The sequence below is a fragment of the Cupressus sempervirens genome, chromosome 5 (genome assembly GCF_028749045.1).
Source record: "Cupressus sempervirens isolate cs-2001-9-10 chromosome 5, ASM2874904v1, whole genome shotgun sequence".
Lineage (NCBI taxonomy): Eukaryota > Viridiplantae > Streptophyta > Pinopsida > Cupressales > Cupressaceae > Cupressus > Cupressus sempervirens.
This window is the reverse complement of record NC_143122.1, coordinates 887,610,703-887,754,881: the sequence shown is the minus strand read 5'-3', so window position 1 is coordinate 887,754,881 and position 144,179 is coordinate 887,610,703. Positions and strand designations below refer to the sequence as shown.

At 32.7% G+C, this 144,179-nt stretch overlaps 1 pseudogene; it reads left to right on the top strand.

The window, feature by feature from the left end:
- The first annotated feature begins 49,192 nt into the window (after nucleotides 1–49,192).
- LOC149558773 (chaperone protein dnaJ A7A, chloroplastic-like) lies at nucleotides 49,193–116,630 on the top strand (annotated as a pseudogene).
- The last annotated feature ends 27,549 nt before the right edge of the window (nucleotides 116,631–144,179 follow it).

Here is a 144,179-nt window from a genome sequence, read left to right as displayed (position 1 = left end):
TATTCCCAAGGGCTTAGCTCTTTTTATGAGCCAATTTCTAGATTCCTCCCTAATTATGCACCCTAGTCTTTCTACTCCCAGATTACTTCTAGAGGCTCTGCCAAAGTTGAGTTTCTTCTAACTTGTCGACGGAGGTTCCCATTTGCATTATTTTCTGGCTAAGCTATTGTTATTTTTATAAATAAGGGGTGGATTAATTAGATGTTTCCAATTCTTTTTAATTTTGACATCCCAATCTAAGTAGGAGCCTTCTTCTTTTGATTTTTTCCTCAGGTTACAATTTATGACCTTTTTAATACTAACTTCAATCTTATTGTAGAGATATGTTAGATTGAGTTCTTCATTCTTCCAGATTCCTCCCTAATTATGCACCCTAGTCTTGCTACTCCCAGATTACCTCTAGAAGCTTCGTCAAAGTTGAGTTTCTTCCAACTTGTCAGTGGAGGTTCCCATTTTACTTTTGTAAATAATGGATGGATTAATTAGATGTTTCCAATTCTTTTTAATTTTGGCATCCCAATCTAAGAAGGAGCCTTCTTCTTTTGATGTTTTTCTCAAGTTACAATTTATGACCTCTATAATACTAACTTCAATCTTATTGTAGAGAGATGTTAGATTGAATTCATTCTTGAAGATTCGTCTATTTCTTTCCTTCCATATCTCTTATGATAGGATTGATAGAGTGATGTTCTAGAGTTTTTTGTATACTTTATTATTTGATTTTTTTGGCCACACTATCAGATGGTCTGGCCATTTTTTTGGTAGAGGAGTTGTCTAGTTCAGTTTGGATTTGAGCCATTCCCAATATTCCTTAGCAAATTTGTATTGATATAGGAGATGCTCTACAATTTCTGATTCTTCTTTACAAAGAATGCATCTTGATGGGCCTTCAAATCCCATTTTCTTGATTCTATCTTTTGTTAGGAGTCTATTTTGGGAGGCTATCCAAAGAAAGATACCTACATTTGGTAGACCTATTGGATCCCAATAGAGGTTTATAGGGATATTTATTGCTTCCCATCTTTGTGAGTTTATAATTTGATTGTATCCCTCCTTTACTTTGTAGATTCCATCTTTAGCAACCACCTAGATAAGTTTGTCCACCCTATTGTAGTAGTTAATTGGGTGCTCTCTAAGGATAGTTGCTAACATCTCCTGGTCTACAGGGTTGAGACCTCTATTTTCTAAGTATTTCTATTTCTAGGGTGTTTCTTCATTAGATGAATCAACTTGGATATAATCTTCTACCTTAGTTCCCCAAATTGTTTATAATCGATTTTTTGCATTGTCGGTTATGTTAGATTGGTTGAGAGGGGGATACCCATTCCAAGAATCTTCCTAGAATGGGGCTTTATCTCCTCTACCTATATCCCATGTAGTATATTTAGCAATTAAGGGGTGACATTTTAGTAAAAAAATTCCATGCTACAGAGCCTCTGGGGGGGTTCCTAGTTCTTAATAATGATGTGCTATCTGATGCATTTGGATATTTGTGATAAACCATGGAATTTCCTTATTACAATTCATATTTTTGTAATTATGAAAGAGAAATAAAATAGTCTCATTGTATATATCTATTAAATATAATAATAAATCAAATAATTGAAATAATGATAAAAATAATTGCATGATCATTATAATACTAAATTAAATAATTGAGATAATGTTAAATGAATGATTATCATAATAAATTAAATAATAAAAAATGAGTAATCATTATAAATAATAAATAAGATAAAAATAATAAAAAATAAATTATCATTATAAATAAATAATTAAATAGTAAAAGATTGACCATTATAATAATTTGATATTTAAGATCATAATGTAATCTTTGTTACAAATTGAATGTATGAACAATTAATCACTAAATTGGAAATGACATTGATTGGGAGACAAGACCATTCATATCATATATCAATGATGAATTATTGAGTTTAAATGGGGAGAACAGGAAGGAAAGAAAACACAAAGGATAGGCAGAGAGAGAGAGTTCACAAGCAGGGACCAACGTTGCAAAAAGATAATAAACTAAAGTTTTATTTCCTATCAGAAGACCATTTGCACATGTGGAGCTTATGCAAACCAATAATATACAATTGTTCTAGATGATAGGAAAGATACGAGATAGGAAAAAGACAGAGAAGTTAGAAGGTCAGTAGATGACATACAAGGATAAAAAAACAAACATAACATTTTCTATTTGTGCTAGCATGAAGAATGAAACAAACTGTATAAGAGAAGGGAGGTTGAGCTCAGGTTTATATTCCATTGATGACACGCGCTGTAACTTTGTAGAATGACACCTATAAGGAAGAATATAATTGCATTTTCATACAAGCATTTCTCTATATACGGTTGTTACAGGCATTATCATCAAGAAGCAAGTATTCACTGTTAAGGTACAAAGCAAGGAATGATGGTTTCTTTAGAGAGAAACTGAGAGTCTGCATTCTAATTAAGTCCATGAAGGAAATTGGACAAGTTCATCAATCATCTGATTACTTGAAAAGGAAACTCAAAATTCCATAAACATGAAAATGTTTTTTGTTTCTATAGAGTAGTTTCTTTAGAGAGAAACTATAGGTTTCTTTGGAGTAGTTTCTTTAGAGAGAAACTACAAGTTTCTTTAGAGAGAAACTATAGGAGACAATATATATAGTGTAAGGATAAACATATGCATATGATAGAGGTCCTTGGTAAAGAAGGGATCATTACCAAGTGATTAATTAGAGATCCCTAGAGGCCTTAATTAGATGCTTCTTTATGACAATTACTTAACAAGGGCTGAGTAATTCGAAAGGAGTCTCTTTCAAAGATTAGTAATGGGTTTGATGGGGTAGTTTAGTAGTTTTTATACTATAATTTTATGTTTAATTTTAGTTTCGTATAAGTTTGTTACTAATTCTTACTATGTGTTTGCATGATTCGACAAGGGTTCATTATGGCGGTATTAGAGCATAATCCTACCATCCTATGGGTAAATGCTTATGCAAACTTACAAAAGAAGAACAAAGACAACAATGAATGATTTAACAAATGAAGTAAGGTCATATATGGAGAAAACCAACCAAACTAATCAAAATCTATTAAACCAAATGGAAAAATCAAACCAGGCTCTCCTACAAGCCTTACAAAACATCAAAAATTCAATTTATAACTTAAGGAATCAATCCAACTTAGAGAGAGAAACTAGTTCAATCCATTCACAAAACAGTAATGCAAATTCAAGTTCAAGTCTACCCCAACCAACCTTTCTACCTAGAAGAATCAATTAGAGAGAAGACAAAGGGATAGAGCAACCCATAACCAGTACAAAAGTTATTGCTAGAGTATATGCAACCTTGGAACCTCACATTCAAGAAGCAATCTTATTTAGGGAGTTTTGTGCAGATAAAATAAGGGAGATACCTAGAGGGTATGTAAATGAAGAACTTAAACACAAAGTAAGGTGGCAATTCCAACCTTTAATGGGATAGGAAAGATGTCAACCCATCAATGGTTAGAAACATTTAATACATTCTTCATTTTAAGTCCTATGATAGCGGAAGAAGCACTCCAATTTACTATAATCCTTCTAGGGGGGGCAGCACATGATTGGTGGACACAAGGTCATATCTCATTAGGTCATAAAGATGTAAAAACTTATGAGGATTTCTCACAGAAACTCATAAATAGATTTGATGAAAAAGATACCAAATGGTACTTCCAAGAGTTGACTCACCTTAAGAAAATAAAAGCCTTGCAAGAATATATAAAGAAATTTCATCAAATTTCAGTCATGGTCCCTGATCTATCTCAAAAGAGATTCACTTGAACGTTCCTAGAAGCTCTAAAAGAATCATCAAAGATGTTGGTACAACCCCATAAACCACAAAATTTGGAAGAAGCCATACGAAAAACCAAAATGGTTGAATCAATCAATAAGGAAAGGTTTCAAAATTTTCTTTCCAAGACTTTTCCCCAAAGTGAAGGAACTAGTAAGGAAAAAAAATATAAACCATGTCACTTATGTCACAAGCCTTGGAGTTATGGACACAAATTCCCTTTGCGAGAAGAGCTAATCCAGAAGAATTTGTGCTTTAAATGTAGGGAACCTTGGGAACAGACACTAATGCAAAAGAGGACAAGCCAATCAAATTGAGGAAATGAATAAAAGAATTAGAATAGAGGAATTAGAACAAGGAAAATTGGCAATTATATCTCAAACTTAAGGGAAAAAGGGTGGTTGCATTAGTGGATACGGGAGCTTCTCATGATTTTATCAGCAAACACTTGGTCAAAAAATGAAGACTAAAAACTCAAGATTTTGAAGGGTTTAAAGTCAAGTTGGCAGATGGCACCTTAGATCATTTCCATAAGATGGTTACTCAAGTAGAAATTGCTACTAATGGATATATAATTAAAAGGAATCTTTATGTAGAAAACATACAAAATGATGTCATTTTGGAAATGCCATGGATCAACTCCCTAGGAAATTTTATCATGGATGGGCCAAATTTGGAAATATACTTCAAACATGAAGGAAAGGATGTAATATTAAGAGGCATGACAGATGGATTGACCAAGATAGTATCTTGTAATAAGATGGAAAGAATCTTAAAACATGATCAAGGAGAAATGATAGCTCAATGTCTGATTATGGATAATAATACCACTAAAGAAAAAATATTCCATCTAGAAATTCAACCTATCCTTGAAAAATATAAAAAAGTGTTTGAAAATATACCCTTGGGCTTCCCCCTAAATGAGGATTTGAACACTCTATTGAATTAAAAGAAGGAGCAAAACTAGTAATCACCACACCCTATAGGAATCCCCATAAATATAAAGAAGAAATAGAAAAAAACTATTAAGGAACTTCTGGACATGGGACATATACAACCAAGTAGCAGTCCTTTGCCATCATTTTTTGTATTAGTTAAGAAGAAAGACATAACTATGAGAATGTGCATAGATTACCGAGCATTGAATAAAAAAACCATCAAAAATAGATATCCCATCCCTAGAATTGATGAGCTAATAGTTGAATTACATGGGGCACATTATTTCTCCAAGATAGATTTAAGATCCGGATACCATCAAATTAGAATGAAGGAAGAGGATGTGCCTAAAACAATATTTAGATGCCATTATGGACATTTCAAGTTCCTTGTACTTCCCTGTGGACTCACAAATGCACCAGTGACTTTCCAATCTTGCATGAATTATACCTTTAGACAAAAACTACACAAATTCCTTTCTATATTTTTTGATAACATTCTCATCTATAGTAAGACTTGAGAAGAACATTTAGAGCACATCAAGGAAGTACTTAGTATTTTAGAAAGAGAATCCCTTTATGCGAAAATTTCAAAATGTGAATTTAGACTTAGGGAAATACTTTACCTTGGACATAAAATTAGTGAGGAAGGAGTAAGGGTAGTGTTGGAATTATAGATGGAGTAACTAAGGGGGGGGAGGGGGGGGGGGGGGTGGTGGTGAATCAGTTACCACAAAAAAAAATCCATAGATGCCTTAGATGTCTTAAATAACTAGTTACTACTGTCACTCGGTAGCTACATAGAAAAATGCTATAACTCATTAGATTAACTTGTTATTGAACTTTAAGCATTCACAATTATTAACATGCATGCAAAAGTAAACAACATGAGCACAAGAGACACTATATTTAATGTGGAAAACCAATATAGGAAAAGCCACCAAGTAACTAGTTACCAATTTTCACTCTTCTGAAGTGATCCTGTTAGGAGCCAACCCTATTAAAGGTTACAAAACACACTGTTAGGTGTGACCCTGTTAGAGGATTTAATCACCCTACTAGGAGTGGCCTTGCAAGAGGATTTTTAGAACAATTCAATAGAACTATGCACCTTGTTAGAGGATTTAAAAAATGGCTGTTAGACCAACTCTGTTAAGAGATTTTAGGAATTACTGTTACAATGGTGAGAAAGCAACAATAAGTGACTTGAAATGAGATGCAACTAAACTTTGCTGATATAGATCTCTACTTTGCTTCAATAGATCCTAATTGATTGAATACAATTTTGCTTCTCCTCAAGGATATCTAATCCTTCTTCAAAATTTGCTTATACTTCCTCTTTACACAATTAACTCATTGCTTGCTTGTTCCTTACAATTAGAATCCACAACTTGACCTTTTATTTATACACTACAAATTATCAAGTCAACTCATTTACAAGTTACATTTACCAATAAACCATACATCAGTTGGCTACAAACATTATATTAAACAAATATACTTTATTTCCCAAAACAATGAAATCCTTCATTAGCTGACCCTGCTCAGTAAATACTGCTCCAAAAAATGATTTCCACTGTTAACCAAGTGAAGCTCAATAAACACTGCAAACTCTATAAAATCATTTGAAGATTGAGTGAACTAGGTAAGAACTAACTTTCCTTCACTAACCTTGCTAGCGCGGTAGAAACTAATTTTTGCCACAGAAGCCCTCAGTGCCTGAGTGAGCTCGATAGAAATCATCTTCATAGTGTAACCTCCATAAATGCTCAGTAGACTCTATAATACAGTTTGCTAACCTTCTAAGCTTGGTAGACTCTATCTTTTTCCTTGCTAACCAACTGAGATCAATAGACTCTGATTGATAACTGATATGACATTTGTGTAACATCAAAGATAACACACAATTGAATAATTGTATCCAACAATATCCCTCTTTGGCATTGATGGCAACACAACATATCATAGCAGAATGAAATTTGAAAACAAGTCTTTTTTGACAGAATGTTTCTCCCTCTTACATTTCATTCCACAAACTCCTCAAATATAGTAATCTCCCTCTGCGAAGGAATTACATAGCTTCTATACAAACATCAAACTCTTCAAAAAAATAGATTCAAATTTTAGAAAGATATGACAGTATACTCTCCCTCTTTGACAAAACATGCCAAAGACAACACAAACCAAATGAATAGCAATGCACCGTACGTACTAATTCATATGCAATATTTTTATGATTATTCTGCATCAACTGAAAAGATCTTCAACTTGATACCTATTGATGGATCACTAAAACTTCATTTTAGTGAGCTTTAGATAGGGGAATGACCCCTAAATTACCTCTTAGATACAAAAATGAATCCTTTGGTAAAGGCTTTGTGAATATGTTAGCAATTTTTTCCTTTGTATGGACATATTCTAATATGATCTCCTTATCCTGCACCAATTCTTTGACAAAGTGATACTTTATTGCAATGTGCTTGGTTTTTGAATGCATCACTAGATTTTTGGATATGTTAATTGCACTTGTATTGTCACAAAACATAAAAATAGGTTCTTTGATTTCTTCCTTCATACCTTCCAATAACTATTTGAACCAAGCAATATTAGAACAATTTACTGTTGCTGCAACATACTTTGCTTCTGCTGTGGATTGGGATGTACAATTTTTCTTTTTACTTGTCCAAGAAACCAACTTCTTTCTAAGAAAGAAAACTCCTCCAATTGTACTCTTTCTATCATCAACATTTCCTACCCAATCTACATCAGTAAACATTTTCAAATCTAGATTACCTCCAAATTTGTACCATAATCCATAATCTTCGGTGCCTTTCAAATATCTCATGATTCTTTTGATTGCCATCATGTGATTTTCTCTTGGTTTTGCTGAAAATCTTGCTACAATACCAACTGCAAGGGCAATATCTAGTCTTGTATGCACTACATATTGCAACTTTCCAATCATAGATCTATACAATGTCTGATCTACCTCCTTTGATTCATCATCTTTGGTAAGTTTCAATCTAGTACACATAGGAGTCCCAACTAGTTTACAATCTTCCATACCAAAATTTTTCATTATCTCCTTGATGTATTTAGATTGAGTGATGTAGATCCCATTCTTACTCTGCTGAATTTGAAGACCAACAAAGAATTTGATCTCACCAAACATTGACATTTCAAATTCCTTGTTCATTTGTTCTAAAAATTCTTTGCAAAGATCAACATTTCTTGTGAACAAAGTATCATCCACAAATATTTCTTCCAAAAAAATCTTATTATCTGGTCCTTCATTGATATACAAGCTACTATTATCATTAGTTCTTTGAAAACCAATCTGAATAAGATAGTTATACAGTATTTCATACCATGCTCTAAAGGCTTGTTTCAAACCATATAATGCTTTGTGTAGTTTGCAGACAATGTCCTTATTTTCTGGATCAACAAAACCTTTAGGCTGCTCAATGTACACCTCCTCATCTAGTATACCATTGAGAAATGCTAACTTGACATCCATCTAATAAACCTTAAATCTTTTGTATGTAGCGTATGCAAGTAGGGTCCTGATACCTTCCAATCTTGCAACAGGAGAGAAAGTCTCTCCATAGTCTATACCTTTTTCTTGAGAGTATCCTTTGCATACCAGTCTAGCTTTGTTCCTTGACACCTTACCATCTTCATTCAACTTATTTCTAAATACCCACTTAGTTCCAATCAAATTTTTGTCTTTGGGCCTGGGTACAAGAGTTTATGTTTTATTTTTCTCCATCTGCTCTATCTCTTCATTCATAGCCTCAATCCAAATTTCATTTTCTAATGCATCTTTAACACTTCTAGGTTCAAAATTAGTAAGTAAACAAGTACCTTTCAACTTACATCTTATCATAGTTCCTTTAGATTTATCTCCAATGGTCTGATTTGGTGCATGATGTCTCTTGACATACTTAGCTAATATAATCTCCTTGCCTTTTGAATGCTTTGCATTCTCATCCTCTTGCACTTCAACTTTAGGTTCTAGCTATTTTGTCTACTACTCGAGTCCTTCAGACTCGGTAGGCATTGGCTTGGTAGCACCAGAATGTGACTCAGGTTCCCATAGCTTGGTTTGAACTTCCTACAACTCGATTATTGAAGACTCGATAGTAGAAGATTCCTGATTGACAGGTGTATCTTGCACTATATCAGGTTCAACAAAAACAAATCTCTTGTAGTCTTCTAGTTCCCTTTTACTTTATTCTTCAGTTCTTTCTGCAAACTCATCAACTTTCACATGTACACTTTCTATGACTTTGTAAGTAGAAAAATTCAAACATCTATATGCTTTACTCTTGCAAGAATATACCAAAAATATTCCTTCATCACCCTTCACATCAAATTTACCTTTTCTAGATTCTTTCAAAATGTAACATTTGCTTCCAAATACTTTAGGTAACTTACATTAGGTTTATAGCCATACCATAACTTATAGGGGGTTTTGAATGAGTCCTTCTTCAGCTGTACTCTATTCAAGGTATGAACTACAGTGCTGATACCTTCCTTCTAGTATTTGATATCATTGCTCTTTTTAATCATTAGGGTTCTTACATAGTCTATGATAGATCTATTCCTTCTTTCAACTATTCCATTTTGCTCGAGAGTTCTAGGGGTTGATACTTGTCTTTTGATTCCCCCTTCAATGCAAAAGTTATTGAATTCATGGGAGATGAACTCACCACCTTTATCTGATCTCAAACATTTTAGTCTTTTGCCTATTTCCTTCTCTACTTTTCCAAATACCATTTGAATTTCTCAAATGCTTCTGATTTATCTCTCAGGTACATGACAATCATCATTCTTGAATAATCATCAATAAAAAAAATGAAAAACTTTTCCCCATTATAGCTTTCAATTCCAATAGGTCCACACAAATTAGTATGCACAATTTCTAAAACTTCTTCAGACTAGTAGTTCTTACTTTTAAAGCTAGTCTTTCCCATCTTGCCAATTTAACAATTCTTGCATAGACCAACCTCAGGTTTCTTTATGTTAGGAACGCCTCTTACTTTCTTGAATTTACTTATTTTCACCAAGTTATCAAAGTTCACATGGCACAACCTTCTATGCCATAACCAACTTCCTTCAACTTGAGCAATAAAGCATGAACATTCACCAAGTTCAAGATAAAACAAGTTACCTTTTATTTAAGTGCCTAATCCAATCATCTTTCCTTTGTCATCCAACAGTCTTGCTTTTCCATGCATGAATTCCACTTTGAATCCATTATTGAGTAGCTATGCCACACTCAACAGATTGTGTTTTAGTCCTTCTACCCAATATGCATTATCACATACATGCTCTTTAGTTAGTGAGATTCTTCCTCTTCCTTTTATGCAACAAAGTTCATTATTACCAAACCTCACACTGCCACCATCATAGTCTTCAAAATGTTCAAACTTAAGTTTATCGCTAGTCATATGATGAGAACAATGACTATCTATGATCCATGTATCATTTTTCTTACACAAGAAATAAGTGCCATTTCCTTATCATTATTAGACCATCTTTCATAGTAATGTAAACAATTTCATCTTATTCATCATCAAAATCATTAGAATTCTTAGCCATAAAACATGTTTTCTTACATTTGTCCTTGAATGATTTGAAGTCTTTCTTGCCATTACACTTATGACCTTTCTTCTCATCCTTGTTCTACTTGTTTGGGCACCTAGCAACAATATTTCCAATTTCTTCACAAGAAAAATAGATTAGAGGAACCTTACCTTTGTATTTCCCTTTGCCTCTTGAATATTTCCTTGCTAGCAGAGCTTCAACCATCTCAAGATCACTGTTTGAATTCTGTTTTGATTCTTCTTCACTTTATGAATGAGAATCCTTTATCTTCTTTCCTTTCTCCTTGAGTGAAATCTTGGCTTCAAATGCTGATTCAATGTTCTTGGTAGCTAGAACATAGTTATCATAGTTATCTAGCTTAAATGTAATCAATCTTCCAACTATGGCCTCTAGATTTATCTTATGATTTGTTTCACACCTTCTTTCTTAAATTGTAGAAACTTTGATTGCATAAATGGGAAGTAATATCATTTTTGCTTACATGAGAAATAAGTGCCATTTCCTCATCATTGTCAAACTCATCTTTCATAGTAATGTAAACAATTTCATCTTCTTCTTCTTCATCAGAATCATTAGAATTCTTCATCAAGATATTTCAGTCCTGTATCTCCAATGGAAGCCAGATGGAGTCTCATGAGACCTTGCCATGCTAAAAAGTTATCCCTGTTAAGCCTTGGAATTTCCCTCTTGTAAGACATCTTGATCTTTAGCTTAGATCCTTGAAATCCTTCTTGCAAGCACCAAAAGCTCTGATACCAATTGTTGGAATTATAGATGGAGTAACTGAGAGGGAGGGTGAATCAGTTACCACAAAAACAAATCCATAGATCCCTTAGATGTCTTAAATAACTAGTTATGCTATCACTCGGTAGCTACACAGAAAAATGTTGTAACTCAGTATATTAACTTGTTATTGAACTTTAATCATTCACAATTATTAACATGCATGCAAAAGTAAACAACATGAACATAAGAGACACCAGATTTAACGTAGAAACTTAATATGGGAAAAACCACCAAGTGACTAGCTATCAATTTTCACTCTTATGAAGTGAGCCCTATTAGGAGCCAACCCTATTAAAGGTTATAAAACACACTGTTCGGTGTGATCCTATTAGACGATTTAATCACCCTGCTAGGAGTGGCTTTGCTAGAGGACTTTTAGAACAATTCAATAGAACTATCCACCTTGTTAGAGGATTTACAAAATGGCTATTAGACCAAATCTGTTAAGAGATTTTAGGAATTACTATTACAATGGTGAGAGAGCAACAATAGGTAACCTGAAATGAGATGCAACTGAACTTTTCTGATACAAATCTCTACTTTTCTTCAATAGATCCTCACTGATTGAATACAACTCTGCTTCTCCTCAAGGATATCTGATCCTTCTTCAAAATTCACTTATAGTTCTTCTTCACACAATCAACTCATTGCATGCTCATTCCTTACAATTAGAATGCACAAATTGACCTTTTATTTATACACTACAAATTGTCAAGTTGGCTCATTTACAAGTTACATTTACCAATAAACTATACATTAGTCGGCTACAAATATTACATTAAACAAATAAACTTTATTTCCCAAAACAATGAAATCCTTCATTGGTTGACCCTGCTCAGTAAATGTTGCTCCAAAAAATGATTTCCATTGTTAACCAAGTGAAGCTTGGTAAACACTGCAAACTTTATAAAATTCTTTGGAGACCGAGCGAACTTGGTAAGAACTAACTTTCCTTTGCTGATCTTGCTAGCTCGGTAGAAACTAATTTTTGCCACAGAAGTCTTCAGCACTCCAGTGAGCTCGGTAGAAACTATCTTCATAGTGTAACATCTAGAAATGATTGGTAGACTCTGTAATACACTGTGCTAACCTTCTGAGCTCAGTAGACTCTATCTTTTTCCTTGCTAACCAACTGAGCTTAGTAGACTCTGAATGATAATTGATATGACATTTGTGTAACATCAAAGACAACACACAATTGAATAATTGTATCCAACAGGTAGATGAGAAAAATATTAAAGCCATCAAGGAATGACCCAAGCCAAAGAATCTTACACAACTTAGAGGATTTGTAGGGTTATGCAGTTATTATCATAGGTTTGTTAAAGGATTCTAAAAAATTGTAGCCCCTCTTACAAACTTAACCAAAAAGGGAGCCTCCACTTGGAATGACAAAGCACAATTAGCTTTTGAACAGCTCAAGGTGATTATGAGTACATCCTTGTATTGAAATTATAGATGGAGCTACTAAGAGAGGGGGTGAATCAGTTACCACAAAAACAAATCTATAGATCCCTTAGATGTCAATAAGTTACTTTCTGCTGTCACTCGGTAAACATTCACAAAAATGCTATAACTTGGTAGATTAACTTTTTATTGATCTCTAAGCATTCACAATTATTAACATGCATATAAAAGTAAATAACATGAACATAAGAGACACCAGATTTAACATGGAAACCCAATATAGGAAAAACCACCAAGTAACTAGCTACCAATTTTCACTCTTTTGAAGTGAGCCCTGTTAGGAACCAACCCTATTAAAGGTTACAAAATGCACTATTAGGTGTGACCCTATTAGAGGATTTAATCACCCTCTTAAGAGTGGCCTTGCTAGAGGTCTTTAGAACAATTCAACTAAACTGTCACCTTGTTAGAGGATTTACAAAATGGCTACTAAACCAACTCTATTGAGAGATTTTCGAATCACTGCTACAATGGTTAGAAAGCAACAATGAATTGATCTGAATAAGATGCAACTAAATTTGCTGAATATAGATCTCTATTATGTACCATTAGATCCTCCTTGATAAAATATAGCTTTGTTTCTCCTCAATGATCTCTGATCATCCTTCAAAATTTTCTCTCACAATAATCAGTCCTCCTTCACATTCATATCACATCAAATCCATCACACTTAGAATTTGCAAGTTGACCTCTTATATATACCATTCAGATTATCAAGTTGACACATTTACAAGTTACATTTACCAATAAACCATACATCAGTTGGCTACAAATATTACATTAAAAAAAAAAACTTTATTTCTCAAAACAATAAAATCCTTCATTGGTCGACCCTGCTCAGTAAACAGTACTCTAGAAATAATTTCTTGACTTAACCATCTCAACTTGGTTAACACTGCAAATTCTGCAAAATTGTTTGGCTGCTGACTAAACTTGGTAAGAACTAAATTTCGTTCGCTAACCATGAGAGCTCAGTAAGAATTATTCTCTACCATATTTTCCTTTGATGAATGAGTAAGCTCGATAGACATTGAATTTCCTTTGCTAACCTTGAAAGCTTGGTAACAACTGTCTGCACAAGGTAAAATTTGAGAATGCTTGACAGACATTGTAAACCTTCTTTGCTAAACTTCTGAGCTCAGTGGACTCTATATTTTTCCTTGTTGACCAACTGAGCTTAGTAGACTTTGAGTGATAACTGATATGATATTTGTGTAACATCAAAGACAACACACAATTGAAAAATTGTATCCAATAGCCTAGTGCTAGCCATACCCAAATTTTCCATACCATTTGAACTGCAATGTGATGCATCAGGAGATGGGATAGGGGAAATACTAATGCAAAGAAAGTAGCCCATAGATTTTGAGAGCCATAAAATCAATGGAATTGAAAAACATTATTCAATTTATGACAAAGAAATATTGGCAATCATGCATGCACTGGCAAAATTTCAACAATATTTGGTTTGCAGGAAATTCATAGTTAAAATAGATCACAATAGTGTACGCTTCTTCTTAAATCAGAGGGATCTAAATGATAGACAATAGAAATGGGTGAGAAAAATTCAAGCCTACAATTTTGACATAGAATATGTTAAAGGAGTAAACAATAGAGTAGCCAACGCCTTGTCTAGAAGATCCCACATCAACTATATTTCTTGTATTTTAGGTTGGAAGGAAGACATAATAGCAAATTATGCAAAGGACCAGATTGCAACAAAAGTTATGGAAGGGAAGAATATAATGAAGACTTCAAGATCTCTAATGACCTCATCTTCTAAAAAGGAAGGATCTGTTTGATTCCAAAATCTAAAGTAAAAAAACTGATTATGAAGGAATATGGCAGGACATCTTGGATTTTACAAAACTTATAAGAAAATAAGAGAAAAATACTCTTGGAAGGGATTGAAAGGAGATACATAAAAATATGTACAAGAATGTGAAATATGTCAGCAGAACAAAATAGAACAAGCACACTCTGCAGAACTATTACAACCACTCTCTATTCCAAATAAAAAATGGGAAAGTATATCTATGGATTTCATAATAGGATTACCTAAGGTTCATGGAAAAGATAGTATCTATGTGGTGGTAGATAGACTCAAAAAATTTGCACACTTCTTTTTGGTCTCCATGGAATATAAGCCCCTCAAATAGCAAAAGTCTTCTTTAAGTAATTTTTTTGCCTCCACAGATTACCCAAGATTATTATAAGTGATAGAGACAGCAAGTTTCTTAGTAAATTTTGGCAAGAATTATTTAGACTAGCTAGGAATTACTTACCCCTAGCACTAGCTATCATCCCCAAACTGATAGTCAAACTGAAACTGTAAAAAAATGGATAGAAGGGTACCTAAGAAATTATGTCACAGGACAACAAATAGCCTGGATCAAGTGGCTACATTTGGGTGAGTACTACTATGATACAACATACCATATGTCCATAAGGATGAGTCCCTTTAAAGCTTTGTATGGATATGAAGCTGCGACATTTGGAAGCCTAACCATTATGGACAGTAAAGTACCTAGTGCACAAGAACTCATTCAAAAAAATATTGATATCATCAAGGAGCTAAAAGATAATTTACATATTGCTCAAAATCAACAAAAACTCTATGCAGATAAAAATAGAACAGAGCGATCATTCTAGGAAGGGGATCTAGTATACCTGCATCTACAACCCTATAAACAATCATCTATTAAGAAGAATGGAATTGAGAAACTCAAACTACATTTCTATGGACCATACAAAGTAATCAAAAGAATTGGGGAAGTAGCATATGAATTGGAGTTACTTAGCTACAACCAAATCCACAACGTGTTCCATGTATCTAGACCCAGGAAGCTTTTGGGCCAGCAGATTATACCCTCTATAGAACTTCCCCCTCTAGATGATGAAGGACAAATTCATTTGGAACTAGAAATAATTCTGGAAACTTGAGAGAAAGCATTAAGAAATAGAGTGGTGAAGGAATTCTTAATTAAATGGAAAGGTTTGCCTATCAAAGATGCTACTTGGGAAAAGGAAGAAAAACTCAAGTTGCTTGAGGACATGAAAAATTGAGATGGAGGGACTGTTATAAACCATGGAATTTCCTTATTATAATTCATATTTTTGTAATTATGAAAGAGAAATAAAATAGTCTCATTTTATATATCCATTAAATATAATAATAAATCAAATAATTGAAATAATGATAAAAATAATTGCATGATCATTATACTACTAAATTAAATAATTAATATAATGTTAAATGAATGATCATTATAATAAATTAAATAATAATAAATGAGTAATCATTACAAATAATAAATAGGATAACAATAATAATTAAGATAATAATAAAAAATAAATGATCATTATAAATAAATAATTAAATAGTAAAAGATTGATCATTATAATAATTTGATATTTAAGATCATAATGTAATCTTTGTTAGAAATCGAATGTATGAACAATTAATTGCTAACCTGGAAACGACTCTGATTGGGAGACAAGACCATTCACATTATATATCAATAATGAATTATTGAGTTTCAAAGGGGAGAACAGGAAGGAAAGAAAACACAAAGGATAGGTGAAGAGAGAGTTCGCAGACAGGGACCAAAGTTGCAAAAAGATAATAAACTAAAGTTCTATTTCTTTTCGGAAGACCATTTGTGTGTGCAGAGCTTATGCAAACTAATAATATATAATTTTGCTAGATGACAGGAAAGATATGAGATAGGAAAAAGACAGAGAAGTTAGAAGGTTAGCAGACAACATACAAGGATAAAAAAACAAACATAACATTTTATATTAGCGCTAGCATTGAGAACGAAACAAATCATATAATAGAAGGGAGGTTGACCTCAGGTTTATATTCCACTGATGATTGAAACTTTGTAGAATGACACTTATAAGGAAGAATATAACTGCATTTTCATACAAGCATTTCTTTGTATACGGTTGTTATAGACATTATCATCAGGAAGCAAGTATTCACTGCCAAGGTAAAAAGCAATGAATGGTGGTTTCTTTAGAGAGAAACTGAGAGTCTGCATTTTGATTAAGTCCATGAAGGAAATCAAACAAGTTCATGAATCATCTGATTACTTGAAAAGAAAACTCAAAATTCCATAAATAGGAAAATGGTTTTTGTTTCTATAGAGTAGTTTCTTTTAGAGAGAAACTATAGGTTTCATTAGAGTAGTTTCTTTAGAGAGAAACTACGAGTTTCTTTAGAGAGAAACTATAGGAGACAATATATATTGTAAGGATAAGCATATACATATGACAGAGGTCCTTGGTAAAGAAGGGATCATTACCAAGTGATTAATTAGAGATCCCTAGAGGCCTTAATTAGATGCTCCTTTATGACAATTACTTGACAAGGGTTGAGTAATTCGAAAGGAGTCTCTTTCAAAGATCAGTAATGGGTTTGATGGGGTAGTTTAGTAGTTTTTATATTGTAATTTTATGTTTAATTTGAGTTTCATATAAGTTTGTTACTAATGCTTACTATGTGTTTGTAGGGTTCGGCAAGGGTTGATTACAATATTTGTTATAAAGAATTCTAGCCCATTTGCTATCTCTTTCTTGATACATTCTCCATACTTGTTTTGTGCCTAATGCTTCATTTTGCCAATATAGATTTTTTTATTCCTAGCCCCCCTACTTCTTTAGGGCTACATATTTTTTTCCCATCTTATTAAAGTTGTCTTCTTCTTGTCTTCTATACCTTTCCAAAAGAAATTTCTTAATCTGTTTTCCATTTTTTGGTTCATATTCTTTGGTAATTGTGAACATGTTAGTCGATAAGTGTCATGCCCAAACTTCAGGGCAAAAACACACACAATTTTTATTTTTATTTTTAATAACTAGTAATTAAACATGCTCTAAGTTTGATATGATTGAGATAGAAGTTTTAGTATAGGTTCTTTACATTACAATCCTAAGGTTTTAAACATGAGGACAATAACATCGTTAAAATTTTAAAACTTTCGTTATAAGATTAATATCGATAAAATTATGATATTACATTAACTGATAATGATATGCAATAAAACTTACTTAAATAACAATGTACATGAATTCGGATCTAAAATTTCTTGCAATAACAAATCAATCAAACCTACATTAAAATTTATTTAAATAGCCAATTAATCGATAAATTTAATCTACTTAATGGTTAAAACAATTAGAGTACATTTAAATTAAAACTAACTAAATTAGTATTTAAACATAACAAAGTAACTAAAAATTATTAACAATTACAACAAAAGTCCTTAATCAAACATAAAATAACCTTAAACGTTATTAAATCAACTAATTATTCTTTAACAATTTAAAGTTTCATTTTAAACTAACTATATATATAAAATAATATTAATAAAGAAACTAAAATCAAATAATTAAATAACTAACTACTCTAAAACTAAACTTAAAGTTTAAAAACTAACTAATTTAACTTACAAGCTAACTAAACACTATATCCTAATCTAACTACAGCTTAACTAAACTCTTAACACTCTAACATAATTAAAACATTTAAACAAACTCAAACTAAAATAATTAAATAAACTAACCTACACCTAAACACAGCTAACTCTAACCTACTAACCTTACCATCCTACTCTACCCCCCCCCCCCCCCCCCTTTTGGGTCACGTCAACCCCCTTCTCCAAGACATGTGCTTCTCCCAAGCGCTAAACTTGCACACTACACGAGGTTACTGACCCTACATCAGTAACATTCCCTCCCTCCTTCATTCCACTTGCCTTGGGTGGAAACCAAGGTAGCCACTAAAGGAGGACAATTTTGTTTTTAAAACTTCAGCAATTTTTTAAACACAACACCATAATTACCAAGGTCAGCGAGAGTTAAGGGAGGGCAGGGTGATGGGATGTTGAGCAGATGACGTCATCTTCTTTGATGACAGTTGGCATTTTTTTTTAAAACAAAGAAAATCTTTTATACAGCAACCCAAACTGATGCCCAAGGAAGGTGGTCATGCATTAAAGACAATAAAGTTTTATAGGTGATAATATAGATATTAATTTCTTTTATTTCTTTATTCTCTTAGGAAGGAATCTATTCAAGAATATGCTCTGTGGTTTGGGAAGGAATGTAATTTTCTCCTCACGTATTTTCTAGAGAGTTTTTTTACTCCTGGGAGTGCATATTTTTTTTTTTTTGAAACAAAATTTTAACAAGGCATGGTCATGTTATCTTATGCATTTCATTTATGTTACTAAGTATTTAATCAAATCTATTATTAACATTTTTCCTTTATACAAGCATTCCAATGCAAGGGAATACATTTGGTATAGTCCCTCAGTCTCTTATTTAAACATGTATGTTTTATATTAATTCATCAAGAACATGGTATGAGTACTAAATTATTATTATTATTATTATTTTTGATTTCAATAATATAACCTCTCAGTCCAATTGATCATATTTGAAGAACTTAGGAGGTGAATGATACTATACACCTAATTAAAAAAAAAAGGTGGTGGATTATTCTGATTCAAATTTGATTATAGCCACCATGAAATTTATCAAGAAATGAAATATCTTCAATTTCGTAATATAGGGTTTGCTCTTGATTTGATCTCATCATAATACTTATACATCATATTTGAAACTCACTATATCAATTCAACTCTTCATTATCATAATTAAAACTTGAACATTCATAATTCAAGACATTATCTAACAACAATTTTCTCACAAACATAAGCCAAATTTTTAAATTCACAAGGAACCATTGCAAGGATAATTTCATAAATCTCTCTCTCTTTTTTTTTTCTATTATGCATCCTAGTTCAAGGCTCCACCAGGAAAGAACTAGTAAGAAAACCCGGTGTTGTTGCCATTTACAATAAGGTTTAAAATACAATTTACAATAGGATCTCAATCCCAAATTTCAACAATTAAATCAAAATTTTCCTCGTGATCAAAATCAAGGAATTTGTAATGTTTTCTAAATCTCTTTTCAAGAACCATGGAGGAAACCAATAACTAATCGGGTGACAACCAAGCAGAACCAAAAGAAATCAAACATGCATAATCATACATGGTTTACACAATAGGATTCACAATGAATCAAGACTAGGGAAAGGTGGATTCTTCCAACAGGAGAAGTCAAGCACAACACCAATTCAGATGCCCAATCGGGGCTAATAACCAAGAACTTCCGTTCTTCCTTTTAAACATGCCATACTCATACCAGGTTTGTGCTGACGGGTAGGGGCCCATAACACCCTACCCTTTATTCCTCTTCTCATCCTATGAAGAGACTCTACACTGGTTGGAGTCCAACTAAACAAAGCTTTCCCAAAATTGGTCACTTCTGCCCTCTCCAAGGGTGAGTAATACCAAAACACCCATGCAAGGAAAACTCAAAATTGCAACCATAAACAAGAAAGGAAAACAACCAAAATAACATGGTTATCAAATCTTCCCAACATACCCACATCTATATAAACAGTGAAATAGCAACAAGGTAGCATGAACATGAAACAAACCATAAAAAACTGCATAGGGGAGATGAGAATTTCCTACCTTCACAAGGAGGTAATAGTAATGAACAAGTTTGAGTAGAGTATCCCTTTCCTTCCTTCAACCTTCAAGCATTCCTCTCTAAATGTAGAGATTGGGTAACAACCAACTAGTCCATGGAAGGACTCTAAATAAGCCTCCAACTCAACCACCCAAAAGGAGCAATAACTATCTCCACCTACTAACAAATCTAGAAACTCCTAACTCAACCTACACCATGGTTAAACCCTAAGTGGAGATGAGGTGAGGTAACTCAAGATAGCCATGGTCAATTTTCGCACAAAGGCAAAAAGGGACTTTTTGAGTGACCTCAAAAGTCAAAAAAAAGGGGCTTAGGGGTTGGAAAAGACCCCTAACCCATACCCATACCCTTTGGTTAGAATAAAAAAAAGTTTTTAAAGCCTTAGGAAAGAGGTTTAGAGTCAAATAAAATTTAGGAATAAAATAGGTCCAACTCACTACTCTAACTTGCAAATAAACACTAATCCTGATTAAGGGATGACTAACCTTGATTAAGAACCTAAATAGGAAAACTGACACAAACTTAAACCAACTTGGTCCAAAGGTTAAACAATTAACCCTAAACGGCCACTGAAGCACATAACCAATTTACGAGTGTCAAGCGACATTGAAAGAACATAATTACGAACATTAACATTCACTGAACAAGGAAGATGCATACATAGATCTCACAATACAAATATGTGAATTACGAACAACAAGGTTTTTTTTCAAATTTAGCACATAGAGATCAGTTTTGTTCCTTTGTAGGGTTTCTCAGCTAAAATATCTGCACACTCATTGCACACATCAGTAGTCCCATAAAATCACATGTACATAAATGTATGCGTATTCAGAAATTCTCATAAATTAAAACATACATCAATAAGGGTTTCTTTATCCTACTTAATTCTTAATCATTTAAAATCTCTTAAATCAAAGTCTCGATCCTACCTTTACTGATTTCATCAACATACATATACATGAAACATTAAATGACAATCATCAAATATATCTGAAAATAAAATCACACAACATGAAACTAAGCATCATATAATGTCTCGACATCTCGAGTCATGAATAACAAAATAAGGGTAATGTATCACTATGCTACGATGGGTCGGGGCGAGGCCTCACAATAAGTAGGCATAGCTGATAGGACTACTTTGATTTTTGTTACTTTCCTAGTTGTGGTTAACCATTTTCCTTTCCAAGTTTCTTTATGATTATCTATTTTTTCTAGAGTTTGCTCCCAACCTTGATTCTTTTTAGTCCCTTTATCTAGGTATATTCCTAGATATTTATAAGGGAAGGAACCTTTCTTATATCCTAGTTCATTATAGATATATTCTTCTCTATCTAATGTTGTATTTAAGAAAAGGATTTCAAATTTTTTTGCATTATTTTTTTGACCTGATGCTTTTGTGTAATTATTTAGGATTGTTTAAATGTAGTCTATCTCTTTTTTGGTGCTAGCTCCAACTAGTATTGTGTCATCAACAAATTGCTGGTGTGTGGTATTAGCTATGTTTTCAGTGACCTTAATTCCTTTAATTTTGTTTTGATTTTGTGCTATCTTAATTAATCTCCCAAAGGTTTTTGCCATGATGATGAATAGAAAGGGAGAGATAGGATCTCCTTGTCGGATCCCCCTAGATATACTAAAGAATCCTTCTGGAGTTTCGTTAATAAGGAGCAAGATTTTTGGGGTAGATATGCACTAAAAAATGATGTTGATCCATTGATGTGCAAATTTGAAAGCTTCAAGGGTTTTACATAGGAATCTCTAGTCTACTTTACCATATGCTTTTTGTATATCTAGTTTTAGCAGCATTCATGCTTCTTTATTCTTTGTTGCCAAATATATTGTTTCTTGAATGATTGAGATGCCATCTGAAATAGATCTCCTTGGTACAAACGTTGCCTATTATTCTATTATTAATTTAGGAGATATTATTTTACTCAGTTTGCTAAGGCTTTAAAGATATTTTATAGATAGTATTATAGAGAGTGATAGGTCTGAAGTCTCCTGGTTCTTCAACCTTATTTTTCTTTGGGATTAGAGCTAGGAATGTGTGATTGATTTTCGCTAGAAGTTTCCCCCCATTTCTTGATGCTTCAATTGCTTTCCACAAAGCTACTCCTATTATTTCCTAGCATTTTGGAAGAAGAAAGCTTGAAATCTATCTATTCCTGGTGATTTATTTGGATTTATATTAAAGAGAGTTGTTTTAATATCTTGTAGTGTGAAAGGGTTGTTGAGAGATTTATTATCTTTTGTTGTGATAACCTTAGGAATTTCTTTCAACATCTCTTCTTGTCCTTTTTGGTTAGACCTTTCATAATTATTAAGGATATCTTTGAAGTACTCTACAAAAGTTCTTGCCATTTCAGTTGGATTGTCTATAAAATTACCTTGTGAGTTTTTAAATTTTTGATATATTGTCAGAGGCTCTATGTTGTAGGGTACTTTTATGGAAGTATTTGGTATTGCAATCTCCATCTGCTAGCCATTTCTCCCTAGACTTTTGTTTTCGAAGCATCTCTTCTTTAGCTAAAATTTCTTCTTGTTTTAATATGTATTCTTTTTCTTGTAGATAAGTTTTGTTATTCATTCCCTTTTTGATAACTTCTTTATTTAATTTTTCCAAATTTTCTTCTATATCTAATTTTTCCTTAAATATATTTTTGAATTGTATTTTATTCCATTTTAGAATTTTTTCTTTTATCATTTTTAGTTTGGATATGAAGCAGAACATTTTTGAGCCATGTACTTGTTCTTCTTGCCACCAGTTTTTAATATTATACATGAAATTTTTGCCAAGAAACCACATTTTTCACACTTAAATGGGTTTCTAGTTGGTTTGGATGATTCCCTGATTTCTATTTTTATCAAAAAATGATTCGAGCCTATCATTGGTAGGATTTCTGCCATGATTTCTCTTTCCAGGCTGCTTAAATCTCCTTTAAAAAATTTCTATCCAATCTTTCTACTATGTAGCTAAAGTCTTTCCTTCTATTACTCCATGTATATATTGCATTTTTTGTTGGAATATCTATGAGTGAGTTTCTCTTTGTCCATTCTCTAAAATCTTCTATTTCTTATGAGATTGTCTGAATCCCCCATATTTTTCTTCCCTTTTTAATATTGCATTGAAATCACCTCCAATGATAATGTTCTCATTTTGTAACCTATTTAAGAATGTGTTGATCTCATTCTATACTATTAATTTGTCTACTATTAGAGTAGGCCCATAGACATTTATAACTATGATCTGGAGATTATTTTTTGTGCTTGAAACTCTGCTTCCCATCTAATTAGGATATGAGGTTATTATTTATAGGTTGGTTTTCCGATGATTCCATATAGCTACCTGAAGCTCCATGTGATTCTTTGAATTCAGATTTCCAAATTCCAAATTTCTATCTTAGCTTTTTAAAAAAAAGGGGTAAATGCTTTGACCTGGAGCTATGAACCAATGAGGCCACAAATAGGGGATCTCATCCCCATTAGATTTGAATCTTGATGGCAAAGATTACAACTCAACAACTTAACCATCACAACATGCCACTATTGGCAAATTTCTATTTCTATCCTAGCTTTGTTCCTTCTTCTTTGTTTAATTTTATTTCTTGAATTAATGAGATTATTGTTTCAAATAGAGGGAGATTACACTTCAATAATAATTTCTTGCTAGGGGCATTTAGACCCCTATCATTCCATGTTATAATTCTCATTGGACCTTGGGAAGGTTCTCCCCCTTCTTGCCTTGTAATATTTCTCTTATCTTAGTTTGTTCCTTTACTTGCCTTGCTACCATTCTAAGCTCTTTGAGTGATTTCCATCCTTGTTTTAGTTTTTCTTTTCCACAATTAGGTGTTTTCAACCCTTCCTGATTAATGGATATACCTAGATTTTCCAAATTTAATTGATTTTTGACCTTTACTACAATTTTTTATTATTCTATTTCCTGATCATCCTCTATTAAAAGTTCTTTAATCAATTGATCATTTATTGGATTTTCTTTTGCTTCTATAGTCTTACCCTCTTCCTCAATTCTACTTTTTCTAATTCTTATTCCCTATGGGTTTTTCCCTCTAAGAGTCTGAATTCTTCGCAAGGTGAATTTTCTTCTATCTGGTATTCCTGTTCTTCTCCTAATTTTCTTATATGAATATTATTATGTTTTTCTTCTTTGATTATAGTTGCTATCTCTACTGGTATCAATAACTTTGTCACTCTTCTGTCCTTTCTCTTGCTTATCTCTTCCTTATCCAGATCAAACATATCCATCCCATTGTTAGGTGTCTACAAGAACTTATAACTTTTTTTTGCTAATTTTTCACTAATGGTAACATTACTCCATGGAGTTGATTCAGTTGGTGGGAGGCAAGGGCTCTGATCTTTTTCCATTGATGCTTCTTCCTTTTCTATATAGTTTTTTTTCTTGATTAACATTTTCCTCTAATCCCATTATTATATTGTTCTCTATAGCTGTCTCTCTATTGCTATCTACTATATTCTAATCCATTGATGTCTCTTCTTTTGATAATTTTGTTTTTGTATGCTTTCTCTTTCTATATTATTTTTTGATTTAGACCTCATGACTACCTTGCCTTTATGTTATGTATGATTGCTATCTACTATGATAAATTGATCTTCTAGATCATTATGTAGGAGCAACACCTCATGCGAAAGCATGTTCAATTTTTTCAAGTTGAGCTCTATTTCTTCTAGTTTTTCCTTTTATATTCTATAGTCTTTACAATTTCTATATTTATCCATTGAAATTTGGTAATCCATATTTGTCTTCCATCTATACTTTTTATCTTCTACTCTTCTTATGTTTTCCCTCTAATCTACTTGCTCTGCCTCTTTTTCCTTCAGATCTTGATTGTTTTTGTTCTCTTTGTCCTCTAATTTTATTTTTTTCCTATTTCCTTCTACCTTTTTCTCCCTTTTTATGATGATCCTTAATGCTTCCTTCAGATTATTCTTTATCTTTATATTTTTAAAGTTTACTCCTATTATTTTGTTCATTTCTTCTATATATTCAGTAAAGGTTAATTTATATATTGATCTATTCGTTATGATTTTCTATTAATAGATTCACTTCTATTTTTATTGAGACTAACAATCTTATCTTACTTGTTTTATAATGATTTACTTTGAATCCTATAAGATCTCCTAAAGATTGCTCTATTCTTTTTATTATATTAATATCATTTAGTTCTGATACAATATTTGCACATTCCAAACATTTAATTGTCTATATTTGCTGATTTCTATTTTCATTAAAATTGGGTTACTATGCTATAAAATTAATAGGATGCCCTTTAGAATTTTTTATTTATTTTTCTATTAGTTCATTCCTAATTTTTTGATCTTGACATTACATATACCGATATTTATTATCATGAGGAGTCATGTTAGTTACCTTTGCTTCGTAGATTCTTGTTAGGTTCCATTCTAGATTAGTTCTATATTTTGCTGGACCGTTGCATATCATGTAGATTCCTAGATTAGAGCATTCCTACCATTTTGCTTTACTGTGTTCATTGCTAATGATAATAGTGTCAATGTTTTCAACATTGTTTATTTTTCTTTGACGAGGGTTTGTAAATTCAATTTTTTTATTTGCTTCAATCTAATTTTTCCTATGTGGGGGAATATAAATAGATGCTTGGGGTGTCTTTGTTACCACCTTCATTGATCTATCTATGGGATTTTTTAGTACAGACATAAATGATTTTTGCTTTTTTGTTAGGGATTTAAAATGGATCAGATAGGGTTTAGAAGATCCTTAGGGTATATTATTGAGTTTTGAGATCTTTATAGGTCAAGATAACATATAAATGCTCTACTTATTAAGACTAGGGGTAGGATTATCTTGTTTACCTCCGTTGTTGATATATTTGGTTTTCTTGAAAAAAACTTCTTGGTTCTTCAATCATTGATCCAAGCCTTCTTTCTTGGTGTTGGATTTTGAGATCAGCTTCTCATTGCCATGCTTTCTATACTTTCTATTTTTAACTAGCTTCCAACCATATTCTTTGTTACTCTTCTGGTTTTTGATAATAAATGCACTTCACTTTACATGAAGCCTGATTAGGGTTTCAAAACCACCGATCCTCTTAGATGTTTTACAATTTTGTTATTCTTCTTGGATAGCTAAGAGTACATCAAAAAATATTTTTAACTCATAGAGTGCTCCCCTCTATTATCTGAGATTGATTCGCTAAGTTTTTTGGAGGAAGTCTACATTTGGTGCTATTCATAGATGAACTTGTTTTTTTTTTTTTTTTTTTTCGATGAAGTTTCCTGAATGCCCTAGATTTTTCGATGCTTTTGTCATTTTAGCTTTTGTTTCCTTAAAGTTTCTTCTTACATTGGTAACTAATATTAATTATTATTACCAATATTTAATATATATAAAAAATAAATCTATTTTAAAAAATTTACACATATTAAAAATACTAATAAAATTTAAAACATTAAAAAAACAATTTAAAATTACACTTACCCTAACCCCAAAGTGGGATAGCCACGTGTAGCTAGCTACCTTGGTAGCCTTAGCTATGATAGTCAAGGATTGCATGACAACCTTGGATACCATCGCAATAGATGGTGGAGAAAAGGAGAAGGGGGGTGGGGGGTGGTGGCCCCCACCCACTCAATAAAATATGCATTTAAAAAAAATTTAAAATCAAATGAGAAAAACATGCCCCCCATAATTTTTTTAATTATATATTTATTTTTATAGTTATCATAGTAATTGTAAATTATCATGGTGACTATAAAACAACTCAAATAAAATAATCAAACTTATAAAACAAATATGGATTTCTTTTTAAAACCCACATCTTGATTTTAACAAATCCAAATACATAATCCTCAAATTCAACAAATAAGGTTTCCCAACCCAAAATTGTTTACAGATGTTTTCAAAATGAAAAATAATAGATTCACAACAAGGTTTTCAAATTAAATCATAGACAATTCAATAACGGAAATCATTTTTTTTGAAACAAGGGTTTCAACCCAAATGAATTCTGAAATAGATTCATCAATCATGAAGAAGACATAATGATTTCATAGAGGAACCTACTATGCAAAACTCACAAGATCCTACCTGCATCTTATGCTAAATAACCAAATGCACATAACTCACAAGTAATTCCCCTTTTTTCGAAACCCTCTTCTTGAAATTTTGCTCCTCCAAACTAGTGTATGGAGAAATGAGCTCTAATTTCCTAATAAAGAGCTTTCCCCAAATTAGGGCTTCGATTTTGCGATCACACAAAACCTTTTCCCTAATTACTTTATTATATTTTAATATTCATGTGCAATGTTTTTGCAATTTAATTAAAATATATTTATTAAATCAAATTCTTTCTCTTTAATTAATTTACAAGATGTTTTTGATAAAATATTTATTAACTTTAATTATAATAATATTTAGAATTTATTATAAAAAATGAAACTCCTAAATATATTATTATTAAATTAAATACATATGGTTATGCCAATATTAGAGCTTTTCAATATATCTTTAAATTTAATTCTTTTATTTAATTAATTTCTCAATTAATTAAATATAAATATTGAATTTTTTCTTTATAAAATTTTCATTAAATTAAAACATTAAATTATCTTTTAAATTAAATTGAAACATGAACCACAAAGAACAACACAAAACTCAAGAAATATGGAGCATTATAACTTACATAATTAGGACAAGGATCTAGGATAGATCATTGACATGATATCAACTGCGCATAAGAAGAAATCAAGATCAATAGTGGCTACTTTGCGAACAACAAACTAGTACAAAAAATAAGAAATATTTTTGGTTGATGCAAGATTTCTCAAATACCCAAGATGCTCTAGCATCACATTCCTTCCAGAAGTCACAGTTTCAAGAGACCTTTCATTGTATCATGGGCTAATAGCACTTTTTGGGGCATCCTAATCTCCATGGCTATTATGTGTTTGTTAATTATTTGGACAATTACTATGAGAGCTAGGAAAAAGGACTGACAAGTAGCTATCATTCTTAACACGCTTTATAACTCATGCAATATTATGACATAGAAGATATGAAAGGAGAAAGAACCATTGAGCATTAATGTTTCTACCTTTGAGATACCTCTTAGAAAACTCACCTTCTCCCAACCCATCAAGGCCACCAATGGATTTTGTGCTAAAATTATGATAGGATTTGGGGGATTTGGGGAAGGCCAAAGTCTTTGACTTTGGAATTGTAAGGCTAATCAATGCATTGGATACTCAATTTAGTGTGAGCATACTTGTAGACACTCCTGGTTATGTTCCTCCTAAGTATCACCAGAGATTCAGGTGAAAATGAGAAGAGAAAAAATGGTATAACATTGTAGGATCCTACACATATGAGCTCATTTGAAAAATGTTGCTCTACCTATAAAGACCAATTGTCAAAGTTCCTTTCAATCAATTGTCACTACTTCCCAAGTGCAAGGAGAAGGTAGAACATATTGAAAACACTAGTAGCCAACACATAGCCTCCCATCTACATATCATACTACTTGACCCTCCCATAAATTGAAAACTATTGCCAAATCCACATTAAGAGCCTACTAGCATAGACTATGCCAGGGAAAAGAAGCAATGTGGTATGACACCCTAACCAAATGAAGTTGCTTGATTGGGTGGAGTTATAGAATACATTTATAAAGGCCTTCAACATCCCCCAAAAAACATAACACCTAAGCAAATGACTTATGAAATTAAAACAAGAATCTCATGAAACTATGCATACTTATTCTAAAAAATTGCATAAAATATTATATAATTGGCTTGGTCATGTAATTTTGGATGCGATTCTCAAAGGGATTTATTTGCACAGCTTTAGTCAAGATGGAAAAGATTAATTGATTCTCCACTAGCCTACTTCTCACATAAAAATTGTTTTAAAACAAGAATAAAGCTTCTTTGCAACCAGTTTGCAAAAAAATGGAAGATTCAAATATTGTCTAATAATATAAATTTATAATCTTAGGAAATCAATTGTTGTGTTCACCTATTGTTTATGTATGTAGAGTATTATTGAAAAAAATTATTCAATTGTATATTGTCATTGATTTTACACAAATGTCACATTCTAATAGAGAATTTCTAATAGTAAATGAGCTCAAAAGACTCTAGTATCAGCCAAGAAAAAGTTCAAAAGATACCAAGTTTAATGATCTAGTGTAAATTGAGTTAGGTTAGTCAATAAAGGATTCCATTGTTAACCGAGTCAAGTCGGTTACCAAAGGAACTCAGTATTAACCGAGTGACTTAGTGTCAATGATAATTGAGTGACAATAGAATAATTTTATTTATTATTTCATTTATGCAAGCCAAACTAGTGGATATCAATTATTTGTTTGAAGAGGGTATTCAAGCCAACTTGACATGGGATTTCATATTTATGAAAAATTCAAGTTTTGGATTGAAGTATGAAATAATAGAAGAGAATAAAGATATATATCTGATTAAGGGTAGAAAATCCAAGGAGTTGTAGAGAATATTCTAATTAGGAAGGATCTAGAGGATAAACTAGATCAATGATCTAAATTTTTAAATCAATTGCTTCATCAATCAAGTCAATCGTTGTTACTCTCTAAAAATTATAATAGTGAAGAAATCTCTTAATAGAGTTGACTTAACAGTCATTTTTGTAAATCCTTTGATAAGGTGACACTTCTAGATTGAAGTGTCCCAAGACCTCTAACAAGACCACTTCTAATAGGGTGATTCAAATCCTTTAATGGGGTCACACCTAATGGTGTATTTTTGTAACAATTAATAGGGTTGGCTCCTAATAGGACTCACTTCAAAAGAGTGAAAAGTTGTACCTAGTTACATTGGTAGTCTCCTGATTTGGATTTCCATGTTAAATATTGGTGTCTCATGTGTTCATTTTATTTTCTTATTGCTTTATGTCTCTACAACTAAGTTACTAAAGGTTATACACATTGATATCTCAAGATTTCTTAATTTTTGATTAAGCAAAATAGGTTTTTTACAGGGGTTCTTGAAACCTACCAGTTAACAACATAAAAACTATTAAAATTTTAGGTCTAGAAACTAGGAAACATAATTATGAACAAGCCTAACCCAACCAATATATAGAAGCAAAAAATAAAAGGCCAAAATCCAGAAAACAAGCAAACACTAGGAGAAGTGATCAGGGTACTAATTCTTTAGCTAGCTCCACTTTCTTGAGCTCCATCTCTTCCTTGTCCTTAGCCTCATTAGTCTTCAATTGGATATCATCTTGAGAAGCCTCCTCTTCCCTCTTCCTCTTCTCCACTCTCCTTTTTCAGCTTGGGCTCTCCTCCTACAAGGACATATCCTCATCAGTTGCCCTAGTTTCCTTAATGTCCTTATCCTCCTTCCCCTTTTTATTTTCCTCCATCATCCCATGCAGCTGAATGATTTTATCATTAATAACTTTAATTATGTTAAGGGTCTGAACAATTGAGCTATGGAGCGTGGTCTCCATCCTATCCACCCTTTTTTCAATCTCTAAAATCCTAGTGTCTAGCTTGCCTATCTTGACATTCTCATCCATCCCTTCTAACATTTCCTACCCCTACAACCTAGACTTGATCTCTTCAATTTCATGGAAGATCCATTTAATGGATTGATAATTGTCAACCAAACTGTTGTAGGTGTTGTTAAGGAGGTTCATACCCATTTCTTGAGCGTTGTCATTAAGAATCACCAAAGTTGGGTCAATAAGCTCTTCTAACTAAATTTTTGCATCCCTTCCCTCTAGCACCTTCAAGTTGATGTGTTCTCTAACAAGACCCATTTTCATTGTACTAGCATGAAAGTTCCTCCATGCAAATGTGTATTATCTTTGATTTTACACAAAATGTCACATCATCACCAGTCAGTGTAAACTGAGCTCACTTGGGCATTGGAGATAGTTTTCTATGTCTATCAAGCATTCTAAAGTTTGCCTAGTTTAGAAGTCAATATATACTGAGTTCACTCAGGCCCCAAAGGAAAGTTTGTGGAAGATGAGTTTTAATTGAGCTCACTCAATTAATGAAGGAAATGTTAAATGGAACTAGTGTTAACCAAGATTACTTGGTTACCAAAGGAACTTTGCAAATATGCAGTTTTGACCGAGTTCACTTGGCTAACAAAGGAAAATTGTTTCTAAGTTAGTGTCTACTAGGAAGGGTCGCTAACAAAGGATTTTCTTATTTTGGCATATTGAGCTCAATTGATTTATCTGGGTTCTAGTCAATTAAGAAGATGAATATTAATTATTCTGAGTTGTATTTGAGCCAACTTGACAATATGAAAGAAAAAAAATAAAAGGTCAAGTTGAGGATTAGAAAGTGTGTGAGTGCATGGAAGATAATTGAATGATGCTAAGAGGAAGTAAATCAAAAGGATAAGAAAAATATCCTTGTGGAGCTGAAAAGATATATTCGATCAAGAAGTATCAAGTATATAAGCTAGAATTGAGATCTATAAATAAGAAATTTAGTTGTATCCAAATTAGGTCATGTCATTATTACTCTCTAACCATTGTAGTAGTGATCTAAATCTCTTAACCAAGTTAGCTTAATAGCTATTTGTAGATCCTCTAACAAGGTGGTAGTTCTATTGAATTGTCTAAAGACATCTAACAAGGCCACTCCTAATAGGGTGATCAAATCCTCTAATAAGGTCACCCCTAACAGTGTGTTTTGTAACCTTTAAATAGGGTTGGATCCTAATAGGGCTCACTTCATAAGAGTGAAAACATCAACTAGTTGCAATTGGTGGTTTTTCCCAAATTGAGTTTCCATGTTAAATCTTAGTGTCAAATGTGTTCATACTATTTCTCTTATGTGTTCGTAACTATATTAAAATAATATTAATCATAGTTAACATCTTAAGATTTGCATGTTAAATTTTTACCCAACATTTTCAGTATTTACCAAGTTATAACACTTCTATGTATTTTTCGAGCATCAACAGAATTAAGTTATCAAAGTTTATTTTGTACTAACATCTAAGGGATCTTGGATTTATTTTTGTACTAACTAATTCACCCCTCCCCTCTTAGTTACTCCTCTTATATTTCCGATAATTAGTATTAGAGCTTTTGGTGCTTGTAGAGAAGGTTTCAAGGACCTAACCTAAAGATCAAGATGTCTTATAGAAGAGAGATTCCCAGGTTGAACCAAGACAACTTTGCAACATGGAAAGGACTTATGAGATTACATCTGGTAACTATCAATGATTTAGGTTGTATGTATCTTGATACTGAATACAAGACTCCTACTAGAACATTATCAGTTGAAGATATTGTTGAAAAGAAAAATTACAATATCATGATAATTGATATTGCATCTACTCTTAGTTATGCTAAATTTGATGAAGTAAAAGACTGAAAATTAGCTCATGTAATGTGGATCAAATTGAAAAACATCTATGGAGGAGATGAAAATGTAAGAAAAGCCAAAGCAGAAGTTCATAGAGGTCAATTTGATTAGATGAAAATGAAAGAAGATGAAAACATTGCAAAACATGTGGAAATAATCAAAGCAAGTGTGAGCACCATCAAAGCATTGAGAGGTGACATTGATGAAAAAACAATTGTAAGAAAGGTACTTAGGACCCTTCTTCCTATTTATGCAATTAAAGTGGCCACTATTCAAGAAATGAGACGTGATCCAAATAGCAACATAACTTTAGATGCTCTAGTTGGAAGATTGACAACTTTTGAGTTGGATAACTATGATAACTATGTTTCCAGTTCCAAAGTTATTGAGTCTACCTTTAAGGCCAAACTATCACTCAAGAAAAAGAGTAACAAATTAAAGGCTAATCAATTAGGAAGTGAAGGAGAAATAGAAGAAAGTTCTGACAATGATCTTGAAGTTGTTGAAGCCCTACTTACAAAGAAATATTCCAAAGGTAGAGGAAAGTACAAAGGCAAGATTCCTCTAATCTATTTTTCTTGTGGAGAAGTTGGTCACATTGCTACTAGGTGCCCAAATAGAGAAAACAAGAATGAAAAGGAAAGTAATAAGTACAAAGGAAAGAAGGAATTCAAAAACTACAAGGACTACAAGGATAGAGGTAAGAAATCTTATTTTATGGCTAAGGATTTTGATAACAATGAAGATGAAATGGTATATATTGCTATAAAAGATGAATCTGACGATGAAGGAGATATGATGGCACTTATATCTCATGTTAGCAAAAATGACACATGGATTATTGACAGTGGCCACTCACATCATATGATTGGAGACAAAACAAAATTTGAACACATGGAATATTATGATGGTGGTAGTGTAAGATTTGGAAATAATGAACCTTGGTGCATAAAAGGAAAAGGATTTATCTCTTTGACTAAAAGACCTTATATGTGATAATGCTTTTTGGGTTGAAGGACTAAAACATAATCTACTGAGTGTGGCATAGTTGAATAACATTGGATTCAAGGTAGAATTATGGATAGGAAGGCCAAACTACTAGATGGAAAAGGAAATCTGGTTGGATCTGGCAAACAAACAAGAGGTAACCTATTCTATCTAGATTTCAATGAAAGTTCATGTTTTATTGCTCAAGTAGAAGAAAGCTGGTTTTGGCACAAAATATTATGTCATGTAAACTTTGATAACTTAGTCAAGATAAGAAAACACAGAACAGTAAGAGGTATTCCTAGCTTGAGAAACCATATATGAGTCTATGCAAAAATTGTCAAATTGGTAACATGGGAAAGACTAATTTCAAAATAAAGAACTACCATTCTGAAGAAGTCCTAGAGATTGTGCATGTAGACTTATGTGAACCTATTGGAATAGAGAGTTATAATGGAGATAAGTTTTTCATTCTTTTTGTTCATGACTATTCTAGATTGATGACTGTAATGTATCTAAAAGAAAAATCAAAAGCCTTTCAAAAATTCAAGTAGTATCTGGCAAGAGTAGAAAAAAAACTCGAATGAAATTGAAATGTTTGAGATCAGATAGAGGTGGTGAATTCACCTCCAATGAATTCAATTAATTTTGCATTAAAAAAGGAATTAAGAGACAAGTATCAACCCCTAATACACCAAAGCAAAATGGTATAGTTGAAAGAAGGAACATATCCATCATGGATTGTGCAAGAACATTGATGATAGAAAATAATGTTGCAATCAAATACTGGAAGGAAGCAATCAACACTATAGTTTATACCTTGAATATATTACAGCTAAAGAAGGACTCAAATCAAACTCCTTATGAACTATGGTATGGCTACAAACCTAATGTAAGTTACTTTAAAGTATTTGGTAGCAAATGTTATATCTTGAAGGGATCTAGGAAAGGAAAATTTGATGTCAAAGGTGATAAAGGCATATTCCTAGGATATTCCTATAGAAGTAAAGCATACAAGTGTTTGAATTTGTCTACTTATAAAACCATAGAATGTGCACATGTGAGAATTGATGAGTTTACAGAAAAGAGTGAAGAAGAAAGCAATAAAGAGCCTAAGGATTACTGAAGATTTATTTAATATGAACTTGACACCCTACCAAATCTATCTAAAAGAGAGGAGGCTTCACCTCCCAACTCCCCAAAATCCCCAATAGCTACCAAGTTGCAAACATTGCAATCAAAGTCATAGTCTAAAGCTACCAAACTAGAGCAAACTTTGTCTGATGGACCCAAGTCATAAACAGTGGGACCCGAGCTTGATACTAAAGTTCATGATGAAACCAATGAAAATCATTCCAAATCTAAAGAAAGTATGTTAGCAAGATATGTTAGAAGGCATCATACACCTAATCAGATCATTGAGGACAAATTAGATGGAACAATGACAAGAAACAAATATAAAGGTACATGCTTACTTGTTAAATTTGAACCTAAAAATGTTAAATATGCTTTGGAAAATGAAATTTGGATTGAAGAAATGAATGAATAAATAAAATAGATAGAGAAGGAAAAAATTTGGACTCTTGTTCCTAGACCCAAGGATAAAAATGTAATTGGCACAAAGTGGGTATTCAGAAACAAGCTAAATGAAGATGAAAAAGTTTCTTGAAACAAATCAAGGTTGGTACGTAAAGGCTATTCTCAAGAAGGTATTGATTATGGTGAAAATTTTTCTACTGTTGCAAGATTAGAATGTGTTAGAACTTTGCTAGCATATGTAGCTCACAAAGGATGTAAAGTTTATCAAATGGATGTAAAGTCTACATTCTTGAATGAAATTCTTGATGAGGAAGACTACATTGAACAACTTGAAGGTTTTGTAGATCTTATCAAAAAGGACATGGTATGCAAATTACACAAGGAATTATATGGTCTTAAGTAAGCTCCTAGAGCTTGGTATGAAAGACTTCATAACTACTTGATACAGATTGGTTTTCAAAGAACTAATGATAACAATAGTCTGTATATCAAAGAACGACTAGACAAAAGGATTGTGTTGGTAGAAATATTTGTTGATGATACTTTATTCATAGGTAATGATGACTTGTACAAGGCATTTTAAGAAGAAATGAATAAATATTTTGAGATGTCTATGTTTGGTGAGATAAATTTTTTTGGTGGATAATAGATTCAATAGAAGGAAGATGGTATCTACATTACTCAATATAAATATATCAAGGAGATACTAAAGAAATTTGGAATGGAAAATTTAAGACTAGTTGGAACCACCATGTCTACTAGACATAAGTTTTCCAAAAATGATGATTAAAAAGAGGTAGATCATACCACATACAAATCAATGATTAGAAAATTGCAATATGTAGTACACACAAGACCTAATATTGCATTAGCAATCAGTATGGTGGTAAGATTCTCAACAAATTCCAAAGAAAATCACATGATGGTAGTCAAAAGAATCATGAGATATCTGAAAGGTACTAAAATAAGGTTTATGGTACAAAATAGGAGGCAATTTGGACTTAGAAGTATTCATAGATGTTGATTGGGTAGGAAGTATTGATGATAGAAAAAAAACTAGTGGTGGAGCATTATTTCTTGGTAAAAGACCAGTGTCTTGCATAAGCAAGAAATAGAATTGTACCTCTTAGTTCATAATAGAGGCAAAATATGTGGCAATAGCAATCAATTGATCTAATATTGTTTGGTTCAAACAATTGGTGACATGTATGAAGATAGAGATCAAGGATCCAATAGTTATATATTGTGATGACACCAGTGCAATCAATATATGAAAGAATCTAGTGATGCATACCAAAACAAAGCACATTGCCATAAAATATCATTTCTTGAGAGAATTGGTGCAAGATAAAGAAGTCAAATTGGAATATGTAAATACAAAAGCACAAATTGCAGACATATTCACCAAGCCATTACCTAAGGATGCATTTCTATATCTAAGAGGTAAGTTAAGGGTCATATCCCCTATATGAAGCTCACTATATAAAGTTTAGTGATGTATCAACTAGAGCATGTTGAAGATAATTGAGTTCATGCAATATTCACAAGGGCATATTGCAAATGAATCAATACTTGAGGTATATTGATATTAACCATTTATTGTCTTTGGCATGAGATGTTAAAGAAGGAGAAGCTTTCTGTCATATCTCATAGAAATTTTGTGGAGAAGATTGATGTCATAGAAATTTTGTAAAAAGAAAGATTTGTCATAGAAGGAGAATGAACTTGGTTTTATATCAAAGGAAAAGTTTTCTATTAGAAGAAGTTCTAATAGACATAAGTTTTCTAACAAAGGGAGAAACTAAAGGCACAAAATGTTCACACTGATAGAGGGAGTTCTCATGGACGATAATCAAAATGAAACTAAGGATATGTTCGTTAATTTATTCTTGCTCCAAAAATTTCATTGTATTATGACATGTTGTGTTGCTATCATTGCCAAAGAGGGAGATTTTTGGAACAATTAATTAATTTTGTATTGTCTTTGATGTTACACAAAATGTCATATCACACTAGTTAGTGTAAATTGAGCTCACTTGGGCATTGAAGATAGTTTTTTGTGTCTACCAAGTATTCTAGAGTTTGCCTAGTTTAGAAGTTAGTGTATACCAAGTTCACTTGGGTGCCAAAGGAAAGTTTGCAGAAGATGAGTGTTAACCTAGCTCACTTGGTTAATGAACGAAATGTTGGATGGAACCAGTGTTGATCGAGCTCACTTGGTTACCAAAGGAACTATGAAAATATGAAATTTTGACTAAGTTCACTTGGTTAACATAGGAAAATTATTTTTGAATTAGTGTCTACCAAGCAAGGTTGACTAACAAGGGATTCTCTTGATTTGGCATATTGGGTTCAATAGATTTATCTATTGGTTCTAGCCAACTAAGAAGATGAATATTAATTATTCTAAGTTATATTTGAGCCAACTTGACAATATGAAAGATATAAATAAAATTTCAAGTTGAGGGTTAGAAAGCATGTGCATGCATAGAAGATAATTGAATGATGCTAAGAGGAAGCGAATCAGAAGGATAAGAAAAATATCCTTATGGAGCTGAAAATATATATTCAATTAGGAATGATCAAGTATACAAGCCAGAATTGAGATCTTCAAATCAAAAATTTAGTTGCATCCAAATTAGGTCATGTCATTTTTACTCTCTAACAATTGTAGCAATGATCTAAGTCTCTTAACAGAGTTGGCTTAACAACTATCTCTAAATCCTCTAACAAGGTGGTAGTTCTATTGAATTGTCTAAAGACCTCTAACAAGGCCACTCCTAATAGGGTGATCAAATCATCTAATAGGGTCACACCTAATAATGTGTTTTGTAACCTTTAAATAGGGTTGGATCCTAATAGGGCTCACTTTAGAAGAGTGAAAATAGTAACTAGTTGCAATTGGTGGTTTTTCCCAAATTGGGTTTCTACATTAAATCTTGGTGTCAAATGTGTTCATACTATTTCTCTTATGTGTTTGCAACTAAGTTAAAATAATATCAATCATATTTAACATCTTAAGATTTGCATGTTAGGTTTTTACTGAGTATTCTCAGTATTTATTGAGTTACAAAATTTATGTGTGTTTGCCAAGCATCACCAAAATTTAGTTTTTAGAGTTTATTTTGTACCGATATCTAAGGGATCTTGGACTTATTTTTGTAGTAACTGATTCACCTATACCCTCTTAGTTACTCCTCTTATATTTCCAATAGACCATTTTCACTTTACTGGCATGAAAGTTCCTCCATGTTGATTTCCTTCCCTTTGCATCTAGAGGAACTGTTGTATTAACCAAGTCCTCTTCCTCCTTCCTCTCTTCCAGTGCCTCAAAAGTGCTCTCCTTACCCTTTCTGTGAGACGTATTAGCTTCCTTCTCCCCTCTTCTTTTCCTTTTGACTAAGCTATCCACCTTCCTACTTACCTATGCCTTACTAGTTCCCTCCTCTCTTGCATTTCCTTCATTATATGTGTCCATTTCCTCTTCCTCATTACTATAATAATCCTCTAAGTCCTCCTCCTACTTTAACCTTTTCTCCAATCCTTTCCTTGGCTTCTTGTTCTTCTTCTTACCCATATGCTTCATTATTTTTTCCACCTCCTCTTCATCTTTTGAGTGCATACCAACACTATCCTCCATGTCTGATAGGAGGTAGGAGCTCTCTGTCTCCTCAGAAGAAACTTCCTTCTAGGAAACAACCCTTTAGTGAGTTTGAGCTTTAAAATGCACATATGTGAGTAATAAAAAGCCCTCATGGAAGGTTGGGTTAGAGTAAACTTTCTTCTTATAATCTATTATACTCTTATTTGCAGAGAAAAATGGATAGAAGGGGATGGAAATTTTGGTTCCATACCTAAAATGATTTAGGATAATGAAATGGTGTTCAAATCCTATCAAACTTGGTGTCGAGTGTAATATAGGAAATTATTTCCCATAGGAAAAATCTCCACAACTTCTTAATAGATGTAGGCTCATAGTAGGCTTGCGTCTTCATAAGATCCTTCATTTCCTTCACATCGTTAGCAAAATCTTTCACTGCATTTAGGAATATTTTCTTGCCCTATAGAATTTTATGCCCTGGTTGGGGGATTTTATCACCTCAGTTATAACCCCTTCATTGACCTAGAAGTCCACCCCATCTGTCTTCACCTTCCTGTCTCTCCATGTCTTCACCATAAGGTCAGTAGTCTTCAGGTCCTAGCCGTGAAGCTTTTCAATGAAGGACGAGATGCTATCTTCCCTTAATTAACATCATTAATTGCCATAATTACACTTTATGTTAACTATTCTCCACCAGATCCTCTCCAACTCAAATATTCTTTCTACATCTACCAGAAATCCCTCTCCACTTGACCATATTTGTGGCATGTCCCTTCTTACTACCTCATTAGCTATCCAATCAAAAACCACGTTTCCTTCATGGTAAACATGTGACAAAAAGATCTTTTCAAAGGAAAGAAAAATATTTTTTGTTTCCTCCATCATATTCTTTATACTCCATGACAGAGGGTGTTCTCCTCTTAGGCATTTGACCCCTACTTCTTTAGCCAATTTTGTAGTTTGAAGAGCAGCACATGCCTCTGCATAATGGTTAGTTTGGAGTCCCAAGGGAAAAGTAACCACCACTATACTATACCAATGACTATTTTTGATCATCCCTTCGCATCCCACCACTCCCAAGTTACCTTTGGCCACTCCATCAAAGTTGGCTTTGTGCCAAACTTACAAGGGTAAAGAATAATTACACTCCATTCTTCTTGTCTAAGTATCATTAGTTCTAACATTATCACCTACAAAAGGGTTAGATCCTTTTATAAACATATAGTTTTCCAAAAGGAAATTTTGAATTTTTCCAGACATAATTCTAGTAGGAAGGTTAGCATCCCTAAATATATGGTTATTGCATTCCTTCCATATACCCCATCCAAAATGAGGCAAGGCCCATTTACTTATAGTTTGAAGCCCACATCCCTACCAAGAATAATCTCACTACTTGAAGAAATTAGTAGTCGAGTTAGGAGCACACCAACTCATCCAAAAATCTTGACTGAATAAAGACTAAACCTCTCTAGAGAAGGAGCAATGTATGAATAGATGATCCATCATCTCAACCTAGTTTTAGCAAAGGACACATCTATTTGGAATAGGATGGCCCCCTTTACACAAGTTTTTATAGTCAAAATCTTTTTCTAGAGTAAAAGCTAGAAGAAAATGTTGATTTTAGGGATAAGACTAGGACACCTGACTTTAGCCCAGTCCGGTCTTGAACCCTATTTCATAATAGCTTGGTACCTCGAGGCCACTAAATAGGTAGCATCCAAAGAATTCTCCCAAACAAGCTTATCCTGATCCTCATTCACAACCACATAGATAAGAATAGTGATAAGAGGTTTAAGGTCCTCTAAAATGGCAGTTAGATCCCTCCAAACCAGGCCTTGTCTATAATCAGATACAAATCTCCCAAACCTCTAGATGCAAATGCACACCCATCTCTCAAAATTAGGAATGACAATAAGAAGTCCTTGAATCAGCCAATTATCCTACTAGAAAAGGGTACTCTCTCCATTCCCAGCACTCCATTTTGCCCTACTATTTGTAACTTATTTGGCACTTAAAAAACTATTCCATATATATTAGATCCTTTCGGAATAGAATCACTAAAGAGCAAGTATCTAATTGAAGGTCTTCAAAGGTATTTGTCTTCCATGATGTCCCTCTAGTCCCCCTTGCTAGAAAAGATTCTCCAAACTTGTTTAGCTTGGAGGGCTTTGTTGAAAGGATGCAGTTTCCTTATCCCCAATCCACCATTCTATTTTGGGAGGCACACATTATCCTAAGCCACCGAGTGTACATGCTTGTTGCCTTCCACTCCTGACCAAAGAAAGTTCAACTAGATCTTCTCCAAGAGATTTTCAAACTTGCTTGAGATCCCAAAAGGACTCATCACAAAAGTTGGAAGATTATGGAGAGTATCTTTGACCAGCTGAATCTTTCTAGCTTGGCTAAGAGTGACTCCCTTCCAGCCTGCCAATTTTTTATTAAACCTATCTAATATTTTCTTCTAGAAAGAATTAGGGGGCCTCAAAGCCATGGGGAGGTCCTAATAGTTAGAAGGAAGACCTCCCATTTCACAGCCTAGAATAGCAACAATCTTCCTTTGACACTCAATTAGAGTATTTGTGAACAAAATAGAGCTATTGTTCTAGTTGATTAGTTGCTCTGAGCCCTTAGAGTAACCAAGCTACAATGTTTATCTAGTTCTAGCCAAGCTATACAAGGATTTGGATTTGTAAGAAGTTTGTATTGACATCTAAGGGACTTGGAATTATTTTTGTGGTAATTGATTTACCCCTCCCCTCTTAGTTACTCCTCTTACATTTCCAATAGGTATAAGTTGATGTCCTTAATGCTTTCAAAGTGAGAATCGAACATTTTGACTTATTAAGCTCTATGGTTATATTTAATGACTATAATAGGAAGGAGCTATGACTTGTTCCATTGCCAAAATCTAAAAATCAGTTGTCACCTTCAATCTACTTTTGTATGTAATCATTTCATTCATTCTACTCTTGTAAGTCATCACTTCTTTCATCATTTCTTTCATCATTAAGTTGCTTTTATTTTTAATAACTATCTCTTGAACATAATTTATAAAATCTAAATAGATTATGAAAACTTTACATTGAACAATCAGAGAAAAAGGATCTTACATTGATAGAATTATATGATGCATGTTGATGAATAAAATAACTTATAAAATCTTTCCAATACCACTGAAAAAGGGAATGGCATCCATCCATTGCAATGAATCTAGAACTAATATATATTAGACAAACAAATTTTGACATTAGACTAGACCATAGCTTGAAAAACAAATATAAAGAAGCAATGGTGAAGATCACATTAGATAAATTTTTGGCACAAATTGAACACCAATCATGCAATAAAGAATTATACAATTTTTTTGGAAGGTAATTAGCATAATCTATACATTTGGTTCGATTTGTATTGATATAACATGTTTGTTGATTCCTATGGGGAATATCCTGCAGGAGGTTTTGAGAGAAAAATAGGGCTCCCAAGAGAGAAAGAAAAAGAAAAAGTTATGTTTAAAATAAACCTCCTCCTGCAAGTTAGGCAACAAATTATGTGATAACTTGTATGGAAAAGTTGATGCATATCAAGGCACATCAACTATTTAGGAAAATACCAAGTTTCACTTATGCTTCCACCTGCCCTTCCTTTGAGTTCCCACCACTTAACCTTATAGTATTACAACCAATATTAAAGTATTCAATGATAATGTTGGAAAAATTAAAATCTTCAATTATAATTTAGGCATAATGAAAGAAAATATTAAGTATTGATATTCTTTTCATCAAATAGAAGTCTTGAAGTGATACCCTAAAAAGTGGGTTGAGAAAACTCCTTCATACAAACCCAATTAAAGCTTGGTAATGAACATAGTGGAAATAACAATTAGATTTGAAAAGAATTTTGCATACATTGAATGCATAAAAAGTATTATTGGATATAAAAGTAAATATTTTTATTTTAAAATATAAAGTTTATCATATTTAATTTATATACACTAATTAATTAAAAATGTGAAACATAAAATATATAATTTAAAATTATATTCTACTATTCGATTTACAAAAGTAAAGATTTTAAAACTATTATTTTATATACTTATATTTATTGAAATATTTGATTTTAAATATAAATGATTTTAGTTTGGAAACTTTTTTTATTTAACAAATATAAATATTTAAATTTCAATCATTATATGTATATATATATATATATATATATAATGCAAACTAAAATATTTTTACAACTATTTTAATTATAGAGTACAATGAGATTCAGTAGATCAATATAATATTAATTTAATATAGTAATCATTGGAACATATTTTAGTTAATAGTAAAAAGTATATAAAACTTGAAAATATAAATATTTATTAGTTTTTATAAATATTAACATTTTTAATACTGTAGGGGATTATTTTGTTGATGAAACTTACATTAAAAATTGAAGCAATCGTCTCTTGAGGTTTTTTTGATTGGTCATTCTTCCCATAGTTGACTTAAACACTATTTTAAGAAATTCTAATAGGATTGATACTAAAAAATAATTTCAAACTTTAGAATGTTTACATCATTATATTTTTTTTCTTTCTTGCATATACTATTTTAATCTCCTTTCTAAAAGCATGCAATGAAGTTCTATTTCATAGATGAACCCACCTTTTTATCTTGATAACAACCTAGTATGTTGACTACGAGATTAGGCCAAGCTAGACATCTCTAGAATTCATATAGAAGTTTTGAGTTTAGGAATAGCCACCCGTGGCAGCGGTGGTGACGGAGGTTCAGGTTCCCCCTTTCGCATTCAATCACTATGTTCTAACGAGAGAAATAAAAATCAATCCTCTATTTCTTGCAAAAGGTAGTGACTATCTCTTTTAGAACTCTTGTTTATTAATGTTAACCATTTTCAATACAAATGAATTGATTTCTATATTTTAAAGATGACTTATCATGGTTTGGATTTAATTTATGCACTATATTATAAAGAATGTCGATACCAACCTATATAATTTTATACAAACATAGATCATTAATTGAGATCTTCCTCCTAACTACCATAGGATCCTTGATTGGACAATATAGTTGTTTTTTACAATATAAGGAAACAAGGATCTTATGTCCCCACAACCTTAATAGTTGAGAAAACTTTTGTTTCATCTATATTATTTAGTTATGATTATTTGAATTAATAATTTTATTTGTCACTAAACATACAATATAAAAATTATTTTTATAAATAAACCTATCAAAAAAAATTATTAGAAAAATTGATATATAAAAGTCTACAATTTAGCATTGTTTTAGTATATTATGTAGATTAAAAATACCTCACTTCCATCACAATATAATTATTATTTAAAAAATATTTAATAAATTTTGTAAAGGCTAACATTGTTTAGAAGCACTTAAATATTAAATTAAATTACCCACATTTCACTATTTGGCCATTTAATATTTTTTGTAAGTTAAAATTAGAGTGCATTACTTTGCACTCTTATCAAGACATTTCTTTAATAAGTTATTATTTAATAATAGTTAAAATTTATGTTTTTAATAGATAAAAAACTATATAATTATTTTCATCCAAAACAATTTAGATGTATAAACTATAAATAAATTTATTTTTTGTTCTTCTTATTTTTATTATTAATTTTTTTTTATGAGTTGTCTCTCATTTCAAAATAAATGGTATATTTGACAAATTTATATACGAATAAAAGTACTATATTTATTGTACTTGTTGTAGGCAATGCAGTAATTAGTTTTTCTCCAACAATGATAAGTGATTTTTTTTTCCAATTCAAGTATTTCTAAAGTCTAAATATTAATTAATTAATTAATTACACCACATAGATTATTTGATGATTGGTTCAATTCATTTCATGTTAGAGGACCCCTTCTTTCAAAGGCTTCCTCCATATTGATTATTTTTAACATGATATGTAGAATGTAAATATCAAACAAAGAATTATTAATTTTTTTAATTGAAATAACAAAACAAATAAAAAATTATTATACCTTCAAATACATGATCTAAAATAAAATGGTAATAACAACAATTTAATTAGCTATCTTATAGCAAAGTAACTATTACTGTTAGAGTTTTAGGTGACTCTACAACACCCCCAAGATCATTTGAAAGACTAAGATAACTTCCACAACAGATTGAGAAGACAATTGCATGAAGATGCAAGAATGCTATTATTGATAATGGACTTGATTCACATTCAATGGATTAATTTGAAATGTACATAATAGGCCTCCTTATATAGGAGAGGCGATAAGAGACAATGATAAGGAGAAGATAAGCTATCACCCGCACAAGGTGGAATCACATGTCCACCAAAGGTGGATCATCCTCCATTATGCAATGATGAGGATGATAATGTGATAAGTGCACTAAAGGTGGAATGAGATAACAACTCCATCTAGAGTGGAATTCTCCTACACCATGTGTTTAATTGAGGTGCAAACTCCTAAGTGTCTCAATCATAAACTACTATGCAATACATTATCCTAAGTAAGCTTAAGTAAGTGTAATTGGTGAATATTTAATTACACCAACACCCCTTCTTAAGTGCAACTTAGGTGAATGCACTAAACTCACAATGCAAGATGGGTCCAATCTGCTAGGCCATTTCAGGTACCAATGTACAATATGCAATGCAATAAATGAAATATAATCTCTCATAAAGTGGAGAAAGAGAGAAAACCTCATGGGAAAAACCCTCCTCCAAAAAGAGAGATAAAAATAAGATGCATGGATGGATGAAGTCATCAAGAGCCCCCAAAAATTGCATACATCATGTATATACAAAGAATGGTCCTCCCATAGGAAGAAAATAAGGAGACATGATATCCCCCCCATAATGAAGAAGCTCCAATGTATATGAACAGTACCTGCAAGAAAAATATAATCCAATGCCTACAAGAAACATGTATCTCCTTAGGAAGAGATAAATACATCAAATGATGAAGAAGCCACTCTGTGTAAAAAGTGAGGAAGGAGGAAGAAGTTCTCCATGTATGCATCTCTGAATATTGAATAGGTGTCTCCAAGCTCAAAGATTTTGTCACACCATCAAGTTGACCTATGAGATGTGAAAAATCAAGAGAACATGAAGAGTTGGAAAATCCAATCTCCAAAGAAGGTGAAGAAGTATCTCCAAGGGAAACTCCCTTAGATGTATTAACCAAATCTTCATTATGAGACTCATTTGAAAGAGCATCTAGGAATTCATCCCACACTACAAGATCTAAAGCATAAAGATCATCTTGTTGAATAGTAGAACTCATGTACGAAGAAGCAGGAGGTGGAGGAGTAGGAAGTTCAACACTTGTCTCAAGAACAAAATGATTCAAGTGTCCAATGTTCTCCTCACATGAATTATTCACCCTTGATAAAGGGTTAGGTAAATCATTAATATCTTCATCATTATCAACAAAGTGAAAAATAATACAAGCATGATGTATGATCAATAACTCCCATAGCTATTGTATGCGTGAAAATGCGGCCTATGCTAACACACACACTTCAACACAGTCCTTATTTGCAGATTCATCACGGAATGAACATTGAAATGTTCATCCAAAATTTGCCCTGCAAAGCGTCCTGTTGCCTTCTATCTAAAGAGATTTGGCTTGTTAATATCCTCAGAATCGAGGTGTAGGCAACCAGACCCTCTAAGAATGAAGGATTTGACAATGGAATTAAGCTAAGAATGAGTATACAGATTAATCTAAGAAATGAAAGATGCAATGTAATCTAAGAACAAATGAAGCAAACTAGATTAAGCATACACATGATTAAACTAAAATGAGATCAAACTAAAAATGAGAATGTATGCAAGAAATGTAAGTAAATATGAGCATGAATTTCAACAGCAATTCGATAGCAAATCAATTCATCCTCCCCCAAATGAAGAGATGAGGGTCTCTTAAATAGAGTTTCCTAGAATCCATCAATGGTTGAGATCGATTCAGATCAACGGTCAGGATTGAAGATGAGTTTCAGTCATAAAGGGAGATTCCCAAATTAAAGGGAGTTAACAGAATTAATTTGAGATAAATAAGGAGTTAACTGTTTTAATTTGAGTAGAAAAAGGAGTTAACTGTGTTAACTCATTTTTGATCAATAGTGAACTGGAAATTCCCCTTTTTTGAACTGAAGAGAGATTTTGTTGAGATATTTAATTTAATAAAATGAAATATGCTCTCATAATTACTTTTTCTATTTAATTAAATAATCTTTAATTAATTAGAGACACTTTTGTTTAATTAAATAACTTCATTTAATTAATTAGGAATGTCTTCCCATTTAATTAAATAACTTTGTTTAATTATTTAGAAGTAAGTACTCCATTTAATTAAATAATTTCTTTTAATTAATTAGAAATACCTTTCCCATTTAATTAAATAATTACATTTAATTAATTAAGATAGGCGTATTTATTAAATTAAATAAATTTAATTCCATAGTACATTAGCCTTAGGATATAATTTAATTTAATTAAAGTATAAATACTTAATAATTAAATTAAATATTAATCAAGTAGGTTTAATGCACCTAATATGAGTACGTACTATAGGAATTAAATAAGAAATATGATGAATGCAGATTACGGTTTTTCTGCATCTGACAATTAAGTCAAGTAGCGAATAGCAGAATGAGAATTGCCTATTAGAATAGGACTTTGAAATTATCCGAAATAGACTAGAATTGGTATGATGGCAATGAGCCAATTTTGGGGTATTACATTTTGCCCCTCGTTGAATGAATGTGCGAGCAACACGTTCAATTCAAAGATAATAAGAAAGCATGATGCGAACATGAGATTGGTTCTGAAGGTGATGACATGAAGACCAATTGATAAGCTTTTTAAGGACCATCTCTAGAGCAGAGCTTAATCCTAAGGAATTCAAGCAGAGCACTTAGATACCTAAGATCGATAGCATTTAAAAGACTATCTCCAGAACGAAGCATAATCTTTAAGGATCTAGACAGAATGTCTAGATACCTAAAATTGATAAGCATTTAAAAAGTTTCTTCATAATGAAGTTTAACCTTGAAGGATCCAGATAGAACACCTGGATACCTGAGATTGATAGCATTTAGAAGATTATCTCCAGAATGAAGCTTAACCTTCAAGGATCCAGATAGAACACCTAGATACCCAAAATTGATAGCATTTAGAAGATTATCTCCAGAACGGAGCTTAACCTTCAAGGATCCAGATAGAACACCTAGATACCCAAAATTGATAGGATTTAGAAGATTATCTCCAAAACGGAGCTTAACCTTCAAGGATCCAGATAGAACACCTAGATACCTAAAATTGATAGTATTTAGAAGATTATCTCCAGAATGGAGCTTAACCTTCAAGGATCCAGATAGAACACCTAGATACCCAAAATTGATAAAAGATAACAAGGTCTCATCATGAGTCATAGAATCATCCCCAGAATGAGGTTTGATCCTCAGGAGTCGGGGTTTAGATTGTCCCAATACCTGTCCATCGAACTCTGAGAAGAGTTGTTATAAGGTTGATCAATTGATGAAAAGATAAGATAGATGCCAAAGATGTCAGATAGAAGGGAACAAAAAGCCCCAAGTGATGAGATGCCCCAAGTGATGAGATGCCCCAAGTGACTAAGACATAAGATGGGAACTAAATGCCCCGAGCAATAAGTATTTAATGATGTAATCATCATGCCCCCTCTTTAGCAAAATTGAAAGATGACACACCAGAAATATGATTTGAAGCAGTATATCATGTAAAGTTGACTTAAGTTGACTATTTTGAAAATGAATTTTGAAAATATGGAGAATGTAAAGTTGAAAGGATTCCAAGAATCATAAAGTATCAGAAAGATTTGACTGCACAAGCGTTCGATCACATCGGTCCCCAAAATTTTAAAATGCATTTTTAAGGCTCTTGGGTGTGTCAGATTTCAAATTTGATCCTGAAAATGGATCTAGAATGGTCCAATTAGCCAAGGGTGTGATTTTTGCGCAAATCTGAGCACTTTGAAAAATTTGGTCAACACCTATATAATGGCTTGAAGGGTTATTTTCAATTCATTTGTGCTTTTGTCTTTTAGTGATTTCGAGCTCTGATATAGACATGGCAGTGAACTTGAGATATCATTGTTTTGAGCACTCTAGATGACACAGCTGGCCAGCAGACTACGGACCACCAGTGAGTCATCGATCTTCCATCTTCGTACTTTCGATTACATGCATTTCGAGTTCATTTATGCACATTTTTAGCATGTTTTAGGATGTTCAAATATTTCTTCGCGCGAGACCAATCTCTTCTTGTGCGAAGATATTCTTTCTTCATGCAAAGAAACAGGATGTGCTATTTCTTCATGTGTGGCCAGAATATCTTCACACGAGGTGATTTTGGCTTCGTGCGAAGATGGAGATTCTTCGCATGAGGCAATTCTTGGTTCGCGCGAGAACCTCTTTTCTCGTGCGAGATGATCTATCTTCGCATGAGGAGATCTATTTTTGCACGAAGGTGAGTTTCTTCGCACGAAGAGAGAACTATTTTGCATGAAACCATATGTCTTCGCACAAGATTTTAGCAATCTCACGTGAAATTCTGTGCCAGTTTTGTGATTTTCGCATTTAGAAATCACATTTTATTTTGTTTTGATGCTTCGATTCGACTTGATACTGATCGTTTGTTTGTCATTTTTTTGTTGTTGTGCATGCAGGAGGTATTCAGAGACGTATCATTTAGATCTCATTATCTACCTTATGGAGAGTGATTGCAGAGTTTGGATGATGCAGATTGAGCACACATTGCCCGATTGGGTTTGTCTTCACTATGCCGGATTCCAGCCATGATGGTGAATCACAGTTTACTCACTACATTGGTAGAGCATTTCCATTCAGAGATGAACACATTTCATTTGCCGATGGGTGAGATGACCATCACACCAGAGGACATATGGAGGATCTTGAGGATCCCCTTTCACGGTGCTCGGGTTGTGTATGATACAGTGCCTCGATTAGGGACAGAGGCACTATCCATTGTTTTTGAGAGAGAGCTACCAAGAGGTAGGGCCATCAGCTGGGATGAGCTGATGCATACTTATGGACCTACACATAGGTTAGCATCCGTGTTGGGTATTTTCTTGAGCTGCTTCCTATGTCCTGACAGGGGACAACATGGGTTGGAGTGTGGATGGGGTGTCATGTTCCGTAGGATGGTTGAGGCACCTGAGATCTTTGGGTGGGGTCAGTGTATGTTGGCCCATCTTTTTCATGAGATGCATGAGGTCGTCTTCCATGAGAAGAAGACCATGTCAACAGGTGTTTATGTGCTACAGATCTGGGCCTGGGAGCATTTCCCTATATGTAGGCCAATTTTTGAGGATTCTCGAGAGCCCATAGAGCCCTACATTTGCAGATATCGAGGGCATATTACCCAGGCCCACCTGGGTAAGACTGAGCATTGGTGAACACATCTCGATGACCTGGTGTTTGTTATATGGCGACCCTGGAGAGAGATAGAGGACTAGGATGATGCCCTGAGAGAGCTGCCCTGGATGTTTAGTTCTCGACCGCTGGCAGGTAGGACGACATCAGTCATAGAGAGATTTGTCATCTCACGAGTGTGGCAGCAGTATGGTAGACCAACGGATATTTTGGCTGAGTACTGTGCCTATGCCAGGGTGCAGAAGGATATAGAGAGGGGATGGCCTCCATGGATGGATCCAGGATGATCCATGATAGATATTCACAGCCTTGTTGTAGTTCAGTGGGACTACCTGCCAGAGGTAGTAGATGCCGGGATGATGCCTGCATATCAGGCATTTTTGGTGAGCCATCCATTCCCACGCTTCACAGATCCATTAGGGATGGCAGGGAAGGTACAGGGGTAGGGACATGTATCACAGCAGCAGAAGGCACAACCACACATGCCACCACAGGTCTAGCACCAGGTACAACAGATACCTATTCCCCCATGACAGATGGGATCAGACCCAAGTGTTGGGGGCAGTGGAGCAGGACACAGTCGGCGGAGGAGGCAGAGGATAGAGGAGCAGGCCCTTCAGCAAGAGGTCCCACAGCAGCAGGTACCTCCACTGCAGCAGGCACCTCCACCTCAGCATGCATAAGAGATGGTCGATGAGGATATGCCGGATCAGCCGGTAGGTGGGGTACAGGACGCGATACGGCGGTACCGAGAGTGGGTTCGTGCAACCTCTCGATAGTTGGGGGAGTTGCAGATTGCAGTGGCAGTCAGGGATGCGCAGCTGGTAGAGAGACAAAGAGAGATAGATCGCCAGAGAGAGCACGTGGAGGCTGCATAGCGGAGGCTAGAGTTGGCATAGGATGAGATCCGCTTCCAATCTGCTCGAGCTGCATATTATTATGCTGCATACACTAGTGCAGTACCTGATGAGATTGCAGGTGCAGCAATTCTCTCAGTACGCACGAGAGTCCAAAGGTGCACGACCTCCTTTCAGGCCGAATATGCCACCACCACCTCCGCCACCTATTGCCCCTGTTCCTCTTGCTCCTCCCGGAGGTGAGAGTTTGGGACAGAGTTAGATTCTCTCTGCCTGACTTTTATTTTGATCTCTGGCTATGTATCGATTGGTGTGCTAGCACCAGATGTATCATTTTTGATCGATTGCGCTTGAGTAGCACCCATTTTATTTTTATTGACCCATTCTTTGATATATATATATGAGATTTTGAGCCGAGTATTCCTATGTACATGTCATTGTCTATTTTGTTTTGCTCTGATGTACATGAGATGTATGTTTAGATAGAACGCATATGTATGAACTGACATCTGACATAGTGTTGTGCATTTTTATTTGACAGTCACAAGCATTCCATTGAGGAACGAGAATCGATGAACCAAATGCTTGTGCAGCCATGGAGGAATCTGATGCATGTGGAGTATGAATAGGATTACCGTCGAATCACGTGCTAATGCAAATGAAGTATGCAAGACTATGTTAAATGCAGCCTTAGGTCTAGTTACCAAGCCTCGATGATTTATCATCATTGGATATAAAATAAAGCTCGTATGTTATACAATTTCCACTAACATTGCAATCATGAAAATATGAATGTAACATATGTTATTGGAATGTCGGGATTAAATGTAAGCATTCGAGGCACAAGAAGCCAGAATGACTTGAACATTTGTCCCTTTTAATGTAACAAGTTAACATAAGCATCAAAGCATGAATGCTAGGATGACCTGAATGTTGCTTGCGTGATAGGCACACCAAACACATGGGAGATTCCTCTTATGAAAAGTATTCAATATTCATGCTATTCGCAATGACCCTTGCATTCGTAACCTGAGACAAAAGTGTGCTAAATATACTCGCAGTGACCCGTACGTTCACTTAATAGGACGAGTATCAGTATGTACTATAGCATGAAGAGTTCACTCCAACAAACAAGGAGAAGAACCAATATTATTGACATATTTGTATAAAAGGAGTCGAGGTACACATGACCATCCAATACAAAATGGAGGCTCTTATAGTGGACACCCCTCTTATAGGAATGTATCAACTTATTGGAACTAAACTGCAAATAGAAAACATATGAAAAGATCATGCCCCCAGTCATTACTTCTCTAGTTAGAGATGACATCATCAATGTTGCTCGAGGAGATATGATAAAGAAAAACAAAGCAATAAGAGAAAATTCTCAGCATATCCAAACAAGTATATCATTGAGTTTAATGTTTTCGAGATGATGTCAAGTGTCAATATCCAGAATATGTAAGAAAGAAATCTCTTCAGTAGGGTGAGAAAAGTAGGCAGATGCAGTCAGAACAACTGGTGACTGTCACGAAGGAGATTCTATGAGGAAAATATCAAAAAGAGCGACACTAGCGACAGTAGGCAGACGCAGTCAGAACAACTGGTGACTGTCATGAAAGATATTCTATGAGGAAAATCTCAAAAAGAGTGACACTAGTGACAGTAGGCAGACGCAGTCAGAATAACTGGTGACTGTCACGAAGGAGATTCTATGAGGAAAATCTCGAAAAGAGTGACACTGGTGACAGTAGGCAGACGTAGTCATAACAACTGGTGACTGTCACGAAGGAGATTCTATGAGGAAAATCTCGAAAAGAGTGACACTGGTGACAGTAGGCAAACGTAGTCAGAACAACTGGTGACTGTTGCGAAAGAGATTCTATGAGGAGAATCTTGAAAAGAGTGACACTAGAGGGGAATGCCCCCAACCTATGACAAGACTCAATCCATGGATACATGAGCAGAAAAAGTAGGAAAGCAAAAGCATGAAAGTGACTAACAAGAGGCGCCTGTTTACCAGGTTTTCACCTTCTTGGCAGGTTTTTTTTTTTTTTTTTTTTTGGTATTACAAAGGTACCTATTGCTAGGTTTTTACCAGGGTAACAACTTTTTCAGGACTTTTTCTGATTTTTAGGATTTTTTTTCAGGACATTTTCTGATTTTTAGGATTTTTTTTCAGGACATTTTTTGATTTTTAGGATTTTTTTCAGGACATTTAGATATGTACAGAGAGCTTGTTGAGATTGAATCAACTGAAAAATCACTTCAGGTGGAGAGTGTTCATAGGCTCTTTAAGCACTTCTCCTTCAGTTGTGGAAAGTTGATAGGTGCCAGATCCATATACTACAGTAATGATGTAAGGACCTAGCCAGTTTGGTTCAAACTTTCCCTTTTGCATTTGTTGTTGTTGATTCTTAGGATTCTCTCTTAGGACGAGATCACCCAGCTGGAAGTCACGTGGCCTAATCCTCCTATTGTAGCTTTGTGCCATTCTTTGTTGATATGCTCATAGATGATCATAGGCCACTTGTCGTCGTTCATCCAACAACACAAGTTCTTGAAGCCAGGCTATCCTATAGTCATCATCTGTGATAAGGCCTTTCATAGAGATTCTCAAGGTAGGAATATCGACCTCTATCGGAAGCACAACATCTACCCCATATACCAATGCAAAAGGAGTCATGACCGTTGGAATTCTAATGCTTGTTCTATATGCCCACAGGGCTAGATTGATTTGGAGATGCCAGTCTTGCCCTAACTTACTAACTGTGCGATGAAGAATTTTAAGGATTGCCTTATTGGATGCCTCAGCTTGCCCATTACCCTGGGGGTAATAAATGGAAGACCAATGTTGTGTAATTTTAAATTTCTTGCACAGTTCCTTAAGGTCTTTATTTTTTAATTGTCCTCCATTATCAGTAATGATTGAGGACGGTATAACATATCTACATATGATGTAGTTTGTGATAAAAAGCGCTACAGTTTTGCCATCAGCAATTGTGAGAGGGACTACCTCTACCCATTTCGTGAAATAATCTGTAGCGGTGATAATGAACTTATGTCCATTAGAAGAGGTTGGGTGAATCTATCCCACCAAGTCAAAGGCCCATTGTTGAAATGGCCATGTTGAAGTAGAGGGAATTAACTCTCTAGTTGGAGCGTGAATGAGATTCCCATGTAGTTGACATTGTTTGCAGGACCTAGCATATTTAATATCTTCTTGCTCCATTTTAGGCCAGTAGTAACCAGCATAAAGGAGTTTGCGAGCTAGTGTTAGGCCATTGGAATGAGATCCGCAAATGCCTTCGTGAACATCAATTAGTGCACGTTTGGACTTGTCAGGTTCTAAATACCTAAGGAGTGTTCCGTCGAGACCTCTCCTATATAAATCATCAGCAATAATGACATAATGTGAAGCATTATGGATTAGGTAACGTTTCTCATTCCAGGTCAGACCTTTCGAAATGGTTTGATTACGAAGGTAGGAATAGATGTGATGGTAGCGGGATGATTCTTGTCCTATAATAGAACAAATCATCTTGGAATCAGGTGTGTCATAGGCTGGGTAGTGTAACGCTTCCACCAAGAACTCGTGTCGAAGATCATTTTTTGGCATTTGTAGAAGGGAGGCTAGAGTGGCCATGGCATCAGCTACTTTATTATCTGCACGTGGAACCTATTGGAAGGTGATGTGTGCAAAATATTTTTTCAAGTCATCAACCATGCACTTATAAGGAATTAGTTTTTCATCCTTTGTTTGATACACATCATTTACTTGGTTGATGACAAGCTAAGAGTCACCGAAGATATCCAATTGATCTACTCTCCATTTAGCTGCAATTTTCATACCATTGATCAAAGCTTCATATTCAGCAATGTTATTTGTACAAGGAAACATAATCTTGTATGCTTTGGGCAATGAGTATTTCTGTGGTGTGATGTAAAGTAATCCAACACCTGATCCTTGTTGTGTGAAGGATCCATCGAAGAACATAACCCATGTATGGTGAGTGAGTGTTAGAATTGACTCATCTGGAAAATCAATGTTTATTGGTAGAAGACTCGGTATGGGTGCCTCAGCTAGCTAGTTTGCAATTGCCTGTCCCTTTATAGCTTTGCGTTCAACATATTGGATGTCAAACTCACTTAGTATCATGACCCATTTAGCCAATCTTCCTGTGAGAGCTGCCTTATTGAGCAAATACTTTAATGGATCTATTTTAGCCACAAGCCATGTAGTGTGGGCAAGCATGTAGTGTCTCAACTTTTGGGAAGCAAAGACAACTGCCAAGCAGGCTTTCTCAATAATACTATAGTTTTTCTCATAAGAGACCAATGTTCGGCTCAAGTAATAAATAGCTCTTTCTTTGTTATCATTGTCTTCCTGAGCCAACAGGATTCCCAAAGATGTTTCAGTAGCTGAAATGTATAAAAGCAAAGGTTTCCCATGCATAGGAGGCATCAGGATTGGTAGATTGACAAGATATTGTTTAATCTGTGTTAAGCTTTGCTCACAATCCTAGTTCCAATTAAATTTCACACCCTTATGTAAAGTATTTGTGAAGGGTTGTGATTTATCCACCAATTGTGAAATAAATCTGTGAATAGATTGAAGCCTTCCCTGTAGTCCTCTCATCTGACTGATGTTTCAAGGTGGTGGCATGTCCATTATTGCTTGTACTTTTTCTGGATCTACTTCAATTCCCTTTGCAGAAACAATATGTCCTAACAGTTTTCCTGATGTGACACCAAATGCACCCTTCTTAGGATTGAGCCGAAGACTAAACTTTTCCATACGATCTAGGATTGGTCCCAAATCGTGCAAATGGGTATTACGTTTAGCGCTTTTGACCAAAGTATCATCAACATAGTCCTCCATAGTTCTATGCATCATGTCATGGAAAATTGTAGTAACAACCCGCTGATATGTAGCTCCAGCATTCTTTAAACCAAATGGCATCACATTCCAACAAAAGGTTCCCCACGCACATGTGAAGGCTGTTGTAGTGCCTACCCCTAGTCTACACTTTCGAGTTACATTTTTGATTTCATTGCCAAACTCTTTTAGGCCAATTTATGTTTGAGGATTAGTATTATTATTTTAGAGATTATCAGATGTTGTTTTACACTCAGTTTATTATATGACGAGATTACTTGGTACTCTATATTTCGTGCATGTATGATGATTATTCAATGGTTTCAGTTATCGATGATGATTAGTTAGATGGTTTATTATTCCATGTGCTTCTTATGGATACTTACCCCATACTGCATGTGTATGGTGTGCGTGTTGTTTTATTTATGTATGGTGTTTCTGATGTGGTTAAGGAAGGGAGTTGTAGTCACCTGCTAGACGGGATCTACACGATACACCACTTCCTACCATTGTTTGTTTAGCTTAGAATATTGTGTTTGTACATGTGTGAATTTTATGCAGGTTGTAGGTACCGGGTATCGACTTCCCTGAATTGTCAGGATGAGCGTACCCTATCACACTATCTCAATGGTAAGAGAGGGGAGATAAACTCTTAAGTCCAATTCCTAAACCCTTTAGCCAATTGTCCTAATTGATAATTAGGACAAGTATCTGAGTTAAGTACCCTCTGAATGCATCAAATGATGTAATTTCGGGATTATAACCTTTTTGTTTTGATTTAGTATATGCTTTTCTATGTAGGATTTTCGTATGTTGTTATATGAGTCCTTGATATGTTTTCTATTAATTAAGTCTAATTAAAAGATTAATTAATGATTTAATTTAATAGAGAATTATTATGATATCTTTAATATTTAATTAATTGAGAAATTAATTAAATAAAAGAACTAAATTTGGAGATTAAAGTTCTAAGATAAATTTAGAACAGGATAATATTTATTTAATTTAATATTAATATAATTGGAGTTCATTTTTAAATAAATGCTAAATATTATTGTTAATTAAATTAATTAAATATGTTATCAATTAAGTTTCTAAAATTAATTTAAAAAGTTGAAAGACATTAAATTATTAAGAATTCTTGATCGCATGATCTAAGCTTGAGTTTAAATATGAAAAATAAATTAAAAGATTAAATAATAAAAATTAATAACGTTATTTTAATTTCATAAAGTGCACATGAGATTAAAGTAATAAATTAATTTAAAATAGAAGTCAAGTAGAATATTAAATAAAGTTATTTAATAAATCAACTTAATGTGCATGAAAGTTGAATGCAAAATAAAAGAAAAGATAATAAAGGTTAATTTGGAGTTAACTGAGTTGTGCAAAGAGTCTTCTCGGTTAAACGCACAATTAGTGCCCTGATTTGAGGAGAAATTGCTTATCACAACTTTGGGGGTTCATTTTTGGGATATACGAAGTTGGACGGGAATTTTTGGGGAGACAACTTTTGGAAGCGAATTTCAGAAGGCTAATACCAAAGAAAGATTTTTGGAAGAAGGTTATTGAGAGGAGTGAATTCTCTTACAGTTCCTGGAGATTGCATAATAGCATCAGGATCAGGTAGGGTCTTGTGTTTTTGATTATCGATTAAATATGCAATTATCCTTTCCTGTCTTCTTCATGTCTGGGGTTTGTAAATCTAAATTCTCTATGATGAATGTTTAAACATTACAATATTGGAATTTATCAGATGCTTGTCTATAAACTTCTGTTTACAAAATTTGAATGGGAAGGGTTGAATCTAATACCGAAATTCTAAATTAGAAGTTTGGATTGAATATATTTCTATACCAATTTAATGAAAGAGGCAATTCTTTAATATATTTATATATTATATATTAAGGAGGAATTGAGTTTAGATCAACAAAACCCAAAGTGACTTCTCGTTCTCCTTCAAGTTTACCTACTACAGTACCAGCATGAATATGATCTCCACCAGACATACGTAGTGCTTTAGCCAGTACACGGAAGTGCATACCATGATTTCTTTGTCTGTCAATAACTGCGTGCATTGCGCGGTGAATGTGAAGAAGTAGGCCGTTATCTCGGCAATAATGAGCCAACGAAGTATTTATTTATAAATATATATATATATATATATATATATATATATATATATATTTAAACGAAATTAAATTTCAAAAAATAAAATAAAAAATTTATAGATATCGATTTAAAAACTAATCGTTGTTTTTAAACAAATATATATAAATTTAATGTTTTAAGTGGGGGGGAGGGAATCACCCCGTACCCACCCCCACTTCCGACGACTGATAGTACCTGCATCATAGGTACTGCGACGACAGGTACAGAGTACCTGCCGCTGCAGGCCCTGCGACCGCAGGCCTGTGGCAGAGCCGACAGGCTTTAAACGTGGGTTTTTTTAAGGTTGTTTTGTTATTTCATTTTTTTATATTTATAAATTTTATTATTTATAAAAAAACAAATTTTATTATTAATTAAAGTTTTTAATTAATAAATTTTTAATATATATTAATTAATAAATATTTTAATCTTTATTAATATTTAATAATTAAATAATAATACATTTAACATAGTTTGTAAATATTAATTTATTAATAATTTTGGGTTAAATATTAATAAATTAACAATTAATAAATAGATTAAAATAAGTAATTAGAACAAATGATTATTGATTAATTTAATTAAAATTAGTTTAATTAAAGTTAATTAATAATGAATGTTAATTGATTAAATGGTAGATTTGAAATATTGACTTAATAGAAGTTATTATAGAAATGGGTTAATCGTAAGGGGTAGTTATGAAAACTTAGTTACTTGAAATTCGACATTAAACTGAAACATAAACCTTACCTTAGCTCAATAATATACTTTCAAATCCAATCTCTAAGACTTTGATGTTTTCTTTGTGCTTTGAGTGTTATGGGGTTGGTTTAGCATTGACCAGTTTAGGTTGTTACCAGAGGCTCGGGGTTGTGAATGTGATGTGATGATGATTTGGTCTCAATCTTTCTTAACCCGACCATGGTAATGTGATGAAGTGCTCTATGACATGATTGTGTTTACTGTTTATTATTGCTTTCCAGTTTCCTTGTGTGAAGCTGAGATGTACATATTTGAGATACTTGACTTAACCATTTTCGAGTCTCGATCATTTATATTTGATAACCATTTTTGAGTCTCGATTAGTTATACTTGGATTGCTTTTTGGTCACTTGAAAGGACTGAAGTGTTTGTTATGTTCTTGATGATGTCATGTTTTGACTTGACCATTTTTGAGTCTTCGATCAGTATTGTAATTTACTATTGGGATACTTTCTGGTTGCTCATTGGAGAACCATTGGATTTTGTGACTTATCATTGATGCCTTCAGTTGCTAATAGAGAACTGTCGTGATCATATGATTACTATTTGATATTATCTGTTGCTCATGAAGAATTGATATAATTTTGTGGCTTATCTTTTATGATGTCTTTTCAGTTGCTTGTATAGGACTGAGGTGGTTTTATTATGATTCTTTGATTTATGTTTTCATGAGCCTAGGGTAGGTTATCTATGTGTAGAGTCAGGAAGTGGCTTGCAATGGGGGTCAGAGCCCTAAGAGACTGCCTTGAGAAACCCATTGTAAGTCATTTTTAATAAGTAAAAACATTTACACTAAATGAGAGAAAATGAACCTAACAAGATAATTGTATGTTCTCTCCCATGCCTTGAGTGCTAGTACAGACTAGGATGGGGTAGAGAGAACGCTTGGTTACGACCTTGCATTCCATAGTAGGCCTCATCAGTACGAGAGGATACTAGTGGCCGCAGGATCAGTAGGGACCCGAGATTCTTAAGGGATTGCTCGGGTAACTTCTACGTTACTTTTGCGATGACACTTTCTCGCTTGCATATTAGGTTTCCTACATGTCTTGTGGTACCTCTGGGATTTAGATGTTGATCTTTTTAGGAACCCTTGAGTTAGCATACTTATAGGATTTCCTGGACTTAGAGAGTATTTATGATTATAGGTTTTGCTATCCTATTTGGGACTTGAGACTATCTCCTCAGCACGGTGGGAGTGGACCATTTAGGTTCTACGCGGTTGGGTGGTAGTGCTTTTACTCTTACCATTGAGATCCATTCTGTGGTCACCGTGGCTGGAGTTTTCGTGATTGCAATTTACTTTCACTATGTTCTTGGATTATTATGATGGATGGTTAGTTTTTATGATAGATGTTTTATCATTATGGATGTATGCATGTATCATGTACGGTGAATAGTTTCATATATTTTTACTGTACTTTGTATCATGAATTTGAGGATGTTGTATCTTTATTTTTACATATGTATATTCTTTTAAGCCTTTCATACCCTGTGACTTGTACAGTGGATGATTGAGCATTCTGAATTAATTTGCCGAGAGGCATTCGAAACAAATGTATATTATGGACATGGGACATTCTAATTATTCTTTCATACGTATGTGATAGTTGTTAGACTTAGAATTTAATTAAATTTAAACGTGACTCAACGTCTTGGGATCTTTAAGAAATGTAACTTGCAATGTATGTTTGTCGATGATTACATGTTATTGCTTCCGCTACTATGTGTTTGATGTGTATGTTATATTTTCTTACTTTAAAAAAAAAAAAAAATGTTTAGCAAACTTAGTGAAACTTTAGGTTAATTCTTTTGGATCCCTTGGCGGGGCGTTACATCTGTTTTCTCTTGATCTTTTGGTGCAATTTTTATCTGATTGTATCCAAAAAAACCATCCATAAGTGAGTACATCTCATAGCTAGCTATCATGTCCACAATCATATCAATATTAGGGAGTGGGAAGTCATCTTTAGGACATGCCAAGTTAAGATCACAGAAATCTGTACAAACTCTGATAGACTTATCATGCTTGGACATAGGGACAATATTGGATATCCATTCAGCATAATCAATTGCACGAATGAAACCAGCCTTCAGAAGTTTCTCCAATTCGGCTTTGACTAGCAATGCAACATGAGGATGCATTTTGTGGAGCTTCTATTTAACTAGTTTTATGCCTGGCGTTATGGACAAGTGATGAATAATAAGATCAAGATCCAATCTTGGCATGTCAGAATATGTCCACGCAAAATTTATTTTCTTTCCCTTGAAAAAGGCAATGAATTGTTCCTTTTCTTCAGTTGACAATGACTGAGCCAAATGTATCACATGAGGATGTTCTTCTGTGCCTAGGTTAATCGGCTGTGTTGGCTCTATTAACACTGATGATCTCTCCTAAAAGTGACTGGGAAGGACATCAAATATCTCATCCGCGGGCACCTCAAAGAGGTTTTCACCCTTGGATACATCTTTTTTTTTTACTATTTTTGGATCCGACACTACCACAATGTGGTTTTCACCATCGGACCTCTTGCATTTTTTCTTTTTAATTATGTGACTGAGATATTTGATGTCGGCCTCAGTCATGTTGATGCTCTACTCATTGGTGGAAGATGTTACAGGTTTGATAGCGTTTAGGTAACATGTAAGAGTATAGTCATTCTGGAATGTGGGGACTTCGTTAGATGCATTGGGGTTCTAGTCTATAAGCTCGGGATGTGCGAGTGAGAGAGTAGTGGCTGGTTCAATTGCATTCACAGTATAGTTATTAAATGCATGGACCAACAATTCGAGACCTACGACGACCTCACCCATAGGTGTATTCAAATGTCTTGGAGTACGAACGTTAGTAATTGATGACTCTAAGACACTAGTTGGATCAGACCCCTATGACCTATCCCTAGATGTTTCACTCACTTCGATTTGATTTTCATAGACATGCACTTGGTCAATTTCTTTATTAGTAGTCGCTTCTGAAAGATTGTCAAATTCATATTCATGAGAATCGGTGCTACAGGGTGAGAGACTATAGAACTCCCCAACAGTGATAGGGACATACTCTCCTTCAACCTATGGATTCTTACACAAATACTCAATATGACATGACTGACTAGATTCTCCCTTTTCTGAATGATATTCGAGTTGCTCAGTATTGTCCTTAGAAGAATCACTAGTATCATCCAGAGTGCTAACACATGGCACAAAGTCATCTGGCTTAGCAAAGAATTTAGCAAGATCATAAGGAATAGGATGAGGGTAAGAATCCTCATCATCAGATTCTTCCTTTTGAGTACCTGATTCAGATTGTGACTCATTTTTAGATGAACTCTCAGGTACAGGTATGAATTTATTGGATCCCAAATGGAAAGGGACCTTCTTGAACCCTAGGCTAGTTGTGTCACTGTTGCTTCGAGCTGTTGCTTTGACAGGATCTATTAAACCATTGTTATTGCATCCAATAGGGCCAGTTCCCTTGTAGCCAAAATGCTTCATAAGCTTAAGACTAGGTCCACACTTCTTAGGAGTGATTTCTCAAACTTGTGGTGACTGATCAGGAAAGTATTGTACATACTTCATAATTAGTGGGGTTTGAGCCATGGCTGATGTTGTAGCTGACATATTATGGCCGACATATGGTCGACATGTTGTAACCCTAAAATGGATAAAATACTTGTATAAAAGGGTTTAGGGTTAGGTATTTTTTCATTATGTTGTGATGCAAAATTGCTTCTTGCGATAGTATTGAGCTGTAAGGGATTACAGACTGTAATCATTGGATTTTAATAAGATCAGACTTGCTATTTGGTGGATGTAGCCTAGTGGTTGGGTGAACCACGTTAAATCTTGGTGCCTTGTGTTCATTTCTGTGTGATCTATTATTTTTCTGTTATTGGTTATATTTGCATGTAGTTTTTATTTCTGTCTGTGGTTTATCCTAACAACATAGAATGTGGAAACAAAGATTGAATATTTTGAACCTAGCTTGGAAATAATAGATAATATCAATTGCTCATCATCTTTAGTAATCCCATAATTAGAAAGATCCAATCTAATAGAATTGAACTTAGAGAAAAAGTCTTGAATATTGTCAAGATCACATGGACTTAGACCTATAAGCTCATTCTCCAATTTGAATTTTCTTATTCTATCAAGTTTACCAAAGATTCCTTCCAATGTTGTCTAGGCATCATGAGGAAAAATGTGTGCAGGATGCAATATGATATAAGAAATCATTGGAGATGGTAGATATAAGACAACCAAGTGCTTTATCCCTTCTATCAAACCATTTCCTTCTTTCTGCAACACTTTTAGTTGGTTCTAGATCCTGTCCAAGAATCATTCTAAGCAATACAATGCTCATCAACTAATTAGAAACTACTTGTTTCCATTCATGATAGTTATATGGAGTGAGTAATGAAACTTTTGAAAAATCCATAATGAATCAAAGAATGACTAAAATCAACTAATAACTCCTTCAAATTCAATTAAGAAAATTGAAATCCAAGTATTCACTAAGTACAAATATAGCCAAAAAAGACCTATTTGTAAAAATGATATGCCCACTTCAAATAATTAAAATTTGATTACAGATCTATAAAGTAGAGGAAAAATCATGCACTTTAAAAAAAAATTACACCTAAAAATATTACTAAATGAGCCCAAATAAAGCCTTGAAAGTTTCAAAAAATAAGATTTGCAATTTTCTAAAAAATTTAGAGATAGAGATTCAAAATCACTTGCACCACTATGTAGATCATGAAATTCTACCCCAAAACAAAAATAATTGCTTAGAAAAAGGAGTCTGTATGAGGAAGATATTGCTGTTTGAAAATTGCCTCTGAATTTTTTTTTTGAATCACTGCTGATGCACCTTCAAAAATCAAATGGCTATAGATTTGGCCTTAGATGTCCGATTTGGATGAAATAAAATTTTATTTAGGGGTTTTTGGACCTCTATATGATGCTAACCTCTGATTTACACCAACAACCTCCAATTTTCACTTGCGATAGAAGGTCACAAAATACAACTCCCAAAATTTCCTCTAGATTGTGATGTCCAAATTGTCAATGTTGTAGCAACAATAAGTCAAGCCAAGATTTCTCTTCTTGAGAAGAGGTCTTCACACCATGAGAGCTCTAATTCCATTTTAGAGTTTTAGGTGACTCTACAACACCCCTAAGGATCAAATGAAAGACCAAGATAACTTCAACAAGAGATTGGCAAGGAAATTGCATGAAGATGCAAGAATACTATTATTAATAATGGACTTGACTCACATCTAATGGATTGAATTGAAATGTAAATAATAGGCCTCCTTATATAGGAGAGGCGATAAGAGACAATGATAAGGAGAAGATAAGCTATCACCCACACAAGGTGGAATCACATGTCCACCAAAAGTGGATCATCCTACATTATGCAATGATGAGGATAATAATGTTATAAGTCAACTAAAGATGGAATGAAATAACAAATATGACCATCTAGAGTGGAATTCTCCCACGCCATGTGTTTAATTGAGGTGCAAACTCCTAAGTGTCTCAATCACAAACTACTATGCAATGCAGTATCCTAAGTAAGCTTAAGTAAGTGTAATTAGTGAATATTTAATTACACCAATAATTAAAAACTATTAAATTGTCATGCCCAAAATTTATGAGATAAAATACAACCAATTTTTTTGAAAGATGAACTAAGGATAGCACATAAGAAAACCCATACTCTGTTATGAGTATTCTATCAAACAATGGGATGTCAGGAATAACTTATATCCTTTGATATTATCAGAATGTTACTTTATTCAGTCATTGAATGGGAGATAATTAATTTAGTTATGACGAAGAATTTGCTTTCATTTAGTACCTCAAGTTTCTAGGGAAATTTGGTTAGTTTTCTAACCTTCATTGGAAGTCCAAGTTATAACTAGAAAATATTATCTTTTTGATTTCACATCTAATCCCTATCAATTTTGCATCCATGTAGTTGCTATAATAGTTTGTGAATTGAAAATATGTCTCTAATTGTTCTAGATGCCCTTATCTCAAGTCGTCTTACTATATGTATATATGTGACCTTACTTGTTACATCCTATGTCCAATTTTGATCCATTTTAATAGGATATAGGTATAGCTATTTACTGAAATTCTTATATTTATCCTTTGTTAACTAAATTAGTGTCCTTGGACTAGGTGTTTAATTCAATTGACAATAACTCATACTCCCAATTACTATAATGTATTACTTTCTATTCATTCTAGCATTTTAATTTTATTTACTTAATTTTCTAATTCTAAAACTGGCTAGGCATGCATGCGTCTAATGTTCTTTTCATACTAACAAGTATATCAACTTCCTTCTACAAACTTAATACTTGAAGAGTACCCATAATCATTTAGAGAGTTATGATTACGTTTTCAATATATTTAATTATTTATAATTTCAAATCTCATTAAAAAGATATTAATGTTTTTTCTATATGTCGAATTAATCCTATCATTACCAAATTTCTACATACCCAACTAAAATAAAGCATTACAATCATTAACTTAACATTAATAAAAACATTTCCCACATAACCTAATATCAAACTTATAAAAATGAAACAATCCTATTTACCTACTAACTTCCCACCATTCTTCCTAATACTCCTATACATTTATCCTACCTAACTACTATCCTACACAACTCACTTTCTTCTTTACTCCCTAATCCTATCTAACGTGCTTATTCATCCAATAATACTGGACCCTAAACAATACTACAATCCAAGCATTAATACTTATCCCCTTTAATGATTCCTACCTCAAAACTGGCGCCTATCTTACTTTCCCATAGCTGGCGTTTGAATTAGTTTAAGGCTTGATTTGACTTTTTCTTCACTGCTTATCCTTCCTAGGTCCACGTGACGACCTAGGACACATAGTTGTAATCATATTCTTTGGTGGTTGGAATGATGCAGGGTACATTCGATCCCTTAGTCAAAATAGCGCCCTTTTTGGATTTTCCCACTAAACTATGCTTGGCACCTAGTTCCATGCGAGAGGTGGGAATACGTGATGGGGAGGCTCCCAAGGTGGTCGACCTTGGGCAGTCCCCTCATTATTATGTCCTTTATTTAACTTATTTATTTTATTTCTTTGAGTCTTGAAAGTTAAGTGGTCTTAGTTAGTGAGCCTATAAATTTATAAATATATATTTCTTTGTATTTTCTTTTCTAGGATGGTGACACAAGGGTCACGGGTACAATGAGAAGCTCTCTTACATGATTAAGAGCTAGCTAGTGTGGGGATTTCCCCATGTCAAGTTATTCTCTTATTATTGATTTGTGCACATGATCCTAGGGATATCCTTTCTATTATAAAATTGCTCTGTATTCTTGGAAAAATTTTATTTCTTCCTTCCATACATTTTCCAGAGAGAAAATGTGCACATTCAGGTTTAGAGTTCTAGTGGTGAGTTTCATCATAAAGTTATTAGATTTTTTTTTTCTTCCCATTTAAATCATAATCTGATAATTTTCTTAATATCATTATCTACCATGCATATACAATGTTCCATTAACAATATAATTCTTTCTTGTTATAACATAGGATCTTACAAGCCCATCACTTATGCTTCAAATTGAGACACAACTATATCAATAGAAAAGAAAACTTCCTCACAATAAACTATGAAATGTTTCTAATAAGAAAGAATGTCTCATTATTTAATCTCCTCCAGAATTACATCAATCTCTAATTGTGAAACTTACAATGACTTTTGCTAAATCTACCTTGCATAATGTTACAAGGATTATCCTATGTAAAGTCCTTGTGAGGTTTGGCTTTAACTAACAAGAAAAGTTCATATGTGCAGAAACTTGTGCATCAGATTTCAACATGTCTTCCTTCACAATCAATGTTTCCATATAAGAACATATTTCCATACAAGAACAACAGTATACAATTTTCTAATTGATTCCACAATCACAACTAAATACAACAGGAAGTAGCTTTCTTTTCTTTTAACAACATTACCAACTGACATATTCCTTCTACAATTATCCAATGGAACAATGATGCCAAGGTATTCTACTCTTCCATAACTCATGATCATATCTTAACAAGGAACATACATATACAACATTTTCCATTACTTCCTCTACATATACATTAGGTAACAATGACATAATCTCCTTTCATCACAATGAGACAACAAGAGACCTTTCGAAATCATATGAAACATGATCATTGAAAGACATGAACGATGAGTAACATGAACACTAATCATCATGATCATTGAGAACATGAATAGGCTAGTGAATCCTCCTTCATAAGGGAGGAGCAAAATGTCAAGTTTTCTCATCCAAACATCAATCTGCAAGGTGATAATTCCAAGCCATCTCCATTGCTCCCTTGGGCACAAATCTGCAAATGCATCACAAAGAAAACAACAAGGACCATGGGTGGTTTCCACCCAACCATAGGCCTCCAAAGAGACCACCCCCGCGCTAGGGGAACAAGGCTCAAATCGGGTTTTAGACATACATCACAAAATTTTGCATGAAGACACAACACAAAACACAATCAACACCCTCCCATGGCTTGCACAATGATTCACCATTGGAATCATAAAACGTTGGGTGAAGGTGGGCTCTTCAAGGAGGAGAAATTCATAAATATCATATTGCCAATACATTTTGCCTCTCAAGGCTACCACAACATAAACAACATATTACCACTGCATTGCCTCTCAAGCCTTCAAAACAACCATCTTCTCCTCATCCACCAAACCTCCTTGTACCTCCCAAACAACAAGATTCATGGCCATGAAGGAGCCCATGCTCCATAATAGCAACCTCATCATGAGGTAAAACACAAAATTTTCTTTCTCACCTGCAATGTCAAGCCCAACTTATGCCCTTCACCCAAAGCTTCTCTGCCCTCCCAAGGGTGAGTGAAGCCTTCACACCCATAATCACAATCAACACTCACATTCAAACAAGAACAACAGCAAGACAAATGATGAACAACAAAACAAAACCAAGAAAGGATCTCCAAAAGCACAAAACACATTCACTTTCCATTCCAACAAAATAAAACCAAGAAGGTGAACCAAGAAATTTACAAGAACATCACACATTCTCACATTGTCACAATACATAATCAATGCTCATAATGCAACAAGGGCACTGCACTTTCACAGAATACCCAAAAATCCATATCACAAGATTTATAATGCAAATGCATACTCTATTAATGAACTCTCACACTTGCAGATTTGTTTAACCATACTAAAAGCAAGAAATGAGAAAGAAACAAGTTTTGAGACACCAACCTTGGTCCAAGCTATGGTGAGGATAGTTGCAGTATAGCTCCCTTAGTCTCCCTCCAAAACCTAACAGTCTCTAAAATTAGAGAGTGGGTAGACATCCCATTAGTTTGGCCAAGACCCTCTAATAAAGCCTTCTCACTAACTTATTTTAACAAAGACACTAAGTCACTACTTCTTACAAACTTGTCTCCTCCAACTTTTCTATTTTTGACTAAGTGGGAACATGGATATGACAACTCCAAATTCGAATTGATGGAAGAATGCATGGGTAAAGGGGCTCCCTAGGCTATCTAGGCACTCACATGATCAAAAATAGGTCCCTGACATGATGTACTATCATATGGGTAACTTATTTTCACCTAAAAGACACTTAGGGACCACCTAATGACCCCTAAAAAACCCTAGCCAAGTCCAAATTCGAATTTCCTTTGATTGAGACTCCTCATGGCATTTTTTTCTATGTGAGGTTAACTTGGGTACAACATTGGGGTTAGGTTTAGGTTAGGTTACTTCTTGTCAAACCTTGAATGACATGGCATCTCTACATGGACAACACAAGTGTCAAATGACACACACAAAACAACACATTACATTAAAAGTGACTTAACTCCAATAATGCATGAACTAAGCTATTACACACATATAACTTCACATATACAAAATAAAAAAAATTACAATGAGGTTTGAATCTTTTCCACTAATTCAACCTTGGCTATGTCATGTTTGTAGTAGTTTGAGCCTTAATTCCCCTTTAAACCCATGGTCAAATCCCTGCACACTAAACTCAAGCATCAGTAGTCCAAGGAAATCATGTAATTAATAAGTACATAAGTGAAATAATCATTATCTCATTCAACATTAGACTTGCATATATTTCATCATCTCAATTTAACTTTCCCTTTCTCAATCATTTCAAATATAACCTTCAAAATATTAAAATATCAAAACTTACATATCACCTTTTGACATTTGAGTTCCATACTTCATTCTTTTTAATTAAATTACTTTTTCTAATAATTTCCATTTAAAATGCTCAAAATACTATAACATCACACTTTACTTATCATAACATGGTCAATTTAATATTTTGAATAGCTTCATAGTCTATTTTTATCATTGCGACAAGATGTTGAATCCACAACTATTGAATCCCTAGGTATGCGGGTTAGGTTTCAATGCATAAATTTTTTTATCTTTTTACTCTAATTTCCACTTTAAACATTACATTCTTACATTACAAGCATTTCTACCATTCAATCTGTTAAAGAAATGTCAATAGCTTAAAACATGAATAGAATCATTAAATGCATCAATTAGGTCATAATATGCATAAGTAATTGCGGATCATCAAAATGCAGATATCAAAATAACATAACCCTACAGTCTCAAAAGTGTATCAATACAAAGGATTAAAATCATCATAATACAATCATCTCATTGGTACTATGACAGATCAGGTGATGCCTCACATAAATCTAATTCCAATTCCACCTCTAATCAATTCCAACACAACCACTTCATAACAAATTTAAGAAGAAATAATTTCAATTATAAATTTTTTATCAGTAAAAGGCTTTTGCCAATATTTATTAATGTTTAAAATTTACATTTTTGTTTATCCATGTTGAAAGTGTTGGGGAAAAAAGAATGGGGAAGAAAACACCTAGTCTAGCCCAAGACGCGAATACAACATTATTGCATCTTAGATCTATGATCTACTTTTTAAATTACTGAAATTTGACTTGCATTCTCATTATTAAACTTCTTTTAAAAAATTTATTTCTTTTTAGATTTTTCAAGTCATGAGATATTTTTGTCCTCCATACTTTCTTTTGGCTAAGATCCTTGTTAGTTGTTAGTAATAGTGAATCATAAAAATCACATTGAATCACAAATATTTCTTTTAAATTATTTTTTTCCTAATAAATAGAGAAAGTGTCTTTTTCCTTTAACCACTTTTGAAATATGAATTTATTTTATGATAGAGTAAAAATATTTCATTATTAATAATATATATTCCTCAATTTTAATCCAATGTCCTTAATAATATAATTTTCTATTCCTAATTTCTTACTAAAGATTATTCTAAAATTTTGATTTTTACTTTAGCTTTATCTTGAGCAGTTAAGTTAAATAAAATTTATTGAGTATTTCCTTACTACCTATGTTTAGACCTACAAATATATTAGTTCTATCACAAATGTTTTACAGGGAAAATTAGTTATATTTGTAATATTATGTTAGTCTAAAGGAAAACCATCTAAAAATTTCTCCTATTTATGTCCCACCTATCCTTCATTTTAACTCAATGGTATTTCTAGATCAAGGTACTAAATTCCTTAGACCTTTGAGTTGAACACATAAAAGATAAACCTTAGCATATAAATTTTACCTATAGAGTTTATTTACTAAGGGTGAGTTTAATCAATCTAATTATTTTGATCATGCAATTTTTGCAATTTTGTTTAATTTTAAATGTGAATTGCTACCGTGTCTTAAGCATGCTAATGTATTTATTGACTTATAATAAACTTTTAGAATTTTGTATTTTATCCTAGACTATAATATTCATTTCTCTTAGACTATAATATTCATTTCTCTGCAACAAGTATTATCTTTACTAACTTATATCTTATAATATCCTAGCATTTGAAAAATAAGTATTAGTCCTAATAATCAAAGTCTTATTATCTATTTAAGTTTTTTATAATGATAACTCAAGACATCAAAAATCCTACTTGTTGTGCAAAACCTATGAATAGGCTGTTCATCCTAGTGTGGTAAGTAAACTAATTGAATATTAGCATGCCCTATTATCAAATCTAGATGTAAAATATATTTGATCCTAAAGTTGTTAACTTATATTATTCTACCAAGAACTTTTCCTATTATTGGATTAATGGCTGATTTTATTGTTCTTTATTACATCTACTCCTTTGTTTGCTAATGTATCTGCTTCCTTATTTCCTTCTCAATATATGTGTTTGATCCTCATTCCTTAAAATTTATCAACTATCTTTAATGTGTATTCAAGTTTAGAATTTAATATCCAACTTAGCGTACTTCTTTTCCTTACTACATTTAATATGGCTTGTGAATCTCCTTTGATAACTATCTTGATTATACCCAATTCCAAACTAAGGATTAATCCTTTGATTAGAGCCTCTAATTTTTATAGATTATTTGATTGTACCCCTAGAGGCTTGGATCATTTTATTATCCACAAGCCTTTATCAAAGTGGCTGAGATAACCTAGTCCTACAGGGCCTAGATTGCCTCTTGAGGTTCCATTGAAATTTAGTTTAGCCCATCCTTTTGGGGATGTTCTCATTTTCATGCAAACCTAGCTCATTCATTAGCTTTTCAATAGGTCATAGGTGAGTTAATGAGCTTAAACCAATTTTTGCACATTTCCACATCCCAATCAGAAAAAGAGCTTTCTTATTCATCAAGATTTCTCAAGTTATTATTCTCTACTCCTACTATTCATGCTTCTACTTTACTAAGAAATGAAGTTAAATCCATTCTTTCATTTGTATATATTATTCTATTTTTTTCTTCCAAATTTCCCATAAAAGTATGGAAGGAGATATTTTTCATAAATTATTGTAGCCCCTAAAATGCTCATTGTTTGGTGAACTATTTAGAAAATTTCTTAAATTATCCAGGAATCCTGTTGACCAGTTAAATTTTTGTCATAACCGTTGCCAACGGTTCCTCGCAAAGGGACATTAGAACAATAAATGTTTAGCCATCTTAGATTTTTTTTCACATAAAGAGCATCTTGAAGTTCCCTCAAAGCCCATCTTGGTAAACTTTTCTTCAGTTAGGATTCTCTCTTGCATAGCTTCCCAAAGAAAAATTTCAACCTTGGGTAGACATGTTGCATCCCAACAAAGATTAAGAGGGATATCTTTCTGGTTTCATTGTTGGTAGTTAACAATCATTTCATATCCTCTTTTAACACTATAATTCCCACTTTTTGAAGCACCCCAAATTAATTTATCCTTCTTATATTTATTATTAGCTTGTCCATTTTTTAGAAATTGTTCAAAAATTTGTTTATCCTGATTTGACAAATTAGTTTCTTCAATGGATTTCCATTTCTAGTCTCTATATTGGTTAGCATTTCTTACTTTTAAAAAATTGCTTACATGATGATCCCACAAGTTAATTAAATTATTTTTAATATTAGTTGGGAGGTTATAACTATCAAGTGGAGAAATTCCATCCCATGAATCTTCCCAGAATAGAGCCTCCTAAACTTGACCAAGATCTCAAGTAAGTTTGTTGGTTAAAAGAGGATGACATGGCATCATGAAATTGTGAGCTTTAGATCTATTTGGTGGGTTTCTAGTTCTAAATAATGATAGTGGATTTGTGTATCAAAATACTTATCTTATAATTTTTTTTCCCATTTTCTTTTGTGTTCTTGAAACATTCTCCAAATTAAATTTTGCTCCTAAAGCTTCATTTTGCCAACTCTAATTCTTAATTCCAAGACCTCTATATTCTTTAGGCTGAAATATTCTATGTCATTTTATTAAGGTTTGTTTCTACTCTCCTTCAATTCCTTGCCAAAATAACTTCCTTTATATACTATTTAGGTATTTTAAAACTCCTTTTGGGAGTGATAGACATGACATCTGATAAGTAGGGATAGTTAGTAAGATTGATTTAATCATGGTCATTCTTCCAGCTTTAGTTAGTCATTTACCTTACCAAGTTTCCAAATTTTAATTTATCTTTTTAGACATGAGTTTTTCATGTTTTAATTTCTCTTACACTTTTTTCTAATTGGATGCCAAAATATTTACAAGGGAAACTTCCTTTCCTATACCCCATTGTATTACAAATATTTGGTTCCAATCTAGGGGAGGTGTTAAGAGAAAAGATCTACGACTTATCATGATATACTTTTTGACTCAAAATTTCCATATAGGTATTAATAATTTGTTTAAAGTTTTGAGACTCCTCCATTGTACTTTCTCCTAAAAGGAGAGTATCATCTACAAATTATTGATGAGTTATTTTAGGAGCTTCCTTTGTTACTATGATACCTTTAATTTTCCTATCTAAATGGAAATTTTTTATTGCTTTCCCAAATGCTTCCACCATTATGATAAATAGGGAAGTGGAGATTTAGTCTCCTTGTCTAATACCTCTAGATATGTTGAAGAAACATTCAAGTGTTCCATTAATAAGAAGGGATAATTTGGGATTTGAAATACAATTATTAATCAAGTTAATAAATTGAAGGCTTCCATAATCTTGCATAAAAAATGTTAGTCAACCTTATCATAAGTTTTCAGAATGTCTAACTTCATTAACATACCAGGTTCCTTATTAATTTGAGTCAAATGTATTAGTTATTGGATTATTATACCATCAAAGTTTGACCCACTTGAGACACAACCAATTTGTTCTTCTAAGATCAATTTTGATAGGACTTTTTTCATCTTACTAGCTAACACTTTAGTCATAATTTTATAAATTGTTTTACGTAATGTTATAGGCTTGAAATCCCCTAGTTCATCATGTGTTGATTTTATTATTAATAATGTTAGAAACATATTATTAATTTTAGATAAGAGAGTTCTAAAATTTCTAGTTGTCTCAATGACCTCCCATAAGCTGTATCCTAGAACATTCCAACATTTTTGGAAGAAAAAGGCTTGGAAGTCATTTGGTCCTAAAGACTTATCTAGATTGAGACTAATAAATGCTTCTTTAATTTCTTCTAAGGATAATTTCTTATTTAAATATTTATTTTTTGGAAATATAGATGGAGTAACTGGGGGGGTGAATTAGTTACCACAAAAATAAATCCACAGATCCTTTAGATGTCTTATAAAACTATTTACTGCTATCACTCGGTAACCATACAGAAAAATGCTGAAACTTGGTAGATCTAGTGTATGTTAACTTACTAATCTTTAAACATTCACAATGATTAACATGCAACCATAAAAGAAATAACATGAACAAAAGAGACACCAAATTTAATGTGGAAACCTACTATGGGAAAAACCACCAAGTAACTAGTTACTGATTTTCACTCTTTTGAAGTGAGCCCTATTAAAGGTTACAAAACACACTGTTAGGTGTGACCTTGTTAGCGGATTTAATCACCCTACTAGGAGTGGCCTTGCTAGAGGATTTTGGAACAATTTAATAGAACTATCACCTTGTTAGAGAATTTACAAAATGGTTGTTAAACCAACTCTATTAAGAGATTTAGAAATCATTACTACAATGGTGAGAAAGTAATAATGAATTGATCTAAATGAGATGCAACTGAATTGCTGATATAGATCTCTGTTCTACTTCACTAGATCCTCTTTGATCGAATACAACTTTACTTCTCCTCAAAGATAGCTGATCCTCCTTCAAAATTCACTCACACTTTCCTCTTCACATAATCAATACACTTGCATGTTCGCTCATTACACTTTAGAATTCACAACTTGACCTTTTATTTGTACCTTACAAATTGTCAAGTCAGCCCATTTACAAGTTACATTTATCAATAATCATTACATTAGTTGACTACACACATTACATGAAATAATTAAACTTTATTTCTCAAAATAATGAAATCCTTCATTGGCCAACCCTACTCAATAAACACTGCTCCAGAACTGATTTCCAGTGTTAACCAACTAAAGCTCGGTGAACACTACGAAGTCTAAAAAATCTTTTGGAGATTAAATGAACTCGATAAACACTAACTTTCCTTTGCTAACCTTGTGAGGTCAGTTACCATTGAATTCTACCACAAAATCCTTCAACGCCTAAGTGAGCTCGGTAGAAACTCTTTCCACAGAGTAATTTTAAAAAATGCTCGGTAGACTCTAAAATTTTATTTGCTAACCAACTGAGCTTGGTAGACTTTTTCTATTGACTAATATGACATTTGTGTAACATCAAAGACAACACACAATTGAACAATTATATCCAACAATCTCCCTCTTTGGCATTGATGGCAACACAACATGTCATAGGACAATGAAATTTGAGAACAAGTCTTTTTCTAATAGAACATTTCTCCCTCTTAGATTTTATGCCACAAAATTCTCTAATATAGTATTCTCCCTCTATGAAGGAATTACATAGCTTCTTTTCAAACAACAAACTCTTTAATAAATAGTTTCAAATTTTAGAAAGATATGATAGTACACTCTCCCTCTTTGACAACACATGCCAAAGACAACACATACCAAATGAGTAGCAATGTACCTTAAGTACTGATTCATATGCAATGTTTCCATGACTATGTTGCATCAACTGATAGATCTTCAACTTGGTTCCTGTTGATCCATCACTAAAGCTTTATTTTAGTGAGCTTCATATAGGGGAATGACCCTTAGCTTACCTCTTAGATACAAGAATGCAACCTTACGTAATGGCCTGGTGAATATTGTAATACCCCAAAATTGGCTCATTGCCATGATACCAATTTTGGTCTATTTCTGATCAATTCTAAGTCATATTCTGATAGGTAATTCTCATTTTTCTATTCACTATTTGACTTAATTGTCAGATGCAAAAGACCCTAATCTACATTCATCATATTTCTTATTTAATTCCTATAGTACGTACTCATATTAGTCGCATTAAACATACTTGATTTAATTGTAATTTAATTTAAAGTATTTATACTTTATTAAATTAAATTATCTCCTAAGGCTAATGTACTATGGAATTAAATTTATTTAATTTAATAAATACGCCTATCTTGATTAATTAAATGAAATTATTTAATTAAATGGAGCACTTACTTCTAATTAATTAAACAAAGTTATTTAATTAAATGGGAAGCCATTCCTAATTAATTAAATGAAGTTATTTAATTAAATAAGAAAAGTGTCTCTAATTAATTAAAGAATTATTTAATTAAATAGAAAAGGTAATTATGAGAGCATATCTCATTTTATTAAATTAAATATCTCAACAAAATCTCTCTTTAGTTCAAAAAAGGGAAATTTCTAATTCACTATTGATAAAAAAGGAATTAAATCAGTTAACTCCTTATTCTACTCAAATTAAATCAGTTAACTCCTTTTTCTACTCAAATTAAATTAGTTAACTCCTTTTTCTACTCAAATTAAATTAGTTAACTCCCTTTAATTTGGGAATCTCCCTTTATGAATGAACTTCACCTTTAATCCTGACCGTTGATTGAAATCGATCTCAATCGTTGATGGATTCTAGGAAAGTCTATTTAAGAGACTCTCATCTCTTCATTTTGGAGGAGGTTGAATGAGAATTTGCATCGAATTGCTGCTAATTTGTGCAATCATTTGAGCTCCCTACTTTCATATTCATTTTCTAGTTTAATTCTAATATAGATTTAATATGCATACATTTAGTATAATTTCTTTTAATTGTTCTTAGATTAAATGCATACTCCATTCTAGATTAATCTGCATAATCATATAGATTAGTTACATTTTCTTTCAAATCCTTCGTTCTTAGAGGGTCTGGTTGCTTAAACACCTCAAATCTGAAGATATCTGATAAGTAATTCCCTTAAGATAGAAGGCAATAGGTTGCTTTGCAGGGAAAATTTTGGATGAACAATCCAATGTTCATTCTAGGATGAATCTGCATACAAGGACCTTGTTGAAGTGTGTGTGTTAGCAGATGCCACATATTCACGCATATAAATATGTCAAAAATTTGTTCTTTTGTATGGACATGTTCCAATCTGATCTCCTTATCCTGCACCAATTCTTTGACAAAGTGATATTTTATTGCAATGTGCTTGGTTTTGGAATGCATCACTAGATTTTTAGATATGTTAATTGCACTTGTAATGTCACAAAATATAACAACTGGTTCTTTGATCTCTAACTTCATGCCTTCCAACAACTGTTTAAACCAAACAATATTAGAATAGTTCATTCCTGCTACAACATACTTTGCTTCTACTATAGATTGGGATGTACAATTTTACTTTTTACTTGTCCAAGAAACCAACCTCTTTCCAAGAAAGAATGCTCCACCACTTGTACTCTTTCTATCATCAATATTTCCTGTCTAATCAGCATCAGTAAACACTTTCAAATCTACATTTCCTCCAAATTTATACTACAATCCATAATCTTCAGTACCTTTCAAGTATCTCAAGATCCTCTTGATTGCCATCATGTGATTTTCTCTGGGTTTCGCTGAGAATCTTGCTACTATACCAACTACTAAAGCAATATCAGGCCTTGTATGAACTACATACTATAATTTTCCAATCATTGATCTATATATGGTCTAATCTACCTCTTTTGATTCATCATTCTTGGTAAGCTTTAGTCTAGTATGCATAGGAGTTCCAACTGGTTTACAATCTTCCATACCAAAATTTTTGAGTATCTCCTCGATGTATTTAGATTGAGTGATGTAGATACCATTCTTGCTTTGCTGAATTTGAAGACCAACAAAGAATTTGATCTCACCAAACATTGAAATCTCAAATTCCTTGTTCATTTGCTCTAAAAATTCTTTGCATAGATCATCATTCCTTATAAAAAAAGTTTCATTCACAAATATTTCTACCAAAATTATTATTTGGTCCTTCCTTGATATACAAGCTACTGTTATCATTAGTTCTCTGAAAACCAATTTGAATAAGATAGTTATGCAATCTTTCATACCATGCTCTAGGGGCTTGTTTCAGACCATACAATACTTTGTGTAATTTGTAGACCATGCCCTTCTTGTTTGGATCAGCAAAACCTTCATGTTTCTCAATATAGACTTCATCTAGAATACCATTGAGAAATGCAAATTTGATATCCATTTGTTATACCTTAAATCCTTTGTATGTAGCATATGCAAATAAGGTCCTGACACCTTCCAATCTTGCAATAGGAGCAAAAGTCTCTCCATAGTCTATTCCTTCTTCTTGAGAGTAGCCTTTACATACCAATCTAGCTTTATTTCTTGATACCTTACCATCTTCATTCAACTTATTTCTGAATACCCACTTAGTTCCAATCACATTTTTATCATTAGGCCTAGGTACAAGAGTCCATGTTTTGTTCTTCTCTATTTGCTCTATCTCTTCATTCATAGCCTCAATCCAAATTTCATTTTCTAATGCATCTTTGACATTTCTAGGTTCAAAATCAGCAAGTAAACAAGTACATTTTAGCTTACTTCTTGTCATAGTACCTTTAGATTTATCTCCAATAATCTAATCTAGTGCATGATGTCTCCTAACATACTTGGCCAATACAAGTTCCTTGCCTTTTCAATGAATTGCACTGTCTTCATTTTGAATTTCAATTTTTGGCTCTGGTTGAGCTATCTACTGCTCAGGTCCTTCAGACTCGGTTGGAACTTCTTGAACCTTGGTGACCAAAGAATTGAGAGTAGAAGTCACTTGATTGACAGATGTATTTGGTATTGTATCAAGTTCAATGAAAAAAAATCTCTTGTAGTCTTTTGGTTCTTTTTTGCTTTCTTCTTCAGTCCTTTTTGAAAACTCATCAACTTTCACATGTGCACTTTCTATGACTTTGTGAGTAGACAAATTCAAACATCTATATGCCTTACTCTTGCAAGAATATCCCAAAAATATGCATTCATCACCCTTCACATCAAATTTTCCTTTTCTAGATTCTTTCAAAATATAAAATTTTCTTCCAAATACTTTTAGGTAACTTACATTGGGTTTATGGCCATACCATAACTCATAGGGGGTTTTGAATGAGTCCTTCTTCAAGTGTTCGGTCCAAGGTATGAACTGTAGTGCTGATAGCTTCCTTCTAGTATTTGATAGAAATATTCTTTTTAATCATTAGTGTTCTTACACAATCCATGATAGATTTGTTCCTACTTTCAGCTATTTCATTTTGCTCGAGAGTTCTAGGAGTTGATACCTATCTTTTGATTCCTCTTTCAATAAAAAAGTTATTGAATTCATGGGAGATGAATTCACCACCTCTGTTTGACCTCAAGCATTTTAGTCTTTTCCTTGTTTCCTTTTCTACTCTAGCCAAATACCATTTGAACTTCTCAAATGCTTCTAACTTCTCTCTTAGATACATGATAGTCATTATTCTAGAGTAATCATCAACAAAAAGAATGAAGAACTTTTCTCCGGTATAGCTCTCAATTCCAATAGGTCCACACAAATTAGTATGCACAATTTCCAAAATTTATTCAGACTGATAGTTTTTACTCTTAAAGCTAGTCTTTCCCATCTTAACAATTTAACAATTCTTGCATAAACCAACATCAAGTTTTTTTATACTGGGAATGCCTCCTACTTTTTTGAATTTTCTTATTTTCACTAGGTTATCAAAGTTCACATGACATAACCTTCTGTGCCATAACCAACTTTCTTCAACTTGAGCAAAGAAATATGAACATTCACCAAGTTCAAGATAGAACAAGTTACCTTTTGTCTGTATGCTTGATCCAATCAACTTTCCTTTTTTGTCTAGTAGTCTTGCTTTTCCATGCATGAATTCCACCTTGAATCAAATATTGATTAGCTATGCCACACTCAATAGATTTTCCTTCAACCCAATAGGCATGATCACATACAAGTTCTCTGGTTAGTGAGATTCTTCCTCTTCCTTTTATGTAACAAGGTTCATTATTACCAAACCTCACACTACCACTGTCATAGTCTTCAAACTGTTCAAACTTTGTTTTATCACCAGTCGAATGATGAGAACAACCACTGTCTATGATCTATGTATCATTTTTTCTCACATGAGAGATAAGTGCCATCTTATCTTCCTCATCATTATCAAATTCATCTCTCACAACAATGTAAACAATTTCATCTTCACTATTATCAGAATCCTTAGAGTCCTTAGCCATGAAACATATTTTCTTACCTTTGTCCTTGAATGATTTGAATCTTTCTTGCCATTACACTTGTGACCTTTCTTCTCATCCTTGTTTTTCTTATTTAGGCACCTAGCAGCAATATGACCAATTTCTTCGCATGAAAAATAGATTAGAGGAACCTTACCTTTGTATTCTCCTTTGGCTCTAGAATATTTCCTTGCAAGTAGAGCTTCAACTACCTCAAGATCACTGTCAAAACTCTATTCAAATTCTTCCTCACTTTCTAATTGAGAAGCCTTTATATTCTTGCCCTTTTCTTTGAGTGAAAGCTTGGATTCAAATGTTGATTCAATGTTCTTGTGAGTTGAAACATAGTTTTCATAGCTATCTAGCTCAAATGCAATCAATCTTCCTACTATGGCCTCTAAATTTATCTTATGATTTGCTTCACATCTTCTTTCCTAAATTACAATAACTTTAATTGCATAAATGGGAAGCAATTTTCTAAGAACTTTACTTACAACTGTTTCCTCCTTGATATCTCCTCCAGAAGCCTTGATTGTACTAACACTTAGTTTGACTCTTTCAACATATTTAGCAATGTTCTCATCCTCTCTCATCCTCATCTGATCAAATTGTCCTCTTAAAATTTCTACTTTTTCTCTCCTCACATTTTCATCACCTCCATAATATCTTTTAGCTTTTTCCACATAGCAAAGGAAGTTTTTCAGTCCTTGATATCATCAAATTCTTCATAGCTTAGGGCAGATGCAATGTCTACCATCATGGTATTTTGAGTCTTCTTCTTAGCAATGTCATTAATAGATAATGTACTAGAAGGAGTTCAATATTCTTCATCAAGATATTTCAATCTTGTATCTCCAATGGAAGCCAGATGAAGTCTCATGAGACCTTGGCATGCTTAAAAGTTATCCATGTTAAGTCTTGGAATTTCCCTCTTGTAAGACATCCTAATCTTTAGCTTAGATCCTTGAAATCCTTCTTGCAAGCACCAAAAAATTTGATACCAATTATTGGAAATATAGATAGAGTAACTAAGAGGGGGGGTGAATCAGTTACCAAAAAAAAAAAATCCACATATCCCTTAGATGTCTTATAAAACTAGTTACTCTTGTCACTCGGTAAACACACAGAAAAATGTTGAAACTTAGTAGATGCAGTGTAGTTAACCTATTATTGATCTTTAAGCATTCAAAGTGATTAACATGCAACCATAAAAGAAATAACATGAACACAAGAGACACTAGATTTAATGTGGAAACCCAAAATGGGAAAACTGTAGGATTTGAGCAAAAGTGCACAACAAATCCATGAAGCCCAAGAAAACTTGCATGTAGAAAACCTGTCACAGAGAAGATAAAGACAAGAAGAGGCAAGGGTTTGATCTGAACAACTCAGACAAAGAAAATTTTATTCAATGGATCTTCATAATGAAAAATACAAAGAGATCAATCCTTATAAAAGGAGATCAAAAGTCAAAAAGGGTAACGTAAAGCCTAAAAAAGCTAGGCTGCATAATATATTTAATAAAATATTAATTATATGCACCTACAAGATAGCTTAAACAAACTAGAGTAATAGGTAACTTATTTAATTAAATCAAAGTAATTTAATTAATATGTGTAAACAAATAATTACTTTAACAAAAACCACCAAGTAACTACTTATTGATTTTCACTCTTTTGAAGTGAGCCCTGTTAAGAGCTAACCCTTTTAAAGGTTACAAAACACACTGTTTGGTGTGACCTTGATAGAGAATTTAATCACCCTGTTAGGAGTGGCCTTGCTAGAGGACTTTGAAATAATTCAATAGAATTATCACCTTGTTAGAGGATTTAAAAAATGGCTATTAAACCAACTTTGTTAAGAGATTTAGAAATCACTGCTACAATGGTGAGAAAGTAGCAATGAATTGGCTTGAATAAGATGCATCTAAATTGCTGATAGAAATATCTGTTCTGCTTCACTAGATCCTCTCTGATCGAATACAACTTTGTTGCTCCTCAAGGATATCTGATCCTACTTCAAAATTTTCTCACACTTTCCTCTTCACACAATCAATACACTTGCATGCTCACTCATTACACTTTAGAATTCACAAATTGACCTTTTATTTATACCTTACAAATTGTCAAGTCAACCCATTTACAAGTTACATTTATCAATAATCATTACATCAGTTGGCTACAAACATTACATGAAATAATTAAAATTTATTTCTCAAAACAATGAAATCCTTCATTGGTTGACCTTGCTCGATAAACACCACTCCATAACTAATTTCCAGTGTTAACCAACTGAAGCTTGGTGAATATTGCAAACTCTACAAAATCCTTTGGAGACCGAGTGAACTCGGTAAACACTAACTTTCCTTTGCTAACCTTGTGAGCTCGACTACCATTGACTTTTGCCACAAAATCCTTCAACACCTGAGTGAGCTTGATAGAAACTATTTCCATAGAGTAATTTTTAGGAATGCTTGATAGACTTTGGAATTTTCTTTGCTGACCAACTGAGCTTAGTAGAATCTATCTATTGACTGATATGACATTTGTGTAACATCAAAGACAACACAAAATTGAACAATTGTATCCAACATTTATTATCTTGTATGGTTTGGGAATAGTACCATACTACTTTTCATCTTATTTTGAGCTATTAGATTAGAGGAATCATACTTATTTAAAATGTTAGCATAATAATCAATGAAGATATCTACTATTTGACTTGGGTTATTTATTTCATTTCTAGTATTGTCATTATTTTTCACTATTCTACTAATATTCCTTTTATTAAAAGTTCTATTATGGATTTTTTTGTGTGTTTTTGTCCCCTTCTTTTAACCATGTTTCACTTGATATTTGTTTCCAATATACTTCATCTTTGGCTAAAATACTTGCCTAATTTTCTAGTAGATCTTGTTGGACCTTATGTATTTATTCTTATTCATTCTATCTTTTACTACTTCTCCATTAAGCATTTTTATTTCTTCTTTATTATCTATTTTTTCTTCGAAAATATTGTTGAAATGTTCTTTATTCTATTTTTTCTTTTCTTTTATTAACTTCAATGTTGCAACAAAACAAAATATTTTAAAATCTTCAAATTTATCCTCCAACCACCATTGTTCTATATTTTTAAGGAAACTATCATCTAAGAACCATATTTTCTTGCATTTGAAGGGATTCCTCTCTAGCTTATGTTGTTCTACTTGTTCTAACCTAATCAGGAAGTGGTCTGATAATTCATTAGGAATTATAGTTATGTTGAAAGAGAAGTTGAATGTGATTAGATCACCTTTATAAATAAATGTATCTAGTCTTCTACTATATTTCAAAAACCTATTCATGTATTATTCCATGTATATATGTCATTGGAGGAAGGGATGTGAATTATGTTGTGAAAACCATTCTCTAAAGTCTATCATAACTTATGTTACTAATTGAAAACCACTATTTTTTTCTTCTAAGTTTAAAATGGCATTGAAATCTCATCCTATGAAGATATTTTTTTATTGAATTAGCCTCCATAAATATACTATTTTTATTCTATACTATTTTCTTTTTTGTTGTTTGTACTAGTCCATAGACATTTATATGCATTACTTGAATTTCACTTTTGAAACTTTTGATTTTTACCCCTTCTAGTTATCATTGGTTACTAGTGATATGTAATAAGTCTTCCTTAGATTCCAAATGGTTCTAGTTCCTCCAGAGGCTCCAATCCAATTCTACCATTTCTATTTCCCAAATTCTAACTTTCTTGCTATTTTTTATCTCCCTCTTCTCTATTTGGTTTGGTTTCTTGTAATATGATGATTTTTAATTCAAAAATTGATAAATTATGCTTTAGCAAGCACTTCTTGTTAGGAGCATTTAGGCCCCTAACATTCCATGATGTAATTTTCATGGCTTAGTGGGAAGGAACTTCCTCTTCCCTACATTAAGTAAATTATTAATCTTTTTTGATTCTTAGCCATTCCTATGACTATTTTGAGCTTTGCATGAGATTTCATTTGACATATTTTGCTTGTTAACCACACTTCAAATGGATGGTCTATACCTTCTTTATTTTCTACAATACCTAAATTATCTATATCAGTACTCATGTTTTCTATAGTATTTTCTATTGTTACATCTTTTATTTCTTTCGTATCTTCTTGTATCTCTTGCATTATTTTATCACTTATTACAAATTCTAGAGTTTTGTCCTCCTCTTTATTAGTAGTATCATTCAAATGCTTTATTTGATCCCCATTTATTTTACCATTACTATAATTCTTTATTTTTTTTGGTGTTAAATGGACTCTATACTCTTTCCCCCATCGGGATGTATTAACTAAATTCTCCTCCATTTACCTTTATTCCACCCATTACATATTTTATCTAGACTCATTTCCTCACCAATTCTTATAAAAGTCTCTACTTATTTTTCTCCTTTCTCGCTACAAACTCTTTATGCTCACTTGATTTGTTGTCATCCTCAAATAGTTTTCTTCCTCCTATTGGAGTTTTCCAAAAATTGTATTTTTAAATTTTTATTATTATTCTCTTTAGCTTTTCCCTTTATCTTATTAGATTTAGTATTGTCCAATTGTTTATCTATTGTTGTTATTAGAGGAGTTTTCTTATTTATGTGTTCTCCTATTATGTCTACCTTGTTCAATATTTCCTTGTGTTTTCTAGAAATAGTGCTTTATTTTCCTTTTTTCTATTAAATTGACTCTTATTTTCCTCTTTATTGCTAATCTTTTCTATGATTTATTGTTTTGGGCTGATATACTAATCCTTGATTGCTAATATATCTGGTGAAGGATCCTTATTGTTTTTCTTTATGTTTGGTATTTCTTTTTTTTACATTGCTCTCTTAAATATTATTAGCCTAAATTATGGGTAATGCATTTTGTTCCATTTTATTATTGTTTTGGTCATAATCAATATCTTATGTTTGCACTTTGTTGCTAACCATTTTATACGTGTTCCTTAGATCCTTATTAGTCTTTGCTATAGTAGATTGAATCATATGTACTTTATGCTCCACTTGTAATAAGTTTAATTGATCACTTATATCATGTTGAATTAAGATAATATCATGAGTCAACTATATGTATTTATTCATGTTTTCTTTGATATCTTCAATATACACATTATATAGTCTACAATACTCATATTTTTGTAATCAGCCAATATTCTCCTCAAAGTTGTTTCCTTATTGGCATCTCTCTCATTCCTACTTAAATTAATATGAATATTATCTCCTAGATCTCTATTGGTAGACTATTCTTGTCTTGGATTCTTAGTACTATTATGATGAAGGTTGTTACCATGATATGTGTTAAGATCTTTATCCACTATTTCCCCTTAATTTCCTCTTCTAGAGGGCACATTTTAATTGCTAAACTAGGTTTTGGTAAACTAAGGTTATATTGATGTGACATTTTTGCTAAGGTTTTGACTTGTAGGTACATATTTTTGAACAAAGTTTATTTGCTTATCCTTTATCATGTTATCTATCTTTGGGATGATCTAATTTAGATTAGAGTTTTTGCTAAATATTTTAAAGCTTAAGTCCTTTCGATCCCTATTAGATCCTAACTCTAGGAGAGTTATGTTGTGGATATGACCTTCAAATTTTGAATATCTAATGTTGTATAATGATCTATTTGTTATAATTTTGATCAGTTTTGCCTCTTGTAAATTAGTGTCATGCCCAAAATTCAGGGCAAAAACACAACAATAATTTTATTTTTTAAAAAGTTAAATAAACACCATGCTAAAATCATACTACATTAAATATGTTATGGAAAGTTGACAGAGGATTAAAGTGAGTCTCTATTATATTTCAGTTAGATGCAGAGTTTACCTTTCAACCAAATTGCATGGTAGGAACACTCAAGCCAAAATGCTATGGAAATACCTTGTTTGGGTCAACTAGGTGGGTTGATTAAACCAAATTTGAGTGATGACATCGTGCTCAAAGGTATTTCAGTTTCTTTAGTTCTTAATTTGAATTTGGATTAATTTTATTTTGGTTTTAGTTAGGTTAAGTATAAGTAATTCATATTGGTCATAATCCAAAAATTAAACCCTTATTAGGGTACATTTAGGTTCAAACCCTAACTATTGACTAGGTCAAACTTAATTTTACCATTCTGTATGTCACATTATTAAGTTTATGAAATTTCATAAGTTATATTAGATTATCATGATATCTTCTATTCATTTGGTGCATTGATTCAATCTCCTAGATGAACCAGTTTTGCATCTTTGATAAGTTCGTCAAATACCTTAATACTTAACTCCCATTATTAAAAATAACTATTATACTAATTAAAATAATTAACTATTGATTATTAAATTACTCACAATATTCATTTCATCCTTAAATCATATTCCTCATCTCTATAAGGTTATCAACCTAAGGTTCTTTCAACGCCCCTTGAATTCTATAACCTTCACAATTCAAATTAAATGCACTTTTGAGTAAATGTACAAAAACATTAAAATATAATATTTAATTACTTTTCAAATACTATAATTATAGTTTCATATGTTGTTTCAATGTTTAATATTGAATCAATCTTTAAACATACACAACTAAACAAAACTATTACTCCTAGCACTATCTCGATTTAACTCTAACATTAACCCTATAGGCTAATGTCCATAATTATCTTGCCAACATAATTAGAATGTAAATTTTTGATGTATCCCAAACCCTTCACAACAATAACTTAGAAAATTACACAACACAAAAGTTTTAGAATGCTAGATTCTTCATTAAACTTTTCCAACTCTACTCTGCCCTACAATGAAAGAAAAAAAAACTACTTATTACAATCTTAAAAATTACCATATTTGGCAAATTTTTGGGAAAAATAGATTTTTACATTTTTGGTAATTTTCAAAACCCATCCTATGAATATTGATTTTTCCCAAGAAAATCCCCCAACTAAGGCAAGATGAATTTCCAACTTATCTACGAAATCAAGAATATGATTTTAGATTTATTACAAAAATAACTTTCTAAAAAATTGGAAAAACACACAAAAATCCAATTTCAGAGGCCAAGATGATATTTTAGGCTCCTAGAATTTTTTTTGAAATGAACACTAACTCCAATTGACCTAAGTTCGATTGGTAATCCAAATATCTCCTCATCATGTAACTGCTTGTAAAATTTTAGTGAAAACCCAGATCAGAGTCAAAAGTTATGACCCTCAAAAGTACGTTATTACCAAAACCCACATTTCAGTCAACAACCTTGATCCTAAGATGCTCCTACATCAATTTTAAATTTCCTAAAGTCCCATTCAAATATTTAAATTCTAAAATAAAACCAAAATCATTAACTCATACTTTACACCTACTAATATTCCTAACTAACTTTCCTTTATAACTAACTCTATACTTTCATTTAACCAATATAAAATTTCAACCAAATTAAATATTGTTTCTCCAAATTTCAAAATGTAACTTTATTAAAACCACCTAATCCTAATTAACATTACCTAATATCAATCTTAATCACCCATTACTTTCCCCTAGTTACATACTACTCCCCTTTATCTTGATCAACTTGGCCACTTGCCAAGTGGTCTATACCTATCCCTAGGCTAGTTGGGCACTCCCTAAAACCTGACCATGCTGACCTAAGATGACATAAGCAGTAGTAACCCTTTTCAAGGAATTATTACAATGGTTATGGAGAGGGAAGAAAACTTTTTAAAAGGAAAAGTTTAAGGTGGAAGGGGTATGGGTCCATTTGCATTTATTTTCTTTGTTTTTACTTTTAGTCTTTCAAACTTCAAATACCACCTTCCAAGTCAATGTACTTGTTATCATGTGGACATGACATCATCAGATGGTATGCCTAGTTGGATGGTGGTAGGAAAAGAGAATATGGGTTTATGATATAAAGTTTATTAGGTGGGGGAAAGGGTATGAATATTATATGGGTTTATTTAAAATGTTTAATAATATATATTGGAGTCTTGATGAATTATTTAAAAGTGAAATATATAATTATTTATGATTGTCATAAGATTTTTGGATTTAATTCCTCTTCCCATGCATTTGGCAGAATCCTAGAATCCTATAGGAGCCTATTTTGGCAATTTTTTTGAAAACTTATTTTTTTGTGAGAACTTCTAAAAATGATTTTGTGGGTAATGTTTTAACATGGGTAGGTGATAATAATGACCTTATTTATTTGCTTAGAAAATATAATTTAAGTATTCTATAGGCACAAGGGATGATGAATGGTGATAGTTTGTATTCTATAATTGAATTTAATACTATCATTACATCACTATTAAATACATTAGGTGTTTTAGTAATCAAGAAAGATGGAATATATTTGAAATTAAACATAAACCTCCATAGGAGTTCCATTATAAAAATAGGTCACTTGTAATTTTAAGTCCTTCTATGCATGATATTCATAAAATGAACTTAATTACATTAATTACTTCAAAAGCACTATGAAGTTTTCAAACAAACTTATACAAAATTTAATACACTTGTGGGTAAGATAAAGTTCCAAACTCATAAAATTTCTATCAAACACCTACTCATTTTATACAATAACCTGTATTTACATTTCCAAATTTAGAATGGTTCAACAATTGATTTATTACATAGGATAACATCAATTTACATAATTTCTAATTTTCAAAATTTACAATGTGCAAGTAGAAGATATCAAAGTGGAGAAGTCTCCAAGACAAAAAAACTCAAGGAAACAAAGAAGATTATAAATCTATTTTTTCTCCACTAAACAAGGGCAACCATGGAGATCTCACCTCCCAACCTAGGCCTCTATGTGAGGCCACATCCTAAGCTAGGAGAACTAGCAATTGATCGGGTGACATTTAGAAAACAATCAAAATGATGCACTCAAAATATAGTTCCCATCCAAGGTATATACAATAGGTTTTGTAATAAACCTATGACTAGGGAGAAGGTGGATTTTTCTAGGTAGGAGATGTGAATCATGAACACAAATCATATGCCTCTTCTAAGGCTACCAAATCACTAAAATCAGTTTGTATTGACAAGAAAGGGTCCATAAAACCTTACTTTCTCCCTCTCTTCATCATGAGAAGAGACTATACACTGACCTAAAGTACAACTAAAGCTTTTCTGCTGTACATGGCTACTTCTGCCCTATTTGAGGGTGAGTAATGCCAACACACCCTTCATAGTTTCCCCAATAAAATCAAGGAAAATAAACATGAAAGGAAAATAAATAAAACCCATAATACCCATCCCCCATATGATACAAACAGACACATTAGTACTATAATATGCCATAACTTAACACAAATAAGAAATAAACAAGAACATGAATGTGGTAATGGAGAACCTACCTTCACAAAGGTTATGGAAATGAATTTTGAGATGAGCTAAATCCTCTCCTTCTTGCAACTCCAAACTTGACTTCTCTAAATGTAGAGAATGGGTGAAAAACCTTCAACTCTTCAAAGAGACTCTAAATAGCCTCTAAACTCACCCACCCAAAATAACAATAACTCCAAATTTGAATCAAGTCTCCTTTGGTTTTCCCACTTGCCCTTATCATAAAGATAATCTTTTAGAAGGAGTGAGAACTTGGATAACCTCATGGTGATGGTCCATTTTTGCACAAAAGGAAAATTGGAATATTTCAGGGGTCATATATGATGCTAGGAAGTTCTAGAAGGGTGGAAGAGGTTTCTAACCCATACACATACCACTTGGGCACTTGAATTACATTAAATTGGCCTCTAGGATCATTTTAGGACCTATACAAGTGGCTTGAAATATTTGATCTTAAAAAACCCTAAGGATGTAACCTTTCCACTAAACCCTAATTAAGGAGATTAATCTAGGTTACTTATTAACCAATCTTAGATTTACAGGTTACTCTGCTAACCCTAAATTGATAGGTCATCACACATATACATATAAAAAGTGTTAAGTGACACTATAATATTTTCTTTTACATAACATTCAACATGTCCCAAATTATCGAATGATACATACATTTAGATTACGATACAAATAAAATACTTGACAATGAGGTTTAAATCACTTTATTGGATTCAACCTAGTCTTACAGTTTGCACATAGGGTCAATTATTGATTCTACTATTAATTCCATTGTTAATCATCCTACACACTCAATTCAAATATCAATAGTTTGATAACATCAGATTCATAAATTTAAACCAAATTTGCATAATCACATTGATCAAAATATTTAAAATTTCATTTAAATAACATTTCTCGTTTCTACACATAGATTAAAATCAATAATTTCATAATTTTATCATCATAACATATTCATCAATTCAAATTAAAATACTAAAATAATCATCCTAATGCATACGTATACCTATAACATAAACATCATCAATAGGTCATATTGAACCTTCTAAATATATATAACCTCATCACCAAAGTGCCATAATTAACATCATCATCATAAGGTGAAACACCTCATATCATCTTTAGTACAAATCAATGTTTAATCAATCAAACAATGTAGTAAGTCAAATCACGAAGTATCAAAACATGAACGTATTAAATAATCTCAATTTCCATTAGGACACATAAACCATAAAAAATTAATTCATATCCATCATCATAATTATTATACATAAGATGGCCATAATTTATCATGATGTCATCTATACGGTTCTAGCAGAAAAACAATATTTCCCATACCATTGCCTTGTTGTGCACACATATCCATTCAAATCTCCTATAATGAATTTAATAGAGAAATTCATATTTAAATAAGTACATATGAGGAGGGGTCTTACAATTAGGTTTTTATATTTATTAAAATCTTAACTTCATTTATTTTCTTAAAATTATCTTTAAAACTTATAAACTCACAAGTTAAAGAAGCTATGTGCTTCAATATATGAAAATGCAAAAGTTATACTGGTGATGATCTAATTGTTATCCAAGTTGGAAGACATAAAATTTTAATATATTTTTCATTAAAGTTAGGAATCCACTTAATAAAATTCATATTATAACCTTTGTAAAATTACAAAGGCCTTGAAAAAAATTTATCTCTAATACTATTACTTTTTCAAGGTAAACTGAGCATTTAGATAGGGAAGATATACTTACATGCTCACAGAAAAATTCTTTGATCCATTTTTCTATATCTGCTTCCTTTGTTTCTGGACCATTTTAAAATGCAAAGACCAATTTTTTTTTGCACTTAAACCATCTAATAATTTCTATGCTCATTGTTAATGATTAGGATATTATCCACATCCCTTTAGTTAATGCTTAAATGCTTTGGCTCACAATTTGTTTTACTAATTCCTTTAGGATGTTGTTTTGTGTATATATATATATATATATATTCTTATTAGAGGGTATCACTGTGACCCAAACCCAATGTATTCCTTTTATAGGGTGAGCTTGGGGAAAGAGTAATCCTTTCAGTCACACCACAATTTTTACTTGACCCCAGGTAGGTGCGACAAAATAACAAATGGTCAGGTGAATTGAACCTAAGACCATGTGGATCAACCCACAACCTCAGACCAAGTCACCTAACCCGTGGGGGCCACATCAACACTATTTTTACTTGGCCCTCATTTGTTTGCGGTTTTTTTGTTGCTTCTATGGTTCTATTGTAAATCTTTTCCTATGATATAGTAAATTTCCTTGTTCATTTAAATTACATTTTTAAATTTCTCACAGATTATTTGGTTTTGCATCCCATCCATTTTTCGTATATTTAGCTTTTACAAAGTGGGAGGCTTTCTTATCAACCAAGGCTTCCTTCATTTGCAGCTAAATGTCATTAATTTTGCATAATTCTAATGATTCTTCTTTATTTTGTGCTTCCTTACACTTTTCTATCAAGTCTTCAGTAATTGTTTGTAGGATATCAAATTTATTTGCTACCAAAATTATGTTATGGACTGCGTATTTCATTTTTGCCAAAGTAACTAGGTTTGTTATTCATATTGCAGCTTTTTTTTCTTGACAAGGCCAATTTTTATAACCCAATAAATTTTTGATGGAAATGCAAAATTTTGAATAAAATACCAATCGGTGCATTGAATGTCTACAAAAAGATGTGCCACCAATGGGAGGATTTCAATCTCATAGTATGAAAGCACTCATTATATATGTAAATGCCAAGTTGGAATACCAAGAGATCTCTTGAATCTGGTCAATTTTAATTTTTATGGTTAATCAATGAGCTTTAACCTACTTTTTTGGGAGATACTGATAGGGTTTGTAAAATTAAACCCATGCAATGATAAAAAATTGTGAGTTTATTCAATGTAATGTCAGCAAGGAAGATCATTGTGAGCTATGATTAAGGAGTATCCAAGACTAAAGTGAATGATGTACTCGAGTTCAATGCATTTCACAAATGCCAAAAATAATTTTGTCAAAATGAAGGAATTGTCAATTTGTATATGCAGACTGATCTCCACTTGCAACTTGAAGACCAAGGGAGCCTCTGTTAATGTTGGAAATTGCTCAAGAATTTGCTTCTATTATTCCTAATGAAGATTGTTATTATTATTAATTTTCTTACTCATTCACGTTTTCTATTTCATTGTTCACTATTTTCTCTCTTTAATATGGAAATCAAATCTTATAGTTTTGCGTCATTGCAGATATATTTTATAGCCCAAAAGAATTTCTTATATCAATCAAAATTTTGCTATGGGAAAATTTCTCTCTAAAAGGAAGATCCCATGCCATAAAGCTAAAGGGTATTGTATATCTAGATAACAAGCATCTTCTTTTATCTTTTTTATGAGATCAAATTTTTCCTCAACCTTATTTAGTTGAACCATCACCAAAATAAAATTTATTGCATTGAATTACACCAATATGAAGGGAACGACTAGTTTCCTAAAATCAACAGTTGAAATAATAGATACTGATGCAAAGATATTGAAGAAAATCAAACCCTCATATTTTTACTCATATTTCCCCAACCTTCCTTCATTCTACTTAGAAGACACAATTTCAAATATAATTAAAATAAATTTTTTTAATTATATAAATTTACAATATAAAGTAATATTTTAAATTCTATTACCTTTTTCTCAAAAAGATAAAGTAGACAATTAATCATATTATATTTCATTAGTAAAATGAAATTTGAAAAAAAACTAAATATAGTAATTTATTTCTATTTGTTAAACCTGAGCTAATAAAATTTTGAAATTTAATTTTTAAAAAACTAATACCCTTATAACTATCTTGAATTTAGCTTTATAATTAAATCATTTATAAGAATTAAAACAAATATATGACTCATGATGCAACATGATTTCTATTGTTTCTAAAATTAATAAAATGCTTAACCTATACTTAGCACCATCTATGTAGTCAATGATCTAACCTTTATGATAAGATTAACTATAATATAACATTGTGAACTATAACAAGTACACACCACTACATGACACTTGGATATTCTAGTCTTCAATGTTTATCAAACTTAAAACAACATTAGATTAATTTTGAATTTATTTTTAAAATTTATTAAAATGTAATTAGCCCATGTATTGGATAGCTTGAGAATTTTGGCGCTCTACAATGAAGCCTTTACAGAGCTTACAAAGGAGGATTTAAGTGTTCACTTTACCATGTTCTTGTAGATAACCAAATGAAGAACAATTTTTAATCATCCTCCAAGGATACTTATTGTGAAACTAATTGTCGTGTAAAATGAACATAAATAAATAGGAAAGTACTAATTACTCTCTTTTAGAATAGGAAAACAAAAATTATCAAATAAACATATCTCTAAATTAGTTCTCTTAATTTTTATAAAAAAATTCTATTGTAATTATTCAAAAATAATGGATTAGATACTAGTTTATTTAGAAGAAAATTTTTAAAGCATTAAAATATTAAAAAAATTATTTAAAAATCCTTTGAGTGCCCCCAAGTGGGGCTACCACTCTTTGCCAATGGCTATGCATTTTTGAGCGAAGATCAATTTTGAGGAATATTTTTGGTGAAATGTATAGAAATATGCAAAGCATCAATAATAAATCTTCTTCAAAACCCCACACAAAAACATAGCCATGCTCTTCACTTGGCGATCTCATTGCATTAGGTAATGGTAACTTGATGACATTTGAAAGTTGATTATAGTCTAAATCTGTCAACAAGGAATCCCACATTAGAGGGTCAAAGTCCTCTGTGTAAAGTTCAACAATGCCATTTGATTTTTTGTCACTTTTGAAACATGGAATGAACTACTAAATAAAGTGCTCACATAAAGCAAAGATACAAAAAATTTCAGCAAAAAGTTGTAAGAGGTACCATTGCCTTTGAATGAGTACAAGAAACTCTATTTAATGCACTATTGACTGCTACATCCTCCCTAAAATCTCTAGGCAACAATGCTATTAGATTTTGCTTCCACAATCTTGCGGATCAATGAAAAAGTCATTTTCATATGTGTGAAGTTAAAATACTTTGGACCTAACAAAAATCTATTTTTTAAAAATATTTTTTGATATAAGACAGAACTAGTATATAGGATTAGGGTGTATAAGAGATAGAAAAGTGTAAGGTTCCAGGATATTGACATAGTGGTAATCATTTCCAGTGATATGTAAGTCAAACCCTATAAGGTCACCTTTAAAGAAATCAAAAGTGATAGGTACATTATTGTGGTTAGCTTGGTTTACAAAAGTAATATGTGAGCCCATATCATCTGACCTAGAGTGTGAATTATCGACTAGCTCAAATTGGTCAACATATGTATGTACCAAATAAACACCTAACTTCATAGACTCTATAGAAAGAGGGTCTCATTCATATTTATATGAATTAGTGCTTTCGTTTCTTTCCAGACAACACAAAAGGTTTGTATGAATTCATGCTATTTGTGGATCTTGAATGTTTTAATGAGAGTTTTGTGATGTAGAAGCCACTACATAATTTTCAATAGTTTCATTTTTCTCTCCCATTATTCTAGTGTAGCTCTATTTCCCTAATATTTTCTATTATGTGGAACAAAATTATCCACTATCTATCTTAAAAGCATTGCAAGATATAGTGTTATCACCTAGGATTGTGACCTCAATCTCATTATAAGGGAATTTAATGCATTGATGACACAACAAGGGAATTTCTTGCATGTCATGTATACATGGTTTTCCTAGAAAAATGTTATGTGCAAGAGGAAAGTCAAGCACTTGAAAGACCACATCTTTCTCAAAAGGTCCCACTCTAATTGGAAGGTTTCCATGAGTAAATGCTTTACTTTAATCTTTCAATGAATAATGGATAGTTGCGATAATTCAAACATAGAAACTTAAGATGGAGGTCATTGTAGTTGGTCCATGAGGTTATAAATACCCTTAGAAGAAGTGGATGTGCTCTTGGAAGATGAAACTCCTAAATTTTTAGGTGTTTATTATTTAGAAGGGACAACTCCATTAAATGTAACCTTAGTCTGATTATGGGTCATAATGTTTGAGTTCTTAGATGTAGTTTTTGTTGACAAACCAATTATCTTAAGGAAAAACTTAGGTTATATTATAATCTTAGATATTTTAGTTTTGGATTCAAAAGGATGTGAATAGTTAGAAGAATAAATGACACCTTTAAGGATAATCTTGTTAGGAGGTTGATCAAGTAAATCTGAAGTGGACATGTCTTTGTTTCCTTTGATTCTAATCATATTGATAGTTTCATAGGTAGGTATAGCATGTGTATAGAATTATCTCTATTGGTATATGTACTTTAGAATCCTCACCTTTCTTTTTGGATCCTTCCCCTTGTTCATACTTAGGAAGGGAATCTTTATAGAATTTATGATTAATATTGCCCTTATGTTCATCAACTTTGATTTTGTCTTTATCTTGTATGAGGTATTTGAGTTTCATTCAATTAATCATCCTGAGACCCTTTTTTCTATGTTGGTTTCAATAATGATAATCATTCCACCATTTTGGTTTGACTTTAGGTTCATAAGGTTTTGAGTTGTCTAGGAGTATGATGATCTTATTGGATAACAATGTTTTTTTTAGGATTAGAGAGACATAAATAATAATAACATGCAATTATACATAATATTGAAAAAAAATAAAGCACACAAAAGAGAACACATGACATAAATATTTAACCTAGTTCACCCAATCCCTGGGCTACATCCACCAAACAATTAGTTCAATATTCTTATTGCCTAGTGATTTCAACATGACTGAAATTTACCATCCCTTGTAACTCAATACAACCACAAGTAGTTACTAAATCATCATACATCATAAAATCTCTAGCTCTAAGAAATTTTATACAAGATCTATGATTATTTAAAAATTAGGGCTAGAATATTTTGTCCAATGGAAAAAATTAACTCCGTATGCTTTTACCTTAGGAGCCCACCTTGGGAACTTCTCTTGGACCCTACAAGGGGTGCTACTCCTTGTCCCCTAGCACGGGGGTGCTTCCCCCAAACCCCTATTGGAAAAACTAGAGGAAACTACACCAAATAATGTGTGAAAAAATTAACCTCTGAGGTTGATTAGGCTCCACATAACAATAATATCCCACTTGAAGATTGATCAGACTCCACAATAATAGCATCCCATTTGGAGATTAATCATAGAACCAATAAACCTATAGCTCATGCTGGAATGTAAAAAAACCATGAATTTATTTTATTTTATTCTATTTAGTCAAAGACCAACCAAAGCTAAAGAGGAGTTCATCTTCTTTCTTGTCATTTCCTTCATAAACATATTTTCTAGGTTATCATTTTTAGATTTCTTTTCTATTTGTAACTACCCATCATCCAAAATTGATCAAATGGAATTGTACAGTAGTTGTATGTGTTTTGACTTTGAATGTAAAGCATAATTCTTTGAAAGATAAATTACACTCCAACAATCTATAAATAGATAATTTTCCATCTGTGGGTGCCCCAACTCTTCCAAAAAATATGAAGTCATATCATCTCCTTGGCTACCTCTATAGCAACAACAAACTCTGCCTATGTAGTGGATAAATAATTTATCTTTTGTAATTTGGAAATCCAACTCATTATTGTCCCACTAATAGTAAATACATATCATGTAGTACTTTGCTTGGTCTCTATATCTCATGCCAAATCTAAGTTAATGAAGCTTGTAAATAAGTAGTAGAACCCCCAAAATGTAAACATTTATTGGATGTACCTCTCAAATTTATGAGAATCCATTTGATTAAATTCCAATGCTCAATCTAAGATGATTCATATGTTGAAAATAATTGATCAATTGTATATTGTCTTTGATGTTACACAAAATGTCATACATTCACCAACTAGTGTCTTTTGAGCTCACTCAGGAAATGAAGATAGTTCCCTATTTCTAATGAGCATTCCTATGTATGAAAATTTTAGAAGTCAATGTCTACTGAGTTTACTTGGAAATGTTGGAAGATAATGAGTGTTAATTTAGCTCACTCAATTAATCAAGGAAATTTTGGATGAATCTAGTGTTAATTGAGCTCACTCAATTACCAAAGAAACTTTGTGGAAATGTAGTGTTAACCAAGTTCATTTGGTTAACATAGGAAAATTATTTTTGGTTAGTGTCTATTGAGTAGGTTCAGCTAATGAAGGATTTTTTTTTTTGGCATATTGAGTTCAATTGGTTTGTTTGTTGGTTCTAACAACCGAGGAGATGAATATTAATTATTCTAAGTTGTATTCAAGCTAACTTGATAATATGTAAGATATAAATATAAGATCAAGTTGAGGATTGAATGTGTGAATGAATATAGAAGATTTAAAGATGCTCAAAGGAAGCAAACTTGAAGGTTAAGAATAATATCCTTGTGGAGTTGCAATGATATATTCAATTAGGAAGGATCAAGTATACAAGCCAAAATTGAGATCTATAATTAGAAATTTAGTTGCATAAGAAATTAGGTAATCTCATTGTTATGTTCTAACCATTGTAATAGTGATCTAAATCTCTTAACAGAGTTGTCTTAATAGCTATTTGTAAGTCCTCTAACAATGTGGTGTTTCTAGATTGAAGTGTCTAAAGAACTCTAACAAGGCCACTCCTAATAGGGTGATTAAATCCTCTAATAGGGTCACACCTAACAGTTTATTTTGTAATCTCTAATAGGGTTGGCTCCTAATAGGGCTCACTTCAGAAGAGTGAAAATAGTAACTAGTTACAATTGGTGGTTTTTCTCAAATTGGATTTCCATGTTAAATATTGGTGTCACTTCTGTTGATGCTATTTATTTTATGTGTATGCAACTAAGTTAAGTTTAAGGTTAATCATAGTTAATCACATTAAGATCAAGATGTTTAGTTATTACCAAATTATAGTTGATTCTCTGTGCTTGCCAAGTTGTAGTATTTGCTAGTGTTAATTGAGTGCCTATGTGTTTATTGAGTAATAGTAGAATACAATTTAATTAAAGTTTATGTTTTGATTTGTATTGAAATCTAAGAGATATAGGATTTATTTTTGTGGTAACTAATTCACCCCTCCCCTCCTAATTACTCCTCTATATTTCTAACAATTGGTATCAGAGCTTTTGGTGCTTGCAGAGAAGGTTTCAAGGACCTAAGATAGAGATCAGGATGTCTTACAAAAGAGAGATTCCAAAATTAAATAGAGATAACTTCAAGGCATGATAGGAACTCATGAGGCTACACTTGGAAATGATTGGAGATTTAGGGCTAAAATATCTAGACATCGAATACATGGCTCCTACTAGAACTATGATTGTTGTAGAAATTGTAGAGAAGAAAAGTCATAATATCATGATGATTGATATTGCCTCAACTCTTAATTATGCTGAATTTGATGAGGTCAAAAGTTGCACTACTACTCATGAAATGTGAACCAAACTAAAAGACATCTATGGAGGTGATGACAATGTAAGGAGAGCCAAAGTAGAAAGTCTTAGAGGCTAGTTTGGTCAAATGAAGGTGAGAGAGGATGAAAACATTACAAAATATGTTGAGCAAATTAAATCAAGTGTGAGTGAAATCAAAGCATCTGGAGGAGACATTGATGAAAAAATAGTTGTAATTAAGGTACTCATAACACTTATTACTATCTATGTAATTAGAGTATCTTCTATTCAAGAGTTGTGATGTGATCCAAATAATAAGATAAATCTAGATGCTCTACTGGGAAGATTGACAACTATTGAGTTGGATAACTATGATAATTTTTGGAAATACAATAGGAAAGTAAAATCTAAGAGAGGGGGGGGGGGAGTTGGATGGGGTGAATCAACACTTAAAACTTTCAACCTCAAAATCATTCACCAACATCCATCTCACAATCTATGCATATAAACTGAAATACCAAATTAAGCATATACATCCATAACATGAAAGTAAAACATTCAACACATGTATGACACAAGATATTTAGTTACCTAGAAACCCTCCAAGGAGAAGGTAAAAATGGGGTGGGGTGACACTCATAAATCTTCACTACTGCAATAATAAAGTGTATCCAATTAAGGATACAATGTTTTGATCATGAACCATGATTTACCTTATGAAAGGTCTACTTTATTAAAGGCTTACAAGATTGTTAGATCTTATCATGTTAAAGGATTTCAAAACCCTATTAGAAGTGTGCCTGGTAAAAGGACTTTAACTTACAATGAAGTAAACACCCTATTAAAGGATTTAGAATAGCCTATTAAGACTACTTTGATAAGAGATTTAACTAATTCACTTGTTAGAATGTTTCAACAATGTTCCTTTGGTTAGCATTCCATTTATTGATGTCAAACCACCTCTTTACTAATGTGTACTTGATCCTTTCCAATCAAATGTACTTCTACTATCTCTAATTCATTTCCTTTTTTCTCCTCTAACTAATCTACAATGTAACTCAAATTACAACTCCTTAGTCATCATGAATGCTCCATTTCTGCATGCAAACTATCTTTAATTCTCCTTAGGCATTCATAAAAAGTTTAGGGTTTTTCCTCCTTAAGAAGGCCTAGGGTGACTTAGGGTTAAGCATGAATCGACGGTTGCAATTCACCCATATTGTCTCTTAATCCTTCCCTTTTTCTGATTGGATACATGTAATGAATATGGATTCAAAAATAAGATTCATCCTTATCATCAAAGATTGTAAAAAATCCCTTAAGTTGGCCCAAAAAATATTTACATATAATTTTGTGCCATTACAAACAACTATGTCATACTATATAACTTGGCACTTGAAGTCCTTGATACTTGACATCAACTAAACTTTAATGCTATAACTTAGCCTCTGAATGACTTGGCATTTACTGATCATTCAACATTTGAATAACTTGGCACATATTATCTGCTTGAAACTTGAGTGACTCAACACTTACTAGTTACTTGGCTCATACTAAATATCTATTGCTCAACATATACTATCTAACAACTTATTTTTGACATGTATTACTTGTTTGACATGAACCAAGTAAATGAATTAAGTATATTGTCACTCATATGTCAAACCAATCTAAGATAAACAATCTCCCCCTTTCACATGAGTGGCAAAATACTTGGTTATGCATGAATAACTCTAGCCTTTCAAGCAAAACTAAGATAATATCCCATTTACATACAAAATTTCAAAACTTCAAAATCTTGCAATACCTGAAAGTTCAATAACTCCCCCAGAGTTGATTGTGCTATTTTGTATCTGAAACAAAATCATTCCTCTTACTGAGTAGATGTACATAAGCTAATTTGTGTACTCTATTTTTTTTGTTGACTCCTCCATTCTCAAAATTAGTATCTCCCTCAAAAATATTATCTCCCCCATACTTCTTATTTCTCCCCCATTTTGACACTTATGTCAAAGGGTTATACACTTAGAGTGTATTTTCATAAAAATTCTTTGTGGACCTCAAGCATGATTTTCAAATTAGCATCCTAATTGTCACAAGCTACCTCCAATGATTCTATTTAGATGACTAGCTTAGCAAAAAGGTGTACTAAGCCTTCATTAGTATAAAGATGCAGATCTTTCTTCATGCATGTTTTAACAAAGGCTAGTTCCTTGTGCAATGTCTCTATTTGTGGAGTCAGAATAGACTAGATGTTGATCAATTTAGTCCTTATGTTTTTTTCATTTGCATGTAGCACTACTAACTAACTTTGGGAGTTCAAGAGATTCTTGAAATGTTTCTCACTTTGGGTTGGATATTTTGGTAGAGTTATGCCAGATGTCTGCATAAGACTCTCCAAATTTAATATGTGGCCTCTAATTTCTTGTGTAAAGAGTGTTGGTTTGCAAAATTTTGTGTACAAAGAGAAAATATGATAGTGCAATAACACTTGATATCTTTTCATCAACCTTATGTTGAAACTTTCTTTTAGACCATTCAAGTAATTTCACATTTGAATCTAGGTAAGTGACATTTACCTTCTCCACTATGTTAGTTAGCTACTTTATGATGGGCTTTGTTGCTTCTGGTGCTGACAAGCTAAATGCATCAAGAAAAATTTCCTTGATATCCAACAAAGCTTGATTTTTCCTATGCTCCTATCTAAGTAGTTCTTGGTTTGTATTCTTTGCAAGAGCATCCTAGAGTATGCTCATCTATTCAATAGTGATGGTTGCAAAATCAAACTTGTGATACTTAATCACTTCATCCAAGTTCACATCAAGAAATGTTGTAACTTCATCTACCTTAGACATGCTTAGATTCAACCTTGATGATTGTAGGGGTATAGCTTCTATACTCAGCCTATGAAGAGCTTGACTTGGAAGAGTAGAAGATGCTAGAAAAGTCACCAATGTTTGTATTGCTAGTTGCTCCTGAGGTTTTGTAGTCAAATCTATCTCTTCTATCTTATCCTTTTCTTTCTCTACATTATCAGTTACATCTTGTGCTATAGGTGCAGGAGTATCCACCTAACCTATTGGAACATATGTTCCTCCATTCTCTTCTATTTCATCTTTATGCTCTTCAATTGTCTTATCCTTGTTAGTTTCTTTTTCCCTTATATTGACTGAGATTGGAGTACTTTGTATTAATGAATTGATAGTGGAATTTTTTGTCTCCTTCCTTTGATATACCATAATAGGTAATGTGATTTGTATCATGGTGAATTGAGGAGGGGTTGTATATGTCTCTTGTGTCTATAATTTCTCCCTTGTAGATACCTTGTTTTCCTTCTCAATCTCATCAACACTCTCTAGTACACGATTTTTGCATAGTTTGGCCTAGTTAGTGGATTCTAAAGTATCTTCTTCAAGTCTTCCTCTATAACAAGATTGATGTTCTAAGTGAGAGTGTCAAAAAAATCGTTAATCTTTACAGTATTATTATCTATATTCAACTCATGTTGAGGATTGGCACTTGACACTAGTATATCTAGTACACTTTTTTATGTCTACTACTCATCCTCAACTAGTGCCTATGTATCTTCATGTGTTTCAGTGCCTTCATCATGTCCAACTATCTTAGTTTCAATTGTGGTAACCTTGGTTACTTGTTGTTTCTCATCTTTGTCCTCACCTACCTCAATAAGTTCCTGGATTATAGCCTTGGGTGTTGTCAAACCATATAATGATTTCCAAATTAGAGTGGTCTTCTGTACAAAATCTTCAACATTGATATGAAATATGTTGAATGGCCTATATTTTAGTGAAAAATTTCTAGTGTGCTTCTTTATTTCCTTAGCCATTGTTTCCGTATCTAATTCTGGCATCACTTGTGCAAGTGTAGTCTCTTGATTTGTCTTTCTATATTGAGACTATATTGCCACCTTTGCTCAACTCTTTCATATAGATCTTTGGGTAGAGAGTTGGCTATCTCAATTGGAGTTTTTTTAAATGTTACCATTATGGAATATATTGTCTCCTCTACTTGGTTCATCTCATCTTTTCCAAGTTTATCAAACTCAATATGTGTGAGACCAAATAAATCAACATTATTCTTTATGTTCTCAAATATATCATCTAAATTAGAGGAAGAATGATGACTTACCACTTTGAATTGGTTGTAGCCATTAGATTCTATCCTCTCTTCATCATATTCAACTAGAGATATGTACTTTCTCTTTGGTCTCTTTCCAGTCTCCTCTTCTTTGCTAGCTAATCTATCCCTCTTCTCTTTTGGCTTATCTACCTCTTGAGCCTTTTTGGTATTAGCTCTTGTACTTTCTCTAATAGTGTGAACATTAGGCTTAGGTTTTGCAATGTTCCTTGATTTTCTAACTATTGGGGCTTTGGATTTCCTCTTCTTTTTCTTAGGTGCTTCACTAACTTCTTCTCCCATGACACCTTCTTCAATTTCTACCTCTTCTACTTGATCTTCTCCTTGAACTTGAGTTAAGGGCAGTGGTGCTTGAGTAGGCATATTCTCATCATCATCATCATCATCATCTTCTTCTTCTTCTTCATCATTTGCTCCACCAAATTTCTCCTTAAATGTTCTTAAAAATCTTGTTCTTCTTTCTTATGACTGAGGCAATCTTTACATCCATTGTTATCTTAGATTTGGCCACATCATTATTCCCAAAGTTAGTAGCCTTAGCATCTACATCTTCTACAAGTAGTGCTATTATTGCTACAAAGCCTTCATCAACATTAATCTCATAGCCTAGTGGCCTTAGCCACCTTACCCTTGGAATAGCAGCTTGAACATATGTAAAATTAATGTCAACTAGAAAGAAAACATCATCGACATGTTTATCAACTAGTGAAATTGGTATCCACAGTCTTTTCTTTATTTATTGCTTGAAATATTCAAGTAGTTGGTCATGACTGACTCAAAATTGTCTCCAAGTTGCTCAATAAATTCACCTATCTACATTGCAATAGATCTATTTATTTTCCATGTTATTTTACCAAAAGAAGGGAATGTATTCTATACATAAAAGAATATACATACAAGAATTGAACCAAATTTACATTGTGCACTCTTGGTCTTCTTTATTGCTCCCAAATTTTTTGGCAACTATTGCATCTACAACTTGGCAAGGTCATAGGCATGATCCTTCTTAACTATTTTGTAGCCCATGTCAATAGTAATACAAGGTACACTATTGATCTTGCTTGATTGATAGAATTTATGTGCTATAATCCTCACTACAAAAGTAATTAGAGGATCTAAGATGGTTTCAATTGTCATTCCTCATTTGTTCCACACTACCCCTATATCTTCTCAATAACCTCTTTAGAATCACTCCTCATGGTGTTGGATACCCTATCACTCTATGTATAATTTTCTTTGTGATTTTCACTAGTCCACTATCCAACCAGATAGAATTATCATGAATCCTACTTAGAACTATCTTTATCCATTCAATCTTGAAAACATTGGGGAAATCTAGGGCATAGGTTAACCCTTTACTCTCTACAATTTTGAATTCATCTTTCAACACTCCATTTTCACATAATTTCTCATGGGTTTGCCTAATCTCCATGTAACCTATGCTACCCACCTTGAATGTGTAGAAACATCTCATGGACCTTGAATCATCAAAAATTGAGGTGGTATCATCAACAACACACTAGATGGATTTTGCTTATAAGCAATATCACGAGTGGCTGTAAAGTTTGGTTGTCTAATCTCATTGCTTATCAATTGCACAATCAAAACTTCTTTACCCTCTTTAACCTTGGGAGCTAAAGAACTAGACACCATAATGAAAACTAGGGTTTGTAAAAATTCAAACTGCGTAGCTTGGTACACAATAAATACCTTTGTAAATCTACTGTGATGGTGTCGAGTGACTACTAAATCCTATTTGCAAATTCTTGGAATGATCTCTTTAGTTCACCTTTCACTCTTCATGCTATTCTTCAAATTTGAATGATGTCAAATAAGTAGAAATTGATCATATAGACCTTAAAACCTCACATTTAATGATTAGTCTTACATAGCTATAAGCTCAGCTTCAATAGAGATTTTGACTCTCTCAACTTCCATGAAGTTTTCTCATGCTCAACAACCACTATGAGCTTGGTCAACACTATCACCTTGCAATAGCTTGGTATCCACTAATATTTCAGTCAACAACCATAGTGAATCTTTTCATGCTCAGAAATAACATGAAAAGTGACAAAACTTAAAGATTTCTTCTAGATTCTTAACAAAACTTTGCATCTTTCTTCATGCAAATATAATATTTTTAGAACTAAATCCTTGGAACTAATGTATAGCATATCTTTTAAATATCAATCCTACACATACCTCTTGACTTCCTAATTGGAGGTGGTGTGATCACCTAACCCATTAGGTGAAGTGATCCCATATGAACTTGATGTGCTATAATCTTCCTTTCTCTTCCATCTCTTGTTCATCTCATCTCTGACATTCTCAAAAATTTTCTTTCCTTTGCCTTTGTTGAACTCATTGTTCAGTGTCTTTGACCTTGTTGGACAATTCTTGCTTATGTGACTAGTCTTCAAAAAACTAAAATTTGTGATTTGACTTAACCATCTTTTCTAGTCACTTATAAAATTTTTTCTTATGCAATTTTCAGCAACATGTCCATACTCTTGAAAATAGTGACAACTATACCTAGTATTATAGTCCCAATTATAAGAGTTTCCATTGTGCTTTACCTCTATCTATCTTTTGATGACCATTTAGGCTTGAATCTGCACTCATATTCTCTATGTCCATACTTTTGATAATCATAGCAGTAACCTTTAAATCTTTTTGTGCTTATGATCTTAGTTTTGGATTGATGTGCATGATGTCCTTGTTTGTTGCATTTGTGGAAATGACCCATCAACTTCTACTTAGGATTCTGATTTGCAGTCTTGCTCCTATAAACATTAGCAGTATGGCCTATCTTACCACATTTATGACAAGTAGGTTTGGAGTTCTTACCTTTGTTACTTCTTTCTTTATCACTTTATGATGATTCTCCTTCTTCAGTACTAGTGTAACCCAATCCATAATTATCATTATTGAATCTAGGAGATCTCATCAATTGCTCAAAGTACTTGATGTATTCACTATGTTTTTTGAAACTTTCAAAAAAATATTTTTCTCTTTTTAGATCATTTCTTAGTTGTTCATTTTGTAGCTTTAGTGTTGTGATTTGAATATCCTTTGCATTCAGTTCATGATTTGCAATCATCATTTGACTCAAAGTTTCCAACTGCATGTTAGCAATCTTATTTACCTTTGATGTTTTCTCTTCCAGTCTGTTGATCAAAATCCTTTTGTCATCTTCAATCATGACTTTGTCCTCTTCAACTTTCTTTTTCTACTCAATCACCTCACATAGAAATATTGATTGGACTTCATGTTCTCTCTTGGGATTTTTGGCTTCTTCAATTAGGGTTTCATTCTTTTCTATTAGATCTGTAACTCTTACATCAAATTCATTGGTGTTTCCATCTACAAATAATTTAGTAGTGTCAATCTCTTGGTATTATATGCCATTCTCTTCAATAATTATTTCCTTCCTTCTTTTCAATGATCGCTTTAACTCATCTCTTGCTTCATTCAACATATGTAGGGCAAGTTGTATTTCAATCATTTGGTTCTCAATAGTCTTTCTTAACTTGTAGACTTCCATCTACAAGATCTTTCCTCAAGCTACAATGTTTTACTTTCAAAGAACCCAACTCTGATACCAATTGTTGGAAAAACAATAGGGAAGTAAAATTTGAGGTGGGGGGTGAATCAACACTTAAAAATTTCAACCTCATAATTATTCACCACACATCCATCTCACAATCTATGCATACAAACTAAAATACCAAATTAAGCACATACATCCATTGCATGAAAGTAAGATATTTAACACATGTATGACACACTATATTTTGTTACCTAGAAACACTCCAAGGATAAGGTAAAACTAGGGTGGTTATGACACCCAAAAATATTTACTACTATAGTAGTAAAGTGTACCAAATGAAGGTTACAATATTTTGATCATCAACCATGGTCTACCTTGTGAAAGGTCTGCCTTGTTCAAGGCTTACAAGATTGTTAGATCTTACCCTATTAAAGGATTTCAACACCCTATAATAAGTGTGCCTAGTAAAAGGACTTTAACTTACAATGAAGTAAGAACCGTGTTAAAGGATTTATAATAGCATGTTATGACTACTCTATTAAGAGATTTAACTAATTCACGTGTTAGAATGTTTTAGCAATGATCCTTTAGTTAGGACTTTGTTTCTTGATTAGATCACCTCTTTACCAATGTGTACTTAATCCTTTCTGATCATATGTATCTGCCATATTTTGATTCCTTTCTTATGTTCTCCTGTAACTGATTCTACAATGTAACTCAAATTATAACTCCTTAGACACCATGAGCACTCTATTTGCACATACAAACTCTCTTTAATTCTCTTTTTGTAAAAAGTTTAGGGTTTTTCCTCCTTTAGAAGACCTAGGTGACTTAGGGTTAGGTATGAATCAATAGTTGTGATTCACCCATATTTCCACTTAATCCTTCCCTTTTTCTAATTGGATGCATGTAATGCATAGGGAGTCACAAATAAGATTCGTCCTAATCATCAAAGATCCACTAGTACATTTTGGCAAATATGTGACTATGAGACTAAAAAATTTAGTCACACCGCTAAAATTTTTAGTCATGTGACTAAAAGTGGTCACATTCTATTGTTTCTTTGTAATTTCTAGCTAAAGGTGACTAAATCAATGACTAATTTGGTCACCAGGTAAAATCACAAGATCAACCAAATATAAGTGACTAAATAAGTGATGAGATAATTAGTCACTAATAATCAACCACCTAAATAAAAATGACTAAATAAACTACCAAATAAATGACTAAATAAGTTACTGGATATTTATCACTAACAATTAGTCATTTATACTTCCTCTCTTAACTTTCTCTAAGGTTTATTTTTTAATGGATGAGGTTAATTTAATTTTCTATAACTCACTCATGACCCTTGGACCTACTCTTTCTCATACTAATCATAGCTTCACTTTGCATCTTCTATGATACAAGATGCTTTGTTAAATGGCTTAAGATATTTTATTCACCATTTTGGGCTCTTCAATCTGTATTGCATACTACTTTAGTTTTCCTCTAAGAGGTATATCAATAAATAGGTGGGTTGCTATTTTTTTGCTTAATTTAGTTCTCTTTTATTTATATTATCATTTAGATTCTTAGTTGTTTAATCTAAAACTCATGATTAAAATAATTAATAACTTATAACTACTAGTTAAAACATTTAATAATATATTACTAATTAAAATTATATTTAACAATATGTATAGATTCCTTGTATTTTTTGGGTAGATTGTGTTATAATTTTTGCATCAATGTTTTGGATCACACTTTGTGATCCATCATTAGGATGTTGATGATGGATCACAAATTGTGATCCAAAACATTGATGCAAAAATTATAACACAATCTACCCAAAAAATATAGCAATGCATTCTAACAGATTGTGAAAAACTACTATTACAAATATGTAGAGACACAAAGAGATAGAGGGATAGTAGAAAAAAGTGACATAGAAAGAGATTTCTAGCATGACATATCACCATGAATATGTATTGTACATCATACATTATTGAATCCCTCTCTCTCTCTCTCTCTCTCTCTCTCTCTCTCTACATATTAAGATCTCTAGGTTGCATAGAATTTACTTATAGTAACATAATGAAAAAAATTCTATTAAGCTGCAAGAAAGATAAATTATTTATGTAAAAGAACAAATTTAGACTACTTCAATGATCATGACTTTCCTAAAAATTTATTTGGTATAAGTGATTTGTAAACTTGTTACATATTAGTTACAAGGTAATTAAAATAACTTAGTAATAATAAAATTTTATTAGGTAATGAAAATATGGAAAGTAGATGTTTTGGAATGTAGTGGCTAGGGCTTTGATGATGAAAGGGGCATGGTTTATTTGCATGATTCTGAAAGTGCATCATGATACTTCAAAATTTATGAAAATGCCATCTCTAGTCCTTTAAACTAGACAAAGTTCATCCAAACTTTAATTTTGTATTGATATAAGAAGGTTCAAGATTCAAGAACCACATCAAAACTATTAACCTATTCTTTGGAAAAAAATAGATAGGCCCTTTGATTGAGATGCTACTTGCAAACATTTTACATCATGGAGGTATACTTGGCAATTTGTGAAAAGGTGGGAATTGAATTCAATTTATTCTATAATGAATTTTAAGTAATTGAGGCCCTCTATAACAAAGAAAATTTTGGGGACACCCACAAACACTAATTCAAATTATAATTTAAATATTTGAATATACCAATTTTTATCAATTAATAATGTATTGAATAATTAAAATATTAAGCTTTAATTTTTTCAAACATATTTTTCTTAAAAAAATTAAATGAAAAAAAATGACATTAAATTTTAATATTGTAGTTTTAAATGAAATTATAAAAAAAAAAAAATCATATCAAATTTTAATATTGTAATTAATATTTTACCCTAAAATCAAATTAGGTTAGAAAGTTAATTTGTGCAGGTTGAATATTAGGTTTTGTTAATATTTATGCCACTAAGGTAATTTAGAATATTGACATTTTAAATAAATCAATACAAGGGTCAAGATGTAACATAAAAAAAGGGAAAGTACAAAAGAAATAAACATTTTTATGGATGTATTTTTTTGATCCAAAAAAAACACCAAAAGTAAATTTGGAGCAGAAAACTTTCATTTTTTTAAGTTGAAGGTGAACCACAACCAATATGGTAAGTAACAAGAGAGAAGCCCTAACTAATTTTGTTAGATGTTTCATTTCATGGCACAATCTTTGCTTGAACGATGAGTTCTATTCATGGAGGGGTACATTTTTTAATGGGAGCAGGAGATATGCATTGAAGACTGAGTTCTTGATTGAGGAATAGTCTAAGGGATTTTTACAATGTGAGATAAAAAGCCCTTCTATAATAACAACAAATTTTGATCAAAGAGCATTGCAAAGATAAATGAGTAATAGTATTAAGTAATGATAAGACTTAACATGGTTAGCATCATAGAAAAATTATAATTTTTTATGAATATACATTTATCCAATTCAATATGAGTTACTTGTGCATATATATTTATCTAACATAATATTTTTCCAATTATTATGTATATACATTTACCTAATTGTAAAAAGATTGACATATAATTTGGACTTAATCTAGTGTCAAGTTGACCCTATCAACTAATCAAATAAAGTTGACTTTCAAATGTGTCCAATGGTATTACAAAAATATATAATATAAATTAGATGTAGATTTAATTATACTTATAGATAAATTTGCTAATAGTTGAATTTGATAATTAATTTAATCAATACTTTTTGTAAAGTATGCATTTGTACTACAAGGTGTAATGAATTATGAGTGGAAAATTTAAATGATTGATATTCTTTATTAACAATTTAAAGAAATATATAATTTTTAGTTTGTGGTTCGGTGGTGCTCATAACAAGTGAAGAGATTTTAAAAGAATGGAGCACTATAAAGAAACCACAAAAATATTGAGACTAGATAAAGAAGGTGCACAAGTAATGTGGAGCATCACAATCACCAAGCCTCCAAATGCATACCTCCTATTTATGGACACCTTTGAATTTTTTTCTTCACCTTCAAATACAACTCATTTTATTTCAAACCTCAAGTGAGTATAAAGTTAGAAGATTACAAATCTAGCTATTTACAATAATTACATTTTAAAATCTTATTCTTCTACATATACCCATACATACATTGTTTCCACAATCAATATATGTTATTCCCACATTTATTATTCTTATATGTGGAAGAATTTCCAAGATATTGTGACTCAAATCAATTTTCTTGTAATACTAAGATTTTTTAAGTTTTTTTGGCAGAAGGTGGCAGAACACTTAAATAATGTAATATTAAGATTCAAGTAATAAAATGAATATATTTTTATAATTTTGAAGTATTATTATTTATTTAGTACATTGTATAATATATAATCTATAAAAATAATGAAGAATTTGGTAGATTTTATTAATATTTTAATATAATAAAAATTTCTAATTTTTAAAAAATAAATGAAAAATAGGTTCTCATCTCAATTTGGAGCCAAATATGCTTTCATTTTGGAGTGAAACAGGCTTTCATTTTGGGGTGAAACATGTTTTTATGTATTTTTCAAGAGTGAGAATCCAAACACAAGAGAAAAACATAGGTTTATGCCAGAGAAAAAATGGATAAAATGTTGACCCAAATACATGGTTGATCTAAATGCAAAGTTAATAAGGGTCACCAAGATGCTACGGTTCACAAGAGTAGAGCAATGACAAGGTACTAGGGTTTTGAATAATCATTTTTGTAATTATATTTATTTTACAAGGATTTTACATGCTCCCCATATCTTCCCAAATGTACAAAGCACTTGTCAATATTTGACACAAAATCATGGTAATATCTTGGTAATATGGTCTTGTATGGTGCATTTGTTGCTTACATTACTTTCATGGAGGATTTGACTGGTGCTCTTGTATAATTGTAACATGTTCTTCAACCTTTGATTTGTAAGTATTCTTGGTAATTAACTAATTTGATGTTGAATTTCCCTTTGATGTTGGATCCTTTATTTATACTCTTTAATTTTGATGTTACTTTTACACCATTGAATATCTATAGATGTCAAGAAAATTGCACTTTTTTTTATCAGTTTTAATACATTAATAATCACCAAAGGATAAATCAATGATCAGTGAATTTAAAACAAATACTATTTGTTGTATTTTTAATTCATTTTGAAATCCCATAATTTTTTCTTTATTTATATATCAATCCTTAGTCTAGCTTAGAAAAATATTTTAATGGATAGACAAAATACCAATCTCATAAGCTCTTAGGGTTTCGTGAAGGTAATCATATCAACAACCATAAAATTCTCCATTTGAGGCAAAATTTTCTCACCCTATAACAAGATATTCTCTATATGTTTATTGATCTCATCTAGCTCTCTGATTCCTAGGAAGAGAGACAAAAAACCCCCATGTAAACCCCCTTTTCTCAAATAGGTGAAAAGTTCTCCCCAAAACTATCCTGATTAATTTTTGGAAATATGCTCTTATATCCATTGAGGAGTTTAAACATCTTAGACTATTGGGGCTATTAGAAAAAATTGGGATTAACAATTGTAACCTTAAGATCTCCATAAGATGGTGTCATTGGTAATCTAGGGTAAAATTTTACTTTTTATTGTATTCTTCAAGATTTTAAAGTTATAGATTGTGGGAAAGGATCCTAGGTCTTATTTCAATGGTTGTAGACTGGTAAAAGAGTGTGTATAACATGTTTTTCATGTATTTCTATTGAATATGATCTCACCCATGGTTATTGGGGTTTAAATAGTGTGCTAAAGAAGGTATTTTTGCAATGGGGGTTAACATTAAGAAAAAGGTAATCATGATCTTTCTATGTTGTGAAATTTCAAAGACCTCTTTGTCTAGACCAATCATAAAAATATATGTCTATTTTCCCATGTCCACAATGCACAAGAGGTCTTCCTATGGCCATACTAGAGTAGGCATATGCAATTCAACCAATTTATTCAAATTCACATTGAATGAAAACCATTCCCTTAATTTTTTGTTGAGGCCACGTAAGCATTGGTTTGACAATAGGAAATCTAGGTCCCTTACGATCCATTATGAAGAGACCATTAAAGAAGAAGATACTAGCTCCAAATTATTACCAAATAAGATTTCTTTCTAAGATATTTACATGGAATTATATAATTTTCTACTAGATGCAAGTCAGAAACTCTATATTGATCTTTTGATAAATGAATTTTTCCATAAAATCTTGATAATAGATTAAAAGGAGTAAGATTAACAAGGCCAAAACTTTCTATTAGTGTCAAGCATTTGAAGTATGAGCTCAAATTGATTTATATTTGCAAGTCGCCAGTGTCTTTGTTCCAATTTTTGTTACACTAGCATTTTTGACATGGATGGCTAGTAGGATTTTCTATATCTATTGTAAACATTCAACTCTATTTTGAAAAATATTATGTATACTTTTACCTTAAGTAGATTTTGCACTTGGTAGAAAAGATAAATTTGATTGGTTGTTGATTTAGTTACCTTCTCTATGTAGGCATCTTGTTGGAACTCTTGGTACTTGTTTAGAAGATTGGCTACCTCCCATAATTGATCACTTTATTTTTTCTTTTATGTTTTCTATCTCTAAGTTGGTCATTTCCTACCCATGCACTTTAGAGCTTGCTACTCCAACAACTATTATGGTGGAAATAACCGTTGGAGCCTCTAATGGAGTTCTTATTGAATGAGGTGATGCTTTGGATCAAAAAAACAAAATAAATATGTTATATTTGATAAAATTGGCACCTCACAATGTAACAACATCATGTATTAATGATTTGAGAGAGTTATCTAGTAGAGTAACAACATCAAGTATTTCTTATTTGAGCAGTGCAATAAATGAGTAATAATAACACTATTCTTGTCATAAGTTTAAAGATTAAGATGTGATTGAAGAGATTCTCATAGAAATAAAATGAATAGAAGGCATGAGTATTTTTGTGATAGGAAAAGAAGACATTCAAGATGTGGAAGCTAAGATGATGGACTTTAAGGGTCCCTTGTTTGATGAGTAAATTCAATATGAGGATGTCATCTTGAAAGAGTGGATTGAATAATCAATACCTTTTTGGAAGGTAAAATTGATGAGGAAGATATTGTAGGTCAAAGAAGTGAAAGCATGATGTCTTATAAAGGAATGAGAAAAGAGAATGAAGTTGAAGTTGTAGTAGAGGTTGATGAAGGATCTAATGCAGAAGACCCATTGCTAGGAGAAGAGATTGCTACAATTGAAGAGAATGAAAAAGAAGATGATTACCTAAGGAAGTTTTAGTCAATGAGAGGTGATGAATAAGACATTGTAGTAGAAGAGGAAAATTTGATTAAAATTTGTGCTGTTGATTTTGACATGGATTTTAATATTTAAGTGAGTCAGAAAAAGGATGTTATAGTGACAAGGTGGAATGTAGATATAGCATATTTGTATGTACAACTTGTGAGAGGTTGTGCAAGTGAAACATGGTGCTAGTTTCCAATTCATGGTGGATTAAACTCCATGGAGGAGAAGAAGAGAGGAGAGAGTCATTGGTGAAGGATAAGACCTGATGGATGCCAATCCAATGTCAGAGTGAGGTGTGATAAGAAGAGTTATGGAAGGAGTGTGACACTTCTTCCAACAAGATTTTGCTAGAAGAGGAAAAAAAAAGGTTTTATGTACAATTATTAGAGTAATGGAGTTCTATATAGACTATTTACAATCTCATTTGGAAATTCTATCACTCAAATCCACTTTTGCGAGCCTGTTCTCACAAACATTCTACTGGGTGTAAATACCCTTCAAACTTTGAATCCAGTCAACAGGACCATGGGGACATCTAGGAGTACTTGCATTAGCATCAATTAGGCTTTGATTCAATGCCCATCTAAAATTATGGGGGACTGTTGTTTCTTTCCTAATTAATTTTTCTAATCACATTGAGATGCCTAGCTAGGGTTTCATACATATCTTGCATGAAGTATAACCAATTGATTTGAAGCCAATTTCAAACTAAAATAGACTCCCTTACCTCTCATTTGAACCAAGTTTGGAATATTTCCAACAGTTACATTTGGACATAAGGGGTTTTGAACTCATGTAGCCTAGATTTTGTGTAAATAATGACCTCTTGTAGACTGTGATAATATTTATCCCTCAATTCTTCACTTTAGGGTCTTACACTTGTTGCAAACAAAGGATAAGAAGATTTCCCAACTTCTTATCAAGTTAGATTTCTCATTTGAATCTGTACTTGGGCACACCAAATGAAACAACAATAAAAAATGTAGTGAAACTCTAGTTTTTTGTTTGCAATTTGTTCAACTTTATTAAATTCTTCTCTCTCCAAAATTTTTCAGTTGTTTACATGATTTTAATGATTTCCCCCATAGTTACAACCAACTTTGGGTGGTTATAATTGTTGGGCAACCAAAAGTCTCAACTAAAAATGCAATCAACATCTTTTTGCAAGATTGTTGCTATCAAATTTTTAGCCATAATTTGAAAACTATATTCCTAGCCATGTAGCTCAATTTCATAAAAATAAAAATTTAGAAATGGAAATAAAATGACTAGAAAAATCCAATACACCCATTAGAGATAACAAAAATTAATAAGAAAATAATTTCATTTAAGAAATTACTGTAGATTAGAGAATAAGAGACAAATCTTTCCAATAAGTGAAGGAGAAGAGATGGGGCAGAGGAAGAAGATCTCAAATACAAGGAACAAAATCCAATCCTTGTGCTGGAACCATTTTTCTCCTATCAAAAAACTTAAATTCTAGACAAGTAGTTCTATTTCCTATAATCTATCTGGTGGCATGTATACCATGTGGAGGTGCATGATTAGTGCATTTGAGGTTGCAACATCAATGTTTTTTAGGATATTATTTCCCATGTGCTTCTACTCTTGTGCATCCATAGTGAGTGACAAATCTTCATTGTAGTGACTAGAATAGAGAGAATCCTTTGGCTTTATCAAGTTCAAGCTTCCTTGCAAAAGAATTTATTAGTTTAATGTTTGATTCAAGTTTATACTTTCAAGGTTCTAGATGATGAGGCAATAGATTAGTTGTCAGAGTAGATTTAGACTATTAGAGTATTCTTGGAGTTTTTCACAATGCTAGCAAGTCTAAAATGAAAAGTACTTTTCAAAAACTTGTAAGGCAATACCATCTTGATGTAAGAAAAGAAGCTAGTGCAAAGCTCAAATTCTAGGAGATAGGTAAGGCTTATGAGGTATTTCCAAATGATGAAAAACACACCATTCATGAAAAATATGGTGAAGTTGGGCTAAAGGATGCAGGTGTAGGTCCTGGGGATTTCAACAATCCTTTTGATATATTTGAATCCTTATTTGAAGGTATGGGAGGTATGGGAAGCATGGGAGATAGAGCATCTCAAAACATGCCAATGAAGGGAAATGATGAGAGGTATAACTAGGTTCTTAATTTTAAGGAGACAGTTTTTGGAATAGATAAGGAAATAGAAGCCACTCAACTTGAGAACTACACAACTTGCAATGGATTTGGGGGGAAGCTAGGGACAAAACCAAGTACTTGCAAGACATGAGGAGGTCAAGGGAAGGTTGTGACAACAACAAGGACAACATTGGGTGATTTTTGACAAGTTTCAACTTGCCAAGTTTGTGATTGAATAGGAGAAAGTGCAACATATTGTACTGTATGTTGGGGGGGATGGACAATTGAGGTGCACAAAGAGGATCAACTTGAAAGTTCTAGTTGGTGTTGACTTAGGAAGCTACATTCAGGTTTGGTTTGAAGGAAATACAAGCAAAAGAGGTGGCCTTCCTAGAGACATACATGTATTTATTGAAGTGCTCTCAAGTCTTGTGTTAAAAAGTGATGGGTCAAACATACTCGTAACATGCAAGGTTTCTTACATTGATGCTATTCTAGGGACAATTATTAAGGTTCCAACTGTAGATGGCATGGTTGATCTTAAAATACTAGTTGGAACACAACCTAGCTCAAATTTAGTGATGGAAAAGAAGGGTGTTCCCTTACTTGGGAAGCCAAATTCATGTGGGGATTAGGTGGTCCATGCCCAGGTTGAAATTCCCAAATGCTTCAATATCAAGGAAAGAAAATTGATTGAAGACCTTGCTGACCTGAACAAAGTCAAGACTGCAAGTAGATGATACCTTATGCTTTAATGATTTTCTATCTATAATTTTTTACATTGGTTTTGAGAAGTATTAAGTATGGAGACAAGTCAAGGTATAATCCATATGCTTATGGTGCCTTTAAAATCCATCTTTGGTTATTGTGGGTACCTTACATGCTAATCATGCTAATCTTTTACAAGCCCATAACACAACTTGGCCATATCATAAATCTCTGATTGTTGAGTATAGTTGAAGCATATCACTCAAAATAGTAGGTCTATCTACTTGAAAAGTTATGAATTTAGTCCTATGTTAATCTAGACATAATGTTGTTTGAAAAAATGAAAAAAAGAAGAAGAAATAAATCTTTCCTGAAAAGATTTCTAAAAAAGAAACTAATTGAAAATAATAAACCAAAAACATAAGTCTCCACCTTAGTCAATGATATTGTTTTCTTACAAGTAAGGAGTTTTAGTTGTTGGTAAGAGACCTATACTTTCTCCTAAAGAGATTATTTATTTCTTATAGTAAATAATTTTAGGTTAAGTTTGGATTCTTTGTGATTGTGGAGCTTCTATAGACGTAAAAAACATGGTTCTTATCACTGAAACATGTATAGAAATAGGTTTTGGATCCTAGAACTATATTTGTTAGTGTAAAAGTATCCAAAAAATGAATTTTCATGAACCCTAGAGTCCAAGCTATAATGATTCCTAATTCCTTTCACAAATTTTCTCAACAAGTTGCCTTTAATTCACCTTCACTTTAATTATAATATTGGTAGAAGATATTAAATCCATTTAGTAAATCAATTCATATTAATCATATATATTTAGTAACAAATAACATGGGGTTTGTGATGAGCTTCAATATTTGATCTCTCATTAGAGTCATAGCTGAGTCTAGAGGGCTACCTGCACTGGAGGTAGAATACTTACCATTTGCACACCTTGTTCCTCTACATTACACTATAACACTTGATTAGTAAAGAATTCAAAAAACCTAATGGAAGCTCCCTAAACTATGCTTGAATTTCACAACATGTAGATATATTAGAGCTACCATTAATAGAGATTAGTTCTTTGAAGGAAACTACTATTATGAACTCATAGATTCCATTATGAATAGTTGTAATAAGCATGGATACTAATAGCACATCAATAAAAATATTTAATATAGTTACAATAATAATAGCCTCCACCTGCAAAACAAGTATTTCTATTCATAACCACCACCTATAAGAGCATATAATCAACATATATATGTTGGAATTTACAAGTGGGAAGATTTAACTATGAGGGGTGGGGGGTGGTGAATCAGAAGTAACTAACTTTAACCTTTTCAAAACCTTTTTAACTGAAAAAAATTCACATGCATCTAATTCATCTAATAAACATGAAAGTAAAGTCATGCATGAAAATAGATAACACAAGATTTGGTAACCTAGAAACCCTCCAAAATGAGATGGTAAAACTAGGTTGGGGATGACACCCATAAAGTATCACTGCAACAATATATAGCTATTTAAGGTTACAAAGTTTGACCACTTCCAATTATCTACCCTATGAAAGGCTTGTCCTAAGAAAGACTCTAGACCCTATTAAAAGTGACTTGGTTAAAGTATTTAAACACCTTGTTAGAAGGGGGCCTAGTTAAGGGACTTTAGTACATTCACTTGAAATGCCACCCTATTAAAGGATTTACAAATGGCTGTTAATCCAACCTAAGTCTATAGGATTTCTAGTCCTAATGCAATTGCTAGAGAGTATTAGAAATTCTTGATCTAATAACTTGTAATCCTCAATTACTAATTCTAGATCCTCATTCTACTCTATCTACTCTAATCCTTGCTTGATTTGATATGTCACCCTTTGAAACTCTGATACTTTGTTCTTGATCAACTGGATTATAAATTGTTGCTCTGTTCTTCACTAAGTCTTTAGATCCTTTTGAAAATTTTCTATGATTCACCCATACACTTCTCTCACACATATGTATAATGGGGTTTCATCATCCTTTTAAAGATTTCAAAGACTTAGCATTAGGTATGAATCTATGATCAATATTAAATCTTCATTTCTTGCTCAGTTCTTGCACTTTTCCTATTGGTTGCATGCCTTCTCCATTTTTCTTATTGGCTACATGCTGATTACATAGGTAATGAAAAAGATTCAATATTATCTTCAAGATCCTTTAAGATTCATCCTGAGTTAGCTCCAAAAATGGTTTACATTTAAGTTTGTGAAGGCACAAACTCGTATGTTGATTCTGTGTTACTCGACACTTACTAGTTATTGATGCTCGACACATATAGGAATTTTGTCTAACTCTGATCCTATAGTAATTCTATTTCACTAAGCATCAATACTCTGCTTGGCACATGAAGATCACTTGGCACCTAAAGTTCACTTGCTCAACACACACTGTAGCTTTACTTCTATATTATACTCGGTATTAACTTTAGAATTGGTTAAGTGTGTTGATAGTCAAATGTCAAAACCAATCTAAGACCAACAATCTCCCCCTTTGACATGAGTGGCAAATACACTTAACTAAACATTAAGCATTTGATCTATATGTGTATACTACACATTTTGTTTGGCATATGTACAAGACTTCAAAAACTTGTTCAAAATTCTATATACCTCAAAATATTGTAACTCCCCCTGAGCTGATATGCCAATTCTGTAACCAAAATTCTTGTGCTAAATTTGTCTCATGCTGATGTATCTGATACTCTTTGCCTTATCTACCTTATCATTCTTTTGCCTCTATTTTTGTGTACCCTATTTTAGTGTGTACTTTGTATCTATTCATCTTTCACATCTTCTTTCATTTTTGCATCCTTTCAACTTTATTCCCTTGTTAATTCCTCAAAATTTTAATCTTGATATCTCCTCCTTTGGATATTCTTTATTACTTTCATCAAAGAATGTATTATCTCCCACTTATCCACATCTCCCCTTTTTGATGCTTGTGTCAAAGGGTCCTAAAAATGAATAGAATATTTTTCCAAAAATGTTTTATTTACCTCCATAATCATCTTCAAAGAAGCATCCCAATTATCTAATGCAATTTCTAGTGACTTGTGCTAGATGGCTATCTCTACTGCAAGATGTACAAGGCTTTATAGGGTAGAAAGATTAGGATCTTTCTTTAGAACATTTTCTGCATAGGCATATTCCTTATGGAGAACTTCTAAATGTGGGGTAATGGAAGATTGAATTTTCATTAATTTAGCCTTTATTTTGGCCTCTTCTATTGTTAATATAGCTAACTCTTTCTACGTGTGAAGTGTAGTTGCAAAAATGCTTCTCATTTTGAGCTGGATCTTTGGGTAGTTGAGTGCTAGAAATCTTAATATTTCATTCCAAGCTTAGAATCCTTTGGTTAGTTTCTTATGTGAAGAATGATGAGTCACACAATTTTGAGTAGAATGATAAGATATTCTCAAGCACTACTTTCACTTTCTCAACCTTCTTAGCCAATTCTACTTGTGAAAGTGCTATTTCACTAGATATCTTTTCATTGAATTTCATTTGAAACTTCTTTTTAGACCATTCTAATAATTTAACATTAGTATCAAGGTATTCATTCTATACCTAGTCCACTATGTTGGAAAATTTCTCCATGATGGGCTTGGTTTCATCAAGTACTGCCAAGCTGAACGCATCAAGAAATATATCTTTGATTTCCACAAGTGCTTTCTTATGTCTATACTCATTTATGAGTATCTCTCATTTCTTCCTTCTCTCTAGTGAATATTATACTTCATTTATCTATGTTAAATTCATTGTTCTAGAGTCATAGCTAGTTATGACTATTTCTTCATCAAGTTTAGGGTCTCCATAGTGAAGTACCCTTGCAAACTTGGTGGAGCTTGAGCCTAGTGCTGAAATCTACAGTGGTACTGCATTAGTGCTCAGCTTCTTGGTAGGAGTCCTTGAGGTAGGCAAGTTTGCCAATGTTTGTATTTCCTCTTGCTCCTTTTCTTTAGGGGTTCTCTCCTCTTCTTTCTCCTCTTCTCTACTACCTTAATAAAAAATGATGATCTGAAGAGGTGCACCTTGGCTTTGTGTAGTAGGAACATCTTATCCTATTTGTTCCTTTGCTGGCTCCTTAGTAGTTGCTATTGCTATGACTAAATGATCAACCCTAGTAGTTTTATCTTGTGATTCTTGCTCTTTAGGTTGATTTTCTATAGCTATGGGAGGTTGTGAAGGTGGTTCTTGTGTATTCACCTTCTCCCTAGTGATTTTTGCTATAGCCTTTTGCAACTCATCCACACTCACCAAAACTAGATTAGTACATAGTTGTGATTGCAATGTAGTTTGGTGAAGGATCTTCTTGAGATTCTCTGTAGTCAATGGGTTGATGTTCTAAGCTAAAGTGTTAGGAACATCCTTGAAAATTATAGTCTCTATAGGTGTTGTATGTGGAGGACTTGGTGGTGGCATTTGGGTGTCTTGGACACTCTATTATGTCTAATGCTCTTTAGCTGTTGCCTCCTCACCTTGTGTCTTCTCCACTGTTTCTTCTTCTTTTTCTTTCTCTACCTCCTCATCTTTCTCATTTTCCTCTTCTTCTTCATCATTTTCCATTCAAATGCATCTTATTTCCCTTCCTTTACTACTGTAAATCCATAAATCAGTTTCCACATTTGTGTGGACTTTTTCACAACATCTTCAATTTGATTTTGCAAAATTTTGAAGGCTCTATATTTGGGTGCAAATCTGATCCCATGTTTCTTATTACCCTTAGTTATTTGACCATTTGTAAGGTCTAGAATTACATGAGCTAGTGTAGAATCCCTTATTTATTTCTCCATTTTGAGATAGTAATGCCATTTATTTTCAACTAATGAGCTTAGCTCCTTAGGCATTGAATTGTCTAGTTCAAGTGGGGTGGTCTTGAACTTAGCCATCATAATGTAGATGGACTCTTCCACTATGTTTTTTCATTCCTTTGAAAAATTATTGAAATCAATGGTCTTCAAGCTAGTTAAATCAGCATTATCTCTAATATTATTGAAAATATCTTCCAATTTAGATGTGGTAGAACATCTTGCCAATCTAAATTGATCTTCATCAGACTCTATCCTTTCTTCATCTAATTCAAGGGGTGCAACATACTTTCTTCTTTTCTTCTACCATGTAGGCCTTCCTTGCTCTATAGCCTTCTACTTCTCCTATTCTTTTTCTATTTGAGTTATAGCCCTGGTCTCTACCCTTGTAGTTGGCTTGGATGGGCTTGGCTTTGTTTCCTTCTCCTTCCCCTTGGGTTGTGCAACTGGTTGTTTGTGAGCTTTTCTTTTCTTTGGCTTTGGCTTTGGCTTTGGTGCATCTTTCTTAGCACCTTCCTCCTCTTCAGCATCCTCCCCCATTCCTTGGGTTAAGGCAAGTGGTCCCTAACCTTGTTCCTCTTCATCATCCTTGGCTTCTTCACCTTCATCTTCTTCTTCTGCTTCTGCAGTGCCTTTACCAAATTTGGCTTTTAATTTTTGAACAAGTTTATCCTTCTTTTTTAGTGTGGAGGCAGTCTTTAGTTCCATGTTTTCCTTTGATCTCACCATGTCACAGGTTCCAAAATGTGGTGCATTCTTTTCTACTTCCTCTAGTAGTAATGTATTTATTGCTACTAATGCTTCATCTATGTTTATTTTATAGCCAAGAGGTCTTAACCATCTCATTCTTGGTATGACATCTTGTATGTATGTATAATCAATATCTACAAGAAAGAATACATCATTTACATGTTTCTCTACTAAGGAAATTGGTAATCTTAGCCTTTGCTTCATTGACTTCTTGAAGTCTTCAAAATCGGTAGTCATTAAGGTCTCAAAATTAGCTCCTATTTGCTCTATATATTCATTTACTTGAGCTATTATTGACCTATTTGTTTTCCATGAAACTTTTCCAAGAGAAGGAAACTTATTTTGAACACCAAAGAATATACAAATCAAAATAGCACCAAAATTGCATTGGGCCCCCTTGGTTCTCCTGATTGCTGCTAGATTCTCATTAATTTTTTGTAGTTGTAGTTTTGCAAGATCATAGGTATGATCCTTTTTCACCAATTTATAGCCTACATCCATTGCAATGCAAGGTACACTATTGATTCTATTGAATTGGTAGAATTTATGTGTAATAACCCTAACAATAAAATCAATGAGAGGGTCTTGGATGGTATCAATTGTCATCCCTCTCCAGTCCACTTGGCACTAGTATTCTTCTGAATTGCTTCCTTGGAATCACTCCTAAGGGTCTTTGGATGATCTAGGGTTGCATACCCTATCACTCTATGTACAATTCTTTTTGTGATTTTCACAAGACCATCATCCAACCATAAGCTTCCATCATGCATTTTGCTCAGCACTAGCCTAATCCATTTAGTTTTGAATATTATAGGAAATTCTAGGGCACGCATTAAACCCTTCTTCTCAACAATCTGATACTCTTCCTTTAACACTCCATTTTCACACAATTTTTCATAAGCTTCCCTCATCTTTATATCACCTATGGCTCCAATCTTGCAATTGTAACATTTTCTTACATCTTGAACCATAACTACTATGGGGGGTATGATAGATAGGGCTCCAAATAGGTAGTTCTTATATGCTATTTATGGTATTGGGTAGAAATTAGGTTGTTTCACCTCATTGGACACTAGCTAGACTTTGAAAGGTTCATTCTCTTGAGTCTTCCTAGAGCTAGAAGCCATTTTTGCAATCTAGGGTTTGTATGCAAAGAAAATATGAAATTGTGTAGCTTGACACAAAAGTAAATACCTCAAGATTGATGAAATTGTGCTGAAATACTATTGAAATTTGCTCAAATAGTAGATTCTCTGCTGTGAGGTCACTTTGTACTCTTTTTCATCTTTTCTCTTTGTTCAAGATGAAGAAAATGATTCAAAATGTGATAATATAACCTAATTTCTTTGCATTTAATGCTTAGTACAATTACAATTGTCCACTTGGCTTCTAAAGTATTGTACATTACTTGGCTTCCATTGTCTTTTTTATCACTTGGCTTCCACAAGAGTATAACCCACTTGACTTTCCCTTTTACTCAACTACCACTACCAACTCGGCTCCAATTAAACCATTTAGCTTCTATTGTTTTTGGCAGTCAACTTGACATGTATTGGATTTTTACTTGTCATTTGAGGGAAACTCGACAACATTTATAGAATATTGAAAATTTAACTTTGCATCTTTGATCATGCCGATCTCTTCTTTTTAGTACTTGCTTGTTTTAGGAATAAATGTATGATAAAGCTTTGTAAATCAGTTCCCTAGGCCTTGTCTTTTGCTTAGATTGATGAAGTGTGATCACTTGACTATTAGGTGAAGTAATCCCTTCATTTGATGTGCTACACCCTTCTTTCTTCTTCCATGTCTTATTCATTTCTCCTTTGATGTGTTCAACATCTACCTTCTCTTTACCTTTTTTGTCCTTTGAGTTGGGTTCCTTTGACCTTGTTGGGAAATTCCTGCTAATATGACCAATCTTCAAGTAATTGAAACATTTGGTTTGGCTCAACCATCTTCTATAGTTCCCTCTAAAATGTGTTCTTATGCAATTTTTAGGAATGCGTCCATATTCCTGACAGTAATGATAGCTATACCTTATATTGTAGTCCCAACTGTAGTGATGTCCATGGTTATTTCCCCTTGTTGGTTGATTGGGTGTCCACATAGGCTTTGATTTGTAATCAAAAGCTCTATGTCCATACTTCTTGTAATTGTAGTAGTGACCTTCAAATCTTTGTGTTTTGACAGTCCTTGTCCTCCCATTATGTGCTTGATGTCCTTGCTTTTTGCACTTATGAAAATGACACACATTCTTAGGTTTGTCATGCTGATGAGCATTCTTGCTCCTGCAAACATTAGAGGTATGTCCCTTTTAACCATAGAAATGACAAGTAGGTTTAGTGTTCTTACCTTTGTTACTCCTTTCTTCTGCAATCTTGGATGACTCTCCTCGTTCAGTGCTAATGCAACCTAGTTTTGAAGTATCATTGCTAGCCCTTGGTGATCTCAGTAACTGCTCAAAGTACTTGATGGCCTCATTGGGTTTATTAAAGCTTTTTGTAATTTTATTTTCTCTTTTTAGGTCATTTTTCAATTGTTCATTTTGCATCTTTAGTGCAAAGATCTCAATGTCTTTGACATTTAGTTCATGATGAGCATTCATCATTTGGCTTAGGTTGTCTAGCTACATGTTTAAGATTATTGCAAGCTCAATTGACTTTTCTTCCAATCTATTGGCAAGGTTTCTCTTGTCTTCTTCTAGCATAGCCTTGTCTTCAATGGCTCTTTTCTTATGTTCAATTATCTCACAAAGCATCATGGCTTGTGATTCTTGTTCAAGTTTGAGTATCTCGATCTCTTCTACTTGAGATCTATTCTTCTCCATTAGGTCTACTATTTCTACATAAAACTCTTTGGAATATCCATTTGAAAATAGCTTTGATGTGTCAATCTCCTTGTATTGTGTATCATTCTCAGCTATGACAATCTTTCTTCTTCTCTTTAGGGATTTTCTTAGTTCTTTTCTAGCTTCTTCCAAAGCATGTAAAGCAAGTTGTATATCAATTACCTAATTCTCTATGATCTTCCCAAGTTTTTAGATTTCCATTTCCAGATCTCTTCTCCAAGCTGTAAGGCTCCTCATGAGAACTTGGTTGTAATACCAATTGTTGGAATTTACAAGTGGGAAGATTTACTTCTGGGGGGGGAGGGGGGGTGAATTAGAAGTAAATAACTTTAACCTTTTCAAAATATTTTTAACTAAAAACATTCACATGCATCTAATTCATCTAATAAACATGAAAGTAAAGTCATAAATGAAAATAGATAACACAAGATTTGGTAACCTAGAAGCCCTCCAAAATGAGAAGGTAAAACTATGGTGGGGATGACACACACAAAGTATCACTACAACAATATGTAACTATTCAAGGTTACAAAGTTTGACCACTTCCAATGGTTTTCCTTATGAAAGGTCTAGCCTATTAAAGACTTTACACCATATTAAAAAGGACCTAGTTAAAGGATTTGACCACCCTATTAGAAGTGGACTTGGTTAATGGAATTTAGTACATTCACTTGGAATGCCATCCTGTTAAAGGATTTACAAATGGCTGCATACCAACCTAAGTCCATAGGATTTCTAGTCCTAATACAATTGCTAGAGAGTAGTAGAAAGTCTTGACTTGATAACTTGCAATCCTCAATTTCCAATTCTAGATCTTCATTCTACTCTATTTTCTTTGATCCTTGCTTGATCTAATATGTCACTCTTCAAAACTTTGATACTTTGTTCTTGATCAATTGGATTCTACAATGCTACTCTATTCTTCACTAAATCTTTACACCCTTCTACAAGTTTTCTATAATTCACCCATACACTTTTCTTATGCATATGTATAATGGGGTTTCATCCTCCTTTTAATGATTTTGAAGACTTAGGATTAGGTATGAATCTATGATCAATATTAAATCTTCATTTCCTGCTCAATTCTTGCACTTTTCCTATTGGTTGCATGCCTTCTCCATTTTTATTATTGGCTACATGCTAATTACATAGGTAATACAAAATATTTGATCTTATCTTCAAGATCCTTCAAGATTCATCCTGAGTCAGCTCCAAAAATAGTTTACATCTGAGTTTGTGAAGGCACAAACTCATATGTTGATTCTGTGTTACTTGCCACTTACTAGTTGCTGATGCTTGGTACATATAGGAATTATGTCTCACTCAACTCCTATAGCAATTGTATTTCACTCAACATCAATACTCTACTTAGTACATGAAGATCACTCAGCACCTAAAGCTCACTAGCTTGACACACAATGTAGCTCAGTTTTTGTATTATACTCGACATTAACTTGAGAATTGATTAAGTGTGTTGACACTCAAATGTCAAAACCAATCTAAGACCAACAATATACTATTTCTTTCTGCCATTTCCCTACAACACATACATTTATGATAATTTAGGGTAACAAACAAAAATGTATACTATAGCAATGTGAACTAAGATAAGCTTTGCACTTTACAACTTCAATATAGAGTCCTTTACTAAAAAAATAGTACGATAATATAAATAGTTTCAATGATGTTGAAGGATACTTTCTAGAAAACATTTTGAAGAGATTATTTTTTTTCATACCTTGGACCAATTAGTATATCTAATATTTCATGCATGCTATTTGTATATCAGTAGTAGTAAAATACTAAAAGAAGCATTACATACTTGAAGAGAGAGTAAGACACAAATTTAAGCCAAATTATGTGGGGCATGTTTTTTTAGACATTCTCAACAAAATCAATTCAAGATAAAAATAGGTCACAAATCCATCAACTTTTCATTAGTGCCTTTAGATATCCCTCTACTTAAGTGGCATGGTGGCAGCAACCACTAGGATTATTTGTTGAATGTGATCTCATGCACTTTGTTAAATTTAAAAATTGCAAAGAAGAGCATAATTTCTTAAATTTTAAGAGAAATTACTACATAGAATAATATCTTTAGAGGAACCTAATGATGGGAACTTGAAAGATTGTTGCACCTGCTAGAGAGTCTTTTTAATTATTTTATCCAACTAGAAGTTGAGAATAATTTATACTTATGCTATATTTTATTTCACAAATATTTAAAAGAAATTATTGGTACACATTTCAAAAATAATTTAGCAACATATTTTTATTTTTAACTTTTTTCATGGAACTACTTCACTTTGAAAATCTTCTAATCTCTTTAAGCAGCACTTGCACCTTGTATTAGGCCACTAAATTAGACCTACAAATATTAATATTTAAGTCATATATAAATTAACCATAGCAATTATTATTCAATTAAATTATCTTCACTTGCAATTGGGTTATTAAGGATAAGGAAAGCCTCTTGGATTGGATTGAGCTTGGATCCATCAAAGAAATGAATCTCATTGATAGTAACCCTCTCAAATTTTTTTGATGTAGACACAAGATTAATAACATATCTCTTTGAGTTAGGTAAAAAATTCAAATCTGTCAATTGTTCAATTAAATTGGGTTCATTTGCAAATGGATCATTGATAACAAGGAGAGCTTCTTGAATAGAATTGAGCTTGGAGCCACCAAAGTAATGAAATCTACTAGCAATAACTCTCCCAGATTCTTTTGTTGTAAAAATGGGAGTAATAATCTATTTCTTTGAATTGGTTAGCTAATTCAAACCTACCAATTGATATTCAATTAAACTAGGAAATATGAGAGAGTTCTCATTTGTAGTTGTTGAAACACTCAAGAAACATGTATCATAACATGATTCTCTAGCATAAAAATCTATTAAAGGGCTATTTAGAATGAGAGTAGCCTCTTCAATCAGACTCAACGTTGAGTTATCAAAATTGAAAAGCCCTCTAGCTACATTCTATTTGGATGTCTCTTGTGTAGAAAAAGGAGTCATTGTCAATTTCTCTCGCAGAAGTCCATTTGGAAGCAAATTCAGATCTATAGATTCTTTCTTGCTCATTTTAGAATTGAAAATATCAGACTTGATTCTATCATCTATATTAGAGGAGCTAGTTGAGCTACTCTATAAACTTAGATTAGAACAAGATTCTATGACATGTGTAATTGAGCCAATTTCCAAACTTGGATTAGAAGAAGATTTTGTGATAGGTGTATTTGAGCCAATCTGTGAAATTAGGTTAGAACAAGATTTAGTGGCATATGTATCTATTGTTGGGCTATTGAGATAAAAAAAAGACTCTTCAATTGGACTGAGTCTAGATCCATCAAAACTATGAAATGCTCCTATAATAACCCTTTCATATTCTTTTAGTGTAGAAAAAGGTGTTATAGTCAGTTTTGTTGTCATAGTTCTACTAGGAAGTAAATTTTAATGTAGAAATTCTTCTTCACACTCTTCAAGATTGATAAAGTCAAACTAAAAATTGTCATCATCATCTATAATAGTTGAATCAATCAATAAACTTGTACTAGAGCAATAACTTACTTCTTTGATCCCATTAGCTTGTTTTTTTATTATCCTATTAGAAATTAATTCTAAAAAATTGATTTTCAACTTTAAAAAATCTACAAGTGAATTTTTGGAGCTCTTACCTTTAAGGGATTTTGAATTCTTTGTTAAACTAGGGTGCCTTTAGAATCTACAGAATTCACTTTTACAACCGATGTTTTCCTTTTCTTAGTCAGATTGATAAGGTCAAACTCAAAAGTCTCATCATCATCTACAATAGTTGAACAACTCAATAAGATTGGATTAGAGCAATATTTGGCTTTTTTGATCTTGTTAACTTGTTCCTTCTTCATCCTATTAGAAATTAGTGTTGTAACATTACTTTTCAACCCAAAAAAATCCACAAGTGAATTTTTAGCACTCTTACCATTAAGGGATTCTTTGTTAAACAAGGGTACCCTACTTTAGAACCTTCAATATTCACTTTTAGCCAATAGTTTCCTTTTCTCAACCATATTAATAAGGTCAAACTCAAGCTTATCATCATAATATATAGTAGTTGAATCACTTGATAAACTTTGATAAACTCAAATTTGAATAAGAGGCTTAGTGGTCAATTGTGGGATCTAGGAGTTGGTCAAAGAAAGTTACAAAATCAATCCTTATGCATAGGACATGTGTGAACACTTCACATAAACCACATGTGTCACTATTTGGGTAATTCATCAGCCTTATTAATTTTTCAAAATTGATCTTGTGTGAGCTTATAAACAAATTGAAATTAATGTAGATGACACTAGATAAAATTAAATGAGAAAATTTTTAAGTTCTAAGTATATTTATAAGAAGCTATGAAGGGAAATTTTTAATGCTTTAGTTTCTATTAGAGAATTTAGAGTTCTATACATAAGGTCTATCCATTAAAATATGATATTAGTTGGTAATGGTCTTTTATATGTGAAAGGGCCCAATCTACTAAATAGAGTGTGAGTCAAGTGTGAATCTTTGTAGAGGCAAGTCAATATGTGTATCTCGATAGGAAATAGACATTGAAGACACAACTACATATGAAGACTTGCAAAATGTTTTTGGTAAATTTGGCCCCATCACTAGTGCAATTGTTATGAGGAATGTGGATGGAAAATCCAAAGGCTTTGGATTTGTTACTTTTAAAAATGTAGATGATGTAGCTAACATTGTTGATAGTTTAAGTGGAATTTTTTTAATGATGATAAGGAATGACTTGTTGCAAGGGTACAAAAAAAGGTTGCAAGGGAGGCATAATTGAAAACCAAGTTTGAACAAGAAAGGAAGGTAAAAATGGAAAAAATTTAGGATGCTAAGTTGTATCTAAAAAATCTAGATGATTCCATTAATGATGAAAAGCTAAGAGAACTATTTTCAAAAATTGCCACCATAACATCTTGCAAGGTATATTTTCTCATTACTATGATGTTGTTAAGGTTCTTCTCATTTTATTATTTTCTCATGGATTACATTGTGGTTAAATTCAGCTCCTATAGCTTCTCATGACAAAATATTCTACTTATTTGTGTATTTAATTTCTTAACACCATGAGACTATTTTTAGGTTATGAGGGACCCCCAAGGTTAGAGCAGGGGATCTGAGTTTGTGGATTTTTCATCTCCAGAATAAGCCATGTGTTTTATAAGATGTTATTTATTATTATGTTAGATTTTTTGTTTGAATTCATAGTATCAAACTATATTTTCATGTTTGCTATCCACTAGAGCATGTCATGGTTTTGGATGTGATGTATTTTTCATGAATTTTAGGTTGCTAAGATGAGTGGAAACATGGCTTGAAGAAGACCTCTTCATGTTTCACTAGAGAGAAGGGTGAGATTGGAGGTATATAGAGTTCTTGTGGTAGAAAATTTAAGCTACCCATATTGATTTTCTAGATGCATAAAAGATTCAAGTGCTTGCAAATAATTTAAATGCTTGATTTGTTGTCATGCTAGGCTCAATTTTCTTAGATGATAGCTCCTATTAGAGTTACTCCTATAATACCAAATAGTTTATCACCATATCATCCTAGTGCTCCAAGGCTCACCCCAAACAAATATTATATGGTTAGGGTCCTCATGGCTTGATTCCTGCATAAGTTTGTAAATGGGATGGGTAGTACTTTAATTTTAATTAATAGGCAGTTACTTTGGCTAGAAATTCCCCAATTCTTGCAATTCCTTGTAGCCTATAGGTTTTGGTTATCAACAACAATTGGTACTTGGAATTCACCCTGGAATGGCATAGATGCAAAATTTTATGCTACCATTTCAATTACAAAGGCAAAGCCAACAAGAGCAAAGAATGGTTGGAAGGAGGGGTGGTTCATAACACATTAAAAAACAATAGTAACAATAACAATAGGTACTTGGTGCATTTGTGTTCCCTAGACTTGATAAACTATTAATAACTCATGCTACTTTGTTTTATAATCAAGTGGGGAATGTAACATGACAACTTAGAATACTCTCAAGACTTAGAAGCTTTACTTGAGAAACCAAACTTTATTGGTGTAGCCCGCATTATTGCAAATTCACCATCTTTTGAAGCAAGGCCAATACATCTAAAAACCACAATCAACATAGAAATTGCTCTATTACACTACTAGATCATTACCTGGCTAGCTTGGTGATTTCTATTCTTATGTGATGTTTTAGTGGGATTTATCTACATATTTTTTAGTAAACACTTATCGACTCAAATTTTTAGATAATGTTTCACGAGAACTCTACTTTTGGGATTAAATGACATAGTTTGAGATTTTTATCCTTGTCCATCTCTATACTATTTATTTTTGTAGAATTTATAGAGCTTGGTACTTTGTTTTGTGAAGATCTCAACTAATTTTGAAGAAGCTAGTGCACTAAGAACATCATTTTTTTTCATTATTTAGTGATGTATAGATAGTCTCATTGTATTTAAGTGTTACATTTAAGTTTTTCAGAAATTAATATTTGTGTGCATCAAGAATATTATTCAATTGAATTATATGCTATGGTGTAAATATTCTCATTGTATTATTAGTGTTAACATCTAATTTTAGAGGTGACTAACCAAAAAAATGATGCACAAGAAAATATTTTTGTATCAATAGGTACATGGATGGTATGGATTATGAAGAGTTTAGTGTAGAAATTGTTAGAGGTGGCTAACTGAAAAAATGACGCACAAGAAAATATTCTTGTATCAATAGGTACATGGATGGTATGGATTATGAAGAGTTTAGTGTGTGTTTTTTCTTTTTCATATATTTATGACTGGTGGTTTTTCATCTATTAGTAGAGTCTTATGCCAATCTCTAGTGCAGAGTCTCATTAAGGCAATGACATTTTATTTAGTACAAAGTGTCTATTTTTGGATGAAACACTTGAAGCAATCTTCTAGTCACCACATACACTTCTACATTGTTAGTAACAAGTTGGACACCATTTTCAAATTTATAATCTATTACCCTAGTTCCCTTTTCCTCTGGCTAATTTAAGCTTGACAAACTAATTTTTTTTTGAAATAAAAGGAGTCATTTAAACTAACAACTTGATTGGATGTTGCCTTGTTTCCCCCATTTTAAGAAATATAGGTTCATAATCTTTTTGCCTGCTCTATTGAGAATGAATTGAAACAAATAATAATTTATTATGTATTCTTTAAAGGGTGCTAGCTCAATGGAAGAACACCTACTTTACAAGGAGGAGGATGGTGGTTCAATTCCATTGTGCCCTATTATGAACAAGTACACTACCAAATATGTGACTAAATATGCTACTAAATATGTGACCAGATAAACTACAAAATATGATACTAAATAAACTATCAAATATGTGCCAAATATGTGAATAAATATGCTACTAAATATACTATTATATATGCTACTAAATACACTACCAAACGTATGACTAAATATAATAAATATGTGATTAAATATGCTACTAAGTATACCACTAAATATGTGACCAAATCAACTATCAAATATACAACTAAATATGTGATTAAATACACTACTAAATACACCACTAAATATGTGACTAAATCAATGATCAAAATTAGTGATCAAATAAGTGACTAAAATTGTTTAGTAGTAAATTTAGTAGCATTATAAATGACTGGATATTAACAACTATTAGTCATGTGACTGATTTTAGTCACATATATACAAATTTGATCGGCTTTTTAGTCACATATTGTTGTTTTTGTACTAGTGATCATAAAACAATCCTTAAGTTGGCCCAAAAATGGTTTACATAGAAGTTTGTGCCATTACAAACAACTATGTCAAAACTATATAACTCAACACTAGAAGTCCCTGATGCTCAACATCAGCTACAACTTCAATGCTATAAATAGACCTTTGAATGACTTGACATCCACCGATCACTCAACATCTGAATAGCTCAGAACATACTATTTTCTTGGCACTTGAGTGACTTGGTACTTACTAGCTACTCGGCTCATACTATATATTTTTCACTCAAAATATATTATTTGACAAATTATGCTCAATATGTATTACTTATTTGGCATGAACTAAGTAAATGACTTAAATATATTGTCACTCATATGTCAAATCCAATATGAGATTAATAGATAACTATGTCCCTAGTTCCAAAGGTATTGAGTTTTCATTTGAAGCCAAACTTTCACTCAAAAAAAAGGTGGAAAAGAAAAAGGCAAACAATTAGAAATTGAAGAAGAGGAAGAAAGTTTACATAGTAATCTTGAAGTTGTTGAAGCCCTACTTGCAAAGAAATATTCCAAAGGTAGAGGAAAAAACAAAGGTAAGATTCTTCTAATCTATTTTTCATGTGAAGAAGTTGGTTACATTGCTACAAGATGTCCCAACAAAGAAGGAAAAGATGAAAATAAAAGTTGTAAGCTCAAAGCCAAGAAGGAATTCATGAGCTACAAGGACTACAAGGATAAAGGTAAGAAATCTTGTTTTATGGCTAAGGATTTAGATAATAGTGATAGTATATATAACTGTAAAAGATAGATTAGATAATGAGTTAGACAAAATGACACTTATTTCTCATGTTAGTAAGAATGATCCATGCATTATTGATAGTGGTTGCTCTCATCATATGACTGGTGACAAATCAAAGTTTGAACATATGGAACTCTATGATGGTGGAAGTGTTAGATTTGGAAATAGTGAGCCTTGTTGCATGAAAGAAAAAGGTTGTATTTCACTAACCAATGAGCTCAAATGTGAGAATGCCCATAAGGTTGAAGGACTAAAGCACAATCTATTGAGTGTGGCATAGTTGAATAACATTGGATTCAAGGTATAATTCATGAATGGAAAGGCCAAATTACTAGATGGAAAAGGAAATATGGTTGGGTCTAACAAAAAAAAAAAGGTAACCTATTTTACCTAGATCTTAGTAAAAGTTCATGTTTTATTGCTCAAGTAGAAGAAAGCTAGTTATGGCATAAAAGGTTGTGTCATGTGAACTTTGAAAATTTGGTCAAGATAAGAAAAAACAAAAGAGTAAGAGGTATTCCTAGTTTGAGGAAACTTGATATGGGTCTATGCAAAAATTTTCAAATTGGAAAGATGGGAAAGACTAGTTTCAAAAGAAGTCTTGGAGCTAGTTCATATAGAGCTTTGTGGACCTATTGGAATAGAGAGCTACAATGGAGATAAGTTTTTTATTCTTTTTGTTGATGATTACTCTAGAATGATGATTGTAATGTATCTAAAAGAAAAATTTGAAGCTCTTCAAAAGTTTAAGTAGTATCTGGAAAGAGTAGGGAAAGGAACTTGAAAGAAGCTCAAGTGTTTGAGATCAAACAGAGGTGGTGAATTTATTTCCAATGAGTTAATAATCAAAAGACAAGTATCATCCCCTAGTACATCTCATCAGAATGGTATATTAGAAAGAAGGAATGGATCTATCATGGATTGTGCAAGAACCTTAATAATAGAAAAGAATGTTACAATCAAATACTAGAAGGAAAAAATTAGTATTGTAGTGCATACCTTGAATAGAGTACAACTGAAGAAAGAATCAAATCAAACTCCTTATGAACTATGGTGTGACTACAAACCTAATGTAAGTTACTTGAAAGTATTCAGTAGAAAATTTTATATCTTGGAGGAATCTAAGAAAGGAAAATTTGATATCAAAGGTGATGAAGTCATATTTCTAGGATTCTCCTATAGAAGTAAACCATACAAGTGTTTGAATCTAACTACTCATAAAATCATAGAAAGTGCACATGTAAGAACTGATGAGTTTGTAGAAAAGAGTGAAGAAGAAAGCAAAAAAGAATTTGAGGATTATAGAAGATTTGTGTATTATGAACTTGGTACATTTAAAAATATAATTAGAAGTTAGGAAGCTTCATCTCCCAAGTCCCCAAAATCTGTAGAAGCTACTAAGTTGCAAACAGTGCAACCCAAGTCACAGTCTAAAGGACGTGAGTCATAGTTAGAAACTAGTGAGTTGTAGTTAGTGCAACCTGAGTCATTAGAAGGACTCAAGTCATAAAAAACAAGATCCAAACTTGAAGATCATGCTGAATTATGCTAAAATTTTTTCAAATTAAAATTACCTATATTAGCAAGATATGTTATAAGGCACCATGCACTTGATCAAATAACTGGAGATAAGTCAGATGGAAAAATGACAAAAAACAAATTGAAAGGTACATGTTTACTTTTTGAATTTGAACCTAGAAATATTATAGATGCTTTGTCTAATGAAAGTTGGATTGAAGCTATGAGTGAAGAAATATAATAGATAGAAATGAATAAGACCTGGACTCCTTTTACTAGACCCAAGTATAATAATGTGATTGCCACAAAGTGGGTTTTTAAAAATAAGCTAAATAAAGATGGAAAAGTTTCAAGAAACAAAGAAAACTTAGTTTGTAAAGGTTATTCTCAAGAATAAGGTATTGACTATGTCATGTCCCCTTATCAAATAATTAAAAAATAATAATCTTTGCTAAGGTAGGTAGGCCCAAGAAAGTGAAGTTTCGGAAAAAGGGGGTTAATCTTTGGAAACCATTAGACTAATAAATGAAAATTATTATTAAAATATGTTTCATTAACCTCTCTTGGACGTGAGTTACGGTTATGCCCTCTTTTAAGGGGTTTTGAGGCATTTTGGGCTGATTCCAGAACTTGATTTTTGCTCATTCTTTGTTATTCTTCAAAGGCTGCCAAACCTGTGGAGAAGGAGATCCAAGAATGGGAGTTTTCAAGTTTCCAAGAAGGCTAAAGATGGGAGTTTGAAGCCATTCCATGTGCATGCTCATACAGAGTTTTCCTTTGTGCTGAACAGTGCAGATTTTTGGGTTTTCGGGTGTGTCTTTTGTATGAGTTTGGTGTTTTTAGTTGAGTATTTCATATTAGTTTGGGTTTCTGTTGTATTTAAAACTTTAAGATGTTAAAATAGAGCTGAATATATGTATTGGAATGTGATTAAACTTCTGAGATAGATTATTAGTGTTTTTGTGGTGTTTTTGGGCATTTTTGTGTTAATTTCGGGAGCCCGATGAGAATAGTTTTTGTCCTACATTTGTGAGCTGTTGTGTAAAGGCTATATGGATCTAGAAATGTCATTTTGTAGGCTTTTATGCTGCTGAAATTTCTATAAAAATTTCCATTTTCAGATTTATTAATAATTTGTGAAGTTGTGAAGCTTTTGGCACTATTTTCAACATACCCGATTTGGGGTTTCTTGAGAAATTTGGTGGATCTTTGTGATATTAGTTGTTTGATCTTGAAGATCTGATTAGAGGCTTGAAATATCATGTAAAATCAGTAAAGAAATATTTTAGTGGTATCAAAGCCATGATCTTGCCAGCCTGAGGGTTTGTAGAAGTTTGCATGTCAGTTTTGACAACTACCCAGATCTTGCATTTCAGTTTTGAGAACTACCCAAATCTTGCATGTCATAATTTATGGTTGCATGTTGCTTCTAATCAGTTGCATGTCAAAATTTATGGTTGCATGCTACTTCTAATCATTTTCATGTTAGTTCTTGGTGAATTTGGTGGTTGTAGAAGTTTGCATGTCAGTTTTGACAACTACCCAGATCTTGCATGTCAATTTTGACAACTACCCAGATCTTACATGTCATAATTTATGATTTCATGTTGCTTCTAATCAGCTGCATGTCAAAATTTATGGTTTCATGCTACTTCTAATCATTTTCATGTTAGTTCTTGGTGAATTTGGTGGTTGCATGTTGCTTCTAATCAGTTGCATGTCAAAATCTATGGTTGCATGCTACTTCTAATCATTTGCATGTTAGTTCTTGGTTTTTGAAGAATTTATATCCTATTGGGGTTACACTCTACTTTATCCAAAATGGACAGGTATAGTACAGAGTCTCAGAGGACATGAACTTGGACAATTGATATCCAGAGTCAAAATAGTAGAAAGGATGGTTATTTAGACATTCGAGATAAACCTATGAAAATAAGCCATGACATGTTTGAATAGTTGGTTGAGCACCACCGTATAATGAATGACATGTTGTTTGACCCAACTAAGGTGGACAAATTGACTGGATTTCTATTTGGTAGATTTTCTCATAAGAAAGATGACACAATTCACAAGAACTTGCATGAGGAGTTTGAAAAATTAGCTGATAGCCAGGTAGAGGTCTCAGATTCTACTCTGCCATAGGAGGTGGTAGGAAAGGATATTACACAGATTGATAGTAACGGTCAACTTGATACTCAAATTGAGACAATTTTTTACAGGTCATCAAAGGGTGATGCCATAGTTATTCAAGATGGTATAGTTACAACAGGCAGTGACTATAGTGTAGTGGGTTCAGATGATGATTATGAGGATGTTGTTGTGCAGGATGGTGAGATACCTGGTAGAGATGAGCAGACATTAAGCATTCATGAGTTTGTTGAGAAAGAGTACCAGGCATAGTTAGATGCTTCATCATATGAGGTTGAGGCTGGTAGTACTTCACATGATTTGTCTAGCCAGCTGAAGGTGAACAAAGATAGTATTGTGACTTTATTATCTCATCATGACAGGTATGTGGAGTTAGTTGGTATTGGTCATATTACTCAAGTGAGGATTTTACTTGAGTTACCAGATGATTCTAGTTTACAGATATGGACTCAAGATTGTTATATTGGCATTTGGGATTCAGTTGATAGGAGATCTTTAACACTTTTTGGTAGCAGTGTTTGTTTGGGTGATATCATGGATTTGATTAGTAGATTACACGGTGTTGTCCTTTCTTGTGCAAGTATCTTGTCTGATGTTGGTATTAGTTTTTATACACCGATGTTGGGCTTTATTCATATATCCAGTTGACCATACTTGCTAGAATGTGTTGATGATATTTCATATTTGGCAGTGTGTACAGATGAGTCCCAGGAACATATTGGCATTGATGACATCCAGGAGGATGCAGTGGGTAGTTTTGAAGACTTAGTTTCCTTGGGTATAGAGGAGTTGGACAGCAATGCTAATGTTTTTTATACTTCGTATGTTGACATGAGCTTTAGATTTGATTCATCAGATATGGATGGTAATACTCTAGAGACTAGTAACTTTGAGGATACTCCTTTAGACAGTGCATTAGAGGAGGTTTGTAGGAGACAGTCAAGCCAATGCCATCATGTGTCTAATTAGTTGAGAGTTAGTGATCAAGACATTGCTATCACTTGCCAGCATTTTGATGCTGCTCATCATTTGTTAGCAGTTTATGGATGGGGTTCTCCTACTAGTGATGAGCACGAAGGCAGTTATCTTTACTTGACAAAGATCCACTCTTTATGGGAGGCTATTCAAATTTTGAGACAAAATTATATGCAGTTGGTAGCCGACAGAGACTATCTTATGGAGTGGGGCAGTACATCATATGATGCATTGTTGGCCAAGGAAGATGAGGTGAGTGAGCTTACTGAGCAACTTGAGGTGACTTCTGAGATTCTTGAGAGTACACAGTTGGCTTTCAAGGAGTCACAATTTCATTTGGCTAAGGTGACCATGGAGTTAGAGAAACTACAGTCTTTACCAAATTTTGTACAGTCACAAGTGGTGGTGTCTGATGATTTGAGGATGTCCATGGTCGAGATTGTCAAAGATAGTGGAGATGGGGATGCATCCATCCTTGATACTAATAGTGGCATTTTAGGTTCATTCCCACTAGAGTCAAGTTTAGTTGAGTTGGGTGTTGTAGCAGATTGTTGGATGCCTAACATGGTGGTGGCCTCTAGTACTAATGGCATGGAGACTAGAGATGTATCAAAGATCATGTGTGATGTTGGTGAGTCGGCAGTTGGAATGGTTCCTGCTAGTAATACTACTCCCTTGGTGATATCTTCGGAGGTAGTAGTCAGTTCCAATATGGTTAATGATCCTTTGCAGTTAGTTTCATCTGGATTACAATCTGAGCCACTGACTGAGATTGGCGCATTCTATCGGCATTACACTGTGAGGTATGCTCATCAATTTACCTTTGATGACCATGTTGATGAGATAATGATATAGAGATGTACTTTAGTTCCTAGTGTTTATCATTAGTTTTGGGATAGTTTGATGCCTCAAGATGAGAGTTGTGATGGGCATGACATGGTGATAGGTTCTGCAGTTGATAGCTTGATAATATGTGACTTAGAGCAGGAGTTTGGGAGTGATGCTTCAGTGGGTGTTGTTATTGATTCTACTCCTTTGGCTATGACATCTCCTGGCTTAGCTAGTGATCAGTCACAGTGGGTTGTATCACTTGTTCATGGTGAGCTGTTGACTGATGTTGGGTTTTTTAATCAACATTATATTGCAGGGTATGTACATCAATTAGCATTTGATCCTTGTTTTGAGGAGTTGATGGTAGGAAAATTTGGTTTGGATTCCATTTCTTACTCTTTATCTTGTAATGTCTTTTCACCATCAGCAGTGCATGGGAGTTATGGTTATGAGATAGTGGTTGGTGATTTGTAGAGTTGTGTTGACTACAAGAGTTGTACAGTGTGTGGATTCCCCATACTTGGTACAGTTTCATTTGAGAGCGTTCACCATTGTTGCAGAGTTGGATTGTACATTCCTTATAGGCCAGTGGGATGCATTGATGGTATTTACTATGTTGGTAGTTTGATTTGTCCACTTTACTTGGGTTCTAGTGTTCTAAGAGTTTGTTTCTCATGGGTTTTTGACTATGGTAGTGGTGATTTTGGAGTTTGGTTGAGCTATAATTGTCAGTTTGATTATGGATTCCTCTTGGTCATATTGCAGAGGATCTTGTAGGAGCTTGTGTTAATTGGTAATAGTATAGTTCATGACTACATTTGGGATCCAGGTGGATTGATTGGTTTATTGTTTAGCCATTTCTTGAGGACAAGCAATTTTTGGGAGGGGAGGACTTGTCATGTCCCCTTTTCAAATAATTAAAAAATAATAATCTTTGCTAAGGCAGGTAGGCCCAAGAAAGTGAAGTTTCAAAAAAAGGGGGTTAATCTTTGGAAACAGTTGGACTAATAAATGAAAATTATTATTAAAATATGTTTCATTAACCTCTCTTGGACATGAGTTATGGTTATACCCTCTTTTAAGGGGTTTTGAGGCATTTTGGGCTGATTCCAGAACTTGATTTTTGCTCATTCTTTGTTATTCTTCAGAGGCTGCCAAACCTGTGGAGAAGGAGACCCAAGAATGGGAGTTTTTAGGTTTCTAGGGAGACCAAAGAACAAGATTTTTCAAGTTTCCAAGAAGGCTAAGGATGGGAGTTTGAAGCCATTCCATGTGCATGCTCATACAGAGTTTGCCTTTGTGCTGAACAGTGCAGATTTTTGGGTTTTCGGGTGTGTTTTTTGTATGAGTTTGGTGTTTTCAGTTGAGTATTTCATATCAGTTTGGGTTGCTGCTATATTTCAGACTTTAAGATGTTAAAATAGAGCTGAATATATGTATTGGGACGTGACTAAACTTTTGAGATAGATTATTAGTGTTTTTGTGATGTTTTCAGGCATTTTTGTGTTAATTTCGGGAGCCCGATGAGCATAGTTTTTGTCCTACATTTGTGAACTGTTGTGTAAAGGCTATACAGATCTAGAAATGTCATTTTTTAGGCTATTATGCTGCTGAAATTTCTGTAAAAAATCCATTTTCAGATTTATTAATAATTTGTGAAGTTGTGAAGCTTTTGGCACTATTTTCAGCATACCCGATTTGGGGTTTCTTGAGAAATTTGGTGGATCTTTGTGATATTAGTTGTTTGATCTTGAAGATTTGATTAGAGGCTTGAAATATCATGTAAAATCAGTAAAGGGACATTTTAGACTATGGTGAAATTTTTTATCCTATTGCAAGATAAGAAGGTTTTAGAACTTTACTAAAATATGTAGCACATAAAGGTTTCAAAGTTTATCAAATGAATCTAAAATATGCATTCTTGAAGATGAAGTTTACATAGAACAACCTAAAGGTTTTGTAGATCCTAGAAAAAATGATATGGCTTGTAAATTGCACAAAGAATTGTATGGTCTAAAGCAAGCTCCCAAAGCATGGTATGAAAGACTTCATAACTAGTTGATAAAGATTTGTTTTCAAAGAAAAAATGATAACTACAACCTATATATCAAAGAAGAACTAGAAAACAAAATTGTATTGGCATAAATCTTTTTGGATGACACATTGTTTACTACAAATGATGACTTGTGCAAAGAATTTTTAGAAGAGATAAGTATAGAATTTGAGATGTCCATGTTTGGAGAGATAAAATTCTTTGTTGGATTGTAGATTCAATAGAAGAAAGATGGTTTCTACATTACTCTATCTAACTATATCAAGAAGATACTAAAGAAGTTTGCAATGGAAGATTCAAAGCTAGTTGGAACACCTATTTCTAATAGACATAAGATTTCCAAAATTGATGATTCCAAGGAAGTAGATTAGACCACATACATATCAATGATTGGAAAATTATAGTATGTTGTGCATACTAGGCCTGACATTGTTATTGCAGTTGGTATGGTGGCAAGATTCTTAGCAAATCCTAAAGAAAATCATATGATGGAAATCAAGAGAATCATGAAGTATCTTAAGGGTATTGAAGATTATAACTTATGGTATAAGAAAGGGGAAAACTAGAGTTACAATCCTTTACTGGTGTTGACTAGGAAGGAAGTATTGATGAAAGACAGAGCACTATGGTGTGGAATTCTTTCTTGGTAAAAGGCTAGTATCTTGGACAAACAAAAATTAGAATTACATCTCTTAGTCCATAGTAGAGGCATAATATGTGGCAATAATAGTTAATTATTCCAATATTATTTGGTTTAAGAAAATGTTAGTAGGTATGAAGATAGAAATCAAAGATCCAATGGTTATATTCTGTGATAACACTAGTGCAATTAATATATCAAAGAATCCAGCGATGCATACCAAAACCAAGCACATTGCTATAAAATATCATTTTCTAAGAAAATCTTGTACAATATAAGGAAATAAGTTTGAAACATATCAATATCAAAGAACAACTTGTAGTTATATTCACCAATCCATTACCCAAGGATGCATTTTTGTATCTATGAGGTAAGATGGGTTCATTCCCCTATCTAAAGCTCACTAAATGAAGTTTAGTGATGCATCAGCCAGAGCATGTTGAAGGTTAGTTAGTTGATACAATATTGAAAAGGGCACATTACATATGAATTAGTATGTAAGGTACACTTATATTCTCTGAATATTGTCTTTGGAATGAGATGTCAAAGAGGGAGAGTTTATTGCTATCATATAACAAAATTTTTTATAAAGAGGGAGAGTAGAAAGAAGATGAACTTGGTTTGATATCAAAAAGAAAGAGTTTGCTATCAGAAGAAGATGTTGGTGATGATTTTTTTTTGATAGATGGAGAAACTAAAGATAGAGGGATTTCACATTGATAGAGGGAGTTCTCATGGATGAGAATCAAAATGAAACTAAAGATATGTTCCTTACATTATTATTTCTCTAAAAATTTGATTGTATTATGACATGTTGTGTTGCCATCAATGCCAAAGAGGGAGATTGTTGAAAATAATTGATTAATTGTATATTGTTTTCAATATTACACAAAAGGTTATATATTCACTAGTTAGTGTCTACCAAGCTCACTTAGGCAATAAAGATGGTTCGTTGTGTCTACCAAGAATTCCTATATATGCCAAGTTCAAAAGTCAGTGTCTACCAAGTTCACTTGGGAGACAAAGGAAAGTTGGAAGATAATGAGTGTTAACCAAGTTCACTTAGTTAATGAAGGAAATGTTTGATGGACCTAGTGTTAACTGAGCTCACTTGGTTACCAATGGAACTTTGTGGAAATGTAGTGTTAACTGAGTTCACTTGGTTAATGTAGGAAAATCATTTTTGGTTAGTGTTTATCGAGCAGGGTTGGCTAACAAAGGATTTTCTTGTTTTCACATATTGAGTTCAATTGATTTGTTTATTGTTTCTAGTAAACTAAGGAGATGAATATTAATTATTCTAAGTTTTATTCAAGCCAAGCAGTTGAGGATTGAATGTATGAAAGAATAGAGAAGATTTGAATATGCTTAGAGGAAGTGAATTTGAAGGATACACAAAATATCCTTGTGGAGTTGCAAAGATATATTTGATCAAGAAAGATCAAGTATACAAGCTAGAATTGAGATCTATAATCAACAATCTAGTTGCATTAGAAATCAAGTAATCTCATTGTTACTTTCTAACCATTGTAGCAGTGATCTAAATCTTTTAATAGAGTTATCTTAACAACTATTTGTAAATCCTCTAACAAGGTGTCATTTCTATATTGAAGTGTTTAAAGAACTCCAACAAGGCCACTCTTAATAGGGTGATTAAATCCTCTAATAGGGTCACACCTAGCAGCGTGTTTTGTAACCTTTAATAGGGTTGGCTCCTAACAGGACTCACTTCAGAAGAGTGAAAACAATAACTAGTTGCAATTGGTGGTTTTTTCCAAATTAGATTTCCACATTAAATCTTGGTGTCACTCATGTTCATGCTATTTATTTTATGTGTATGCAACTAAGTTAAGTTTAAGGTTAATCAAAGTTAATTAGATTAAGATCAATATATTCAGTTATTACTAAATTATAGTTGATTCTCATTGCTTACAAAGTTGCAGTATTTGCTAGTGTTAACTGAGTGCCTATGTGTTTACCAAGTAACAACATAATAAAATTTAATCATAGTTTATGTTTTGATTTGTATTGATATCTAAGGGATCAAGGATTTATTTTTATCATAGTTTATTCACCCCTCCCCTCTTAGTTACTCTTATATTTCCAACATCATATACCTACTAATAACTCCCACAATATGTGCAATATTTGGTCTAGTACACACCATGACATACATTAAACTACCTATAACTAAAGAATAAGGTACCTTGAACATCTTATCATTTTCTTCATGTGTCTTTGGACACATGTCCATTATCAATTTCAAATGACTAGGCAAAGGTGTGTTGACAACTTTGGCATTCTCCATATAGAAATAATGCAACACCTTCTAAATAGAATCAATGTGAGATTGAGTTAATTTGTTGTTATTCCTATCTCTACAAATTTTCATACCAAGGAATTTTTTTCTTTTCATGAATCCTTCATAGAAAAT